Raw genomic sequence first — 144179 nt, 5'->3', positions numbered from 1 at the left:
GCGAGCTACTCGGCCGAATAAACCCCTTCCCCAACAACTCCTGAAGTTGCGAGGACAATTCTTGCATCTCTGGCGGTGCAAGACGATAAGGCACCTTCGCAATAGGCGCAGCCCCTGGAACTAGATCGATACCAAACTCCACTTGTCTCGCAGGAGGTATTCCCGGCAAATCCTCGGGAAAAACATCTGGAAACTCGCGCACCACTGGAACCTCCTCCAATGTCTTCGGTCTCTCGGAACTCTCTCGCGTATCCATCACATATGCCACAAAGCCGTTACATCCCCGCTGTAGGCATTGCCTCGCCCTAGCGGCCGAACAAAAAGCTGATCTCGAACGGGTACCCTCGCCGTATACCGAAAGAACTCCCCCACTAGGGTCTCGTATAGTCACCAACTGACGCTCGCAGTCGATGACAGCGCTGAATCGGCTCAACCAGTCCATGCCTACGATGACACAGACATCACCCATCGCAATAGGAATTAGGTCAATCGGAAATGCGACCCCGAATATCTCTAGCACACATCCCCGAAGAACCTCCGTAGCACAAATCACCCTCTCAGCCGCAATGGAAACACTCAAAGGCCGACTTAACGGCTCACGACTAATGCCGATATGCTGACTAAAAGCTAACGATACAAACGATCTACTCGCACCCGAATCAAATAATACTAGAGCAGGCATAGAGTTCACAAGGAAAGTACCTACACATATATTAACATAAGCATAACATTTCGACCTTAAATTAAATACATGAATGATAACATACCTGCCACAACATCGGGCGTAGCGCGGACCTCCTCCGCAGTCAGCTGAAAGGCTCTCCCGCGAGCCCTCGGGGCCTCGACCTTCACCGGTCGGGTCTCAGTAGTCCGGGTAGTAGATGTAGCTCCCTGACGAAGTTGCGGGCACTCGGCCTTCCGATGGCCTGTCTGGTTGCAGTGAAAACAAACCATAAACCCCTTAGGGCAATCCCTGGCAATATGTCCCTCTTTGCCACACTTGTAGCAACCGCCAGCTCGACACGCCCCCTCGTGACTCTTGCCGCACTTCGCGCAAGTGCGACCCTTCGAACCTCCCCTCCTCGAATCAGCGAACTTAATCCGCTTGGCTGCCGGCTGAGACTGGGCCGGCCGTCGATCCACCTGCCGAGACTCAGCCTCCTCCCTCACTTGAGTCTCTAACTCAATCTCACGCTTCCTGGCGTTAGCCTGAAGCTCAGTGAAAGTACGATAGGTGGAGTTTGACACAAACTCCCGAATCTCCCTCTTCAAAACACCCAAATAGCGGCTCATTCGCGACTGCTCCGTAGATACCAGTTCAGGGCAGAACATTGCCCTCTCATGAAACTTCCGTGTGATCACTGCCACGGAATCAGTACCCTGCTTAAGGGTCAAGAACTCCTGAATCAATCGCTCCCTCTCTACCGGAGGAACGTACTCATCCCTGAACATCTCTGTAAACCTCTCCCATGTCACCGCCGAAATCTCTGCCTGAGTGAAGTTCGCTGTCACGAACTTCCACCAATCCTTCGCTCCCAGACGGAGCTGGTTCAAGGCGAACCGTACCCTCAAGTGCTCCGGGCATGAGCAAGTATAGAAACACCCCTCGATGTCGGCGACCCACCTCATAGCTGCAATCGGATCCTGCGTACCATCAAATTCAGGGGGTTTCGTGTTGCTGAATTCCCTGAATAGTAATGAATCACCCCCTTGCGGCCTGGCAGCAGCCACCGCTGCGGTAGCGGCAGCAACTGCAGCTTCAGTAATTGCGGCGCACCGCTCCTCAAACTCCTCCATCAACGTGGTCTTAATAGACCCAAACATCTCCGGGATCTCAGCCCGGACCGCCGCAGCTACCTCTTCCTGAATAATCTGACGAATTTCCTCGTCACTCGCACCGCTCGAACTCGCCCCATTGCGTGTGATAACCATGATGTCTCTGAAATACAACATAAAATCATCAGAGACTCCACCAAGTACAATTGTACTCGATACGCGCCCTACCCAGTCTCCGATTTCCGGGGATTCTTATTTGAGTCTTCCACTGATCCGGTGCCTTCGGTAGTACGGGCCCAATACTACCGACCACACCATATCAGTATTCGTCCCAAATCTTCCTCCCCAAATCCCGAATAACGAGTACTCTATTTCTAGTATGCACTAATTACTTGCACGCTACCAAATATCTCATATAAGCAATCTTCCTAGACTAAGGCATCACAAAACAGGCAATTCTATTCCTCTCATGTATACCTAGTCTTCTAGCATGCATAACAATTCATAATTCAGCGCATAACATAACATTGTAAGGTATTCTGGGGATCTTTACCGTTCAGACGCTGGCTGCACGTACACACCGTTCCATCCTTGTTTTACCGCTTATCATTTATAAAATGTTGTGTCCTTATTATTTAAAAAGATTTTTCCTCAAATCCCCGGTCTGAGTTCAGTTGCACCCAAAAGTACACCCGAATCCCTCAAACCAAGGCTCTGATACCAATTGTAACAACTCAAATTTTCAAATAAATTTTTTTTTTCATTTAAAACAAAGCATCATTATTCGACAAAAGGGTTTATTCCAAGTTTATTTTAAAAGTATAAATAATAAATCCTCAGGATCTTCAACAGCGGCAGAGTGTACGTGTCACGCCGGCGCCTTCCCACGGTCATCACTAGTACCTGAAAGAAAAACATAACCGCAACTAGTAAGCATAAATGCTTAGTGAGTTCCCCAGTATACGACTTACCCACATACGCCTTCCAGCCCGGACCTTTCAGTCCACATAACATTGCCTTCCGGCCCGTAATATAATCGCCTTCCGGCCCATAACGTATCGCCTTCCGGCCCGTACTAGATTGCCTTCCGGCCCATAGTGTTTTGCCTTCCGGCCCATAATAGTATAAAACATAACCCATGTAACATAACGCACATAACACATAAGTCATAGGTCATACCGTTCTTTCTGTCACATAAGGTCTCGCCTTCCGGCCCGCACGAGTATACATCACATATAAGCATACATCACACATAAAGCATCTACCTCTCTAGACATAGCATAGATATAACAAGTACGACCTTCCGGTCTCACAGTCAAACCCTTCCGGGTGAAGTATAGTGAGAAGACTCACCTCGTAGTATGCAAGCTATAAACCCTTCGAGCTATTCGCACTCGATCCGCTAATCCGCAGGTTCCCTATAATACCACATACCTCTATTAGTGATCTTATCAAACAAGACAACTGACCCTACTAAGTTACATACAGGTCAACGGTCAATCTTGACCAGACTCGTCGAGTCTAAAGGGTAACTCGACGAGTATAGACACCCTGACACTACTCGCCGAGTCTGAAGAACGACTCGACGAGTTCCTGTAGATCTTCAAGCTACTCGCCGAGTCTGAAGAACAACTCGACGAGTTCCAACAGGTCTTCAAGCTACTCGCCGAGTCTGAAGAACAACTCGGCGAGTCCTAGTGAATCTTCAAGCTACTCGCCGAGTCTGATCATTGGACTCGGCGAGTCCTCGCCATGCAGCCAATCCGCTGCCTCCTGTATTTCGCATGATTCCAAAATATATAGATATGGGACTTCCTGGACCTTCACATATACTATTACAGGGGTTTTTAACACCTATAACAACAATATAATCTAACAAATCCTTAAATGGGTTTCCTAAACCCTAACTCGCATACAACGTAAAAGTTACAGATTTCGATCCGAAAATTACCTGGAAACGTGTTCCCTGTGTCTCCAAACCTCCAGTACTCGATTCCTTTGGTCACCACCTTGCTCCTCCTTGTCTAACAACCTCTTCAAGCCTTCTCAAGTCCTCTCTCTTGCTTCAGATGCTCACACACTCCCAAGAGATCTTCAACCGGCCAAAAGACGCGACATGACGGCCATAAGATCGTTATATACGATCAGAAATGAAACGGCTAGGGTTCAGCTGAAACAGCGTCGACTCGCCGAGTCCTTACTTGGACTCGTCGAGTCCAGTCGCGTATCTGCGACTGCGACCAAGACATGGCCCTACTCGGCGAGTCATGCTCCTACTCGCCGAGTTCCCTCTTAAATGTGCCCAAAAAATAATTTAAAGAAATACCTGGATTTCCGGGCTGTTACAAAACAGTTTCCTTCAAATGATTTTTATAAACATTTTATATGTCTTAAACTCTTTATTACACTGTACATTTTACTTTGTATATCACATTTCAAACTTATTTACAACTGTGTTTCAAACAAATGTTTCCTTATACTCAAACTGTTTTATCAAACCTATGCCTTCAAACTGTTTTATAGATTGACATCAAGTCGATCTTTTATGAAGATAATAATTATGTTCAAATGTTTTACAAAACTTATTTATACTTTTATATTATAAATTGAATGCCTCTAAATGTATAGTTATATAAGAAATGTTTAAAAGACTTAGGAAGGCTATCCACCCTATTTCCTTTTCGCGCTTGAGATATGGTCTGGTGGGATATCGGGTACTCGTTCGAAGGTCGTTTAAATATTAGTTATATATCATGTGTGCATATATAGTCATAAAAGGTCTTTCCAGTTCATCCCATGCCATTGGGTAGCAAGGGTAAACACCCACGTCCATACGTATCAGTTAGATTACTAGTAAACTACCATATGGGTAGTTTAGGAAGATACTAGAACTATTACTGGAAAGCAATATCATACAATGAGTCAGTTCATTCATGATTCAATACTTTTTAGATCATTACTATACTTTACTATACTTGGTAGGTAGAGAGCACGTGCATGACAGCTATAACATTACATTACTATACTTGCTAGATAGAGAGAACACACATTACAGCTAGCACACGTGGAACATTACAGTACACTACTATACTATTACATGATCACACTTACATAAGTACAATTACATCATCACACTTACATGAGTATGCTTACATATACATAGGACAGACGTCACTAGGTGCTATAGCATGGAACGAGTTCAGGATCTAATTATACCGATGAATCACAACGCAATTGTGATCGTTATATCGAGTATACATGATCATAGTAATGTGGATGTTCATGCTTGCATACATGCAAGGTCATGGGTAGGTCCCAAAATCCCTTTGATAGGGGAGCGTATAGTCTGGGATCTAGACATCACATTATACCTTATCCCTCAAATAAGGCTGTTGAGTACCGATGTAGTCATTTATTTCAAATGCTACAGTACTCATAAGTATTACCTTAGACTTAAGGTAATTGGTATGGTTGTAGTTCGGTACTACACCATAGTACTATTTCATTTTCCCATTACATTCACTTCGTGAATATTTCACACGACGTACGATAATGTAGAAAACTATATTTTTGGCTAATAATAGTCGGACTTGGGAAAATACACACTCTTACTAGAGACACACACAGACACTAGATGCCTTGGTAGAAGGCTACATCGAGATCAGTTAAGTCTTGGTAGAAGACTCCCTGTTATAATAGTAGGAATCATAGGGATTTCTAGGGTTTTTCAAACGTTTACAGTTGTTTTACAAACATTTTCATACTTACAGTTTATTTATATTTTCAATACTTACAATTCATATACATTTTCCATACTTACCGTTCATAAACTTACAAATTCTTACATACAAATTAAGACACTAAAATACTTATGATCTCACCCGCTTCAAAGCTGATACTCGCTTTCAAAATTACTTGTATCCTCAGGTCATCATAGACAGGTACCGATGCAAGGAGAAAGGAAGATGGAGCTTGTTCAAGACTCATCTTTCATTTTGATTTATGCTTTAGTGTTTATCAAAATTTGACAGAACACATTTGTATAATAATTATATTATTAATGCAATGGATGATGTTGTTGCTTGTTTACTACTTTACATTGTTGTGATATTGTACATGACGTCCTCCGCCCCAGAACGTTTCCGCCGTTCTTGGTTTTGGGGTATGACAAACTCCAACCAATTGTAAGGCATCAGTCCATTTAGAACCACATCAAAAAACAATTACTTGGTTTCCATTTCAAGGTGTCACTCTATATATAATCACATTAGAAAAAATTACATCCTATTTACAAGGATTTATATAAACGAGAACCAATTTTAAAAACATATTTCAAGAAGTTTTCTAGAAAAAAAATCATCAGATTCAACTTATGGGTTTTAGGTATAAGAACATCCTATGTGCTCATACAAACCTTAATGCTTGGATCTAGGTTTCTCTATTGTACATGCAATTCATCCAAGACTTCAAACCCTAGATCTAGCATATGATAATCAATATAGCATATGAATAAGGGTTTAGATCATACCTTGATTGTTATGTAGCAATAACAATCTCAAATCCTTCTTGTATTGACTTTAGAAAGCTTAGAGTCACAAATGTCACTCCTCTAATGGTTCACAAACACCAAGAGCAAGAGGATGAAGAAGAGAAGAGAAAGAGGCTGTCCAAAACGTGTGGAAACCCTAATCAACAAGTTCACCACGTTTTTGGGGCATAAGGGTTCTTTAAATAGTGAGGCTATTAGGGTTATCTAACAAGGAAACCCTAATTTGGATGCTTAAGCCCTAAGCAACCCATGGGCTCCTTCCATAAAGGCCTAGGACGATTTCTAATGGGTTTCCCCATAGAATTCGTCCACCCCTTTAATATGGAGTCCATTAGCTCAATATTCAACTATCATACAATTGATAGTTCTAGTCCCTTAAGTTTAATTAATCTCTTTTAGCCACAAACTTAATTCTTATTAATTCTTGACTAATATTAATTAAATAATATGATTTCCCCTTTAATATATTATTCTCATAATAGATTAATAAATCATAATTAATCCTTTCTCTCCATAATTCATCCTATCAAGTTGCTTTGATGAAGGCAAACCAAAAGGACCATGCACCATCGGGTCAAGTACATACCAAAATAGTTATGGACTTAGACACTAATCCAATAGTCTCCCACTTGGATAAGTCTAATAACTATTTTGCGTATGAATTCAGATCCTGATCTGCAATCGTAGCTTTCTAAAGCCGCTGTCAACTCTGATCATAGCAGATATGTGTGTCCTTTAGATAAGGGATCATATATTCCTCCATTCTAGATATCGTATAGACTGAGACATGGATCTTAATCATTCTCTCTGTCTATGTGCTATTTCCCGAATTCAGATTTATGACGACTGACAACAGACTACAATTGAACACATCAATTTAGTCCCGGCTTGGCCAAGCACTTAGGTGCCATCACTAAATCATCGAAGGGCCCAAAGATATCGCTTTTATCCTACTTTAGATAAAAGGAACGGATAAACTTTGACTCAATGCTCACTTGCACTCACTCACCAAATCACACACAACAATATGTTTTATAACACCAAGTTACTGGTTCGTTTACATATTATCAATGTGCAACCAACTCGCAAGATACAACTCACACATCTCGGTTTCAAGAATATAAGATATTATCGTCTCACCAATCACTCGTGATAAAATCCATGAAGTGATCCAAGTGAGCGAGGGTTTAATCCAATGCTCAAATCATATTCATAAGCACTCAAGAACGTTGCTGCAAACATTTGCTTATGTCTAATGCTCTTTAGACAATCCACACACCAATTCACGACAGTCTTCATTCATATCTACTTCCAACATATGAACGACTGTGGCCCGTTTGAATAATTTGACTGTTCTTAAACCAATTGAATTATTCAGGAAGTCAAAACATGCAAAGTGAAACACAAGAATAATATTAATCTCATATGGCCTCAAACCTTTGAGTATAAATAAAACACCTTTTATTTATCACCATATCGATTACTCATTATTTGTCATTACGGGTAATCAACTTCTTACTTGAATTACTACACTTGTCCCATGCTCTTAGCATGCACACAATGTTTTACCTATGGTTCTTACTTTGTGAAATAGATCTAATGAACACATTTCCAATCATACTCATTTCACAACTCCTAATCCATTTTCATAAGTGAAAGAATATCAAATTCTTGCCACTTATGGAATATGTTAGATTCTAACATTTTATGTAATGATCCTTTCATAATTTCACTGCACTAAAGTCATAATGACTATTGCCAATGAAATTACAAATTCCTCTATTGGAGATTGTTGCAAGATAATTCCTTAGATATGATGTCTCTCACTCAAAGTACATTCCTTTGAACATCCTTTTGCATAAAAGTTTCTAATCTAGACATTGGTTCTCAATATCCAATTCCCAATATGGAAACGTTTCCATATTTTCCATATGACAACTCATTCTTAATAGAATCCTTTCTATTCTTAATAATGTCGATATGGTCCATCCAATACTATACTTCCAACAACTCACAAGCGACCAATCCTCGGCGAACTTTGGATTTTCCTTTGATAGTTGTTTAATTATCTTAGTCAAAACCGATTCTTGTCCTTTTCCCTCTTAATACGCTAGACATTTGGAAAATTTTCGAATGGTCAAATATTATAGCATTTGCAATCGATCCTATACCCAAAGGTGAAAACTCCCAAATCAACTAATGCTTCTAACGTTTCTACATCTTCTGTTTGTGATAAGTAGGATATGTCATGGGAGAGAGTATCGTGCGTTGATGACAAAGTTCGACCCAGTTTCAAAATGGACTGGGTTCCAAAGACCAACTAATCCTGCTCTGTGTCGGAGTAGCTATGGAGGCATATCATCAGACTTCCGTTTGTTGGTAGTGGTTGCTCTAGGCACATGATAGGAGACATCTCTCAAATATACAACACTCATAACTTTGTTCGAGAGTTTGTGTCCTTTGCGGGAAAGGAAAGAAGGGAAGAAAAGAAGGGATCACATGGGGTTAGTGCTTAATGACATGAAGAATTTTCGGATCTGTTCTAAGATTACGCGTGTTGCTCTCAGACCTTCTGGATGCAAATTCAATCGGTGACTTATGGTTTGCGTTTTCTTCTCTATACTCCTGTGTTTTTCTTAAGCTGATTCGCTTTAACGACTAATTTTTGTTTTAGGATAGTTTAAATTTGCGCATTTACTTTCGTTTCTCTCCTATGCACAAATTTAGGGGGAGAAATAAAAACAAAACAAAAATTTTAAAATTTTAAAAAAAAAATTGTTGGTTATGAAATGTGCTTGAGGGAGATGTTTTGGGAAGTGATATTATCATGTGATAACAGGCAACTTGATTCTGCGTAACGTACCCAAAGTTGAAGGGTCTATGATCTGGTTTGATGTGTCGGTAGGCACGGAAAATTTTAAATGGACTTAACTAGGCAGAGTTGAACTTAGGAAATTTATAGACTTGACAAATCTTGACCTAGTTAGATACGTTCAGCCTGACAATACGACGCTCGGATAGGTTGAGCAGGGAGATATATATGGGAATCTACTCGTCACATTAAATGAACCCGTACTTGGAACCATGGTTTAACTTTTCCTCGATGTGCGGATTCTGTCCTTAATTCCGGTTGGATGGGGCGACTGGTAAATTCCGATAAATTAGGTCTGTAGAATATCATTTTCTTTCTTTGCGTCTGTTAGTCATATGTTGTCTCCTTTGCGTGACTTCCAATCCGACCTGGTACACAACATATGCAACTCTATTTCTCTGCAGGCTATATATATGTGAAATACTTCTTATCTGTTAGCCATATGATGTTTCCTTTGCGCGACTTCTAATCCGGCCTGGTACACAGCATATGCAACCTTCTTTTTCTCAACCCCTCTGAAGTAGTTAGCAATAGAATTATGAATCTCTTCTCTCTCTGAATGGTTGTCTGCTCACCCGGTGTAAGGAGTACTCTGGAAATTCTTGATGGATGGGGCATATCAGGAAGCGGGAAACACGTTCTAGTACACTTAAAATTGAACACATACAGATTGTCTATAGATCTCGCTGCTTAATTTAGGTGGACAACAATATCCCTGGTCTTCGTCAGATGAATGGTCCTTAAGATATAGTATTTAAGGAATTAGGATCAGATATAATTTTTAGGAACTTAAGTTCACCTGTCTTATAACAAATAGTATGTCCTAATTTTGTCACAATTTTTCGTGTTTAAGTGGACAACAATACCGACGATCGACCAGACAAAGATGTGAATATGGAAGGTACCGACAAGTGGATAAAGGTTGTCTAAAAACTTTGATCCCAAATCACTCTTAAAGTTAGATATCATTTTTGTTTTTGTTGAATCTGTCATAGTTTCTTCTAATTTAAATATTAGGGGAGAATTAAAAAAAATTAAAAATAATGAAAATCAAAAATAATCAAAGAAAAATCAGAAAAATTAACAAATCCAAAAATAGTGTTATTTCTGTTTTATTTCTTGTTCAGAAAAATCAAAAATCCAAAAATATTTGTTTTTCTGTTTTAATTTGTGTGTTAAGTTTTCTTTTAGTTTTGTTTTGTCTTGAAAAGTGATTTCAGGTATATATAAGACTCGTGGAGTTTGTGTTGAAGATTTTTAAGCCAAAGCCTCATCCGTGAGCATCGAAGAATTCGCATTCGAAGGAGCAAGAAATGAAGATTATTCTTTCAACATTCAATCCTTCAACCCCAAAAGCAAGGTGAAGCTGCAATTGAAGATTATGTGACAGATTGCATTGAAGTCTCCTCAATCAGTCTGCTGCTATCGTTGTACCTGCTGAAGTGATCCAAAAGATTTGTTCTCTCTAATGTTCTCTCTGAAGATTCTGAAGCTGAAAGCGCTATCTTTCAAGAATCAGTACATCAAGCCTCCTCACCCAACGTGCGTTCAATGCCAAATTCTGAAGAAAAGCCCAACTACTCAAGATGAAGTCATTCATTGAAGATTCATCAAGTTCATCTTGAAGTCATGAAGAATTTGAAGATTAATGTTGAAGCCAAGTTCCCAATGAAGATTATCAAGAGAGCCAGCTACTTTTTAGGGAGAGCTTGTTAGGTCAATTAAGAAAAGAAAGCTATAAACCAAGGGGGAGATTATTGGGTCAAAATATGTTTTATACTTTACTTTTCTGGGCAATTATATTTTTGTGTAATATTTTATGAATTTATGGCCTAGTTTACGGCTGAGTTTACGGCCGTAAACTCATTTACGGCCCATGTGTTATCCGGCCCATATTCCAAGTATAAATAGAGGTGTTAGGGTGAGGAGTACAGATTGACGAACCCTAGAGAGTTTACGGCCAGAGAGACAGAAGAACTATTGTGTGTTAGTGTGTGTGTGAATCTCTTGTATCCGGATCATCATTCTATTCATTAATACATTGAGATTCATCATCTTCTTCTTCTCTTCTATTTGATCTGACATCATCTGTTTGATTGGGATTCCGCACCATCAAACATATCTAATTGATACACAGGCAGATTAGGGACTTACATTGTTACTCTTGTGGTGGACTTGATCAATGCACAACTTTGTGTACTTGTTCTCCTAGTCCTTCACTTGACACTTTGTCAACGAATTAGTCTAATTTCCAAATATGAAATTTCTCATTCATCGTGCAACCAAGTTGCATGATTCCAAGTTTCTGTCCAATTGAAACTTGGGTGATGAGAAACTTTCCCTATTTGGTAAATTCTTAACATTTCCACTATTAACATAATTAAGAATCACATCCATTCGTTGTAGAAATATGCAAATAACGATTTCATTGCAAGGAAATAAATAAATAAATGAGTCAAATCAAAATTTATTTTATTCATAAAAGCAGCGGAAAACATTTGTCCTTATAATGAAAAATCAACTGAAAACTATGTAGTCAAAAGAAAAATTCCTAAAAACTCTATCATAATTTTCTAAGCTCAAAATCTAATCTTCAAATCCATGCGATCGAGATCCATTTATTCGTGATTAGACTTATCTTCCTCTTTCATCAAGCTTCCTCTCTTTTCACTGATCCTGCAAAACATTAAAATGCAATCTTATCACATCGTGTATTAAGAATCAACGAATAGGAACTTAATGGAGTTAGATAGTGGATTTTACCTGAAACACAACCATACTCTTTGACTCTCCCATCTTCTAAACTCTTCAGGTTCTTAGGGCAGACTTGTATCCAACGCCCTTTCTCTTGGCAGCAAACGCAGGTCGGTTCTCCTAGAACGTCCTCGGAAGCATGGTTGGTTGACTTTCCCAACAAATATGTTCCATTGCTTTGCCAAATCATTTCTGATTCAGCAGCAATGAGCATGTAAGTTAGGTCAATGAGGTTTTCGTCATGATCCATCATATAATACTTTCTTTTAAACTCATTATATGATTCAGGTAGTGACTGCAGAACCCAGTTCACAACCAACTTATCAGGGAATGACGCACCCAACATTATCAACCTATCGATGTGTGATTTCATTCCTAGAATGTGGGCACACACGGGTTTACCATCTTCATATTTCATTTCCAATAGGGCTTTAGTGACATTGAACCTTTCAATTCTTCGATCTTGTGGGTTAGAGAGAATAATTGGAGGAGGAGGAAGTGAAGCATGATCTCTTGTTCCTCGATCGAATCATGGAATATCATCTTCGTGTGGAAGGCTTGTTTCACGGGATTTCGAAAGACTATAGTTGTCGTACCTTGACATCTACAAAACGGGAGAAAAATAAATTCAAGTTAGTTGATTGATTGAGTCCTTAATAAATCACCCAAATGAGATATTAAGGCTAGGACCCAACACAATATTCCACAACTCGGGAGAGGGATGCCGTAACCCAAATTGCAGAACATTTGAAGGTAAGTGAATGACGATTCACTAATTTTCCACCATGAAAAACGAAAAAGAAATTTAAGTTTTAAATCTATGAAAACTCCTAGATCCTTTGAGATTCATTGAACATTTCAATGGCATGTTTAAATCTCGATATGCCCCTCTAATTTGTGACTCGGATACCGAGGATCACAAAGCGGGTGTGAATAACCATGCAAACTTACATGGTGCCCTCACATCTTACAGTCACCTATTCGATGTGCCAGTAAACCACACACGCTCCACCGAACTATGACAAACATTGAGTCACCCTTTGCCACCTTTGCTTAGAACCATTTAGTGTGCCGGTTAACCACATACGCTCCACTAACGTCTTCGCAAGGGTACAAAGTGTAATTTCATGGAATTGCATCAATTCACTTTTACCTAAAGTAACTAAGATTGGGAATTTGTAAAACATTTAGTTACTTTTGTACTTCATTATACTTATAATGGAAAGTTATGTCCTATCCTACCCGTTCGGCTAACGACCCTCCACTAGTCAAGAGTGCGGTGGGTAAGAGTGGATACCTATTCAATCGCCATTTTATAGGCAATTTCCTTAAACACTCCTTATAGACCAGCTTCGTGAATGAGACCTACTACCGGTAAGACTGACTTTTACTCATACATATATATAATGTTAGACTTTTAATGTTATATATAGTATATGGTGTATTTTACACTTTTAAAATAGTAGGTGGTCAAATTTAACAATTATACTTTTAATTCAATTAATTTGTAGACCAAAACTTTTATGGATTTATTAAACCTCTTTTAATTATACACCTTAACTAATTAATAAAACCATAAGGGTGTGATATGAACTTTTCAAAACATCACTAGGGTCTTAGAATTTAACATTCCTAAATTAAACTTTTAATCAACTTTTAAATTCCAAAACTTGAGGGCAAGTTTTGAAACATTTCAAAACATTAGGGTTTAGAATTTAAATATACATCAAAATTAAACTTTTAATCAAAATTTAAATTCCAAAACTTGAGGGCAAGTTTTGAAACCTTTTCAAAACATTAGGGTTTCAACTATTTAAATTTCAAAACAAAAAACTTTTGAGTTCAAATTTAAACTATAAAACCTAAAGGGGGAAAATTGAAACTTTTCATAACACAAGGATGAAATATAAATTAAACAATTAATTTCATCATTATCTATATTTGACCTAATTTCAATTTCTTGCAAAATAAGTTACCCAATTAATACAAATAATCCAACTTTAATCATATAAAGAAGTTATTATCTAATCAATTGGTAATTATCTTTTGTTTAATCAAGGATATACTCATAAATATGTATAAAATCGGATTTTAATGATCTAAAACAGATAAGGCAAGTATTCATGAGTAAAACATCAAGAAATCCCAAAAATAGCTCCATCTGACGCTCAAACTCGCCGAGTACCACACTGGACTCGCCGAGTTGAGGCCTACTCACCGAGTACACTATGGTACTCGCCGAGTTCATCAGGCAGATGGGCCAAAAAACGATTTTGCAACTTGAACAAACATACAAGGCATCAATACAATAGAAACCAATCAAGGCTCTGATACCACTGATGGGTTTTAGCTATAAGAACATCCTATGTGCTCATATAAACCCTAATGCTTGGATCTAGGTTTCTCTATTGTACATGCAATTCATCCAAGACTTCAAACCCTAAATCTAGCATATGATAATCAATATAACATATGAATAAGGGTTTAGATCATACCTTGATTGTTATGTAGCAATAACAATCTCAAATCCGTCTTGTATTGACTTTAGAAAGCTTAGAGTCACAAATGTCGCTCCTCTAATGGTTCACAAACACCAAGAGCAAGAGGATGAAGAAGAGAAGAGAAGGAGGCTGCCGAAAACGTGTGGAAACCCTAATCAACAAGTTCACCACGTTTTTAGGGCATAAGGGTTCTTTAAATAGTGAGGCTATTAGGGTTATCTAACAAGGAAACCCTAATTTGGATGCTTAATCCCTAAGCAACCCATGGGCTCCTTCCTTAAAGGCCTAGGACGATTTCTAATGGGTTTCCCCATAGAATTCGTCCACCCCTTTAATATGGAGTCCATTAGCTCAATATTCAACTATCATACAATTGACAGTTCTAGTCCCTTAAGTTTAATTAATCTCTTTTAGCCACAAACTTAATTCTTATTAATTCTTGACTAATATTAATTAAACAATATGATTTCTCCTTTAATATATTATTCTCATAATATATTAATAAATCATAATTAATCCTTTCTCTCCGTAATTCATCCTATCAAGTTGCTTTGGTGAAGGCAACCCAAAAGGTCCATGCACCATCAGGTCAAATACATACTAAAATAGTTATGGACTTAGACACTAATCCAACATCAACAAGTTTCATCAGTATTCAGGAAGGAATACACAAATATTCATCCGAATTCATAAAAGATTAAACTAATTTCAAAAAAATCAAGATAGTTTACATGTGGTCGTTCGTTGAAGGAGCGGAGATGTAGTTGGTGGTGACACTCACCCGTTTCTTTGCGTTTTCAAGTAAGAATTCGATGAGTGGTCTGTTGGAGCCGGTGGTGCGCCTCGCCTGGACGACGACGGCGAGAGGAGGAGATGAGCTGAAGAAGACCGACGGTGGAAGGGCTATCGATTTTGAGGATACGATCGATTTGAGGGACATTCAATTGGAGGCACCGGAGAAAAGAAAAAAGATGTGTGTGTTCCTTTTTTTTTGGTTAAAATGAACATGAAGACCATCAAAGACAATAGCTCATGTATGGCCAGAAGACCTCGTGTAAACATTTTTAGATTTGTGCATTTCCAAAAAAAACAAACACTCTGCGAGAGCATATCCAACCGAATTGTAATTGGATCGGATCGGATCAAATTTGAATTTAGTTTGAACAATTCGGATCCATGCTTTGAAAATCAAAACCAATGAGCAAATCCGGAAAAAAAATTAAATAAAATAAATAAATAAAACAAAAACAAAACCCTTAGACCTACTGCAATGTGAAGATGTGGACTAATGACTCTCCTCCCCGATACTGATCTTCATTTCTAAAATATCTCTCCCAAATTCACACTTTTCTCCTTATTTCCAAATTCCACCCAGATGGATATTCATTGCTTCATCTTTTTCAACAAATCTTTCTTGTTTCTCACAATATTTAGTTACTTAAATCTTCCATCTCTATCCCTTTCCTCCGATTCAATCTCTTGTTTGCCAAGGAACTGTGGTAACGGACCAAATTTAACCTTCCCCTTTTTTATTCCTCAACAACAAGAACCCAATTGTGGGTCCCATGGATTCAATATCACCTGCAAAAACAAAAACCCAGTCCTGACGATCTCCAATGATGATTATATCATAAAAGACGTATTTTATGCCAATAATTCATTCCTTCTTGTTAGCTCGAAGGTTTTTAGCGACAGCAATAACTGCCCTATTCCTCTAAGAAACTTTAGCACAAACGGAAGCCCCTTTAGCTATAGCTCTTTGACAATTGATCTCCACTTTTTATACAATTGTAGTCATCCGTATTCAGAGAGGACATATTCGGTTGATTGTGATACTAACAGTAGTCAATTTTCATCTTTTGCTGTCTTTCAGCCCGAAATTTTGAAGAGAAACAATTATTCGATAAATTCGTGTCAGAGTTTGGTTCATGTACCCGTACATTCCGATAGCATGAATGTGTTGATGTACGGAAATTATACCGATGTTTTAAGAAAAGGGTTTGTTTTAGAGTGGCAGTTTAGCAACCGTGAGAAACATGGTATACTACTTTGATTTTGTACGGAAATTATACCCATGATTTTGTACTTTCCACTTGTACAAGAACTCTTTTCGTTGAATTTTGTTATTGATATTTCTCACATCCCACATCTCGAATACAATTTTTTTTTTTTTTGCAGGGTCCACAAATTCATGGAGATTAAAACTTGGTAAGTTTATTCAGTTAACTTATATAATCTAAATTAAGATCTAGAAAAGGCGATGGTGATGAGGATTTTTTATATACTAAAGGAAGTAGAATCTCAACTGAAATGTTAAAATGAAAACAAATACAAACAAAGGTTTGCCGATTTGTGGTGGTCATGCATTTACAGTCATTATAATTAAGATTAGAATGTTTTTTAACGGAACAGTCCTTTTTTCCTTTATTACAGGTGTGGGTGTTGGATCTGCACTACTATTGAGTGTCTTCATATTCATGATATATTGCCATTTCGAGTCTTCATTGAGTAGCCATATTGCCTTATTTAAGCATCAAACTGAGGACGATAAAAGCGTTGAGGCCTTTGTCATACAATATGGATCGTTGAGTGCAAAAAGATACACATATGCCAATATCAAGAAAATGACAAACTCATTTCAAGTTAAATTAGGACAAGGAGGTTTTGGTACTCTGTTTAAAGGAAAACTATCAGATGGGCGTCTTGTGGCAGTAAAACTTTTAAACTCATCGAAAGCAAGCGGACAAGAATTTATAAACGAAGTTGCAAGCATCGGTAGGACTTCTCATGTTAATATTGTTACTCTCTTGGGATTTTGTTTTGACAATCAAAAAAGAGCTCTGATATATGAGTTCATGCCAAATGGATCATTAGAGAAGTTTAAATATGGCCATGTTTCTCAATGTACAAGTGAACACATAGGAGTAGACAAGTTATATGAGATAGCACTTGGAATTGCACGGGGTCTTGACTACTTGCATCGTGGCTGCAACACTCGTATTTTGCATCTTGATATAAAGCCACATAACATCCTCCTTGATGAAGACTTTTGCCCAAAGATAGCAGATTTTGGCCTTGCTAAATTGTACTCGAGAAAAGATAGTATTGTTTCTATGTTGGAGGCTAGAGGCACTATCGGGTATATTGCCCCTGAAGTTTTTAACAGAAACTTCGGTGGAGTGTCCCATAAATCTGACGTATATAGTTATGGGATGCTCATACTAGAAATGGTTGGAGGAAGGAACAATGTTTATAATGGTGTTGGATCCGAGGATACGAGTGAAATCATGTATTTTCCAAATTGGATTTATAGCCGTCTTAAGACAAATGAATTCTTATTTGATGGTGTGACATCTTCTACAGAAAATGAATATGTTAGAAAGATGACTATAGTCAGCTTATGGTGCATACAAACTAATCCCAAGCAAAGACCATCGATTAATGAAGTGATTGAAATGTTGGAAGGAAGCATGGAGGCATTGGAAATTCCACCAAAACCTTTCTTCTCTTCTCCACCACGATCACCAACCACCATGTTTAACATATCGCAAAAAGTGACCGATGAACACTCATGTATTTCACAAAGGACATGATATACTAACGAAATCAAACTGCATTTTTATGATGGTTTCATGTTTTTTATGGATGAAAAGATTGATGTAAAATTTATAATTTTTTAACTCTTGGTGATATCTTCATATGCTCTAATTTTGTTCAAATGTTTTTTGGGGTCCGATACAACATCTTCAACTGTGAAAAAAGTCTGCATCGGTTGTATTGTAAAACATGTCATTACCATATTATATGATAGCAAAACTGCGGAACACTATACGTATCAGATGGAACAAAAGAAAGCTCAATTTTGAAATCTGTATACAGATTTACACAACATGCTATATGATAAGAATGGAAATTCCTTGAACCACCTGTCATTATGCATGTTGGAATTAAACCAAAGAAACATTGAATTAAAGTGATAACATGGACATTCGTATCAGAGAGGAGAGATGTTTATATATGCACTAAATAGAGTCTTTATTGATGACACATCAATTACAAAGGGTTTATGAAGTCTTTTAGGTATACGTAAAGATAAATAGGTTATAGTTAAAGAGTAAATGATTGAGTCAAAGTCAAAATGTCAATAAAAATAATCAAAATTAATTTGTCTCATGGATCTTTCTAACAATATAACTTCCTTTCTAACTGCATTAGTTACTTCTTAAAATTACTAAAATAACCCTAAGTCTAGATTCATTATATTTCAATAATGCGCACATTTGTGAAAGATGAACCCCATATTTTCTGATAATGATTGGTTTGTGTACAGCGATTCTTGAAAGTTATTGAGAATAATCAATTTTAGTTGGTTAAAAATAGGAAAATTGGTTTTCTATGTAGTACAACTTATATATAGTACTTCAAGTGTAATAACACCTCATTCCTCCTTCTATCGCTCTTGTTGACTTTTTCCCATTTGTACTTCAATTTTCAGCAAAAGGTCTCGGACATACTCATCAAAATGAAGTAGAAAGATCATATAATTCCAAAGTTGGTATGAACTTATTGGATTTTTTTGGGGTAAATTAACTTATAACTACATTAAACTTTACAACGATCAAGTCAATAGCAAAACCCCATGCAAGTTCGAATTCCATGTATTATTTTGCAATCACATCTCAAAGTGAAAAAGAGAAATGTAGATCAAAGGAGGCATGATCGACAAACAATTACAAATCTCTCGAACTATTTATAGGAGATTACCAGGGCACCAACTGAGATTTAGTGGAAGGTTTGATATCAGTAAAGATTAACCGCTGTTGATGGAATGATGAACTCCGCATAAACATCAAGCCCCATTAGTTTCTTCAATTCGCCATGTCTCAATCCATCTATCAACTTCACGTCCCACCCCTGACCGGTTGCAGCCATTGAGACTACGACAATGCCATGGCCCACATCGAGGTTATAGGACCTGGAATCTCTCTTACTATACTTCTCGCCAGAAAATGGAAGAAAGACCGATAAGAAAGGAACCGTTTGGGAAGAAATTGGTGAAAAACCTATATGGAATTTGAGTCTTGATCTCCAACGAATGCTCTTTTGGTTAAAAACCCAGAAGAAATTGGATGTGATGGATTCTGTCTCGTCTTTAAAGCCACTGTCCCAAATGGAAGTAATGGTTGGTGACGATGAGGGAGCGGAAGGAGGTAAACAATGGGAAATGAACGACGATAGTTCTGGGTGTTTGGGAGTTTAAAAATAAAAAATGTTTGACATTTTCAAAAGTCTTTTCCAATTAACTTTTTGGCAAGAAATAATTAGTTTTATATCCCATGGACAGTTAACCGGTATAATAAATAAAATATTAATTTTATTTTGTTCTATGTTATTATGTAATTTGTTACCATGCATTGTATAATGACAAAGCTACTAATGTAAACAACATATGAATGAAAAAAAAAAAAAACATTAAAAGACAATAAAATAAAAAGCATAGCAATTAATTATAACACAATTAAATGAAGTTAAGTTAAAAACAAAAAAATAAAATCTGTTATTTAATTACTTTAAAGTCGGTTAGCAGTATCATCATTAGTAGACTCCTCACACAATTATGCAAGCCGACACTTCTTTAGTGTTATTGATGATATACCGTAAAAGAATAGCTAACAATAACAGTTTGAAGCAAAAATATTTCCACACTGTAAGAAAAATATAAAATTTAAACAATATCTTGTAACTTACTTGAATGTCTTCACCATCTTGAAAGTAGAGATATAGATACGCTTTTTAAAAATATGATCTTCAATATTATCATGACCAACCTAATTCTAAATATTGATCGCAATAATAAGAAGCATACCAAAAAAACATAATCTAACTTTATAGAAATAATATAAATTAACCCATACATTCTCACTTCCTTCTTCATCTTTTGCTTCTTTGACATCAGATATACGTTTTTGAAGACCATCAATTTCTTTATTATCACAAACGTCTTATGTATATTAAGACAAATCAAGTTTAATACATATAAAGTATAACTTTTACATAACTTACCACATTATGAATTAATAATTACCATTGTTGACATTGTTGATGATATCAAATAAATATGTGGTCCCCATAACGCTTGTTTTGAGAGCTCTCATTCATACTCAGGGAATTAGACAACCATTAATCTACATCATCGATTATAACTATATAATGATCTTCATCATTTGTTAAACCACCGTATTGCTCTTAATCATGGGAGTAATCTTATATCCCTTATCAATATGTTTTTTGTCACTTAGTATTTAGTTACAATAAAACGACACATGTAGTTTGGTGACATTAAATTTGTCAACGTTAATAGTAAAAATGACCTTATGACCACATAAACTTTCGATAAGAAAATTTTGTACCCAATTAGGATAATTGTCAGCTTAAGAAAACATGACAAACATATTAATATACATACAAACAACCCCGTACACACATATTAGATAAATGTAGTTAATATACCTATGTATATTAGTATATAAAAGATAAAAATGTATATAGAATCAAACCCGATAAACTCTTATTAACTAACTCATCAACAATAAAACCAATAAGAGGAGTATCACTTATTTTTTGGCAGTAAATTCAAGTACAATCACATTAGAGAGTTAACTAAACAAATAACAATGCACTTCCATTACTAATTCTTGAAATAAGCCCAAATATGGCTAAATGTGTTAAAAAGCAATGTACATCCATTTTTTTTACTAAAATAACATATTTCTCACATTTGTGTTAGTTTCTTTTATATAATTTATTAATATTCAAGTTTTATTTTTATATATCATGACTCTTGAAAACTGAATTGCAAAAATCGGTCCAACTGAATAATGATTTGGTTATAATAGATTGGATTTGAATGTAGTTTGAACTATTCAAATCGATACTTTGAAACTAAAATCAATTTAGATTTAGTTGATCGTTTGGATCGAGCCATCCATCTAAACAATCATCCATACTTTTCTGTCAAAAGTTTGTTTCGACATAAAAATAAAACTATGATTTTGTTTTGCTTTAAAAATGAAACGACATTTTTTTTGGAGTTACGATCGTATTTATGTTGATGTTTGGTTTCAAAATATTATTTCCGGTTAAAAATAAAATTAATATAAATAAAATTTACATTACCTACCTTCCATAATGAAATTTTAACAATTGATTTTTCAATTTTAATAACTATTAGCAAAACATAAAGTTATTTATGCGTATTTTTATAATAAATAAATAAATTTTATCAATGTATTTTTGTTTTAAACATGCTTTTATTTTTAATATATAAACAACAAAATATTTTTATTTTAACACAAAATAAAAACCATTATTATTTATATATTTCAGTGGCTTTTGCTGATGTCAATTTTTCTTTGGTTGACATATGTTAATTAGAGGTGAGCAAAAACCGAACTGCAAACCAAAAAAACCGCATAAACCGAAACCGAAATGAAAACTGATGGTGCGGTGTTTAGTTTTGTAAAAACCGAAAATACTCGGTGCGGTGCGGTTTCTAGTCTCGCAAAAACCGCAAAAAACCAAACCGCACCGCATATATATATATATATATATATATATATATATATATATATATATATATATATATATATATATATATATATATATATATATATATTAAATGTTGATATTCGTAAGAACAAAGAACTGACAATTAAAATTTTTATAAATATAAATATTTGTTTTATCTATCGAGTGATGATTGTATATTTTTAAGCATACGTTCAGTGATATTTACAATAACAAATAATGTTTATGACATTTTTTAACATTTAAATATGAAGAGTACTGGTGATAAGTATCATTTTTATGAATACATTAATTGATATTATCGTATGTACTTATGAAAAAAATATTATATTAAATTCGTATTATATTCAAGCATTACAAACATGTTGGATGAGTGGTTATGTAATTTGATTTCAATCCAAGAGGTGGTGATATCGGTTTATCTCCAATAAATGATTAGCACTCTTCATTTGAGTCAAAGTAACTTACAGAGTTACTTGAGTTTTAGTAAAAAGGAAAAACGAAAACAAAAAAAACTAACAAAAAACCGCGAAAAAACCGAACCGCAAAAAACCGCAATAAAAAACTGCAAAAACTGAACCGCATAAAACCGAACAGTGCGGTTTCTAAATTTCAAAAAACCGAAGTTACGGTTTTCAGTTCGGTTTTGTCCAAAAACCGCACCGAACCGCACCATGCTCACCCCTAATTTTAATGGAACAATGTAAATAAATAGGAAGTTTTTGGTCTACATTCAATGTTTGACATATATTAATTGGAACAATATAAATAGTGTTATATCTATCCGATGTTTATACAATCTTATTCTTTAAAAAAGTATATTTTGCTATTTTGGGTTAAAAATTTTATTTTTATTGGACAGATTTTTCAATGTACACTATTTATAATAGAAAATGAAAAACACTTTTGAATTCTAAAATATTTAGAAACAAAAATATGTAAGAACTAAGAAACACTGACTTTTTTTTTCTTAAGTCTATCACTTTATCAATAAATAATGCATCAAACGGTTCAAAAACGTTAACATTGTTATTTAACTCGTGATTAATGGTAAAATCATGACATACCATGATATAAATTTTGATACACTTGAAATAATAACATCGATCATAAATCGTAATATCATGTTTTTTTTTTTAAATCCTAACAAATAAGATAATTTTGCAAAACCTACATATACACAAACTGAAAAACTAACTCACAAATCAATGTTATGAATAAGTATGTATTGTAATCAATAATAAATATTTTATAAAAAAAATATTAAATAGAAAGGATTAAAACAATAAAGAAGATGGGGACATATTGGTTATTATACATGGACTTAAAAGACCAATTATAAAGTCATAAGTACCCCAAAAATGACAAGAGTTTAGAGAGAAGATGAATATTCACATTAAAAAAACATATGTTGATTCAGTTGCATACTCTATCAAACCAATAAACAAAACAAATCAATGCAATTAAAAATTCACATAAAAAACATAAGAAAATTTTAAAGTTCGACATCTATAAAATGTCATATTTGAGATTCCTCAAACACTTAAAGAGAGTAGTTTGTATAGTTTAACATCATTAAAGTCACTCTGCGTTTATTGCATTATTAAAGTCAAACTTCACTTCTTCCCCCCACTTTTTCTATAGTTTAAGAAAGTTCATATACACAAAAGAGCAACAAATTAGAACCCAAATGATGATTATTGGATTTAAGTAGAAACGATAAATCGCAATTTATATTTGTTATTCACTATCAAAAGTCACAAATGACGAACCTTTTTTTCATGTAATAACTAATAAGAGAAGCAAAACAGTAATCTAATCAAGACCATAATCATTGGTTGCTTAAACCAAAGTTGTTAAATCATATTCGATGTAATTTTCATCAACTTCACAGAAAAGTTCATTCCCACATATATTGCAAAAGCACTAAATCCAAGATGTACCCTCGCTATCATGCCCACTCACATTTGATTCATCGCTATTTGTCATCAACAAGAAAGTAAGAAAAATTAAAATTCCATATCCAGGTTTATGTCTAATTTCAAATTTAGTATTGATCAAAGGACTAAAGATCATAAATGGAATAAGCATGGTATTTTGTCAAATAGTTAATATGCATAATATTTTACCAGATATTGATCCATATGGGTCGTGTGGCAAACCATTATGTCCATCAATTTTGGAAGAGGTTGAAAAAAACAAAGCATTATCAGTAAAAAGAATCAAACTTGAGATAAAAAAAAAAAAAAAAAAAAAAAAAAAAAAAAAAAAAAAAAAACCATTCAAGTAAAACGAATTGGTTTATGGCTAAAACAGATCTAGCCAACACATGATTCAAAACAAAACAAACCTAGTTCAAGCAACACAAATTGATTTAGGGCTAAAACCGAAAAACAAACAGAAAATCAAACCTGGTTCAAGATTATAAACTAATGACAACAAAAAAATTACCAGCTTAAAGCCATCCAATATAGAGTGAAAAGCAGAGAAAAACATAACCCTAATTTTGTGTGAATTCGTTTGGAAATGCAATCAACATCCTCAATTATAGACATTTGTGATAAAGGGGGAAAATTACAAATCAAGATTACTGATTTCTTGCTATGAATCATAAAAGTTTCTTAGAAAGTTTTTAATTAAGACTTTAGAAAGCATTAAATTGATTTTGCATCAATAGGGATGGAGATGGATTTTGAGAAACTTACAGATGTCAAACGGAATCTGCTATTTTTCTTCTGGTAAAGTTCAAGCCGGAATCCAAAATTGAACGTCAAAACCAGCAGTGGCAGGTGGCCTCGAATGAGACAATAGTCGTCGTTCTCCCTCAATAGCATCTCTATTATCAGTATCAGTTGACAAATAAAAAACCTGAAATTGAAACTTACTGAGTAAGTGAGTGGACGTCCAATGAGATTTACATATAGAAAAGTGTATATGGAAGTAAGAGGCCATCGTTGTCTGGGATCTTCCAAGTGCATTCAAAGAAAAAATAAAAATCCTGCAGATGATGGAGAAGAACTAGTGAGTTTTGTTGTTGAAAAGCCCAATCCAAAGTGGAAGTAAACCTAGAAATTTGTGAAAACAGAAATTAAAACATACATTGGATGGCTTTTATTCAAAGGGGAAAATGTTCTCAGTTGATTTGTGGTCCATGATTATGAGAAGCTTGAAGCAATTTGAAGCAAATGTTGAAACACTTGAAGCAATTAGGTTGAGATTGAACTCTTATGTAGACGGGACAGTTACACAATGAAGAAGGATATGCGATGAAGGAAGAACGTGGGGTGGATATGGCGGTTTCTATGGTTGACGAAGAAGATGGAGCCGGGAGCAGTTGAAGTTCAAGGAGCAGGAATACATGAATAGTGGAACGATCGGAAATAAGGAACGTGGGAGAAGGAAGGAAAAAAAAAAAAAAGACAAAACTGAACAAATGGTCACTACTAACGATACGATGTGTTTGGCTTAACTTTTTAAATGACTTTTGATTTTATTTTCTAGAAAAAGTCCCAAAAGATGTTTGGCAAAGGGAAAATGACTTTTGTAAATGATTTTTTCCATAGAGTAATTTGAGTCTTTTTAAAAAGTCATGATTACTTGATTTTTCCTAACTTTTCACCAGCTAAAAATATTAAATTACCAATATACCCCTCATCTACCCTAAACATGTCTTTTTTTTGTCATTTTACATGTAAAAATTAAACCAAACACTTTAATTTTTGACTTTTTCCCTTCAAAAGCTAATCCAAACACATTTTAAAAAATAACTTTTGTAAAAAGTTCTTTTACAAAAAGGACTTTTGCTCCATAAAAGTTAAGCCAAACACCCCCGTACATGTCCAAAATTTTTATTTTGTTGAGTATTTGATCTAATTTGTTATGAACATCTTTATAATGACAATTTTGCCCCCCCCCCCCCCTTCTCCTCCTTTTTTTCTTTTTCAGTTTTCTTATTCATTCTATTATTTTTTTGATGAAATAAATAAATAACAAAATAAAAAACCAACTAACCCCTCCATCTCTCTCTATCTCTCCCTCTCTCTCCCTCTCCACCATGTTACCGGATTTGAAAGGTCTGTGTGTACACGTCTTTGAGATGAAGTCACACATTGACAGGTTGGGAATGTTAGGAGTCATTGTGTCGAGGAAGTTAGCTGTTCACTTGGTTTTTCAATCACTTCCTAAGTCTTATAATGAGTTCATTAAATATTACTATATGACAGACCGCGACATGACCCTTATTGATTTTAACTATTTGCTAATGGATGCTGAATCAGCAATGATTTGGCACGCTGGTAATGCAAATTTGATTGGAAGATCTACTTCCCCAACTTCCATGGACATTGACAATGGAAACATTGGAAGTCTAGAAAAGTCTTCTCTTCCCAATGAAAAGGGAAAGACTCAGAGATTCTCCCGTGTGCCATTCCGAAAGAGTCTATTTGTTTCTATTGCCAAGAGAAGGGGCATTGGATGAGATGCTGCCGTATCTACCAGAAGGATCACGAGGATGGAAAGGTGAAAATGTATAACTCTGCTTCAGGTAAGTCCACTATCCAACTCTATTAAGTTCCCATTTGTAGATTTTTAATACATTATGTGATAAGATCACATTTTGATGTTTTTTCGGATCGATGAAAAGAAAGGAAGCTTAAAGGAAAAGCATGTTGAAAATAATTGTTTTGGTTTCAATATACAATGATTGAACACATGTAAATATTATACTTTTAAATACAATGGTTGTTTGTACTTTGATTACTATGATGCATGTGTTGTGATACTACAAATGAAGTCCTCCACCCCCGGACGTTTCCGCCGTTTGGTTTAGGGGTGTGACAGATTTGTATAAGCTTAACATTCTTAAATCAAAATTCAAAAAAATCTATACTGATATGGATCTAGAAAGATGAACACGACGCTGATATGGATCTAGAAAGACCAAGACAAAAAAAAAATCTGGCAGCGAATACATGGCCTGAGTCGTTCGAAGGTGTTGAAACCCTTTCATCAAAGCTTCCACCATCTTTAGATCTTGAAAAAAGGACGATAGGTTTTTCTTTCAAAATTGTAAAGGTCAAAGCTAGGATTTTTTTTTTAGTTTCTCTTTTTCTCCGCCACCCTTCCCATATGGATTAGGGTTTTTGTCCTGAAAATCGAGTTACCACTGTGGGATGGGTTTTCAGATATGAAGAGGAAGAGGGCTTTCAGATCGATAGATCTGAAGATAGTTTTTAGACTTCACCGGCGTAGATCTGTTCTCTTCTGAGGATATCGGAGACCTGAGCTCATGACTGAAGACTCTCAAGGCAAAGAGGCGGATTTTGATTCAAGGTTTTGTCCTCCGTCGCTTCGTCTTTAGATCACCATGTGTGTGTTCAGATGAAGAACCCGAGAACCGATGACCTCGATTTGATTCCGTCTTCTAATTTCATTTTCTTATTTCTCTATTATCCGATCTTCCCTCTATTTTCCTTTCCTTGAGTGTTTAGGGAGAAAATTCTAAAGAAGAAACATATCTCAGATCTTGTTTTGGTTTGACGAGAGAGAGAGAGAGAGAGAGAGAGAATTTTATTTTTGTTTTATTTTTAAATGTTTTCTAATTACTTTAATAAAAGAAAAATGTAAAATAAAATAATAAAGGGCAAATCCGTCATTATAAAATGAATCAAAATTTTTGGATCAAACTCACAATAAAATGAAAAGTTTGGACCTGTGGTGCTAGTCCAAACTTTTTTGGACCAAAGTGGCAATTTTGAGCTAACCACGGGGACCAATTGTGTAGTTTTGTCAAGAAAAAAACTATAAAAAAAGTGTAAATAGGGAGTTTATGCGGTTGAGATAAAAAATTGAAGAAATCCAAGGGCTCAAAATCCTCATACCGTTATTGGTGACCAGAGCTTACTAATAATAATAATAATAATTGGTAAGTCTTTTGGAATTAACTTTGGTGGTTTTTCAAAAGATAAGAAATTGGGATTTTTTGTAACTTTTGTCTTCTTATAAGGCAAATTATCTTCAACAGTCCAAAAATATTAGACAAACATTTTTTTTAGAACTAATTTTTGACTTTTGTCTTCTTAAAAGTTAAAATCAAAAAGTTCTTTTGTAAAAAAACTTTTCACTTTAAAAAACAATCTCAAACACCCCCAAGTGGTTTGTGGCTTAGGTAGGGTTGTTATTCAATCGGATTTACTTCTGTTTAGACCTGTCAATGGAGCAGATATTAACCATAATCTGATCCAAACCCTTAAGAATTATATGGGTTGGATCATAGTTTTTGATTCGTTTACCCGCTAGCGACCCATACCTAGTAACTCTTATATTAAAAGGGTCAGGTATGGATCATCACTGATCTGCTCCATTTATAACCCGCCCCTGAAACATTCCAAAATTTAAGACTAAAATTTTCATTTAGTTAAGTTATTACTTAAAACCAACAGTATACAAAACATTCATAATAATATCTCATGTCAAAACCAAAGTGCCATCAATCAAATATAGTATCATAAAACCATATCAGAGTGTAATCCTAAAGATCTCATGTGCAGAAAACATAGTGCGATCCTGCGATCGAGATCAGCTCATTTCATTTGAGAACGAAGTACCTGAAACCAAAACTGAAAACCGTAAGCACGAAGCTTAGTGAGTTCCCCCAAACTACTACATACCATACAATAACACATATATCACATATTGGGCCTTGCCCACTGCATCGGGCCCCGCTCGGCATCGGACCGAAGTCCGGCATAACTTGGGCCTCGCTCACTACATCGGACCCCACCCCGCATCAGACTGAAGTCTGGAATAACTTGGGCCCCGCCCGGCATCGGACCGATGTACAGAATAATAAATTGAACATAACATAAACATAAACATATAAAATAATCATATATCCTGCATCGGGCTTGCCCGACATCGGACCGAAGCCTGGAACATATAACACATAACATAAACATGCATGAATCACAAAGACATCAAGCATACATAACTACTCCTCAGGATCGCCTTGGCATCAGACCGAGGTCCAGAAACATATAAACTGCATCGGGCTAACCCCGGCATCGGGCTTATCCCGACATATTGCAACTACATATACGGGCCGACATTGGTGCCTTAGACCCGTTCCTACTGGAGGAAAACTCACCTCACACTGTTGAAGTCTTGTTAACAAAACCCTAGCTACTGGTTAACAGATTCCTGAATCTGTCAATCATCAAAATAACACCCAATTAATAATTAGGTTCTAACACATATACCTATAAGTCCATGCTTGGGGTAAAAGACTGCTTTACCCCATTCAAGCTCAAGGCCCAAAAGTCTAATAATGAACCAAGGCCCAACTATGGCCCAATTTTCCAATTTGGGCCCAAACCTCTACATGGTCTTGCCTTAAGGCCCAACCATTTATTCTTGGTCCCACACTTGACATTCTGATGGCCCAAAATCTCGTAATCATCAAGGCCCAAACTATGGCCCATATATGGCTCAATTTTCCAAAGGGCCTAAACCCCTTACATGGGATTTACCCTAAGTCCATTTGCTTGCTCTTGGATGGTCCATTATTATCCTACTAACCAAGGCCCAATAAGAAGGCCCAACTCAAAGTGCAAGTGAAATTATTGTTTCACATAAAATGACAATTAGGGTTAAGTGTCACTACTTAACCCATTAAGGAATTAATCCATTAAGTCTCACATGGACTTAGGTTAATTGCAAATGGGTATTAATTAATATTTTAATTTAATAAACGATTCTAGTGTGGTCCCGATTGATCCAAAGTCCATATATCCAAAATCAGGGTTTTCTAAACCCTAAGTAGGGTTTCCAACCCATTAATAGCCTAATAGGCCCAAAACCAAGTCCTTAAGCCCATTAGGGTTTTGCTAGTGGGGCACCGCCCACTACCACCTCGGTTAGTGATGGTCAATGGTAGCTCATGGCAGCAGCCACCACCTTACGGTGGTGGTTTTGAGTTTCTTTCATTATTCTTTTTGCTAATTACATTTTACAACCCGAATCTCAATAACATACACATACATACTAACATAAACATACATACACACAGCCACCCTAGTGGTGGCCGATGGTGGTACACGGCGGCAGAAAAGCTATAACCGGTGGCAACCACCATGGTTGGCTGCCATGGTGGTGCTCTTGCTTTCCGGTTACACATTGGTAAGTTTTTAGAGTTGTTGCAACACCACAACCATTCCCAGGCACATGCTAATCACCTCTCGGAAAGATATAGTTAATCAGGCTATATCACTCCCAGATCTGATTATATGTCCCCAAGCCGACTAATACTGTCCAACAATCACAATACTTTTTTTTTGTCCTAGTATGACACTGATTTTAGTATGAATGTAGGTATGTATACTTTAGTTAAATATTTTCTTATTTAAAAGTATAAACTCTTTGTTAGAGTATTTTAATCCCGATGTGTTTATAATTTGTATATCTTTTATGGTTTGATATACTTAATTCACTATAAACAATGCTCTGATACCAATCTGTCACACCCCTAAACCGAATTGGCGGAAACATTCGGGGGTGGAGGACGTCATGTACAGTATCATAACAATGCATAATAGTAAAAAAAGTAACAACATCATCCATTGTATTAATAGTATAATTTATACATGTGTGTTCTGAATGTAAATGTAAGACACCAAATATATATATATATATATATATATATATATATATATATATATATAAAAGACGAATCTGAATGTGCTCCGTCTTCTCAAAACCTATCATTTGTACCTGTCTACTGGTGACCTGAGAATACAAGTTATTTTGAAAGAGAGGATCAACATTTAAGTTGGTCAGTTCATAAGTATTTTAATGTCAGATGTTTGTATAAGTATGAAGAAAGTGTTTGCAAATGTTTTTTGTAAATGTTTGTAAGTGTTTGTAGTAAATGTTTATATGACCTAGAAAATCTTATATTTTCTACTAGAAATGTAGCCTTCTACCAAGACCTGAATGTTTTGTATGTTGTTTGTTTGTAAAAGTGAGTGTTTTTCCCAAGTATGACTATCATTATCAAAATATAGTTTACATTACCGTTATTTGAGAAGATCAAAATGTGAATGCAATGAGAAAATTGATGATGTACTGTAGTATTGTATATATAGTAATTAGTGTTGTACTAACTACCTTAAACCAATTGTTAATTAAGGTATAATGTGATATTGTTGTAACCATGCTTGATTGACTAGTAAAGCACGACGCTCGAAGATGTCGAAATGGTATGACATTTGTCACCCATAGACCTGCAGGTCCCACTGTAGCTAGCAGCAAGGTGTAGGATGGTCAATCTAGTATAGGTCTATACACAAGTTATGAGCCAATGATTTCAACATTTATTGGAATTGTTCTTCCAAAGCTCAAATTCTTTGTTCCATTCCCCAGGATTTTTCATCCACTTCAATAGCCTTGGCCATTGTCATCCACATCAGTCCCTTAAATTCATGTCGGAGTGCCTCTTGGGTATTTATATAGTTATAGGTGGCCATGACTATATCACGATCTCCCCTTATGACATTATAGTCTTGGGTTCTTAGAGTTCTCAGTTGTTAAATCCGTCGGGTGAGCCTCTCATTATTGTTTTCCACGATACTTATGTCATCACTCCCATCTTAAGTTGGTTACCTAAATGGATGGTGCGATCAAATAGTAGTGACAGAGATTCAATCTATGTAGGGTCCTGGGGCTTGGTTCCTGAGGGCTGTCTGATCTCAGAACCTTTGTTCCTTTCTTTTTTACGATTTTCCAATAGTGGTTTGTTTTATATTTCCGGAAGGGGTTGTATGGAACTTTTTTTCCTTGGGCATGGGAAATTGATCTGGAGTCTTCTTGGTGATGTTCTTGCAAGGTTGAATGGATTTTCGAACGATCCCCCTAGTGCGATGCATCCCAAAAGCCAAGGCGATTTCTCATGAGTGGTGGGGACACATCGGGTGCGACAATGGAGTGGATGTCGCATGGGTTACTGGTTCCTTTTTCTCTGTTTCTTCTTTAGACTCTGAATCCTCGTCCATGTATTCCTTCGATCCTTCCTCAAAATCTTCTTCCGGATCTTCCTATGGTTCGTCATCGGAGATAATTGTTAACGTTTGATAGTTTTGAGTGTCCGGAGGCTGTCCTATTTGTTCAGTTGGGAAGTAGGGATCTGCTCCAATGGAATGTTGGATTATATGTCTATTCCCATAACTATAATTAGTATGTACTTGACCCGATAGTAGCATGGTTCATTTCAGGTTGCCTTCATCAGAATAATTCAATAGGATGGATATTTGCATAAGAGGTTATTTGTGATTTATTAATATATTATAAGTATAATATATTAATTGGGTAATCATATTATTTATTTAGTATTGATCAAGAATTAATTTAGTGATCAAAAGAGACTAATTAAATTAACGAGGATTGATTAAGTAAATCAGTGATACTTATAGTTTGGGCTAATGACCCATGTTGATTATTTGGACTAAATCTTTGTGGAGTCCATGAAGATTTAGTCCAAAGGGCTTATTATATGGATTATTGGATTAAAGGCCCAACCAAGTGAATTACGGTTTACAAGTTGAAACCCTAGGAATTCCAAACTATATATTGAACCCCTAAGCTTGCAAATTTGGCCACTAGTATTCCAAGGTTAAACCCTAGCCGATTTTGTATGCTTCATAGCCTCTCTCTCATTATCCTCCACTTATTCATGGTGTTTATGACTTGTTTAAGGCATCACACTTGAGGTGCTAAGCTCTTGAAAGGCCAAAATTCTACAAGCTTCAACTAAAAGGTAGTCTTTTAACTAGTTTTTATGTTTCAAATATCTATGTTGTATGCTAGTTATAGGTTTCATGCTTTGGATAATTTTTGGTTCATGTATAACTAGTGAAAAATTAGATCCAAAGGATTTAGGGTTGTATGTGCTATCAGAGCCATGAGTGTTTTATGTTATATTTATGCATTGGTTAATTGTTCAAAGTTGAAAAAACTAAAAAATTGATGTCTGGACAGTAGACTCGACGAGTCCCATGAGTGGGCTCGATGAGTTGAGTCATTTGGTGATGAACTCGACGAGTCCAGTATCCGACTCGACGAGTTAGATAATCAGATGACACATTTTTTGAGTTTTTGGCCAGTTTTGGATTAGGATCATTAGCGCAAACTGTTTTGGCTCATAAAATTTGATTTTGCTAATATGGTAATGATTATCGCCATCCAATAACATAGTGATTGTCAAATTTTAAGATAATTACTTGATTTTATGAAAAAACTAATTATTTGGAGAATTTGAAATTATTTTGCCATATGAGTGGAATTAGGCCAAATTAGTAAAAGATAAAATTATATGATTTTTTTATTCGTTTAATGTGATAACCGTCAATTTTCAGTCAAGTCAAAGTCAACGAAAGTCAACAAGTCAAACCGGTCCACTCATTTTGCCGTAAGTGCTAGAGCTTCTGATAAGTAACTCCTAAACAACTCTCTATTCTAACGAGAGATCCTAAATCAAAAAGTGCGTACACCTAGATCTCCTTAACCTAAAACGATGGTACGTGGAGAGCCAAACCGATAAAACAATGTTACATACTCATCGGGAGTATGCAAGATCCCTAAACAGGGCTTAACGGGGTTTACGGACCTTGCAGTGCGTAGCCGGACACTCAAAAAGGACACCAATGAAACCTCTCTCAATCGTTTTCACTCTATCTCTTCTTATGTCAAATCTCTCCCAAATCTCTCTAAGTATGTGAAATCTCTCCCACATATCTCTTTGTATGTGAAATCTCTCCAAGTATGTCAAATCTCTCCCAAATCTCTCTAAGTATGTGAAATCTCTCCCACATATCTCTTTGTATGTGAAATCTCTCCAAGTATGTCAAATCTCTCCCAAATCTCTCTAAGTATGTGAAATCTCTCCCACATATCTCTTTGTATGTGAAATCTCTCCAAGAATGTAAAATCTCTCCCAAATCTCTCTGAGTATGTGGAATCTCTCTCAAATCTCTCTCGAAATCTCTCCCAACTTTCTATAATCACTCGGGGCATCCCGACCCTCGAATTTGGCGAAAATAGCCCAAAAACAGAAGTCTACGCGAAAAACGGACTTAAGGAAACGAACCCTCCGAACCGAAAGTACTATTCATGAACCGAACCGAAAGTACTATTCATGAAGGTCCGAACCGAGATTACTGTTCATAATCCGAACCGAGGTGTTGACTTATGAGCCGAACCGAGACTACTGTTCATCCGAGCCAAACATCGCATAAGAGGAAGAACCGAACCCGAAGGTACTGTTCATTACTGTTCACAACAGTTCCTTCGGTTCTGGCTTCCCTTCGGATTGAACCGCCTGACTTCGCTTCTGACTTCTCTTCGGACCGAGCCTCGGACCAATCCTTGCTTCGCTTCTCGCTTCTGGCTCGCGTCTCTCGCCTCCGAACCCTGCACCCGTCTGACCGAACTTCGGCCTAGGGACCGAACCTCGGCCTAGGTCCGAAGGGTCTCGCTGGAAAGCTCATTTTTCACCCGGTTTCTCGTAATTTTGCATTTAAGACCCGTTTTTAATTGTTTTAACATGGGATTTTCACCCAAAACTTTATTTTAAAATATAAGACCCCTAAATTAATAATTTAATCATATTTTAAGGGTAAAATCTTATCCAAATAAGAGTAGGTAAAGTACAAAGGTAGAGTGTTGACTTTACCTTATTTTATGACGCAAGCAACCCCCATACCCACTCCATGACAACCCACACTCCTTTCCACCATACCTTGTACCTTTTACCTCCCTCACAAGCCATCCCCACGTTTTTGAGAGCTGGATAATCATCATCTCTCCTCATTTTCTCTCATTTGCTCTCATTTCACAAGAAGATCAAACTCTTTTTCTCTCTCACTTTCTCTCTCTAGAAATTCGAGATTCAAGGGCTGATCTTGAGTCTTTCCTCCACATTTGGTAAGCATAATCCATTCTCTTTATGATTATCTCAATTATTTCCACTCAAATCATGGATATCTTACACAAACTCCAATATATTTGTGTTAGAGCTTCGAATCTTCAAGTGATTCTTCAAGTGTTCTTGGGTTGAACACTTCTCTTCTTCAACACTTACCTACTGAAAACACTTAAGGTGAGTTCATACCCCTACATTTTCATGTTTTCTCAAGTTTTTAGGGGGGGGAATACAAGTTAAAACACTAAGAACATAACTACATTTTTCTAACAGCTTTCATCAGAAAAGTTCAACTCCATTCACGGACTGTTTTGGACATCTTAAACATTTTTGTTTTCAAAACTGTTTTAGGTGCATGTAGATCCACTTCTTAGCTTTAAAATGACTACTTGCACATCTCCATACGATTTTTCTACAATTTATGGTGATTTTTACAAAACTGCCTATCATTTCAAACATCAATCCGGACCAGTCTGTGATTATGGACTCTTTCACATAAGTAAGAAGTCATTAAAAATTATAATAAAAATTATGAACAAACTAGACTCATTTTCCAAACTCTCAGAAGTTACAGAACTTGAATTGGACATTTTATGATTTTTCTACAATTTTTCCAATAACAGTTACAGAAAATGTTATTAACAGAAAAACTCTATAAATTTCATTTCACCTTGTAACATGTTGAGCAAGGCATACATCGTTATGTGATTATGTGTAGTTGCAATATATGACAAATTTTATATCCTTACATAGACATACATCAGAAAACAAATGGATTTACACCTCCACAAGTATGACAAATATATATATATATATATATATATATATATATATATATATATATATGATATTACGAGGCTATATCCATTAAAATATAAACATTGGTAAATTATGACAAGTAAGGCCTATGCTCACTACCCACACAAACAATTGATAAACTATAATAGGTATAGTTTAGGGTTACTTATATAACAAACACATTATTAAAGGTTTTACACATACAAAAGATTTACTGCCACTATGGACAATTAAGATAAACTATAATAAGTATAGTTAAGCCATTATACCCCCGTAAACGAACGCACTAGTTATAGTCGGTATAGTTATGGTAAATACATATCACAAACAAAGTAATAAACTATAATAGGTATAGTTTATGTTTCATCTACCCTAGGAACTTAATTACAAGAAAGGAATTCACCATCACTTTGATAAGCTATTCATATGCATAGTTCAGGTTCACTAATCTCTATCACTCCCCGGTGAACTATGATATGTATAGGTTACACTCACCATCACCATCACTTTGATAAGCTATTCATATGCATAGTTCAGGTTCACTAATCTTTATCACTCCCCGGTGAACTATGATATGTATAGGTTACATTCACCATCACCACCACTTTGATAAGCTATCATATGCATAGTTCAGGTTCACTAATCTTTATCACTCCCCGGTGAACTATGATATGTATAGGTTATATTCACAATCACCACCACTTTGATAAGCTATCATATGCATAGTTCAGGTCCACTAATCTCTATCACTCCCCGATGAACTATGATATGTATAGGTTATATTCACATTAAAGGTTCGCATTGTTAGACTTCAACTATAATCATTGAGCGTATATGCTTGAGTCATACAAGAATTTAGTCTGGACTGGCTTAGAATTGGTGGTGCTCGCCTCATCTCCTGTTCCTCGTTGGGTTGTGGACCTAGGGCAGACCCACTACATTCAACGTTTTATCTAACTTAAATCTTATATAACTTATATACGCTGGATGATTATAGAGGAAATCTACGGGTCAATCTAGGGTTCATCAACACATCATATAGGAATATTCTGTTTACACTTAACTAAGAAAATATTGGATTTTCTGGAGATCAAACTCTATCGATTTTAAAAAGGAAAACGGTTTCTACTCCAAACAAAACTCTTATGAACTCACCAACTTAATTGTTGACACTTTTCAAAACTACTTGTATTCTCAGGAAATCAGTGAAACAGGAAAACTTCAGCGCTTTGAGGATGGGACGTTAAACCGTCAACAATTTATTTTTGTCATCACAATGTAATTGATTTTGAAACATGTGAACATATACTTTGGTGTAACTTTTTTTCAATTATATTTATGATGGTTGTATTTACTTTGAGCACTATTATACATGTTGTTGTGATACCGTACATGAAGTCCTCCACCCCTGGACGTTTCCGCCATCCTTGGTTTGGGGGTGTGACATTTAACATTTGATCTAAATGACTTTGAAACGTTTGATAACTTGCCCTCAAGTTATGGAACGTGGAAAATCTCTTTTATAACTAAACAGAGTTACAAAACTTGTCATCAAATTCAAAAGTTTTTTAAGGAGTTACAAAACTTGTAATCAAGTTTTGGAATTCAAAAGTTTTTGAAGAGTTACAAAACATCTCATCAAGTTTTGGAATTTGGAAAGTCTCTTTTATGAAACATTGGATTCTAAAACATCTAGTAATTTGAAAAGATTTCAAAAGTTTCAACTCTTGGTTTCATAACTTAAAAAAATTAATTAAATAGTTTTAATTTTGAATTTTTATATTTAGAACATTTTCGCTTCATAACCTAAATTTAGAATTAAAAGCTTTTTAATTACGGCTTTGTTAATAGTTAATTAAAAGATTAATTAAAAGTGTATTAATAAATCTATAATTAAATGGTTTAAGTTCAATTAAATTAACAGTCTACTTTATTTAAAAGGCTAAACCTCCTAGTGTTTTAAATGTGTAAAATACACCTTTATACTAGATAAAATTGTAAGTTTAATATATTATGTATGTATAAGTAAAAGGTCAGTCTTACCGTTAGTAGGCCTCATTTACGAAGCTGGTCTATAAGATGTGTTTAAGAAAATTGCCTATAAAATGGAGATTGAATGTGTATCCACTCTTACCCACCGCACTCTTGACTAGTGGAGGGTCGTTAGCCGAATAGGTAGGAAAGGACACTAAACCCTCACTAAAAGTATAATGAATTATAAAGTAACTAAACCCTTATGAATTCCTAATCTTAGTTACTTAGTAAAAATGTGAATTTGATGCTAATCCATGAAATTGCACATTGCACCTTATTGGTCGTTAGTGGAGCGTGTGTGGTTAGCCGACACACTAATATGGGCCTAATAAAGGACGGTAATGGGTAGCTCGTAGTTTGTCATACGTCAATGGAGCGTGTATGGTTAACCGACACATTGATTAGGTGATAAATGACTTCGAGAGTACCAAGCTAATTCACATGGTTACTCACACCTTGTTTATGATCATCGATATCCCAGTCACAAACTTGAAGGGCATAATCGAGATTAAACATGTCATTGAAAATTTAAATGAATCTCAAAAGATCTAGGAGTTTCATTTAAAGCTTAATACGTTTAAAAATTTCGTTTTCATGGTGGAATTAGTATATCATCATTTACCTACTGACAAATAGTTTGCAATTGGATTATGACATCCCTCTTCTGAATTGTAAATTATTGTGGAGGGTCCTAGCCTTAAGATTTCATTTGGGTGTTATATTAAGGATTTAAATAAACTAAACTTGAAATTCTCCCTTGTAGATGTCTAGTTCAGACAACTATGGTCTTACTGAATCTTATGGAAAAAGCTTTCTTCATGAAGATGATGTTCCTAGAAATCATACTTCACTTCCTCCACCTCCTCCAATAGTTCTCCCTGACCAAAATGTTCGTCGACTTGAGAAGTTCAAGGTCACTCAAGCCCTATTGGCAAGCAAACAACAAGATGGAAGGTCTGTGTGTACACATGTCTTCGAGATGAAGTCACACATTGACAGGTTGGGAATGTTAGGAGTCGTTGTGTCGAGGAAGTTAGTTGTTCACTTGGTTTTTCAACCACTTCCTAAGTCTTATAATGAGTTCATTAAATATTACTATATGACAGACCGCGACATGACCCTTATTGATCTTAACTATTTGCTAATTGATGCTGAATCAGCAATGATTTGGCACGCTGGTAATGAAAATTTGATTGGAAGATCTACTTCCCCAACTTCCATGGACATTGACAATGGAAACATTGGAAGTCTAGAAAAGTCTTCTCTTCCCAATGAAAAGGGAAAGACTCAGAGATTCTCCCGTGTGCCATTCCGAAAGAGTCTATTTGTTTCTATTGCCAAGAGAAGGGGCATTGGATGAGATGCTGCCGTATCTACCTGAAGGATCACGAGGATGGAAAGGTGAAAATGTATAACTCTGCTTCAGGTAAGTCCACTATCCAACTCTATTAAGTTCCCATTTATAGATTTTTAATACATTATGTGATAAGATCACATTTTGATGTTTTTTCGGATCGATGAAAAGAAAGGAAGCTTAAAGGAAAAGCATGTTGAGTTTGATCGCGAAAAGATAGATTTCGATCGCATGGTTCGATGATCGGATTTTTGACCTACTACTTAGGAGTTATGATAGATTGCTTAGAAATATGTAGTAACATAGTTTTCATTTGTAATTGCATTGTAAAGGGCAAGTTTTTCCGCTCAATTTAATAAATAAAGAAACTTTTGATTTTATCTTATTTTATATTTCCTTGCAATGGCATTTGTGAAAATTGATGTTTGTACGTTTCTATTTTTAGCAATATGGATTTGATTCTTTCGTTTGTGTAGTGTCATAATTTACCAAATAAGGAAGGATTCTCATCAACCAAGTTTGTGACAACCCGAAATTTATCCCGTCATTTTAACCCCTCATTCCGTTAATAAAACCCGCTTTATTAAATTGTCCATTAACCTTTTGGAATAGGTTAATTAAATTGGGACTTTTTATGACTTCATAAGGGTTGGAACAAATTAGAAACACTCTCAATATTCCCTGGAAAATTTTAGTTACAACCAAGTCAGTTACGACCATTTAATCGAGTGCGACCTAAAGCCCCATTTAACGTCAGTATCGGGTAGATTTTCACCGAGCCACAAACTCAACCCCTATATAAGGGTGAGTGGACTCCATTTGAAAACTTTCCACCCTTTCTCTACAAGTTGCCTTCGATCTGAAAACGCCTCTTTCAAGCCCCAAACTAGTAAGTGATCTACCCTAACTTGTTGTTTAGCTCATTTAACATGCAAATTCGTGTTTAAGACATCCAAAAGTGGCAAAATCATGTGTTTACGGCCCAAGAACACTCTTGGACCGCAAACACCCATAAGTGGGGTTTTGAAGCCCCAAAAACCTTCTAAATCACTCCTAGGGCTTAGATGCGACTTGTGGACTTGCATATATGAGCTTAGAACACCAAAACCTTATCATACGGAGAGTAAACATGAGTTTATGGCCCAAGAATACTCTTGGACTGTAAACCCCTCTTCATGAGCCGTGAACACCTTTTAAGGTGTTAAAATTTCCCTTAAACACCTCCAAAGGCTTGGGTAAATGTCTAGAACCAACCACAAATGAAGTAGGGGCTTTAAACATCAAAGAAACTAAGGACCTAGGAGTTTACGACCGTAAACCCCCCAAGGATTGGTCCATGGGCCGTAAACTCCCATAATGAGGCCAAATGATGCCCTAACTTCTTCATTTGACTTGGAAAAATGTATAGAACTTTATACTCTTTCATTTAAGACCTTAATTCATGAAGGGAATGACCAAGAGAGAGTTTACGGCCGTAAAATCTAGTTTTACAGCCGTGAACTCCCTTAAATGGCCCATTTGGAGCCTTAAACCCTTCTTATGCCCTAAAAGTAAACCTAGCCTAATTCTACAAGTGATATAAGACCTTTTAGCATCCAAGAGCACACCACCCATGAGTTTACGGCTGTAAACTCATGGGGATATGGTCTTAGGGCCGAAATCTCCATAAAGAGTTTACTCTTGAAGAGTAAACTCCCTAACTAGGCCATACACCCCCTTATTTCAATCCTATAGCCTCCTAACACTTGACCAAAGTGTTTTCCGCACACTAGGATGCTTATACGTGTTTAATTAGTATTATAATTACTAATTGTGTATAAACATATGTCATCATATGTTAATAGGTCACTAAGTGTGTTCAAGTCTTTACTTGACACCGAGCACCCAACCGGCACCTCCATCCGATCCACTTACAACAGGTGAGTTCATACCCCTGAATTAACCTTTTAAATGATTTTGACTGCTTTTATAGGGGGAATACAAGTTGAACTGTATAGTTATTAGATAAATCTCGTGTGATTAATAACTGTAGCAAAATAGATTTTGCTGATGTTCCAATCTCGCTTTCAACTCTTGTTAAAGGTTTTTCCAAAGGTTTTTCAAAGGATTCCAAAGGTTTTCAAAACTTGTTTTACAAACTAACACCAAGTCGTAAATCTTCTTATGTGTAAAGGTTTTCCAAGGTTTTCATCAGAGTTTTCTTCTATATTTTTATTTCGTTAAAATGTTTAAAAGACTTAGGAAGGCTAGTTCGCCCTATTTCCTTTTCCTCGTTGGGATGTGGTCTGGTGGGTATCTGTTATCCGTCCGAAGGTCGTTTAAACATTAGTTATATATCATGTATACACGTATAGACATAAAGGTTTCTATCGACCAGTTCACTTCCCTTGGGTAGCAAGGGCATTCTTCCATTCATCATTCATAGATCTTTCGTTAAATGCATGCCTGTATTTGTATATTTATATAAATAATGTTTGAAAGACTTAGGAAGGATAGTTCGCCCTATTTCCATTTCCTCATTGGGATATGGTCTGGTGGGTAATAGTTATCCATCCGAAGGTCATTCAAACATTAGTTATATATTATGTATACATGTATAGACATAAAGGTTTCTATCGACCAGTTCATTTCCCTTGGGTAGCAAGGGCATCCTTCCAGTCACCGTTCATAGACTAGAGACACTAGTAACTATTATAGGAATAGTTAGGAGACGATATTTACTCTTTCTAGTACGAGAATTCCAAAGTAGTCAGTTCATTCGTAAGTCTGTATCATTATTCCAGTACTTACAATAGATTTCAGAATACGAGATGCATCTTCGAGACACGGATCTCCCCGTTGTTGAGTTGGTAACCAGAGTCTCCTGGAGGGAGAGCGGGCATTGTGTGTATAGATCTATACGGGACTGACACTCCCACACCCTGACTGCTAGCTACAGTCCCCGACCTACTAAGCCAATGGGTGACAAATGTTACATTCATTCCAACGCTTGCAGGGCGTCAAGTTCTCTACTGTCAATCAGTATGGTTACGAGTATCTTCATGTTTACCTTATAATTCATGGCCTTAAGGTAACAAGATTTATCATTGTATTTCCTTGTTTTAGACTTTGCTAGCTGTGTCGTTCATTTGACACTGTCTAGAGTCTGTATTTCCTTGTTTTAGACTTTGCTAGCTGTGTCGTTAATTTGACACTGTCTGGAATCTGTATTTCCTTGTTTAAGACTTTGCTAGTTGTGTCGTTCATTTGACACTGTCTAGAGTATGTATTTCCTTGTTTTAGACTTTGCTAGCTGTGTCGTTCATTTGACACTGTCTGGAGTCTGTATTTCCTTGTTTAAGACTTTGCTAGCCGTGTCTGTATTTCCTTGTTTTAGACTTTGCTAGCTGTGTCGTTCATTTGACACTGTCTGGAGTCTGTATTTCCTTGTTTAAGACTTTGCTAGCCGTGTCTGTATTTCCTTGTTTTAGACTTTGCTAGCTGTGTCGTTCATTTGACATTGTCTGGAGTCTGTATTCTCTTGTTTTAGACTTTGCTAGCTGTATCATTCATTCTATACTGTCTGGAGTATGTGCTTCCTTTTGTTAGACTGAGCCAGGCGTATCGTTCATTCGATATTCTCCTGGAGTCTATGATTTCTTTTGCCTTCGTCAGCAGTATTACTGCTGAGGCATATGTTATTTTTCCCCTGGTATTTTTACTTGTGATTTTCTGATTATTATTTAAAGTAAATACTGTTTTCTGATAATGATAGTATTTTGGGGAAAATTACTCCTTATAGCATGAGTCTGTCGGGTCTTGGTAGAAGATTGGTTTTATTTAGAAAATATAGGATTTTCTGGAAAGGACGCTAATACACCGCATATTCTAAACTACTACTTTTCATAAAGTTATTTTGAATAAAAATGCTTACTTACACAAATGACACTAAATACTTATGAACTCACCAGCATTTATAAAAATGCTGATACTCGCTTTCAAAATAACTTGTATTCTTAGGTCAACGATAGACAGGTACACCCGGGAGCTTTTGCGAAGTCAGCCTAGAACCGAGCTGCATCTATACTAGTTTCTGTATTACTTTGATGTCTCTATATAATGTAACTTATGTAAAACTATTACTATTAATGCAATGGTTGTTGTACTTTGATTACTATACTGCATATGTTGTGATACTTGGCATGACATCATCCACCCCAGAACGTTTCCGTCGTTCCGGTTTTGGAGTGTGACAAAGTTTCAATTGGACAGAAACTTGGAATCATGCAACTTGTATTGTATGATGAATGATAATTTTCATTTTTTGGAAATTAAGACTAATTCCTTTTTCACATATAGATGTGAGTCAAGTGAAGGACTAGGGGTTCTAATATACATTGTTGTGCACTGATCAGATCCACTACAAAGAAAAATAACACTATTTGTCATGACTTACTAAGAGTTTAGTGAATATGATTATGCTTACAAGTTTAAGTATAATTTTGATACCTTGAAAAGTTTCATAGTACAAGCAGAACGAATAAGAAGAATCAAGATGGCGGAAAGATAAAAGGTTCTCCAATCTGGAAGGAAAGGAGAGTACTTGAGTAGCATTTTTTATGATCATCTTAATGATTATGAAAACCATATCACAATTGATCCTCATAGGACACCTTAGTACATTTGCATGTCTAAGAAGAGGAATTGAGAATTGTTGAAATGGTTATATCGAGAAGATGAATCATACTTCGTTCCAAAATCGAGTCTTAGAGTCATACTCCAAGATTGTGACTTGAGTGAAATATATTAAGTAGGTTTATAACACATTTCAAATTAGTAGTTGTGATATTTTGGTTAAGACAAAGACCAACTAGGACCAATTGTATGAAGTGTCATTCTTGATAAGAATCTGCACTAACTCTTGGATATTTCTTTGTCAAGGAATGGTTCTTGACAAGAAAATCTTATATGTCAATAGGTCAGTAAGAGTCATAAAGATCTTGATAAGTTTCAAGAACTAATCAAAAATAAAACTATCGTTTATCACTAGCACACGACTTGAGGTTTGTAACCTATCGTGTTGACATATTCTTGTTTCTGTGTTCATTCCAGTTAAAGTTGACTATGCATTTAAGTTCTATGAGTTCTTAATTGTTTGTATACGGAAAAGCACATGGATCACTGAAAGTTCATTGATCAGTTTGGGTGAGCTGCTCAACAACTTGGAAGACATGGTAGGCCCCTGTGTTGCCATGTGACAAGAAATTAAGATTGAGTAAGTTCAGCCCATATGAGTTTGATTTTGTCAAAGACCTTGTCTTATGATAATGAAAAATTCCCATGGATAGGAACACATACACCATAAAATCTAAGTGACATAAGGTTTCTCTCTACTTCATGAAAATGATTGTGAGGAAATACATTCACTAAGTAGATTATGAGAAGATAGAAGTTGTGTTAATTGCGTTCTCAAATTTGATTATGATTACGACATCCCTCTTCATAGTTTGAATTGTGAGAAATGGCAAATAGTCTGAACATCCGGAACTTATTGCTGTAAGTTTTGAAATAGTTTAGACACACAAATAAGCTTTCTAATAAAAGGTGTATGAGCTTAGATAAAGGCATATCAAAACATATCGTACCAGAAATCTAAACTTTTGTAAGAAATTCAATAAGTATTTATTTCTGGAAGTGCAGCTGATTTCTGGGTACATGTCAAAGCTAGTTGGAGCATAAGGGTTATGTTGGTAAGAATATAATTATCATGATAGTGTGAGCATGATTATTATGTTAAGTGTTGCAAGTTAGCAATACTGGTTATAGGAAACAAAGGTTAAGAATTTTGTAAATTTGCAGAATTTGAAAAATTGTTTCGCTATAGTAAGGGGGAGGATACTCATACTTTATTTCGAATCTAAAAGCTTAGATTGAAATATTAATTAGAATTAGTTATGGACATATATTATTACCATGGTGGAATGTTTCAACATGGGAAATCTATATATGGAAATGTTATAGCAAAAGACTGGTAAAATATCATGTCTTTATGTAAGACATTTTGAATTGTATCCCATATACTCTAAGTATAGGATCGATTGCGTGTGCCGTAATATTTGCATGTTCTGTTTTTTCCAAATGCCTAGCGAATTAAGAGGGAAAAAGGATCAGAACCGGATATGACAAAAGAATTAAACAACTATCAAGAACGATCTAAGGTTCGCTAAGGATTGGTCGCTTGTGGGCAGTTGGAAGTATAGTAATGGATGGACCATATTGATATTATTATGAATAGACAAGATTTTATTAATAATAAGTTGTCATATGGCGAATATGGAAATGTTTCCATAATGGGAGTTGGATATTAAGAATCTATGTGTAGGTTAGAAAAATTTTGTGCAAGAAGGATGTTCAAAGGAATGTACTTTGAATTTGAAACTTCACTTCCATGGAATTGTTCTTGAGACAATCTCCAAAGGAATACTTTATAATATCGTTCGTAAAGTCTCTTTGACTTTTGTACCTCGATATTACAAAAGGAATCATTGCATGATAGTTTAGAATCTAACACACTCTTATAGTGGCAAGAATTAGGTAAGGATTTGAAATTGTGAAATAAGCATCATTGAGATGTTTTCAATTGATCTATTTCACAAAGTAAGGACCATAGGTAAACATAGTTTGCATGCTTAGAGAATGGGATAACTATTTTTTTAGTTCAAGTATTAGGTTGATTAATCGAAACATTATACAATGAGTAATGTATAATCAATATGGTGATTAAATAATAAGCGTTTTATTTATATTCAAAAGTTTTGAAACCATATTGGATTAAATTATTCTTGTGCTTCAATTTGCACGTTTTGACTTCGCGAATAATAAGATTATTCAAACGTCCACAGTCAATCATACTTTGGAAGTAGGTAATGAGGTAAGACTATCATGAATGAGTTTTTGTAAGATTGTCTAAGGTGTTAGACATAACAAAAGTTTGCTACAACATTTTTGAGTACTCTTGAAATAAGATTTGAGTATTGGATGAAACCCACACTCATTTAATCACTTCATGGATTTTATCATGAGTAATTGTGAGATAATTTTATATCTTATATTCTTGCAACAGAGACATATAGTCGTAGTTTACAAGTCGGTTGCACATTGATGATATGTAAACGCACTGGTAACTTGGTGTTTACCTATGGTCCTTACTTTGATGAGTAAATAGAGCAAGTATATGAGTCGAAGTTTATCCATTCCATTTACCCTAAGAGGGATACAAGCGATATTTGTGGGCCCCTCGATGATTTAGTGATAAGAACCCTAAGCGCTTGGCGAAGCCTGGACTGATTTGATTTGTTGAATTAGTCAGTCGTCATATATCGGAAATCGGGAAACAACACATGAATAGAGAGAATGATTATAATCCATGTCTCAATTCATACGATATCTAGAATGGAGGAAGATATGATCCCTTATCTAATGGACACGTCATTGACTAGGTCAGAGTTCGACAACGACTTTTTGAGAGCTACGATTGCTAATCGGATTTTGAAGTTACATTGGCAATTATAGTTGTTAGACTTGTCTAAGTGGGAGACTGTTACTCTACGGTTAAACCCTAGCTGATTTTTGGATTAAAGGCCCAACCAAGTGAATTAGGGTTTACAAGTTGAAACCCTAGGAATTCAAAACTATATATTGAACCCCTAAGCTTGCAAAATTGGCCACTAGTACTCCACGGTTAAACCCTAGCCGATTTTGTATGCTTCATAGCCTCTCTCTCATTATCCTTCACTTGTTCATGGTGTTTGTAACTTGTTTGAGGCATCACACTTGAGGTGCTAAGCTCTTGAAAGACCAAAATTCCACAAGCTACAACTAAGAGGTAATCTTTTAACTAGTTTTTATGTTTCAAATATCTATGTTGTATGCTAGTTATAGGTTTCATGCTTTGGATAATTTTCGTTGCATGTATAACTAGGGAAAACTTAGATCCAAAGCATGTAGGGTTTAATGTTCACCATAAGAGTGTTATAGTACATAAAACTCAACAGGGAACATGTAAGTTTACCTCTTCCTCGCCTCCCTCCCATCCCTGTGATTTCATCATATATTAAAATTCAAGGTTTTATTAGTATGTTGAACTATTCTTGTCATTTGTTTGTTTATTTATTTTTTTATTTTTTTAACTTCATCAACAACTCCTTATGCAGAAGATATAGTAGAATGTGGATCAAACCCACCTCAACTAGAAACTACTAATCCACTGATTCAAGATGCAAATTCTCCAAGATCAGCGTCTCCTTCCCCTTAAGCTGCAACTGTTCCCCAAAATGCCAATTCATATGCCTACTTATGCTACCTTTCAGGGGAAGTCTAATTCCAACTTAAAACTATTGTGCTCTCCCAGCTATCCTTATTGGTTCAGATGACTCAATTTATTGGAGAAAGACTGATCAAAGTACCAAAGATATGGCTGACATCAAATGTATAATGGCTCTGGTAAATGATGATTATATGATGATTGAAGACACTCCTCCTAGCTCTCCAGGTGATGATCAACACCCTCCTCTTCGTAGGAATAATCCATACCCATCACCATCTGGAAGTAATCAGTTACATCCACTTATTCCAATAAATAAACCTCCACCACCTCCAATGAATCCTCCTCCTTGCTCAATCATTTTTTTTCTCTTGTTCCTCCTTCATGTCATCGCTACCTCCTACCTTGTTGCTGTCGGACGTCGAGCACCATATATGACAACGATCATGTGTGGGCTTCAACCTGTACGCTGCATTGCCCCTTTTTTGGCTTTGCCTTTGATGCGCGACACAACCCCAAAGACTTTAGGCCAATTACCTTTGACCGTGGGAGCCAAGGAAAACAAACGCAAGGAAAGCCTAATCGATCAAACTCAAGACTGTTACATTCCATTTTTACAACTAAACCCCTCACATACCCAACTTTGTATTCCATTCCCCCTAACTCTAGATTATTGGCAAATTAAATTTCTTTTATTGAGAACTTAGCCCCTCCATACCATTTACACCTTTTATAACTAGAAGTTACCCTAAATTAATTTAATTAACTTACATTCCTCTTAAATATAGAATAATTCATATAGATATTAAATAACACCATTTTTTATTAAATTTATTTCATTCTACACTCTTAGAATCGAACTAACTTTACTTCGCTTAATAATCTTGTAACAAAACACTAACATCGTTAAAGAAAGACCTTTTGGGTCGTTACACAAGTTGATGCCAACGTTTTCAGCTTAGCTCAAGCTCATTATCTATTCGTCCGTCGTCTGCTGCAATTTATAAATGTTTGATGTGTCATTCATCTTCGTAGGGCTAGCATTGGTCAAAATTGAAAGAGTTAAGATTTCATTCTTACTCTCAGTGGGAGCACGAGCCAAAAACTTTCATTGAAGATTAGTTTTGATATCATCGGATAGGGGGAGATTGTAAGGTCACATATTATGATCTGATGAGTCAAACATAATTACACGCTGACCAACGCAAACGTTAGCATCAGTTCCAGAATGATCAGCATCAGCGTGATCTCATGATCTTAGTGATCTTTGTATATTATAGGAAGATATTGTTTGAATATTAGGTAGTTATACTCTGTAAATATAGAATAGATAACATAACCGATATCTTGGTGATAAGGATTTGTTTATAAGTAGATTATATACAATTATTTTAATCAAGGGATTCACTAGATTAGTTTGGTATATATACTTAGGGTGAAACCCAAATGTAAAACAACCTTGAGTCGTCATGTGTTGGTGACCGTCTTTGTGACAACCCGTTTTCTTGGTGAAAGACAATTTGGAGAAATTTCTGTGTTCTTTACTTTTTCTATTTAATTTTTACTTCGTTTGTTTGTTTGTTGTTTCTTATACTTGATTGTGTCTGATTAATACAAACCTTCAAACACCTTAGTACAATCTACCTAACAATAAGTTAAAGGAAAACCAACTGTTATGTTCATATAAGAAACAATTGACTAATAACAAACCAATCAATATAATAATAGGTTAGGTGAAATTATACAAATTATAAAAAGAATATGAGTTTCATCGTTAAATCTTAAGCATATACGAATAATTCCTGCATGGATCAATTACTTTACATGTCAATAAGTTTAAATTTCGGAGCTCCAAAACACTATGTTATCTAGGTGTTTAGGAGCTTCAAAATACAAACTTATCGACATGTAAGGTAATTGATCAATAGAGGAATTTTTCATATATGCTTAAAATTTATTGATAAAACTCATATTATTCTTTATAATCCGTACAGCCTCACCTATCCTACTATTATATTGATTGGTTTTGTCTTTAGTCAATGGTAGATTGTATTAAGGTGTTCAAACGATAACTTGAATATTTTATAATGTGTAACATAAATTTGTATGAAAATAGATTATATGGACGATGATTAATTTAAAATGATGCTAACATCATTGTTTTATGGAAAATAATTGGTTATAGAGCTTTTTAATTCTTAGTTGATGTTTATTTTTATTCATAATTTCAACTAAAAAATTTCCAGATTCTAAGGAAAAAGTAAAAGAGTTTAAATAAAAAAATAATTTACCTAAACTGCTTGTAAACAGTGGCCGTACAGAAAACAGCAAGGAAGAATTTGGGAGAAAGACTTATTATTCACACTCTTTATCTTGTTTGTAACATGTGGTTTCCGAGAAACCAATAAGAATTTGGGAGAAGACTTATTATTCAGTCTTTGGTCTTGTCTGTAACACGTGGCTTCCGATAAGGTTGATTTCTTATAGGAAATACTTCTAATTCAAAATACTTTATTATATGTAGTAAAGAATACGGCTTCATTTGCCTAATACGAGTGAGATATTTATTATGCATCCAATTTTTTGTCAAATATTATTTAGCATGGTTCTCACTGGCACACTCTTCGTTGTAATTTTTTTTTATACAATCTACGTCAACTTATAAACTTGAAAAAAATAAGGTTCCACTTTTTAAAATTAAATTATAGTATATATAAATCATGGATTTATTTAAAAATAATGTTAAAACAGCCAAGGCCTACTACATGACGCCCATATAAATCTCATCTAGTTGTAACGATAAAAAGTTTTTAAAAAAACCATATTCATAACGTAAACGAAGCTTATGACTACCATGTTTGCTGAGAGTACATATACTATAATTCACAAAATAAAGTTATTCATGATCATTATACAATTCAAAATATAATATTTTAAGTTAAATGAGTTTTTTTTTTTTTTTTTTTTTTTTTTTTTTTTTTTTTTTTAAACGATGGAGCGTTTTCTTTTTATCTAGTAAAGTTATTATGCGACTACTTTTATTTTGTGTTTTGTCGAACGCCAATTACGTATATGATTTGTTATAAATATAATCCAGTGTTTTTTTTAGTTATTGTTACAACATTCCAATAACCATGTCCGACCTTTTCCACTCTCTTTCACTGTCTCTCCTCCTCTTACCCTTCTTGTTCATTTCCATGGCTGCTCAGTTCAATTATTCAACTTACCCCAGCTGCCCTTCATACAACTGCGGGAACATCAATATCAGCTACCCTTTTTGGAGGATCGGCAGTGAAACCTCCACCCAGTTCTGCGGTTACCCTGGTTTTGGAATCAATTGCTCTAAAGACGGTGATCAACAGGATATTCCAACTATTAATTTGGGAAACGATTCTTACTATATCCAAAATATATTTTACGGTGATCAAATACTGGAATTCCCTTATATACTCTACGAACCAAAGACTATTGTCCTTGTAGACTACGACGTTTCTGCCACCGTCCCGATCGTCGACTGCCCCATGGTGCGCCATAACATTTCAATCGGAACTTTGCCTTTCCTTTTTACGGATCAGAATGTTAACCTACGTGTTCACTTTAATTGTACCGGAGTTCCGCCTTTTGCACATGAAATCCCGTGTCTGAGTTCCGCGAGTAGTAAGTCGTGCGTTAATAAAGTAAACTCCGAGCCAGCGAATTTCAGTTGGGATGAGTACTCATGTGATGACGATGCTGTTGTAGCGACGGTGTTGGATGAACTTGGCCCAGAAAGATTGCTGGGGATAGAGTTCATCGAAGCCTTGAGGGGAGGATTCGAGCTCGCATGGGAGAGAATGGGGAATTGCAAAAAGTGTGAAACTTCCTTTGGGCGTTGCGGTTACAATAGCAATACGACGGAGTTAATGTGTTTTTGCTCCGGCGGCACGACTACTTTGGGTCATTGTGAAGGTACGATTTTTAAGACTACTATCTTCAAGTTAAATATCACATTTGCCCCTCTTTTTAGCAAATTTACAACTATTGGAAAGTTAAAATAGTGAAGGGGTGGCACATTAGAAGTCGTGGATAACTGGTTGCCTTCATAAGTAAAAAAAAAAAAAGTAGTTGCTTAGTATAATATTTTTTAAGAAAATTAAATAAATTAACCAATTCGTTTCGACAAAAGTAACTTTTATTTTATTTATTTATTTTTGTAAAATGAACAACTTAATATAAGCTAAGATTTCAGAGCACACTTTGAAATGGGGATAGTCAATAGCCTATTTTAAAAGGTCAATATATAGTTCACATTAAATGATTTTATTATCGTTTCTTTTCGTTTTCATGGTCGTTTATTTATAATTTTATGTTTTCATGGTCGTTTATTTATAATTTTATGTTTATTTGGTTATTTTGTGTTTATGTTTTTATTCTAATTTCAATTAATGGTTGGTTTTATTGTTATTTATAATTATTATAATTAAAATTTTCTTTTTGAAACGACAAACTATTTCTAACAACGTCTATGTCTCCTAATGAGACTTTATACCATGACCTCTTATTTAAGATGATTATTTCTTACCACTAGGCCTAAGGTCATTTTGATAACTTAAATGACAATGTATTTTCCATATGAAACAAAACTTGTATTGCAAAAACAAATAACTTTGGAATGTCATGAAACAAAATATACACTACAAAAAATAATAATTATAAAAATTCAGATGTGTTCAAATAATAATAAATGTGCAAATAGACACTTACTTTTGACATATACTCTATGGAATATTTGCAAATTGCCTTCGATATGAGTTGGTCCAGGTCTTGGTGCAACCATCTATGCTCACGTGATGTGACCAGTGATCAACCTCTCCAAACACCAACATAAGAAAACTTCACAATCACTTTATCGTTAGACTATTGTGGTTAGTCATTGACATTCACAAGGGTGAGTATAAAACTCTTGAGGGGGATTACATCGATTAGTTTAGTACCCCAATAGTTGATAGCCACTAGGAGTTTGTGGATACAGGATCACATATCTATAAATGAAATAAATATTTTGAAAATAGCTGGTAGATAAGTAATTATCGTACATAGTGATAGTGATCATCCGGAAATCCAAAACCCCTAAAAACTAGTGTGTAATCGTTATACTAATGGGGATGTATAGTTGCACAAAAGATCAAAAATAACAAATCATCATGTAACATTTTGTTATAAGTGACTATTACGTACGTAAATGCATATATCATCCAAGTCATACCAATCCTTTACATCCATGTTGAAAGTTTGAAGAAATGTCCATCGAGCATGATATGTCCTTCACTCTAGAAGCATCGAAATCCAGAGCATGATGTGTTGCTGATCAACACATGTAATTAATAGAGTAACATAACTAAATGTTTAGTATGTAATGATAGCATACATATAAAACTACAACACATTTCAACCTACTGTTGTCAAATTCCTCATATTTATCCATCTAAAACTCCATCATCGATTCATATATGAGAAATCGGTGAACAAAAAATAACGAAGCATCATGGTTTAATGTTATCATCTTTACAATCGAATAGTGGTGTGCATACAAATGTGACGTCTTTCCTTTGTATCTAAGTCTATACATACTTCAACCATATCGAGAAAAATATGTCGCTTGTTGCATATGCCTATATGCTAATGGTGGCTTTTGGTAATCAGACATGGACGTACGCTTAGGTCCTTCATCATGTAGTTTCTCTGGATTAACAATGACACCCTACATAAGGATAAGGTTATCTACAATTTAACATTCAACAATAGAACAATCAATATATATCACATATCTTATTAAATATGTACCTTAAACCTGTGTGACCAACAGTCATCCTTTGACATACCATGGCCATCTATGGAAATCCAATATATACGAGCACTGTGTCGCCTTTAATAAGGTAACCGTTTCATACTATTAAATAATCAATGATGCAATAATCAGTATATGATAAATAAAATTAAAAATGTACCTCTAACCTATGGAATGTGTCATCATCATCTGTGGTAACCTTATTATAGGGTGTATCATACTTCCCTATGAAAGTGTCTACAAGTAGCCCTAATTGTTTTTTCATGCCATACATACGCATGACATGTGCGAGCAACATCCTCTTATATTCTTGAAGTTGTTTTTGCAACTCTAGTATCATTTTATCCTTATTAATAGCGCGTCATGTTTCTGGTGGTGGTTGTGGGACTGATGGATATGAACTTTTGTTATCATCTCATTGTGTCTTCCTTTGTAGCGCTTATAATGAGGTGACCTATGATGTGATGGTATAAAAGATGGTGTCGTGGGAATGGGTGACCAATGTAAATCGTCACATTAAATCAAAACGAAGATATAAGACCACCAGGAAGAACGACTCTTATCTAGCGTCGACTCTATCTTTTCTATAGGGTGATTACCCCTAATATAATTTTAAATTAATTATTAACATGATGATACATAGTGCTGAAAATGGAAAATTTATATACTTGATGCACTGATTATTTTGTAACTGAGTAAGCTTAGACCATGCAATGGCTTGGGGTATCAGATTTGGTTGTCGGGTATGTAACAAAATCTAACTGGAAAAATTCTTTAACTCTATATTTAACAAAATTATGTATCATAGTATTAGAAAAAAAAATAAAATTTTAAGAAGATAATATTGCTATAAAAAGCACTACCACCTTAAAGGAAAATAAAAATCCGCTTAGTCTATATGTTAACTTTTGTGGTTTGGATTTTTTACTTTGACAAGATGAAGAAGTTAATGAAGAGTTCCAGTTACTGTGTTTATTTGCAGTACAAGTGTTCCCAAAGTTATCCTGCCCCAAGAATCTCTGCAAAACTAATAAAAAAAATACATAATTCCATACATAAAAGGATTAATAATTATATTTAAAAAATAACAAGATGATACCTATGGAATTCATCAAACTTGGGCACCAATCCTAAAAACTCCTCCTTCATAGGCCGTCGAGGCAATCGACCGTTAAAAACCCCGTCCAAGTGATGTAGTGGACACACATGAAATGCATCCTTGTTTGATTAATTACAAAGAGATGTATCAAAAATGTTTATAACATGTTCACATAGGTCATGTTCATTGATGCCAATAGATTTCTTCGTTAATGTCGTGGTGAGGGGAGTGGATTAGAAATATTAAATAAGATCTTCGAATAAGGTGCCAACAACTGTTGAAAGTATTTCAACGTTTGGAGTTTCGTTGGAATTCTTGATGGTGACTGGAGCAAGAGGTGTTATTGAAGCAGGGATTAAGATTGACTTTGTAAGATAAGAGAAGGGTGCCATGTAGAAGTTCGCTTAGGGGTTATTGCGAAGATTGCCAAACATTCTTTAAGGAATTGTGAAAATTTTGATACTTCAAAAAACTTAAATTAAAGGAGACGGAGAGATTAGGGTTCCCAATAAGATAAGTTTAATCTCATTCATTGATTAAGTTGTAGCTGCCCAAGTAGTTAATGAGTACAAAAATGGTGTGATAGCTTTCAAGGGGCTATTTTAAACTATGTGTTGATAATTCAAGAGTCATATCGGTCTATGGCACAACTTCAGTGTTAAATAAAACGTCGTCAGTGGTTGTAGAGATCAGCGGAGAAGAAATGATGTTGCCACTGTCATTGTTAGTGGTTCGTAAGGTGATGAAACTTATCATAGCCACTGATTCTCATTAGTAGTAATGAGATTGGATAACCATCGATAATATATATATATATATATATATATATATATATATATATATATATATATATATACTAAACGAAAAAAATAACCCTTTCTAGAAACACAAACCTGACAATATATATATATGAGTCAACATAAACATTGTTATAAGTATTAGCTTACGGGTTATGCTCAAATGATTTAGCGGATCATGAGATATAGGACACTGATGGAATTTAGGTAAACAAACAAAATTAAAACCCTTAAGTTTGCATGTAACCTAAATAGGATCTATGTTTTCTCTATTAAACCTATAACTAAGAACATCAAAAAGAAACCTGGAAAACCTAGGGTATTTTCGAAATTGACATGAGAGGGTTTTAGAATTACATACCTTTTAGTTGTTATAGCAAACAACTAGAATTCCTCTTTGTTGATCTCTTAGACGCAAGCACAACAAGTGTCGTGCCTCTAATGAAATCACACCCAAGCTAGCAAGAGGATAATATAAAAGAGAGGAGAGGGGAGGCAAGATTTCGTCCAAGCCTTAGGAATAAAGGGAGTCACGAAATCAAGGGGATAGGAGGCTCTTTATATAGTTGAGGAAACTTGTTGTCAAAGTTAGGGTTTATGGGATATTCCCTAGATCCCTTTGCTTGGTGACCAAGCGGCCCAATCCCTTATACTAGGGCATTGGACAAAATCCCCTAGGCTTTCTCTAAATATTTTCGTCCACCTCATTCCATGAGGTTCTAGAGCCTTCCTTTCTCAACTATCAATAAATAATCAAACAATTCTGTACATTTAATTAATCAAATTAATCCCAAAATTAATTCCAATTAATTTATGATTAATTATTAATTAAATAATATGATTTCTAATTAATATATTATTTTCATAACACATTAATAAACTATTTATTTAATTTATTATTCACATAATAAATTAATTTCTCTCTCTCTCTCTCTCTATATATATATATATATATATATATATATATATATATATATATATAATCATACTGTTCAATTACTAGGTTTGAGGGCAACTCAAAAGGACTATGCTACTATCAATTCAAGTATATATGATTTTTAGTTATTGGCTTAGACACCTAATCTAATAGTCTCCCACTTAGATAAGTCTATAACTATAATTGCTAGTATAACTTTTGAATCGATCAGCAAATTGTAGTTTCCAAAAGTTATTGCCGAACTCTGACACGGTCAGTTACGAGCCCTAAGATAAGTGATCATATAATCTTCCGTTCAACTATATATCATTCGGACATGAGACATGGAATAGAATCAATCTCATTGTCCAAGACTTTGTTTCCTAATTTCTGATTTGTGATGCTATAGGACTTGTAATCTAACACATCAATTTAGTCCTTGTTGGGCCCAATACTATAAGTCAACACCAAAACTACGAGGAGCCCAAAGATATCAGTTTTCGTGTTAGGGCAAAAGGAACGAATAAACTTTGACTTATATGCTTGCACCATTTACTTATCAGATTATGCATGACAATAACATCAAGGTACTAATGCACTTACATATTATCAATGCACAATCAACTTGTAAACTACAACTCATATATCTCTCTATTTTAAGATTATAAGATATTACCGTCTCAGAATTATTCGTGATAAATTCCATAAAGAAATTCTTTGAGCATAGGTTTATCCAATACATAAATCTTAATTTCAAAGTACTCATGAATATTGTAGAAATACCATTGTTATGTCTAAAACTCTTTAGACAATCTACAATTCAATTCATGACAGTCTTAATTCACTACTTACTTCCAAAAGTATGAGTGACTGTGGAATTTCGAATAATCGAATTATTTCGGAAGTAAAACATGCAAAGTGAAACACAATAATAAATTAATTAACTATGGTCTAAAAACTTATTGAATATAAATAAAACTCTTACTATTTAATCATCATAAGAATTAAGACTTTATTCATTGTATAATGTTTCGAATAATCAACTAACCACTTGAATTAAATAACATCAGTCATGCGATGTTATAAACATGCATACCATGTCTCTCTATGGTCCTTCCTTTGTGAACATATCGACTAGACACTATTGCAAAGATGCTCATTTCATAATTCTAAATTATTGTCACTGTCTAAAATGTATTAGAATTCCAACCTTACATGCACTGACCTCCTATGATGTCGAGGCTTCAAAGTCACAGAGACTGAGCCAACCATATTACAGACATTACAGATTGTCCCATTGGAACTTTGTTACTAGAAAGAATTCAATGATAATGAAGGTTCAAGTTCAAGGTACACTCCTTGAACAATTCTCTTGCAATTAAGTTTCCAACTCACATGTTGATTTAATAATCAACCCTTATTATGGAAACATTTCCATATTCCCATATGATGATCAATTCTAATCAAGAATCATCTTAATCCAGAATCATGTCATTATGGTCCATCCAAATTAATACCATACTTCTAACTATCCATACGCAACCGATCTTTAGTGAACCTAAGAATGTTCTTGACAATTCTTTAACAAATCTAGTCATACAAAAATTCCAATCCTTTTTCCTCTCAATGCTCAAGGCATTTGGAAAAATCAGAATAAGTGAATATTACAACATATGTAATTGATCTTATATCTGAAGCGTATGGGACTCGATTCAGTATATCCGATGTCTATTCAATCTCTTACTATAATATTTTCATATATGGAATTTCCTATGTTGAACTATTTCAACATGGCATTCATATATATCTATGACTAAGTTATATACAATCTAATCCTTTAGATTCGAAAAAAAATTATGAGTGCTCTCTCCCTTATGTCTATCATAGCGAAAAAATTCCCAAACTTTGTGATTTGAAAATTGAGAACTTTGTTCCCTATGAACAATATTGTAAACATGCAATACTAGCATAACAATTATGCTCCCACTAGCTCTGACATGTACCCATAAATCAAATGGACTTCTAGAAATCAATACCCTTGACTTTCTTACTAAAGTACATATTTTTGTTATGCGATGCTTCGATAAGTCTCCAACTAGACTACTTAAGCTTATACACCTTCATTAGATAGAATATGTGTATGTTCAAACCCTTTCATAACTCATAATTATAAGTATGGAAATTTCAAACAATTCCTTTCCATTCCTCACAATTCAAAATATGAAAGGGATGTTGTAATCATATTATGAATTTGAGAATGTAATTAACACATTAATACCCATGTTGATCCTTATCAGATCTTTAAAATCTACTGGCGCAAGTGATTCCTCATAATCATTTTCATGAATTAGAGTGAATCTTTACCACATATATTTCAAGGTGATATGTTCCCATCCATGTGAATCTATCATCTGCAACGTACAATCACAAAATAAAGTTTAGGACATAAACAAATTGGAATTTAACTTTCCATCATGGACTGAACTTTGCATTTCTAAATTTCTTGCCCTCTGGTGGCTCAAGGGCCTACCAATGCTTCCATATTGTTAGCGGCCTACCCATTTTGATCAATGTACTTTTACTGACCAACGAGCTCTTGCTTTTGCAGTTAAATGAAAACATAGAACTCATAAGCATTTCCAACTCAACTGGAAGGTGCATAGAAATAAGAATGGCTCAATCAAACACGATAGGTTATCAATCTCAGGTCGTGTGCTAGTGATAACTAAAATGTTGGTTGTTTGTTGACTCTTAAAATTCTCAAGATCAATACGACTCCTACTAACTTCTTGACATATGATTTTTCTCTCAAGGAACATTCCTTGATGATCTAAAACAAATATTCAAAAGTTTGTGTGGGTCCTCGACAAGAAAACACTTCATAGAATAGGGCTCAGTTTATCCTTTGTTTCTTAGTTAACAAAAACATCATAGCTACAATTCTATATGTAAGAAGAGCATTTTTTACTCCACATATTTTGAGGTGTTTTTCAACCTTCTTAGTTTAAAATGAGTTTCAAGATACGATTCGTAGTTACTAGAGCATGGCTCTACAACTTGATTTGAAACGAAGTATGACTCATCTCTTGATTGAACCATTTCAACAAAATCCGATTCCTCTTCTTAGTCATACAATTTCACTAAGATGTTATTCGAGGATCAATTCTGATATAATTCCCTAATCATTAGGATGATCATAAAACATGATGCTAAAGTACTCTCCTTCCCTTTCACAGATTAGAAAAACTTTTAACTTTCTGCCTAATTGATTATTCTATTCGTTCTGCTATTCTTTGAAGCTTTTAAAAGTATCAGAATTATGCTTAATCTTATAAACACAACCGTATTTACTGAAACATCATTAATCATGACGAATATAGTTATTGTCCTTTATGGTGGATCTGAATAGTCCATATAAATATGTACTAGATCTATTAGTTCTTCATTTGGCTCACATAAACATGTGATCAATGAATTAGTCATAATTTTCCAATGAACAAAATTCTCATATACTATACAATATAACTTATACAACATCAGGTATCTGTCCTAGTTGGTGATAAGATTTCTTTTCACTTAGTTAATTATGACAATACCACACGCAATATTATAAGAATCCAATCCACAATTAATATTTCTAATATTAAAAATCTAACCAACACTTTCGTAAATGTCATTGCAAGGAAATGTAAATAAAATGAGGCAACCAGATAAACCCAAAATTTCACTTTTATTAAAAATAAACGAAAAATTGGAACTTGTCCTTACAACGCATAAAATGAAAAACAATGTTTCTGGACATCTCCAAAGAGTAATAGCAATCTATTAAATTATCCTAACAGCTAAGTAGTAGCTCCAAATTCAGATCACGGAGTATCTGATAGAAGTCCATCTCTGATGATCAGATATAGCTCACTCTTCTTAATCTTCCTTCTTTCTCTTAGATCCTGCAATAATATCAAAATATGATTATCAGATCATGTATTAAGAGTCCATGAATAGGAACTTATTAAAACAATGGAGTTACGTAATGGATGTACCTGAAGTAGAGTTACACAACTTGGCTTCACTATCTATGAGATCTTTTAGGTACTTTGGGCAGCTTCGAAACCAATGTCCCTTCAATTGTCAATAGAAACATATGGACTCCTTGGGTTTAACACATGGATCTATCCTATAACTAGTTTTCTTTACCATATGATCAAACTGCTTGATCTTGGCCGACCCCTTTCCATTGAGATGAGGAATCTTTTATGGACCACCATTGTCATTATTGTCAATGTCCATGAAAACCTTGGAATTAGACCTAATAAGCATTTCTGCTTTAGATGTGCTTTTAAGCATTTCAGCTTCAGCAACAATCAACATTTGGGTCAGATAAATTAGGGTCATGTCGATGTTTATCATAAGAAAGTTCTCAATGAATTGTTCATATGACTTTGTAAGCGAAAGAAGAACAAAATCAATGGCTTGCTCCCATGGGAAAACGACACCCATTCTATCCAACTTGTCAATGTACGATTTCATTTCCATAACATATGCACACATAGAATTTCCATCTAGATGTCTATATGCCAAGAGGGCTTGAGTAGCTTCATACTTTTAAACTTGAGGAAAACATGACGTTGGGAGAATCACTGGAGGAGGAGGTGGAAGAGTTGAAGAAGCATGATGTCAAGCTCCACCATTTCCCGAAGAGGAGAAAACATTTTAACCTTGATTAGAAAGTGGAAGATCATCTTCAGAAGGAAGAGGAAAACAATTTACAAAAGAATGAGGAAGACCATTATTGTCTTGTCTTGACATCTATAATGGGAGAAAAGAGAATTCAAGTTAGTTAATTTTAATCCTTAATTATTAACCCATAATTTTTTAAATTTAGGCTAAGATCCATATTTTCATTTCGTACTTTGAAGAGGGATGTCGTAATCAACTTCGAATCTATTTTAGGTAGGTAAGGCTTTTACCAATTTTAGTATTATGAAACTCCTAGATCTTTTGAGATTCATTGATTCTTATCAAATGACATGTTTAATCTTTAATTAATTACCATCACACATTGATGAGACGCTTAACCACACATGCTCCAAAACTCCTAGGGTTTTAGGGTTTTAGGATTGCATAATTAAAATTAAAATATGAAACTCCTAGTTTTTTAAAACCCTAGTATTGTGACTGGGATGTTGTGGATCAAAAAAACAAGATGTGAATAACCATGCAAACCCTCTTGACACCTATGATGTCATTTACCATCTCACATTGATGAGCCGCTTAACCACACATGCTCCATTAGCAATGATAATTTTCAAGATGTCCGTCATATCTCTTTATAGTCCCTTTTAGTGTGTCGATTAACCACACACGCTCCACTAATGACATATAAAGCATGATGTGAGTTTTCATGGATTAGCATACTTTTCACATTTTTCCTAATGTAACTAGATTTGGGATTTAAAAGCTTCTAGTACTTTTAATAGCATTATATTTTTAATGATAATTAGTGTCCTATCAAATCCATTCGGCTAACGACCCTCTTCCATACAAGAGAGTGGTGGGTAAGTATGGATACCCAATGGTGGTCATTGTATAGAGTCGTGGGTAAGAATGGATACCCATTGGCTTCATGAATGAGGCGTACTAGCGATTTGACTGACTTTAGTTATATACATATATTAATAATTATCTTTTAATTTTACATATAGTATAAGGTGTATTTTAAACTTTTCAAAATACTAGGGTTTATATTTTAATTTCAAAATTAATATTTAATTAATTAAATTTAAAATAAATTAATAATGATTTAATTATTAACATTTACATAAATTAAATCAATTTAGGAATATCTAATTAAACTTGTCAAATAATTTAATCTTAATCATTACCCTCTAATTTTCGAAAATAAGGGTAAAGGATTCCAATTTTATAATGATCCTTTTTAAATGAATTAAACTAACAATTATCAAAATATAGAAACCCTATAAGCCTGCCATTTTCGAAATTACTTGGGGAGGAAAGCTAGGGTTTCAAAATCCTAGTCCTTAATTTCGAAATCCAAGGGGTGGAAGCTAGGGTTTCTAAAACCCTAGCCCTAGTCGAAATTATGGCCTTTTAAGGGTTAATTTCAATAAATCCGGATTGATCTATACTTTTATTATATCTATTCAATAGAAAAAAAAAACCAAGTGCTCTGATATCACTGATAGAATTTAGGAAACAAACAAAATTAAAACCCTTAAGTTTGCATGGGACCTAAATATGATCTATGTTTTCTCTATTGAACCTATAACAAAGAACATCAAAAAGAAACCTGGAAACCCTAGGTTATTTTTGAAATTAACATGAGAGGGTTTTAGGATTACATACCTTTTGGTTGTTATAACAAACAACTAGAATTACTCTTTGTTGATCTCTTGGAAGGTAGCACCACAAGTGTCGTGCCTCTAATAGAATCGCACCCAAGATAGCAAGAGGATAATATAAAAGAGAGGGGAGGGGAGGCAAGATTTTTTCCAAGCCTTGGGAAGACAAGGAGTCACGAAATTAAGGGGCTAGGAGGCTCCTTATATAGTTGAGGAAACTTGGTGCCAAAGCTAGGGTTTAAGGGATATGACTTAGAACCCTTTGCTTGGTGACCAAGAAGCCCAATCCCTAATACAAGGGCCCTGGACGAAATCTCCTGGGCTTACCCTATAGATTTTCGTCCACCTCATTCCATGAGGTTCTAGAGCCTTTCTTTCTCAACTATCATTAAATAACCAAATAGTCCATATACTTTTAATTAATCAAATTTATCACAAAATTAGTTCCAATTAATTTTTGATTAAATATTAATTAAATAATATGATTTCTAATTAATATATTATTTTCATAACACATTAATAAAGCATTTATTTAATTTATTATCCATATAATAAATTAATTTCTCTCTCTCTAAAAATCATCGTGGTCCAATTGCTAGGTTTCAGAGAAACTCAAAAGGACTATGCTACTATCAATTCAAATATATACATATTTTAGTTATGAGCTTAGACACCTAATCCAACATACACATTCGTCACCATGCTTCTAGCGCATTTATTCGTTCATGAAAAAATAAATATGAAAGAGTATTGGTGTCTCACATAAACTATGTTGATAATTAATAGTAAAGATCAATGACATTAGGGAATGTTATGTTTTACATAGACTATGTTTCTGAAAGATAAGATTGTTGACACTTGGGAAATGGATTTTGCTATCTCACAAAAATTATGTTACCAATTGTAAAGATCATTCATATAGAGATTTGAATCTATATAGCATGTTGTTTTAAACTTGAGATATTGAGAATTTGTGCAAGAGAAGGAAAAAATTTGGGTATTAAAAATATGTGATTAAGGATAATGCTAGTTGTTTTGCACCCTTTTCTTTTTGTAATTTTTTCAATGGGAACTAGATAGAATTCTTTTAACTAAACAATAAGCTTTGTTATTGGATAAATTGTTTGAAAAGGGTGGCTAATGATGTTTCAACTGATAAGAGTGACTAATGTTTGGGAGATTTGTGAGAAGATATCTCATTAGTAACAATCTAGAACTTGAAGGTTCACCATCAATTCAAGTAATATACTATAAGTGAATGGTATTTGGTCATTAGTGGATATTCACATTGATGCTCAATATTTAATGGAATTTAATTTTAAAATGAAAGCACTTACACTGAATGGTTTATTGGAATTCAAAGAGATGTTGAGTTTTGTTTTCAATGATAGAAGGATTTCTTTACCTAAGATGCAATTACCTTTTAGGGTTCACTTTTTGTGAGTATTGGAGAATAGGTTGATGGATCATCTATAACAAATGTCATTTTCACAAGGCAAAGCTCATTTTTCATACAATACGTTCTTTAGAAAAATGGAGTTTCAAGTTAGAGATCAAGTGGAGGTCATAAGCAATGATGCGTGATTCAGAGGTTTGTACTCTGCGGCTCGCATCACAGTTACATTTCATGGAAGATATCATGTACCATATGAGACATTGATTAAGAATAACGAATATACAATGGATGAGACTTTACCCATGTAGAAGATTCATTGTTTTCCTTTATCTGTAGAAGTGGATCTTCCTTAGGAGGCTATATAGCAACATTGGCACCATCCGTAATAACCATACAAATAAATTAGCAAACCTCGTGCCCTTCATTAGACTCACCTTTTAGTTCGATTAGTGTAATCCCAGTGTTCACCCCAAATACAACAACAACACCAACCACCACACCACTGAAGATAACCCCATCTCTACCAACAACACATAACCCTGCTCAGACAAATGTGCAGACTGCAGAATGGTTGAACGGACAATCACCCGCAAAAGGAAGGAAAACAAGGCAAGAAAGGTCTGTCACCATAGAAACAACAAGAAGTTCTAGAATGAGAGAGCCAAACATATGCAATAGGTAATCCAAATCAACCCATAAGAACAACAAACTAACTGTGCAAGTCCTATCACCATTGTTACAACAACATTTATGAACAACAACAACATCGTCACAACAAAATGTACAGCCGTAAGTACTAATGCCACCACCATTACCATATGCACAATATCAAGCATTTTGGCTAGCACAGTCCTAGCCAACATACATGCCTCATACCATTTTTGGAAACCAAATGCTGTTACAAATCTAGTGGGTGCCAATGACAACAAATAAAGAAGAACATGTGGAAAGAAACATAAATGTTTAACCATTGACGTGTCCTATGGTCAGATAAATTACCCTCATAAAATGTATAAGGGAATACCAGTTTTCTATAGGAATGAACCTACCTGAAATTTTGAAATACGACAGGTCAAGTGACCCAGATGATCACTTCGGAAATTACAAATGGACAATGGATGCCTATTATTTGGACAAGAGTTATTGGTGAGTCTTTTTTCCAACTACCTTGTCCGGACCACCGAGATTATGGTACAAAAGCTTGCCGGTGGAAAGTATACATGATTTTAACCAGTTGTGAATAGAATTTGTGGGTCACTTCATACATAAAAGAAAGTACACAGCGGATACCCAAGCTATCTTGGGATGTAGGTAGCAAGAAGATGAATCATTGCACGCTTTCTTATACCAATTTAATAAAGTAAATCTCAATGCCTCAGAAGGGACAGACAATATGGTCATTGCCACTTTCACTTATAGATTATGTCAAAGAGTTTTGTTCAAAAAACTAGTTCGCAAGCAGCCCAAGGCAAGGAAAGACATGATGGAAAGGGTCCACCATTTTATGGGGCAAGAAGAGGTAGCATCTGAGAAGATTGAAAGTGATTAGGGAGAAAGGATTTACATCAATAAGGATAATCATATGCCTTACATAAACACTCCGACTCAAGAGAATCAAAGATATGGCAACACTAGGACACAAAGACAAACCCGTTTTGTACAGCGAAGCCAAAGCTACTTACCAACAAGAAATAGGGCAAGGAATGAAGTGGAAGTAATAGGTGAGGGAAAAAGGAGCAGTGGGACAAAAGTGGGGGTACCATTCAAGTGGTAGATAACATAGCAAATATTTCAAGTTCCATGACTCCACTGGGCAAGATACAATTAAATGCACCAAGCTCAAGAGAGTGTTGGAAAACAAAATGCAAGATGTGTAGTTAAGTGACCTAATAAAAGAACTCTGGTCTAAGCAACTATAAAGCATTTCCCCTAGAGAACCCAAAGTCAGGAGTTCCAAGAAAAGAAAAATTTTCATGTTTTGATAACCAGAACATCTAGAAGTTATCTAGGAGTAGGATGAGACAAATTCATATTTGATTAATGGGATTGCCACATCGGAAATCATTGAGGAGATGAACCACTGGTAATTGGGGGCGTTAATAGGAAGGAAGTACATAAACTTCATATACATGGATAGTGGTAGTTCTACAAATGTCATGTATAAAAACTTCTATAGACAACCCCTAAGTCAGTTGCAAAGGAAAATGGAACCACCAGAGACTCACCTATTAAGTTTCGTAGGCAATAACGTATTGCCATAAGGTACAATCAGATTGTCGCTAACGCTAGTGGACTACAACAACTTTAAAATTGGTACCTAATTAATAAGGTTTGTAATCATACTTGGGTCGTCACCATACAACATCATATTTGGGAGGTCGGAAATGAACAAGTTTAGGGTCATAACGTCTTTAACATATTGAGTGGTCAAATTTCACACCATGTCGGGAGTGGGCACAATACCTATGCAGAAGAAAGCAAGGAAAATAGAGCAAGATCACAATCATGAAAGCAAAGTTGGTAATCCTTATAGCATCGCATGCCACCAAAGATACACAACACCAACTCCTACGCAGGAAATCATGCAAGAAAATGAAGATTGGAAAAAAGAGAAAAACAAGCAAGTAGATGGAAAAGCAACAATTTCAGAGGCAAATAGCAATTTACGCAAGGAAATCGAGATGATGGGAAGAAAAAAACTTTCCCAATACAAGTGCAAGATGTTTTAATCACCATAGGAGAATTCACATGGTCCATGAAAATGAAAGTAAACAAAAAACATGATAACACAAAGATGTTGAAGATAAAAGAGGGATGAAGTAGCAGGCATTCAAAAGAGAATAGAAATATCGCTGCTCATTAAGGATAACAAGGTAGTACAAAACCCTATAATAGTAGAGAGAGATGAGCTAGTAATCAAAATTGATAAGAGGAAAAGCAAACGAAAGCATAAGCCATAAAAAAAACCGTCTAAGGGCCATCTATAGCATGGCCGTCAAGCAAGGCACCAAAGGAGATGTCGATGGCAGGAAACAGGGAAAGGAAGTACCATGCTAAGGCGCCTTGTTTCATGGGTAAACAAGAAAAGGCAGACTAATAGGACCTAAGTAACCAGGACAATCACATGAACTTGAGCCTCAAAAGCAAAGCAAGTATGCCCAGGTAGGAACAACCTCAATTATATGCAATACATTGTGGAAACATCCCAAAGTAAGCTTGAAGCGTTGAACAATACCTATGCGGACATGTATAAGCAAAGTGAATGTCCTTTTAATCATTGTAATGATGGTTCGTTGAAGAAATGATTAGTGCACCATTCATTCTAAAATGTAGCTCGGTCATCCGACTACTTAGAAATTTTGGTCATTGCAACATATTGACTACGGCTACCCGTTTAGGGAACTAAGCAACAATAAGTGTCTAATCGTAGCTAGGTCAACCGACTACATAGAAATAGTGGTCATTTCAACATATTAACCAAGGCTACTCGTTTAGCCAACTAAGCAACAATAATTGTCTAATCGTAGCTTGGTCAGCCGACTACTTAGAAATTTTAGTCATTACAACATATTGACCAACGCTACCCGTTTAGCCAACTAAGCAAAATAATTGTCTAAACGCAACTCGGTCAATCGACTACTTAGAAATTTTGGTCATTAAAACATATTGACCAAGGCTACCCATTTAGCCAACTAAGCAACAATAATTGTCTAAATGTAGCTCGGTCAAATGACTACTTAGAAATTTTGGTAGTTACAACATATTGACCAAGGCTACCCGTTTAGCCAACAATGCAACAATAATTGTCTAATCGTATCTCGGTCAGTCGACTACTTAGAAATTTTGGTCATTGCAACATATTGAAAAGGGTACCCGTTTAGCCAACTAAGAAACAATAATTGTCTATTTGTAGCTCGTTCAACCGACTACTTAAAATTTTTGGTCAGTGGAACATATTAACCAAGGCTACCTGTTTAGCCAACTAAGTAGCAATAATTGTCTAATTGTAGCTCGGTCAGTTGATATCATATAAATTTTGGTCATTTCAATATATTGACCAAGGGCACACGGTTAGCTAACTAAGCAACAATAATTTTCTAATCATAGCTCGGTTAGCCGAAAACTTAGAAATTTTGGTCATTCAATATTTTGACCAAGGGTACCTGGTTAGCCAACTAAGTGATAACAATTTTGTAGTTGTATCTCGATCAGCCGACTACTTAGAAATTTTGATAATTGCAAATTGATTAAAGCAACCCGGTTACCAATAAAGACGCAATAGTTATCTAACTATAGCTTGATTAACTGACTGTTTTGCAGTTTTGGTTTGCAACAACTAATAACCACAGTTACTCGGTTAATTAGACACACAAATGTTCGTAACCAACACATTCACAAATTCTAGTAATAGCCACATGCTAATCATAATCGCAACGCTCGATACAAGAAGAAACAAGTGTTATGCAAAATGACTTAAAAAGAAAACCACTCGGCTATGACGGAAAAAAGATAGTGAACCACATATTCTACCACCTCCACCAGATAGGCGTGTTAAATCCTAGAGAATAAAAACCCAAAACCATATTTTCACTAAAGAAAATAATCAAAAGACTAGAGCAACAAAGCAAAACCAAAAAGGAAGAAAAACAAGAAACTTTACATTGAAAAGGAAAAGAAAACATCAAGAAACATCAGTTCATAATTCAACAAAAAACAAAGCAACCGGACAAGGTGGAAAAAGTCGATCTCTAAAAAAATCAACACCACTACCATCATAACAATACCAATGCTAATTAACCGTAATAACCTATGACACACCCTCATTACCACAACCACTTATAGACGTGTCACCCCCAGTACATCCGGAAATAAAAGATCTTAAATAGGAAATCAAATCAACGGGATAACCAAACTCTAAAAAGAAATCCCCACAAAATAAATTTGAAAAAGCTTCTTCCATCCTCTATAAGCGGGTAGGCATAAAAGGCTACCCCAACTTCAGCAAGACCAAAAGAGTGTTCATGGTTCATTATCTCACAACCTTGTCTCTTTACAAAGTGAATACATATTAACTTAAATGTCTGGTTTGCATTATAAAATGACAAATCAGGAAATACCTTATCAACCACCTTACATATCTCTTCAGACAATACCCACATCACATCCTCTTCAAACTTCTGAACTCTTTTGGTTAACACAGCCAAACTAGCTTGTAAATCGGTGTTCTGAAACACTACAACCCTGAGATCACCCTTGAGCTTTCGGACACCCATGTCCAATATTGATATCTTATCCACATTACCAATCTTCTCCAATTCCAGTGAAGATAGTTTACCCTGCAAGAGCATAACTTGTTCCTCGAAACAATGATTCTCAGCCAACTTGCTTTCCAATATCATCTTATCCCCCTTAAACATTCTTGCATCACTCGTCACAACTGTGACAACTCGAATAATTTGGATCAAGCAAGGTCTAAATTGTAACCATATGCAAGTAAATTCACAACATAATTTGATGCAATAAAATATTACAAACCAAGAAGGCATTGTTTGTATAAGTTAATATAATATGTACTTAGAAAACCTTGTTATAATTAACCTTGAGGATCAACAAACTAGAAATGAAAGCACACTTTAAGGAATAACTCCAAAAATCAAAATACTATGCCAAGTAACCTACAAAGACCGAAAACCCTTCCATGAGTGACCCCAAGATCGAAATCAATACAATACAAGCCCACTAAGACCGAAAACACATGCTAGGGATCCATTAAGGCCAAAAACAACACTTAGTGGAGGTGTAGGACTGAAATCACCAAGGGAACAAGGTGATTTCGGTCATGTATGGTGGAAAACACCCATTTGACTTCTTTTCCTTAGTGATTTTGGTCTAGGGAAGGAAACAGATAAGAATAGTTGACTTTGGTGATAAGATACATCATCAATTTCCCATGCAGTTTATTAACCAACAAATATCCATGCTTTAACCAATATGTAACTAGACAAACTTCCTATCACACTTCCCTCCTATAATATATACGAGATCATTATCCACAAACTCCCCACCATTTTTCATTCCTTCATTCTACTCTAAACTATCTCAAGATTAAGCACAAAGCCTCAAAGGGTTTATTTCTCAAGTTTTGTTCTTAGTAATTTGGTAAGATTTTCTTATTAATCTAGAGTATTCATATATTTTTCTGTAAGTTTCATCCTATTTACACACAATATTATGTGTTAAACACTTAGGATAATATCACCTCCAAAGAAGTTCATCAACTCCATACAAGAGTTTAGGCTTGTAATCTTCACATCATCTTCTCAAACAATCCACAAATCCACTCAAGGTGAGTTCATACCCCCACATTTTCAAGCTTTTTCATGTTTTTAGTGGGTGGGGGGGGGGGGGGGGGGATACAAGTAAAACTTTGTTTATAACACAAATATTTACATGTTTTCATCTTTATGTTAAAGATAAGATATTATTTGCATAATATATGGTTAATACTAGTTTTGTATAATTATTTGTGATATATACTAGTTTGAAATGCAAAACTAACAAAACAAACATAATTTATGTTATAAAATCATAAGAAAATTTATGATTTGTAAAACTACATGGTTTTTGAAGCTTTTTACTAAAATATAACTTTTATAACCAAGGGAGTACATTCTAGTTAGTTCACTAATTTGTGGGTTACAACCCAAAATATAGTGTTTTGACCTTACATTTTGAAACTAGACAAGATAATTACTACATATTTATATAAATGATTATATAAATGTTCTTGAAAAACAAACATAATAAATTATAATTGGTATAGTTTGTGAATTCACAAAACTACACTTTCATTTTAGAAGAATCATATAATTATTTAATGATATAATTATTTCATTTACAAGAAAACGATTTTTCAGTACAATAGACGTAAACGAGTTCAAACAAACTTGTGAGACATTTAGTTTCACCATACCAACCAGAGTACACACATAAGTCCTGAATTATAACTAGTGTCTCCTGTAAGGAGAGCGTGACACTTGTGTATCGATCTATACGGGATTGACAACCCCATACCTCAGCTTTTTTCTATAGTTAGACCAGCCAGTCTAGGGTGACCAATGTCTTCCAGTTCCGACGCCTGAAGAATGTCGTAGCAGACCAACTAGTCGTTAGCATGGTTATGATAACTCACATTAGAGTATTTACAGAACATATTGGTTTATGGGCTAGAGTACACTTAATAGTTTCACAAAAAGATAAATCTTACTAAAACTATTTTCCAAAAGCGCATCACTTACATTTTAGTTTTAGGTTGGAGACTTACAACAAGGTTCATATAAACACAAGTAGTTTTATTTGTAGATACACATACTAATTTGCAGAACAGTATTACTTACATAACACATGCAAGATTCACATAGACAACTAGTGTCCAAAACATAACCACCATGGGCCGACATTGGTGCCTTCGACCCACTATACACACTAAGGAAACTCACTTCAAGATGTAGAATCTCTCAGATAAAATCTCAGTCTGCTAGTATGGAAAATCCCCACGCTAACATCATGAAATAGTATCCAATTAATTATTAGATCTCAACCCATCATCAAGAATCTAAGTTACTTGTCCAATATCCATGGTAAAAAGACCATTTTACCTTTTTTCTTACTTGGCCCAAAACAAGGCCCAACCCATTTACTCAAAAGGCCCAAAATCCTTAATGACATCCTAAGGTGCATCATGGCCCAACTTCAAAATTGGGCCCAAAACAATCATGGAACTAAACCCAAGAAAGCCCTTAGTCTATCCTTGGCGCAAGTTCAGAAGTCCAATAGCCTTACATGGCCAAACCCTAAACGCGCAAAATAAACCCGAGTCCAAAAGCCCAAACGTCAAAGCCCACTATACCGAGTACACTCAACGTACTCCCGTACGCGTGGCGTACAAGCGTTAACTTGGAGACAAGAATATAACCTAGTATGCGCAACGTACCAGGGATTATGCCCTGCACGCTGGTCAGAGTCGCTTTTGGCCAACTTTGACTTAACCACTTAAGCTCTTAACCTCAGATCTACTTCATTTCAAAGCCTTGTTGCATAAAGATGGCAACTTCATCATCTTGCATCTCTTAATGGGACCTTAAAACCCAATGTTTTCCATTAAGATCCGTAATAAGGGCTCTAACTCATGCATGGACCTCTATCTCTCATAAAGATTACATTTGTAAGGACAAGGGACCTCAATGGAGCTAAGATCTAACATCCATGGCGTCTGGGGTGGATCATAAAATCAACATTAGCTCAAAAGACCCTAAAATGCATAAATAACGCCCTAAGTTGGGTCTAGCATAAAGAACATCAAGATGGGAGCTTTTTACCTCAAATGACTTGCTAAGATGAAGATGACTTTGGATCTACAAGCTCAAGCTACTCCCAAGAAACTTCGAAGTTGTAACAACGTAAATTTTCAAAACAATTTTTCATTTTTAAAACATACATTTTCTCATAAAATAATGTCAAAACATATTGTATCAAATGTTATCATCACAAAACGTCTCCTCAGAATCTCAAACATAAACTCCAATGCGTGTGTGTGTACGAATCATGTCGGCGCCTTCCCGCGCTCATCACTAGTACCTGAAACACATAACACAACAACTGTATGCATAAATGCTTAGTGAGTTCCCGAAAATGCCGCATACAACATATACGCCACTCGAGGCTATAATACGACCTTCCGGTCGATGTGTCTCAGCGGGACCCTCCAGTCCCGTAGCTCGTTGGACCCTTTGGTCCAGTCATAGCTCGTTGGGCCCTCCGGCCCGGTCTGTATCGTTGGACCCTTCGGTCCGGTCTATAACATCATACAACATACATATAACACATAGCACATAATCTCATACATAACACATAAGACCTTCTGGTCCACACAATATACCACTCTAGGTAACTTATAGTGAGAAGACTCACCTCGGTGTCTCAGTAAGTGTATGACTCGGTAGAAATGTGATCTAGCCTCCACCTAATCACATAAAGTAAATACTCTCATAAATACAACTGTACTCAACCCTAAAAGTCAACAAGGTCAACGGTCAAACTTCGACCCGACTCGTCGAGTGCACTAGGGCGACTCGGCGAGTCTACACGTGTCCATTGACTCTCTTAGACCCTCTCTTGGCACGTCGAGTACTTCCCCTGACTCGACGAGTTCCACCTGGCATGAATCGCGGGGCCACCTCGACTCAACTCGCCGAGTCTCAAGAACAACTCGGCGAGTTCCATCTTGAATTCAGTCCCCCTGACTCTCCCTGACTCACCGAGTTATTCCCTAACTTGGTAAGTCCACTCACTGAGTGATTTACGGAAAACCTTCATACTACTCGTCGAGTCTATTCTTCGGACTCAGCAAGTTCATGCCATGCACAAAGTCCATACAACTCCTGAGGTCAGATCTGTTCCATATATTCATAGATTAGGCCTTCCCAAGCATAATAATCAGGTAAAGTTCAGACCTTGACACTCATACAACATCAAAATGGTCTAAATTGGTGATTTAGCCCCAAAAATGACATCCCAAGCTCATGGCTCCCAAAATGACTCATAAAGCTCCAAGGATTATGGTCTCTGGACCTCTTTGGGTCCAGATCCAAGACACAAACTCGAGAAGGGACCAAATGCTCCACTTAATCAACCTCTAAAAGGGTTAGAAAACCCTAACACTAAGAATCAACACCAAAACTGAAGAAGGTCCGAGAAAAATACCTCAATACAATCTCTATGAACTCAAAAACCACCAAAATCGCACCTCCTTCAGCCTCCTCTTGCCTTGGTCACTTCCTTCTTGCAAAAACACCCACAAAAGGATCAAGAATGGCCTCTCCTTCCTCACAAACGCTCTAGATCTCTTAGGGTTTCTCTCTGGGGGGTTGGTGGCCGCAAATGATGGCCATAAGGGCCTTTAAATAGGTCCCAAACCCTGAAAATTAGGGTTTCATTAAACAGCGTGGACTCGCCGAGTCCACTCGTGAACTCGCCGAGTCCAGCTGTGAACTCGCATACGAATCCGCGACCATACTCGGTGAGTTTAGACACCAACTCGTCGAGTCTCCTCATAACTTACAAAAATAAGAGAATAAAATATAATACCTGGGAATCCGGATGTTACAATTCTCCCCCACTAGAATCAGACTTCACCTTCGAAGTCTCACTCTGCAAACAACTCTGGATGCTGCTCCCGCATCTCACGCTTCGGTTCCCAAGTCAACTCTGACCCTTTCCGATGCTGCCACTGGACCTGTACCAGAGGCACCTCCTTGTTCCTCAAAACCTTGATCTTCCGATTCCTGATCGCCACCGGTCTCTCAACATAATTCAAGCTCGCATCCACCTGAATATTCTCTAATGGCACCACTGCCGACCCGTCGGCTATACACTTTTGTAGCTGCGACACGTGGAAAGTGTCATGAATCTGACCCAACTCTGTTGGCAACTCCAAACGATAGGCTACTCTGCCTACCCTCGCGATCACCCTGAAAGGTCCAATATATCGGGGTCCCAACTTGCCCCTCTTCCTGAATCGGATCACTCCTTTCCAAGGAGAGACCTTCAGGAGCACGAAGTCGCCGACCTGAAACTCGAGCTCGGACCGGCGTCTGTCCCCATAACTCTTCTGACGAATCTGAGCGGTCAACAACCTCTGTCTGACCTGCTAGATCTGCTCTGTCGTCTGAAGCACAATCTCGGTGCTACCCTACTTCTCCCCAACAAATAGGGGTTTGACACCTCCTCCCATACAACAGCTCAAAGGGCGGCATGCCAATGCTCGAATGATGGTTGTTGTTATAATAAAACTCCGCCAAGGGCAAATACGTGTCCCAACTCCCGCCGAAATCCAACACACATGCTCAGAGCATGTCCTCGAGCGTCTGAATCGTCCGATCACTCTGCCCATCAGTCTGTGGGTGGTATGCGGTACTAAAATGCAGTTTCGTACCCAATTCCTCATGAAACTTCTTCCAGAATCTGGAAGTGAAACGTACATCTCGATCTGATACAATCGAGATCGGCAATCCATGCCACGATACCACCTCTCTCACGTACATCTCTACCAACTTCTCCACGGAAAAGCTCTCACTGATGGCCAGGAAGTGAGCACTCTTCGTCAACCTGTCCACAATCACCCAGATTGCATCGACACCCCTCGCGGTCCTTGGCAATTTGGTGATGAAGTCCATGGTAATCTGTTCCCATTTCCACTCGGGAATCTCTAATGGCTGCAACTTACCATGTGGACGCTGGTGCTCGGCCTTCACCCTGCGATAGGTCAAGCATCTCTCTACAAACCATGCGACATCCCTCTTCATACAGGCCACCAATATTCCTTTTTCAGGTCCAAATACATCTTAGTGGCCCTGGGATGGATCGAGAATTTCGATCGATGAGCCTCTTCCATCAAAATGGTACGCATTCCGCCGACGAACGGTACCCATATCCGACCCTGAAATGTCATAAGCCCCCGGCTATCGGTAACTAATTCTGATACCAGCCCGACAACTCGCTCTCTCTTCTGGCTTTCTGGCTTCACAGCCTCAGCCTGGGCCTCACGAATAGCATCTAACACCGGGTCATCAATGTCAATCTCAAATAAACACCTTGTATTGGGGCGCCCTCCGCCCTACGGCTCAGTGCATCGGCTACAACATTAGCCTTGCGCGGGTGGTACAGGATCTCACAATCATAATCCTTGACCACGTCCAACCACCTCCTCTGGCGCATATTCAGGTTAGGCTGATCCATCAAATGCTTCAAGCTCTTGTGGTCCGTGTATATCGTACACCGAACCCCATACAGATAATGTCGCCAGATCTTGAGAGTGAACACTACCGCTCCCAACTCCAAATCATGAGTGAGATATCTCGACTCATGAGGCTTAAGCTGCCTCGATGCATATGCTATCACATGCCCCCTCTGCATAAGCACCGCTCCCAATCCGGATATCGATGCATCACAATATACTACAAAATCCTCCATCCCTTCCGAAAGGGCTAACACTGGGGCTTCGCATAATTTCTGGCGAAGTGTCTCGAACGAGGTCTGCTGCTCCGGACCCCAAGAAAACGCAACACCCTTCCGGGTCAACTTGGTGAGTGGCACGGCAATCTTGGAGAAATCCTTAATAAATCTCCGATAATAGCCGGCCAAACCCAGAAAACTCCTGATCTCGGCACCTCCCACCTCATGACCGCCTCAATCTTGGCCGGATCGACCAATATCCCATTCTGGTTAACAAGATGCCCTAAAAACTGAACCTCACGCAACCAGAACTCACATTTGGAGAACTTGGCATAAAGCCTCTCCGATCTCAGAACTCTGAGGATCTCCCTCAAAAGCTCCTCATGCTACTCTCTGGATCTCGAATACACCAATATGTCGTCGATGAACACGATTACTGAGCGATCCAACATCGGTCTGCACACCCTATTCATGAGATCCATGAACACCGCCAGTGCGTTGGTGAGTCCGAAAGGCATCACCACGAACTTGTAATGCCTATAACGAGTCCGGAATGCTATCTTCTGGACGTCCTCCTCCCGCACCCTCACCTGATGATACCCAGACCTCAAATCGATCTTGGAGAACCAAGATGCTCCCTGCAACTGATCGAATAAATCATCAATCCTTGGCAATGGGTAATGGTTCTTGACTGTTAGCTTATTCAACTCACGATAATCAATGCACATCCGGTGCGAACCAACCTTCTTCTTGACAAAAAGAATAGGCGCCCCCCATGGCGAACTGCTCGGCCTGATAAACCCCTTCCCCAGCAGCTCCTGGAGCTGCGAGGATAACTCCTGCATCTCCAGAGGCGCAAGGCGATAAGGCGCCTTGGCGATAGGCGCAGCTCCCGGAACTAATTAAATACCGAACTCTACCTGCCTCTCCAGAGGCACACCCGGCAACTCCTCTGGAAACACATCCGGAAACTCACACACTATCAGGACCTCATCAACTGACTTCGGTCTCTCTGAATCAACCCTCGCATCCATCACATATGCCTCAAATCCCCTACAGCCCTGCTGTAGACTCTGTCTTGCTCTGGCGGCCGAGCAAAATGCTGACCCCGTATGTGTACCCTCGCCGTACACCGTAAGAACTCCCCCACTAGGGTCTCGAATCGTCACCAATTGACATTCGCAGTCTATCACAGCTCCATATCAGCTCAACCAATCCATACCCACTATAACACACACGTCCCCCATCGCGATCGGAACCAGATCTATCGGGAACTCCACGCCGAAGATCTCAAGGACACATCCTCGAATCACATCTGAAACATACACTGCTCGCTCATCAGCTATAGAAACTTGCAGAGGTCGATCCAACGCCTCCCGACGGATACTAATGTGTTGACTAAAAGCTACAGAAACGAACGACCGACTCGCACCTGAGTCAAATAAAACCAGAGCAGGCATAGAACTCACAAGAAAAGTACCTACTCATATCATCATATAAACATAAAAACTCAACTCAAATAAAAGATGAAAAGAGAATACATACCAGCCACAACATCGGGCGCTGCGCGGACCTCCTCCGCAGTCAAATGAAATGCTCTCCCACGAGCCTTCGGGGCCTCGACCTTCACCGGCCAAACCTCGGTAGCCCTAGCAGCAGGCGCAGATCCCTGCAATGACCCCTGAAGAAGCTGAGGGCACTCGGCCTTCCGATGGCCGGTCTGGTTGCAATGAAAGCAAACCGAAAATCCCTTGGGGCAATCCCTCGCGATATGCCCCTCCTTCCCACACTTGTAGCATACCCCAACCCTACACGACCCCTCGTGTCTCTGGTCGCACTTCCCACAAGTGCGGCCCTTCGCGCCCCCAGATCTCGAATCAGCGGGTCTAGCCCGCTTGGCTGCTGGCTGAGACTGAGCCGGTCGCCGATCCGCCCTCTGTGACTCGGCCTCCTCCCTGGCCTGAGTCTCCAACTCAATCTCCCTCTTCCGGACATTTTCCTGGAGCTCAGCAAATGTCCGGTAAGTCGAGTTCGCCATGAACTCCCGAATATCTCTACTCAGAACACTTAGATAACGGCTCATACGAGCCTGCTCAGAAGACACCTGCTCAGGGCAAAACATCGCCCTCTCATGAAACTTCCTGGTGATCACTGCCACAGAATTAATACCCTGCTTGAGGGTCAAGAACTCCTGAATCAACCGTTCCCTCTCCACCGGGGGAACATACTCCTCTCTGAACATAGCGGTGAACCTCTCCCAGTTCACCTCGGAAATCTCAGCCGAAGTGAAGTTCGCTATCACGAACTTCCACCAATCCTTCGCTCCCAGGCGGAGCTGGTTCAAGGCGAACCGAACCCTCAAGTGCTCTGGACAAGAACATGTATAGAAACATCCCTTGATGTTAGCGATCTATCTCATAACGACAATCGGGTCCTGCGCTCCGTCGAACTCTGGTGGCTTCGTGTTGCTGAACTCCCGGAACAACAACGAGTCACCTCCCTAAGGTCTGGCAGCAGCAATAGCAGCAGTAGCTGCAGCTGCAGCAGCCTCAGTCAACGCTGCGTACTGCTCATCAAAAGTCTCAATCAAAGTGGTCTTGATGTCCCCAAACATCTCAGGAATCTCAGCCTGGATGGCAGCAGCCACCTCCTCGTGAATCAATCGACGGATCTCCTCGTCGCTGACACCACTGCTCTCAGGTGTGTGTCGAGTCCCAACCATGATGCCTCTCAAATACAACAAAAATTATCATAGACTCGATCGAGCATACTCATACTCGATGACGCAACCCTAATTGTCCTCCGTTGTCCAAAAGATTCTTACTTGGAATGCCTACTGATTCGGTGTCTTTAGTAGTACAGGCCCATTACTACTGACCACACCGCATCAACATTCACTCCAAGTCCTCCTCCTTGGATCTTGGATTACAAGTACTCTATTCTCATGTGCTCTTAACTGCTATCTACTCGCTCTCAAAGCATCTCAATAGCAGAAATCTCCTAGGCTAAGGCATCACAAATCAGGCCACTCTAGTCCTAATATGTATACCTAGCCTACTCTAGCATGCATAATGTAACATAACATATCTCATAACACATAATGTAAGGGTACTATTGGGGGATTCACCGTTCGGGCGCTGGCTGATCGTACACATGACTCTGCTCTGTTTGTCTCAAAACTCTTTTTACTCTTTTCAAAAATTTTACTTCATTATCAAAATTTTCCTCAAATCCTCAGTTTGAGTTCTGATACGCCCGAAGATGCATCCGAATCCCTCAAACCAAGGCTCTGATACCAACTTCTAACAACGTAAATTTTCAAAACAATTTTTCATTTTTAAAACATACATTTTCTCATAAAATAATGTCAAAACATATTGTATCAAATGTTATCATCACAAAACGTCTCCCCAGAATCTCAAACATAAACTCCAAAGCGTGTGTGTGTACAAATCATGTCGGCGCCTTCCCGCACACATCACTAGTACCTGAAACACATAACACAACAACTGTAAGCATAAATGCTTAGTGAGTTCCCGAAAATGCCGCATACAACATATACGCCACTCGAGGCTATAATACGACCTTCCGGTCGATGTGTCTCAGCGGGACCCTCCAGTCTCGTAGCTCGTTGGACCCTTTGGTCCGGTCATAGCTCGTTGGGCCCTCCGGCCCGGTCTGTATCGTTGGACCCTTCGGTCCGGTCTATAACATCATACAACATACATATAACACATAGCACATAATCTCATACATAACACATAAGACCTTCTAGTCCACACAATATACCACTCTAGGTAACTTATAGTGAGAAGACTCACCTCGGTGTCTCAGTAAGTGTCTGACTCGGTAGAAATGTGATCTAGCCTCCACCTAATCACATAAAGTAAATACTCTCATAAATACAACTATACTCAACCCTAAAAGTCAACAAGGTCAACGGTCAAACTTCTACCCGACTCGTCGAGTGCACTAGGGCGACTCGGCGAGTCTACACGTGTCCACTGACTCTCTTAGACCCTCTCTTGGCACGTCGAGTACTTCCCCTGACTCAACGAGTTCCACCTGGCATGAATCGCGGGGCCACCTCGACTCAACTCGCCGAGTCTCAAGAACAACTCGGCGAGTTCCATCTTGAACTCAGTCCCCCTGACTCTCCCTGACTCACCGAGTTATTCCCCAACTCGGTAAATCCACTCACTGAGTGATTTACGAAAAACCTTCATACTACTCACCGAGTCTGTTCTTCGGACTCGGCGAGTTCATGCCATGCACAAACTCCATACAACTCCTGAGATTAGATCTGTTCCATACATTCATAGATCAGGCCTTCCCAAGCATGATAATCATGTAAAGTTCAGACCTTGACACTCATACAATGTCAAAATGGTCTAACTTGGTGATTTAGCCCCAAAAATGACATCCCAAGCTCATGGCTCCCAAAATGACTCGTAAAGCTCCAAGGATTAAGGTCTCTGGACCTCTTTGGGTCCAGATCCAAGACACAAACTCGAGAAGGGACCAAATGCTCCACTTAATCAACCTCTAAAAGGGTTAGAAAACCCTAACACTAAGAATCAACACCAAAACTGAAGAAGGTCCGAGAAAATACCTCAATACAATCTCTATGAACTCAAAAACCACCAAAATCGCACCTCCTTCAGCCTTTTCTTGCCTTGGTCACTTCCTTCTTGCAAAAACACCCACAAAAGGATCAAGAATGGCCTCTCCTTCCTCACAAACACTCTAGATCTCTTAGGGTTTCTCTCTGGGGGGTTGGTGGCCGCAAATGACGGCCCTAAGGGCCTTTAAATAGGTCCCAAACCCTAGAAATTAGGGTTTCATTAAACAGCGTGGACTCGCCGAGTCCACTCGTGAACTCGCCGAGTCCAGCTATGAACTCGCATACGAATCCGCGACCATACTTGGCGAGTTTAGACACCAACTCGCCGAGTCTCCTCACAACTTACAAAAATAAGAGAATAAAATATAATACCTGGGAATCCGGATGTTACACAAGTGTTCTTCTTCTTTATCACTAAAAACAACACAAAATCTCACATGCAAGCTCAAACATAGAAAAGGCACTTAGGGTTTCGTACTTAGGGTATTATGGAGTAAAGGTTGGCTAAAAGATGCAATCAAGGCAACATAAGTTGCTTAAATAGGGCACAAACCCTAAAAATTAGGGTTTTCCCCCGGTTACCATACGCCCAGCATACTCCCACATACGCCCATCGTATGTGGGTGAATCCCGCGTCCAGAAATGTGCTAGCACACTTAGCGTACTCATAGAGTATGCCGCGCGTACTAGGTGGGGACCAAAAAGATAGAAATTTGCATTAAGGGGTTAAGACGGAAACATACCAAATTTAGAATGTTACAACCTAGTTCATCACCCTAGGGAGCTCCAGTACTATACGTAAAGAAGAGAAACGGTACTATGAGAATATGTATTGACATCGGGAGATAAATAAAGCTACGATCAAGAATAAGTATCCTTTATCTAGGATAGATGACTTGTTCAATCAATTGCAAGGAGCAACTGTTTACTCCAAAATTGATCTCAGGTCAGGTTAACACCAGTTAAGGATTAGAGAGCAGATATCGACAAGACAGCCTTTAGAACCTGATATGGACACTATGAATTCCTTATTTTGTTGTTCAGATTAACAAATGCCCTAGCAACATTTGATGGATTTGACGCATCGAGTTTGCAAATATTTTTTATGATAATTTAGCAATAGTGCTCAAAGAAGACATCTTGATTTACTCCAAGAATAATCAAGATCATAGAAAACATCTTCAAGAAATACTGGAAGTCCTTAAGAGGGAGAAACTTTATGGAAAGTTCTCAAAGTGCGACTTCTGGATATTGGAGATTCAGTTCTTGGGTCATGTAATTAACAAGGAAGGTATTATGGTTGACCTAGCAAAGAAAGAAGTTGTAAGGAAGTGGGAGAAACCAAAGAATCCCACATCGAATATTTATCCAAAATTTCTCTTCTATTACGGCTCTATTTGTTGCTTTGGCAAAAAAAAAGGAGTTGTCTATACTTGGAGCAAGAAGCAAGAAAGAGATTTTGGTGAATTATAGAAGAGATTGTGCGAGGCACCAATCCTCGTCCTACTAGAAGGATCTGAAGATTTTGTAGTTTTCAGTGTTGCTTCTAAGATTGGATTAGGATGTGTTCTTACCCAATGGGAAAAAGTAGTAGCTTATGCCTCAAGACAGCAAAAGTCCCACGAGTAAATTTATTGGACTCATGATCTAGAGCTTGCATTAGTGGTTTTTTCCCTAAACATATAGAGGCATCATCTTTACAGAATCAAATGCAAACTCTATATGGGTCATTAGAGCCTCCAATATCTCTTTGCTTAGAAGTAGTTGAATATGAGACAAAGGCGATGTATGGAGCTACTCAAGGACTACAATTGTGAGATAGTTTACCACTCGGGAAAAGCAAATACTGTAGCCTATTCCCTGAGTAGAAAGGTGATTCCTGAAAGAAAGAGAGCTACATCGTTGAAGCTTGAAGTAATCTGAATGATTATAGAGAAGATCAAAAAAGCTCGGACGAGGGCTCTAGCTGAGAGTGATCTATAAGAAGAATGCCTAGGCAAGACATTCATGTTTTAAGAAGACAAAAAAAGGTTTAAGAAGTTTAAGAATCTCATTTGGGTGCCAAAGATAGGTGGGATACGGGATCTTCTCAAGAAAGAATCTCATAAGACTGTGTATTCTATACACCCAGCCAACACCAAAATGTACTTAGACATGAAGCCTTGTTATTAGTGGCCGATAATGAAGGTCGAGGTAACAACTTACGTAACAGAATGCATAACTTGTCAGAGAGTGAAGGCACAACATCAGAAGCCATATGGGAGTCTAGAACCCTTACCAGCACCCATAGGGAAATAGGATGTTGTTACCACATAATTCATAACAAAGTTTCCGAAGAAAAAGAAAGGTCATGACATGACATGAGTTGTAGTAAGCCGACTTACAAAGAGTGAAAATTTTATAACAGCACGGGAGGATTGGTCTATGTAGAAGTTGGCAGGTAAGGGAAATCATAAGGATTCATGGAGAGTCCTTATCTTTCATGTCAGATAGGGACGGTAGATTCACCTCCAAAATTTGGAAAAATCTGCATGAGGAGTTAGGCACGAAGTTGTGTTTGAATACTGCCTATCATCCGTAAACAGACAGACAGAGAGAGAGAAAGAGAGAGAGAGAGAAAGAAAGAAAGAACTATCCAAACCTTGGAGGATATGTTGCAGACATTCGCCTTAGAGTTTCTAGGTAGTTGGGATAACCATCTATCCTTGGCTGAATTTCCTACAACAATAGTTATCACTCAAGCATCATGACGCCTCCCTACAAAGCACTATATGAAAGGAAGTGTCGAACACCGTCGTGTTGGCCAGAAGTGGGAAAGAAAAATTTTGTGGGTCCGGATATAGTACATGAAACCGCCGAGAAGCATAAAGTCATTAGGGAAAGGAAGTTAGCTGGCAAAAGTCATCAAAAGACCTACACAAAAAAGAATGACGACCAATAACATTTGATTTGGGTGATCAAGTGTTACTTAACGTCTTATCATGGAAAAGACTGATTAGATTCGGAAAGCATGGGAAGTTGGGTCCTCATTTAATAGGACCATTCAAGGTACTTCAAAGGGTAGGGAATCAAGCTTACAAGCTTGAATTGCCATCCAAACTGGAAGGTATCCATAATACCTTTCACATTTGTTATTTGAGGAACTACTCGGGAGAAGAATTGGATATGCTTTCACTTTCAGAGTTAAGGATTGACGAAGATAGGCAGCTGGTTTAAGAGCCTATAGAAATTGTCGACCGTAAGACAAAGAAGTTATGTCGTAAGATGATGGACTTAGTGCTAGTGCGATGGAAACACCGAAGATGTTCAAATCTCACCTGGGAAACAGAAAGTGAAATGAAGAGTCACTATCCACATCAATTTGCTGACACATGATTCTGGAGACGGAATCATCCTAAGGGGAGAGAAATGTAACACCCGTGTTTCCAGATAGTCTTAGTAATCAAGCATGTAACCTTTATGGTCAAGTCATGTAGTTATTTTGTGAATGAATAAGACATGATTATTAATATATTATGTGCTTGTGTGTTTTAATATGATATTAAGATATATTATACAATAAAATAAATAAGATTTAAAATACACGTCAAAAAACAAAAGATCGCTTAGGGAAAATAATCTCAACCTAGTTATAGTAATCGTAATTAGGATCATGTACCATATTTAGAGCGCTTCGGTACGACTTAGAACAAAGAAGTTAGGAAGCGCCAATGTCTCGCGATAAAACCGACACGACTACAGATAGCGTAAAAAATGAATCTCGGTTAGAGTGCTTCTTAGCTTAGGAAGTATAAAGGTAATTCATAGATATCTTAAAAGTGAATTTGTGTGTATAAGTATTGTCTAAATCTGAATTCACTAGAGGAAGTTATGATTTTTCTAAAATTTGGCGTAACAGTGTGGACACCGAAATCAGATTTTAGATCGATAGATTGTTAGAAAAAAACAATCTAAATGAGAGTTGAAGATCTCGTTGTTAAGATTCCAATGATATAAAACCCATCGGAAATGGACGTCGGATGTTAGAGTTATGCATTTTATATGGGATTTAATAGGCGAAGCCTATATAAATAAAATAAATCAGAATTAGCTGATGAAGTGTGAAGGAAAGTTGTCGATCTCGTTGAGAGCTTTCTGTGGATATAAATAAGGTTAAAAACAATGCTCTTATAAAGGTGTTATGCAATTTTGAAAATCTAGAAAACGTCATACGTATACGCAAATCATGCTTAGCTTGCACGTGAAGTCAACCATGTAGCCCCTCCCAGATCCTTCCACGTGTCGGCAACCTAATGGATCAACGTCACCCTTATGCATGGTGCGCCTCCTATTGCACAATGCACAAAACTCCAAACTCACCTATAAATACCAGCTCATTCTTTCACTCCTCCCCACACACTCGGTATTTCTCTGAAAATTTTGATAGCCCATTTTTCTTCATTCTAGCTGCATCGAAGCCCTACGACACCCTCAAGTGCTCAACTTTCCATAATCTTCATGTAGGAAGGACGTAAGTCGGTATTCTGACTGTTTAGATCCTGATTCTCATCTATTTTACTTTTTAAGTGAGCTACGATTCCACGTTGTCATGTTTATTAATCTACTATATGATATGTGTCTATAATGGTCATGTCGGCTTAGTTGTTGGATTTCAGAAAGACTATATGTTGAAATGGTCTTGCATCCTGACTGTCCCGCCTGACCGATCCTTACTTGTTTGATCTTGAAGTAGACTTTGGAATTGTTGAGGAATCTAAACTCTTAAGATAATAGTTCCACATAGTATAAAACTAGACTACGACATAGTATTATGTACATCTTAGTCTTTCGAGAAAGGTGTAAGGCGTAGCTTTGCCCGATTCACCAATCACCAGACACTTTTCAAGTGAGTGTGTAGTTATTATCAAGAACATAATCTTAACTTAAAAAAGCCATATAGTAAATGTTTTTTTGTATTATATGTGTTATGTGCTATTTATAAAGATAATATAGTAACATTTGGATTAGGAATTGTTGTAAAAATCAATTATCTTTAGATATAGGTCTTGCCTTAGGTTAGGAATAATACTTATAAAGAATTTGTTAGTTTCGAATAGGCTTGAAATCGATTAGGTCTCGTAGTTGGGTTAGGGATGGGACTAGATTGGATTGTAATCCTCCCCATATTAGGATGATTAGAAATGGTGGGTCCCGATCAGACAACCGAACGATTTTGTCATGGTCATCGACCAGAGTAGATCACCAACACTTGACTATTTTTGGCAGTCTTGTGAATTACATTGCTAGCATGAGTTTACAACCCATGGACGTAGTTGAAATGAGAAGTCATATTCATCAGAATGTGTGAACATTGGTTGCCTTATATGACATACACTAGCCAAGGACTCCTTAGCAGATGTAGTAAAAAAGTTGCTTAGATAGTTCATCCGGTAAGGTGATTCTTCCAATTGATGTCAAATTAGGATATGTGAGGATCGGTTAGGACTGGGTAGATGGTTTTAGGATAGGTTGTATATTTACACCTGATATATGTCTTAGAGGAATGATACTTTATCATTAAAATGTATGGGCTTAAAAACGCTACGTATCTCACCAAGTTTCCCAAACCTGACCCACTCATTTTATTGCATCATAGGTAGTGGAGCCAAAGTTGAAATTGCCTAGTTAGGATGCTGAGTGAAATAAAGGATATGCTTGAATTATTAACTTTAGGACCTTTTTATCTATGTTGTAACGTATGTTCGGATATAAATGAATGAAATCCCAAAGGTTTTAATACAATGGCATTTGTTATTTGAAAGATGTTTATTTAACTAGGAACTTCCGCATTTTCAATACTTAAAAGCGTAAACAAAATTGTTAAATTGGTTTTGAAAAATAGGGGATGTTACAATAGCAAAAGCAACTGAGGTTTTGCTCGCTAGCCCTCTACCGGGAAAGCAGACTAGTATCATTTTCCTCGTTATCAACATCATTATCATCAATAATCATCCTAACAACATCTCCAAAGTTTTATTAATACTACCCAAGTGTGAATCATATGAGTCGTGGACATGAATAGAAGACTGAGACTCTTCACCATGCTCCTCGTTATGATCCTCACTATTGCATGCTTCTTCATCATTACTCGTGCTGTCATCCATTATAGGTAAATCAAAAGCAAATGAGGCAATACCTCGATCATAATTCTTGCCTTCAAGAAAGTGACACAACAAAAAAGAAATCAGGCATCATCTATATAGACAAAGATGCACACAACATTAAAAAAATTGGCAGGCAATATAGACAAGCATTAAAAGTTCAATAAGGGTTTAAGAACAAAAGGAAATACCTGGCCCCCGAACATACAAGGAAGGAGCAGTGCTCATACGAGTCCAACGCCACCTTAGGAAATTTTTTCGTAACCGAACACAATCTAGATATTTTGGATATATCTTGACCAAGATTAGAAGATCACTTAGTTTTTTATTCTTAAATGATACCAGGGGATGAAAAAAAAATTAGGATAAGTAAAAAGTGAAGCAGTGATCCATATAAACTCGTTTTCCACCCTTTGATGGATTTAGGAAGGCCCTCTATGAAGCTCTTTCCACTGGAACAAAAATAGATACATGCACCACTACTTCATATACGCAAGAAATACTATAACAAATCCACGGTCGAAAAAACAAGACACGCATGGCACAATAACTCAAAACAAATTATCTTAGAATGAAATTATGTTTCAATTGACAAGTATGGATTCTATAATCCCGAATCACTTGACCAAAGAGGGCGACGAAGGAACCCTTAAATCTGATTCAAGATAATAAAGATAAAAGCTCTTCTTACCAGCATATGGATTATCGATAGTGGCACCCACACAAGAAATTTTGGCACCATCCTACTCAATGAGATGATATTTATGAGAAACTTCGGCTAGCCGATCACGAGACACTGTAGAATGTAAGATGGACATGGTAAGTCAAGACTTTATCTCTAATATGACAAAAAAAATAATGGCGAAATAGAATAACTAGAAAGAAATAGAAGAATAGTTGATATCATAGATATTTATAAGGGAAAAGAGGCAGGAGTGCCAATTTTCTGAGGAACCAATGACATCAACAATTATGCGAGTGTGCAAGCGAGTGTAACCAACATCAGGCAATTCATTACCTAGGTAATTAAAGGATATTTAAATTCCAATTATTAAAAACGGTTGAGCACCAGCCTTTAGCAATTAAGTTGGGAGGATTAATGGTGTATGGGAGTTAGCCCATACATAAAGTCGAAAAAAAAACATTAAAGAATGCCTAACCAGCACCGTAAGCCCATAGCTTACCAGGTCGGTTACCTTTAGCAGCCCAAATCAACTGTACAGTCGGTAAAGGGAATATTTTATTGCAATAAATTCATCTATGCAACATCCTAGGAAACACAAAAAAGGCAATACTATTATATTAAAGGTTACCCTTGTAACCCTTGGGAAAAAGTGTAAACCGGTCAATGAAACATGAACTCGGACTTTTTTATTTGTATATAAAGACCATGATACACACTGAAAAAGGTAGAAATTTTCCCTGGATAATAAATTTTGCAAAAGTCACAATTGACATCTAATTTAGGCATCAGAGAGCAATATTGGGGTCCATTCATCAGTATCTCTTCCTAACCTAGCATGTGTCTACTTTTTCAACGTCCCTTATTGTTTGTGCATAAGGAAAAGAGACGACATGGTTACTACCAGACATCCAAGAGGCTACATAGCAACATTGTGACTCAAGAACATGTCAGGAACATTGCAAGTTATTTTAAAGATATTTTTTTTGCTCCTAGAGAATAACAAGAGCATATTCTTGGTAGGTAAAACTGAAGCAACATATAAACAACCCATCTTATTTATTAAATAAATAGTGTCATACTTAATGTGTTCTTATTGATAATGCCATAACTATGAAGAGGCTTGAATTCATTTTCTTTTTAATGATGCCATGAATGTTAGAAAATAAGGTAGAAATAGAATATGATAATCATTGGATTCTCCAAGGAGCTTGTTGGTTCACTTTCCATATCGATATTTTCCCATATGCCTGGGTTACGAGAAATTCAACACAAGACAATCCTCAAAGGGATAATCAGTATTCTAGGCACAGAAGATAGTCATGAACTAGATAAAATATGGTGTGTCAATTTCGTATGTTTAAAAAAAGGAGCGAGACCATTCTAATATCCAGAAATCGAAATTAACTACCTTTATAAGGTAGTTTGGGTTGAAAGGTGTGACATCCCCATTTTCATGGCCAGAAAAGACTAATTTGTTTATGCTTATTTAAAATTAAGAGTATCCTTTTTGAAGAATAGTATTGCGGACTTTGTTCCCAGTAAAGCATGATAATGGTATTACCAAAGAATTTCCGAAGAAATGTATTTTATTTATATTAAAACATTGGGATGTCATCGTCAATACAGAAACATAAGCATAACGGAATATTACAAGCCTTACATTAACTAAACTAGTTGACTAATAATCCTTGAATCTCTCAGCAGTATGTATCTTTCATATAGTTACATGTGATACAACAAACTGAGTGGGTCAGCTTGGGGAACCTGGTGAATATATAGGGATATCAATCCCACAATGTGATAATAATGTATATCTCAAACCTGTAAATCCAACTATTATCAATAACACAAATATATCATATCTCTACAACAATTTATCCCATCCTGTCGATTTCCACGTATAGATCCTATACAATGATCTCTTAAGATCTAGCCTAAAGGATCAATATGAATAACAATCTGACGATGCTGCTTCAGAAATTCCTTGGCAGCAAACGAGGATCAATAAATACATCAAATGAGGGGAATGGAACAAGTTTTACCACGCACCTCCGTTCATAAAAACAACATGACAATTAAGTCAGGGATGATTATCTAGATAACTATGCCTAGAAGTGGTCTGACACCGTGAGGTATTTTACTCCCAGACTCACCCTAACCGGCAATATAACATCAAACTTTACCTAGCAATGGTCTGAAACTGTGAGGTATTTTACCCCCAGACTTACCCTATCCGGCAATACAACATCATACATACCTGGTAGTGGTCTATTGTTGACACACTCTATTCGGCACTCTATGAAGTTCCCTCAATTACTTCGTGAAAGGAAACTCTGTTACATGAAGCTCGTCTAATCACTTCATAAAGGAAACGATGACTCCAAAGCTCTTCAACATAAAAAGTATGGGGAAATACTAATAAAGTAATCCCGTACCCCGACACGCCATAGTGTAAAAAAGAAGGACTTTGTACATGATATTACTGCTGGCACATTATAGTACCCTGGTATGAGTAGGATTCGTACCCTAGAACATAATAATACCTCGACACAAGAAACACCTAAGACATAGAGCTTTGAAAAAAGATTTGGTACTTAGAAAGTACTTTTATACGTAGGAGATACTCCATCGATCATAAATCTCCTCGAACAGAGTTTCTACACTCTATTCTGATCATACATGTACCCTTAATAAGGTACTACCCAATATCCAAACTTAATTAAACTAAGCATCTCTTTTAAGTCTTATTTCATCACTAAGTGAGCCTAGCGTGCTTATAATCAATTTTCAATACTAACTATGTTATGGCAACATTATCTTTATTTAATTTAATATTTTATATAGAGTATTAAGCATTAACATACATTTATCTTCACATTTATAATAATTATATTATTATTATCATGTAAATACATCTCAACACATATAAAACCATGTCTGGTTCGTATAACGTATATCATTAAGTATACATATAACACATATTTCCATATAATAAGCATATAACTCACATATAGACTTTCAACATATACTTAATACTTTTATTAATACTTGTATTAAAATCATGTTCATGAAAGGGACTATGCACTCACTTATTAAAGTGATGACTTGAAATTTGGGCAGCGCTTCGCTTCTAGCAACTGTCTTTTCCTTTGACGTAAATAACATTATTATCGCTATGTTTTAATCTAATATGTATTCTGATTATTAGTCTAGATTCATCATTAACTCAAAGTCTTCTTTCAAGATCTATCAAGTAAGGAACAACCATGTAGGATCATATCGGAGGTAGAGTCCGTTTGGTATACGAAGTATACTGTTTGGAAGTCCCACTTTAAACACCTCACTAAATTATAGCATAGACATCATCCATGTACGTATATCAATTAGTATAACAACTTGGAATCACTAATAAATCTTTTTTATAGGTTCATAATAACGATAATGAACTTAAACATAAGTTATACTTAAAGTAGGGTAAGCATAACTCACTTACAAAGGAGTTTAGCGAGGAACCGGGCTCTACGTGGGCAAAACTTATGAGCCGAAAGCTCTTCTTCTCAGGGCCTTATGGCTCTCTGGGACTCGCTTCTAAAACCTAGGAGGTGCTAGGGAAAAGCCTTGAGGGTTTAGGGGTGTTGGGAGAGAAGTGGATGAGAATTGTTGTGGAGAAATGAGTTAAAACGAGTGCTATTTATAGGCTACCAGCACCCACGTATGTTGGGCATAATGGCCAAAACAGAAGTACGTTGGGCGTACTCCGTCCAGGTTTCGTTATCTCGTTCCAAGCCGTCGGGAGGAAGGTGTGGCCCAGATCTTGCGACGTGTCACTCACTGGTTAATCCTAAACATTAATTATCCTCTAAATTTTGTAACGAGCTCCGTTTTTGACGTTCTTCATATCCACGCGTAGGTAGCAACGTGATCTACAACTTTCGTTTAGACACCATCGGCTAATTTTGAATTTATTTTTAAAGTTATATTTTAACAGGCTTAGACAGTTAAAATCCATTAAAAATTCATAACTTTGTCATCTGAAGTCAATTTTCGTCTGTCTTTATACTGCTGAGCTCCTATTAATGAGAACTTCGATTCTCATTTAGGTTGTGTCGGCTAAAAATCGATTGATCTAAAATTCAATTTCCGGGCTGCATACTACTGTGTCAAATCTTAGAAAAATCATAACTTCCTCTAATGAAGTCAGATTTGTATGTTCTCTATATGCATGCTCTCGGTTTAACGTATACTATGACTTTCATTTAGATCGCTAATGCTAAAAAGTATTTTATCGCAAACTCACTTTTTACGATACACAACGTCGTACCGGTTTAGTCGCGAAACTTCGATGGGTCATAACTTCTTTGCTATAAGTCAGATTTTAGCATTCTTTATATGTATGAAATCTTGTGACATATACTATAACTTGTTTAAGATTATTTACTCTAAATAATCTTCTATCAATAGTCGTTTTTGACGCTTATTGTCTCTAAATTGAGTAGCCCGAATCTGTGAGCGTTACAGTTATCTCCCCTTAGGATGATTACGTCCCTGAGTCATCAACAAGACAGGGCTTGCATAATTACTCCATACGTTATCTTTTCATCCTAGGTAATAATTGTAACTCTTATATCCTTTCAAATGAGTATCTAACTCGTGGAGTTCTTAACTACTGGCGGTGCTCAATCTTGCACCAGCTCTCTTCGTACTATGTTGTACTTTCAAGCATAACCTTCAAGCTACAATCTAACCCTATTTAACTTAAGCTAATTTTTTTTTGCTTCGATTACCATAATAAACCGATGGGTTATGTTCTAATGACCTCATGTCGCATGATGCAACTCTTAGACTTAGGACTTTTAGAGTCAAATTCCAGAACGAAATATACCTTCCTTTATGTTCTAATGTGATATAATCACATTCTAGCATGAAGCACTTCTAGCTACAAGCTTCTTAACTTAACAATTTTTGAGATACTTCTATTGATCGCTTCGATTGTCTTTTACTTCAATCTTCTGGATTAAGTCGAATGCTACATCGAACTTGGTTCTCTGAACCACGTAACATACTCATCTTAACCGGACTTGATTTGATATGACCACAAGGGTCGGAAAAACAATCATCTTCTTAGTCATTACCGAAATGATGGTAATGACATACATGAATAAAACAGAATCAATTACTAGTGCCTTGGTAACCTTATGACTTTTCATGATCTAAGTGTGAGTCATTTAGTATAGGCCTCTACTACCTTTCGCACCTACTTATACGTTTCCTTAGTATTGACTCGCAGTCCCCAAGTTCTTATTTCCTAAAATCACAAAATGATTTAACACATATGAATGTGTCCAAATAATCATAAAAATTCCCTAGACTCTACCAGGACTTCTTCTATGCATATCTTTAATCATCAATTCTACTTCAACTCAGTTGGTAGTGGAAATGCCAGACGATGGGATAACTACATGGATTACACCAATCATTCTATTATCCTACCAATCAAATGTTTACATTTGGATGTACCGTACTCCTCTATACATGATGTATTATAAAAACAATATACCACTCTTACGATATCTTCCAATAGGTATCATTCGTTATCGTAAGCCTTCTCATTTCCTCCATTTACTCAATTCGCTACGAGTCTTCACCATGACGTTCCATGCACTGTAATAGTTGTTCGAGATGAGAAATTTAATAGAGAAGGTTTAGATGTGTAAAACCTCCTTATTACTCCGAAAATTTAGATGCCAGTTTAATGTCATAATTAAATGCTTAGAAATCTGAACACATAAAATTTCCAGATCTAGTCAGCAATAAGGCATAGATCCGATCAAACGATAGAATCATAAAACATATAAGGCATCTTATAGCATAAATAATTTAGCGCATAAAACAAATTTAGGCATCTTCCCCTAAATAAGCTAGTGCTCGTGTCTATTCAGGCATACATCCTAAATATACCAGAGACTCATCTCACAATCATCGCTTAGCATTCTAAGTTTAAGTGTAGAAATTTCCTACAAGTACCTAGTTCACTTAAACTAATGCCCTAATACCAACTGTGGCATCTCCATTTTCACGGCCAGAAAAGACCGATTTGTTTATGCTTATTTAAAAATCAGAGTATCCTTTTTAAAGAATAGTATTGCAAAATTTGTTCCCCGTAAAACATGATAATGATCTTATCAAAGAATTTCCGAAGAAATGTATTTTATTTATATTAAAACATTGGGATGTCATCATCAATACAAAAACATAATCACAACGAAATATTACAAGCCTTATAGTAATTAAACTTGTGGCCTAATACTCCTTGTATCTCTCAGCAGCATGTATCTTTCATATAGTCGCCTGTGATACAATAAACCGAGTGGGTCAGGTTGGGAAACCTGGTGAGTACATAGGGATTTTAATCCCACAATGTGATAATAATGTATATCTGAAACCTACGAATCCAACTATTATCATTAACACAAATATATCATATCTGTACAACAACTTATCCCATCCCGTCGATTTCCACGTATAGATCCTATACAACGATCTTACAAGATCTAGCCTAAAGGATCAATATGAATAACAATCTGACAATGCTGCTTCGGAAATTCTGTGGCAGCAAACGAGGATCAATAAATACATCAAATATGGGGAATGGAAAAAGTTTCACCATGAACCTTCGTTCGTAAAAACATGACAATTTAGGCAAGGATGGTTATCTAGATACCTATGCCTAGCAATGGTCTGACACTGTGAGGTATTTTACCCCCAGACTCACCCTATCCGACAATACAACATCAAACTTTCCCTAACAGTGGTCTGAAACCATGATGTATTTTACCCACAAACTCACCGTATCTGGCAATATAACATCAGACATACCTGGTAGTGGTCTATTGTTGACACACTTTATTAGGCAATCTATGAAGTTCCCTCAATTACTTCGTGAAAGGAAATGCTGACACATGAAGCTCGTCTGATCACTTCATAAAGGAAATGATGACTCCAAAGCTCTTCAAAATAAAATGTTAGAGGAAATACTAACAAAGTACTCTTGTACCCCGACACACAATAGTGTAAAAAAAGAAGGACTTTGTACATGATAGTACTTCGAGCACATTATAGTACCCTGGTATGAGTAGGACTCGTACCCAAGAACGTAATAATACCCCGATACAAGCAGCACCTAAGACACAGAGCTTTGAAAATGACTTGGTACTTAGAAAGTACTTTTGTACATAGGAGATACTCCACCGATCATCAATCTCGCCGAACAAAGTTTCTATTATCTATTACGATCACACACATACCCTTAATAAGATACTACCCAATATCCAAACTTAATTGAACTAAGTATCTCTTTTAAGTCTTATTTCATCACTAAGCGAGACTACAATGCTTATAATCAACTTTGAATACTAACTTCGTTAAGAAAACATTATCTTAACTTAGTGTAATATTTTATACAGAGTATTAAGCATTAACATACATTTAAATTCTCTTTTATAATACTTCCATTATTATTATCATTTAAATATATTTCAACACATATAGAACCATGTCTGGTTCGCATAACGTATATCATCAAATATACATATAACACATATTTCCAGATAAGAAGCATATAACTCACATATAAAATTTCAACATATATTTAATACTTTTATTAATATTGGTGTTAAAATCATGTTCATCAAAGGGAATATGTACTGACCTGTTAAAGTGGTGACTTGAAATTTGGGCAGCGCTTCGCTTCTAGCAACTGTCTTTTTCATTGATGTAACCTAGCATTATTATCACTAAGTTTTAGTCTAATATTTATTGCGGCTAATTGTTAGTATAGATTCCTTATTAACTCAAAGTCTACTATTAAGATCAATCAAGTAAAGAACAACCAGGTAGTATCATATTGGAGGTAGAGTCCGTTTGGTATACGTAGTGTACTATTTGGAAATACCACTTTAAACACCTCACTAAATCACAACTTATATATCATCCCTGTAAGTAGATCAATCAATATAACGACTTGGAATCACGGATAAATATTGTTTCTAGGTTCATAATAACGATAATGAACATTAAACCGGGCTCTGCGCGGGCAGAACTTATGAGTCGGAATCTCTTCTTCTCGGAGCCTTCTGGCACTCAGGGACTCGCATATAACACCTAGGAGGTGCTAAGGAAAAGCCTTGAGGGTTTGGGGGTGTTGAGAGAGAAGTGGATGATAATTGGTATGGAGAAATGAGGAAAAACGAGTGCTACTTATAGGCTGCTAGCACCCGCGTACGATGAGCGTACATAAGGATACATTGGGCGTAATAGCCAAAACAGCAGTATGTTGGGCGTACTTTGAATTACGATGGGCGTACTCTGTCTAGGTGTCGCAATCTTGTTCCAAGCCGTGGGGAGGAAGGGTTGGCCCAAATCTTAACACGTATCACTCGTTGGTTAATCCTAAACATTAGTTAACTTCTAAATTCCATAACTTTCACATACGAGATCAAGTTTTTGACGTTCTTTATATCCACACGTAGGTAGCGACGTGCTCTACAACTTTTTTTTAGACTCTGTCGGCTAATTTTGACTTTCTTTTTAAAGTTATATTTTAACAGGCTTAGATAAAATCCGTTAAAAATTCATAACTTTGTCATCCGACGTTCGTTTTTGTCTATTTTTATACCTCCGAGCTCCTATTAACGAGATCTTCGATTCTCATTTAAGTTGTGTCGGCTAAAAATTGATCGATCAAAAATTCAATTTCCGGGCTGCATACTGCTATGCCAAATCTTAGAAAAACCATAACTTCGTCTAACGAAGTCAGATCTGAACGTTCTCTATATGCATGCTCTCGATTTAACGTATACTAAGACTCACATTTAGATCGCTAAGGTTAAAAAGTATTTTATCGCAAACTCGCTTTTTACGATACACAGCGTCGTGCCGGTTTAGTCGCAAAACTTCGACGGTTCATAATTTCTTCGTTACAAGTTAGATTTCAACATTCTTTATATGTATGGAATCCTTGTGACATATGCTATAACTTGGTTAAGATTATTTACTATAAATAACCTTCTATCAAAAGTCGTTTTTGACGTTTATTGTCTCTAAATTGACTAGCCCGAATCTGCGGCATTACAAAAAGGCATACATAATTTTTTTAGAACCCCCAAAAATTCAATAATTTCTACCAAGGTACCTTTAGTAATTTAGAATTTTTTTTCCCTAGCCAGCCACGGGGCGCTGTCCTTTGGAACCTTGCAAGGGTGGCACAATCTCCTTGACCCCAACTATTTTGGTCATAACGAAATCAATCTATATTAATACAAGTGTGCACTCCACACCTCCAACATTGTATTAAAACTACGATATAATCCCCTTTGAAATATGTATAAAGTCCAATACATAAAATGATTAAGTGTCGCTAAAATCGCCCCCAATGAATGCCTTGTTACCTATCTCAAACACATATAATCATTTTATACCATCAACCTACAACTACCAATGTAAGACATAATTTTGTAAAGCAACAATATAAAAACGTTTTTATCTAAAAAAATATTTATACAACTAATTTGAGTTTAATATATTATGGATAACTAGGTTAGAAGTAGTATTAATGTTTCCTTTGTGTGTTTATATGTGTAGGAGACCTCATGCACGATGCCCCTTGGTGTCATGCTCAAGAAAAAAAAACAATTTTTGGTTACATTAGTTTACTTTCAACATTTAACTGAGATGAATTAAAAAAACTTCAGAAATACAAATATATGTAGAGCCCATATTAACTTTATAAAAGAGCCCTTGTAGAGAGATGAGAGACTCCAACATATATATAGCCACTTATAAGACCATGTCACACCAATGTAGGATACAATAACACTTCTATCTTGATTCGGAGGATCGACGAGGATAAAAAGGGATGTGCTGAGGCACGGGGGTGCTATACACCGACTCTGATACCATGTAAATATATGTGGAGCCCATATTAACTCTCTAAAAGATCCTTTGCAGAGAAGAGAGACTCCAACACACACATATATATATATATATATATATATATATATATATATATATATCCACTTATAAGACCTTATCACACCTATGTGGGATACACTAACAAGAAACATGATAATTATTGATGGGTTATCGAGATTACTTCTATGTATTGTAGAATTTCACATAACAATTATAGGCACATGCAACCTAGAAATTCTATGGATTTTCAAATAATAGCAACGTACTTTGAAAACCTAAATAACCCTAGCTAAAATAAAAAATTACAAATTTTAGGTTACATACCTTTTGTTATAATCGAAAATAAGAACCAACTTTGAAGAACCCTTCTTTGGAATGCTAGCCCCAATAATGTGGAAGCCTCTAATGTATCACTCCTAAACCCTAGGAAACCCTAAGATCGAAATAAGAGAGAGGGGAAAGGGGAGAAAAATGATTTCTCTATGTGAGAAGGATGGATTGATTTTGGCTTAGGGTTAAGACCATTTATATAGCTGTCAGATAACACTAAAACTCTAGATTTGAATAATAAATTAATATTATTTTATACCTATTCAAATCTTGTTTCATTAATATTATTTTATACCTATTCAAATCTTTTTTTTAAAAACGTCCATAAGATGGAGGGTTCTAGAATTGCCTTCCTTTTTTAATTATTAAACAATTGCAATTCAAGCATTGCACCATTTATTATTTCTAAAATATTAATTCCAATTAATTATGTTTAATTATTAATTAATTATTACTATTTGTAATTAATATATTAATAAATCTTTTACCTCTCTCTTACTAGCAACCCAAGAAGGCCTTTACTTTTTTCATTATACTAATTTAGTTAGGACCTTAGAAATCTTAATCTAACAATCTCCCACTTGGATAAGTCATCAACTAGAATTGCAAGTATAAATCTCTAACTAACAAGTAGACAGTGCATTCCAAAGCCATTGTCGAACTCTGATTAAAATAGACGTTGGCCCTAATATAATCGATCAACTATTCATTCTATCTATAAGATATCATATGGACATGATACATGAATATAAATCAATCTCATAGCCCAAGATTTTATTTCCCGATTTCTGATTTATGACGACTAGATTCAGACCACTAATTAAACACATCAATTTAGTATGGGCATGGCCAAACACTTCAGATATCAGCAACAAATCATTGAGATGCCCAAAGATATAGCTTTTCTGTTGAGGCAAAAGGAACGAATAAACTTTGACTATACAATCATACCTTTCACTCATCATGTCATACATGGAATTACACTTTATGACATCTTGTTACGAATGCGTTGATGCAAAACAGTGTACAACAGACTTGGAAACTATGACTTATATATCTTCGTTTGAAGAATAAAATATATTATCGTCTTATAATTACTCGTGATTGAATACATGAAGTAATATCTAAGCGTGAGTTTAACCAGCAATCAATTCATATTTTCTAAGTACTCATGAATCTTGCAGCAATCCCTATGCAATGTCCAATCATCATGGACAATCTACAAATATTTCATCACAATCTTAAATCAATACGGACTCCCAAAAATATGAATAACTATGACATTTTGAATAAATTAATATTCAGGAAGTAACACACAAAATGAAACAAAATGATATACTAATTGTCTATGTTATACTCTTTGAATATAAATAATTCCCTATTATCTAATCACTACACAGTTACACATTTATTGTTTGTATAAATGTTTCGGGGTCATCGACTCAATGACTAAACAATAGGAAAGATGTGACATTTGGGTTTTTTTTTTCCATGATACTCCTATAATTAAACTAAAAGAGCATCGTTTGGTAAAAAAATTATAGGTTAATTCTTAATATTTTATGTTTCTAAAAAGCTTTCAATGGAGATGCTTATAGGCTAAACTTAGGCCCGATCAGTCCATGAGGCCACAAGCTGTTGCACACGCCACACATAGTTTAGGCGTCAATGAGAGAGGATAGACTAGTCGTACATGAAACCTATCTAAAAAGTTAACCTCTGAAAGGTAAGTTAAAACCATCTAAAATGAATCAAGAAACTTACATTTAAGAGAAATTGAGGAATCTAACAATAATTTAATGTGTATTTGAAAACAAATAACCAAAAAAATTGTTTTCGACAAAAATAACCACTTAATCCAGAATGAGTACTCCATACCGAGATAAAAAATATTTTTCTGACAAAAATGTACATTTTGAACTAACATTTTGGAACTTTGAACCAACATTCTGGATTCCGAACCAACATTTTGGCTTCCGAACAGAAATTTCGGAGTTCGAAAAAAAAACTTTATAATTTCAAAAACAAGTTTGAAATCCAATGGTCAATTCCGAAAATTCGAGAAAAAAAATTGTGTTTTACTTAAATACAACCCAAAAGTTAAACAGATAATAGTAAATGTGAATTATATTCAATATTAGAGGAGTAAAATCATAAATTTGATTGAAAAACGGTGATATTAAACACTTCGAAATTGATATTTCAGATATAAGTATAGAGTTTTCTTTGGAAAGAAAAAAAAAAAAAAACCCTCTTGGAATTTGAAAATCAAATCCAAAATAGAGCATTTTGGAGTAAGTGATCGTTTAACTGAATAAAATGGTTATTTTTTTTTTAAAAGCTCATTAGAAGGTTAGTGTACTCAAGATTCCTATATTTCATGGCTATCGTAGTAAGCAAGATTTAATACAAGTTTTTGTTGGTATTGCAGGGTCCGGCGTTTGGGTTAAGATAATGAGTACGTTTATCCTCTTATCTGTTATAATTTGATTTGAATTTCCAAAGGTTGTGGTGATTGGAGGTTTCCTTTAATTAAATGCGATAAGGAAAACGAAGACAATGGTTGCATTTTGTGATAAATATTAATATTAGAATTTTTTTTCAAGGCTATTTCTGTGGCAGTAACTTTTTCTTTGTTTGCAGTTCTAGGAATTCTATCGGCAATATCACTATCAATTGTGTTGATGTGCATTTGCAGTATGAAATCCTCACTAAGAAGCAATTGTGTTGTCTTATCTAATCATCCAACTGCGGACGAGAATAGCATTGAGGCCTTTGTCATACAATATGGATCGTTGAGTGCAAAAAGATACACATATGCTGATATTAACGACATGACAAACTCATTTGAAGTTAAATTAGGACAAGGAGGTTTCGGTACTGTGTTTAAAGGGAAACTTTCAGATGGACGTCTTGTGGCTGTAAAAGTTTTGAACTCATCAAAAGCATCTGGGCAAGAATTCATAAACGAAGTTGCAAGCATTGGTAGGACATCTCATGTTAACATTGTTACTCTTCTGGGATTTTGTTTTGAGCATCAAAAAGGAGCTCTCCTATATGAGTTCATGCCAAATGGATCGTTAGAAAAGTTTATATATGGTCGTGTCTGTCCAAATACAAGCAAACCCATAGGTGTAGACAAGTTATATGAGATAGCCCTTGGAATTGCACGAGGCCTTGACTACTTGCATCGTGGCTGCAACACTCGAATTTTGCATCTTGACATAAAGCCACATAATATCCTCCTGGATGAAGACTTTTGTCCCAAGATAGCAGATTTTGGGCTTGCAAAATTATACTCTAGGAAAGACAGTATCGTATCTATGTTAGAGGCTAGAGGCACTATTGGGTATATTGCCCCTGAAGTTGTTAATAGAAACTTCGGAGGTGTCTCCCATAAATCGGATGTCTATAGTTATGGGATGTTAATACTAGAAATAGTTGGGGGAAGGAAAAATGTTGATGCTGGTGTTGGTGTTGGTTCTGGGCATACGAGTGAGATATATTTCCCTCATTGGATTTACAACCGTCTGAAGAAAGATGAAATCTTATTAGATGGTTTGACAACTATAGAGGAAAATGATTATGCTAGAAAAATGACAATAGTCGGCTTATGGTGCATACAAACTGATCCGAAACAAAGGCCATCCATCAATGGAGTGATAGAAATGTTAGAAGGAAACATGGAGTCACTGGAAATTCCACCAAAACCATTCTTTTCTTCTCTTCCACGATCACAAGCCACCATATGTAACACATCAGAGGACGTCAGTATGGATCACTGTAGTATAAAAGAAGTATGAAATACTAACGCACTCATTGCATGCATGATGGTTTCATATTTTTCGAAGATATAAAGTTTGATGAAAATTTTCTTATTTTTAGGTATTGATATATCTTCTGACAATGTAAGCTTTTGTTCAAAGACTTTTTGAGAGGTTATTAAGCCATTTATCTTTGGTTCTTTTTAATTTTATTCTCTAGTCCAATTTGTAGACTTGGTGGTTATAAAACATATTTTATCCTTCTCAGTTTTATACTTTTATGTAAGGATCAGCTTTTAATGAAGAAAAAAATAGGACGTTATATTTAATTTTATTTAGCATGCTTTAATTAAATCTATAATTAATCGTTGTAATCCTAAGAACCCAATTTTATAAGTAAATATATACAAAATACTTATTAAACATGTTAAAATCCGGATTTTTTTTTTTGTATTTTTGGTATGTAAAGGGTGAAATTATAATTTTTGCATTCTAATATTTTAATTCATACATTCATATTTTAACACAAAAATTATACAAAATATAAAATTTAATACAATCCATTCATAGTTTAGTAAACAAAATTCACAATTTAACACAATCATAATATCACTAATTCACTAATTTAGAAAAGCCAACCCCAAACTCTACCACCACTACCAACTACCACATATCAGCACCATCCATCTAACCATCATTTCTTTCAAACCAAATTTGTATATAAAATCATGCATTGTTAGCTTAATACTATATTCATAATTTAATAAACATATTAATTCACTAATTTAGAGTTTAATGCAACAATTATAAAAACTAATACATTCTTACATATTTACTTTACAAAAAAAATACTCACAAGAAAATCAATACAAATATTTATATTTTAACATAAAATTCATAAAAAAAAAAATCACAATTTAATTTAATCAAACTACAGCTTAACACAATCAATACACAAAATTAACAGCTTAATATATTAAATTCAAAGTTTAATACACAATAACTATATATTCACATCCATATTATGTACTTAGTAGTTATATTTACACATTCAGATATGTAGGTAGGTTTTTCTTTCAAATTTTAATTTATATAATATCCACAATTAAAATTTTACATGTTATTCAAAATTAGAGAAAATAAAATCTATATATAATGCTTCTTTCATCTTATATTTTAGAAGAAAAAATAAAATCCATAAAAAAAATTAACAGCTTAATATACTCATTTCACAACTTAATACATTTAATTCATAATTTAATACACAAATTCACAGTTTAATAGAATATATTTATAGGTTTAAAATTACATCTGATGATGTTTGGGGCTTGGAGGTTATATTAGATTATAGTTCACACACTCACGTCACACATTCATCACAATTCGTAACTTAAAAAACATAAATTCGTATTATTTGAGAAAATACTAATATAATAAAAAAAACGTTTAAATTCACATTAAAACTTATAAAAATTCATACATATACTGCTTAAAACTTATAAAAAATTCATTTAATCACAACTAAAACTCATAAAAAATCATACATTCACAAATTAATACTTACAAAAAATCATGTATTCACAACTTAAGACTTATAAAAAATCATGCATTTACACCTTAATTTTTTTTTTCTAGTTGAAACAATCATATATGTATAAAATCCATGCATTAACAACTTAACAATTATAAATAAATAAATAAATTAAAAAAAAAAAACGCTTATTCCCAGCTTAAGAAACTAGTTCAGAAACTTATTCATATTATTCAATGTTTAAAAACATACCTTGTTTTTGATGAAGCGTTTCATCAAACACCTTCAATGCATCATATATCCAGAGATTGTTCCCTTGCTTCAGATCCATGAGCATTGATGGTAGGCAACAAAAACAATGGTGCGACGTCAGTTGTTGTAGAGGTAGAGTCACATCGATGGTGGTAATATGAGATATGGATGTCATATTTGTTGGCGGTAATTTCCGTCAGATCTATTGTTTCGGCGAAGCAAATCGGAGAAGTTTTCTTATATTCCATCAAATCTGGATGTCGAAGACCTGGAGATGAACTAGATCTGGACTTCAGAGCAGAGTGTGACGTTTTTCGTTGTTCCAACGAAGCACAATAGCTGATATTAGGTGGTGGTCGGTAGTGATAAGGTCGACTATCAGATCTAACCAAATTGCACCAGATTTGATATGCTTTGTGTTTTAGATAGAGAAAGTGAAGCTGAAACAACTTCTTAACTTCAGGTCTGAAACCAAATGGCGATCGACAATGATGGAGGAAGGTGGTGGTTATCACCGGTTGCCGGAGCTCATAATTCGGAGGAGAAAATCGAAGATCTGAAGTCGAAAATAGTAGATCTGAAGACGAAAATTGTAGATCTGAAGAGAGAAATCATAGATCTGAAGCTGAAATTGTAGATCCGAAGAGGAAAATCGTAGATCTGAAGCTGAAATTGTAGATTTGGTGTCAACTGGAACTTATGGATCTGAGGGCGGTGGTTCGTCGGAGGTAGGAGGCGGCGGCGGTTCGCCGACGGTAGGAGGTAAAGGCAGTCAAGGGTGGTTGCAAGTGGCTAACTGGTAGTAATGTTTGTGTGTTCTTCAAGTTTGAGATGAGAAAGAAAATAACCATGGAAGAATGTATGTAGTGTGAGTAGATCTGGATATATATATATATATATATATGTGTGTGTGTGTGTGTGTGTGTGTGTGTGTGTGTGTGTGTATGTGTGTGTGTGTGTAGCGTTCAATCGAGAACATTTCTTATTGCGAGAAAATTTGAGAACAATTTGGACCACACACTTTTTAAATTAAAATCATCAAATAATATTAATATAAATAAAAATAATAAGTAAAAAAAATTAAAAAAACCCACTAACCAACACCACTCACCATATGAACAACAACACCACCACCACCCATCACCGCCATCTATCTCCACCACCCATCACCACCACCCCCACCTACTATCCAGAAAAACCACCACCCAACATCATCACCACTAACCATGGCGACCAACCACCACCACTACCAATCTCTTTAAACCACCACCACCACCCGCCATAATCACTATCAACCACCACCACCCATCACCACCACCACCTACTAAAACCACCAACCACCACAATCACCACCACCCACTACCATCCCATACCACTCATCACAACCACCACCCACCCACCTCCACTACCACCCACTGCCCGCCACCACCACCCGCCTCCACCACCCAACACCACCATCCATGACCACCACCGGCCACCATCACCTCTACCCACGACCCACCAAAGCCACGACCTAATACCCACCACTAGCACCCCCACCACATACCTCAACCATCACTCACCCACCTTTACCACCCACTTACAACAATCACCACCACCCGCCACTACCACCACCCACCCACACCACCTATTACAACCAACCCTACGCACCTACCCCCATCACTACCACCCACCTCCACTACCCATTATTACCACAACACCACCACCACCACCAACCTCACCCATCCACCCCACCACCACCCATCACCACCAGCCGCCTTGACCACCCATCTCCGCCACCCACCACAACTATCCCCACCCATAACCCAACAAGACTTCCACTACCTACCACCAACCACCACCACCCACCTATACTACCTATCACTAAAACCTACCAACACCACCCCATCACCCACCAAAACACCATACACTACCACCACCCCACCACCACCAGCTATTTGTTGGATTAGGTGTTTAAGCCCATAACTATAATTGGTATGTACTTTAATTGATAGTAGCAATGTCGTTTTGGGTTGCCTTCAAACCTGACAATTGAATAGGATAATTGTTGGAGAGAGAAGAATGAATTATTAATTTATTACTTGGTTAATAAATTAATTTGAAATCAAGATAAATGATTTATTAATATATTATGGTAGCCCTGTCGAAAATACCCGATACTCGAATTACCCGCCCGATTTTTTCGGGTATCGGGTAAATCGGGTATCGGGTAAATTTTTCCGGGTAATCGGGTTACCCGATTTTTTTTCGGCTCGGTAAAGGCTACATTTTTTGGGTTTCGAGTATACCCAAATTATTTTAATTTTTTTTTTGTAGAGCTTGTACTATATAGCAGGTATTTGATCACGCTTAAACTAACTATCATTATTGTAAAACATAAATATATTTATTATGACAATACAACACTAACAATATTAAAAGTAATTTTTATATATCATCACGTTCTTTAAAACTTAACTGTTTTCTAGATTATAGTTTTTATTATAACTAACAAACTCATTATCTTGACGAAACTTTAAAACATGCAAAAACTTATGGCTACATTTATCTTAAATATTTTAAACTTTTAAATTAAGATCTTTAGGTATTTGTTTTTTTAACATCTTATTAGATTAGATTAAGTCGTTAAAAAATTACTTGATATCTCATGTATTATTGACTAGAAAATCTCAATGTTCAAAGCTTGAGTAACTTCGTTTATGTCTCGTTTGTTTATATAAACAAGACTAATAAAACACGACGTATTTATTTCATTAAATTTATTTTTAGGTGAAATTCAAAAAAAAATCATATATTTCGGGTAATACCCGAATTATCCAAACCGGACCCGATACCCGAATTATCCAAACCCGAATTACCCGAATTTAGTTTGGGTAGGGTAATGGGTAATTTTTCTAACATGAAAAACCTGAATTACCCGACCCGAATTACCCGAAACCCGAAAAAATTACCCGTTCAACACCCCTATATTATGGATATAATATATTAATTAGAAATGATATTGTTTAATAAATATTTAATCTCAAATTAATTTGGAATTAATTTTAGTATTAAAGGAAGTAATTGAACCTGGAGGGACTAAAGGTGACGATGTTCAAAAGTTGAGCATTGATTATTCTAGAACCTCCCTTAGAGGTTCGGAACAAAATCTAGAGTGTCCTAGGGTTTCCTTGGGCTCTAAGGGTGCCATGGAAGCCTTAGGAAGGAAGTTAAGGAATTAGGGTTTTCTAAGATACACCTGCTTGTCCTAAACCTTCCTTATCAACCATATAAACCCCTATAGGGTTAAATTTCGTCCCATGCACTCCAATAAAGGCTTAGAGCCGAATTTTCACTTCTCCTCTCTCTCTCTCTCTCTCTCTCTATAGTGATCCTTGGTTGCTAGGTTTGTTTGTGAACTATTAGAGGCGCGACACTTGTGGCGCTTGCTACCAAAGTTCAAGGTCTTCAAGGATTTGATTGTTATTACAATATAACAATAAATGTATGTCTCGTAATCCTAATTATATGTTAATTTCGAAAATTACATGTGTATCCTAAGGTTTCTATTTTTGTGTCCAATGCTTCTATATCTAATAGTGAAAACATAGATCCTCAAATTAGGATTGCATGCGCACATATGATTATTTGTTATGTATAAAACCCAACAGTGGTATTAGAGCTTTGGGTTGTTTTTTTCAATTTGATTTGATACAAAAGTATGAATTTGAAAAATTAGGGTTTATGGAAAATAAACCCTAGGCATTGGATTTTTTAAATTAGGGTTTTAAAACCCTAGTTTTCGAAATTTGTTAGGGTTTCTTGAACCTTTTCCTTGGCCCCATATTTTCGATTTTAGGGTTGGTAAACCCTAGGGTTTTTGAAACTACCTTCCTCACCAAGATTAGATTTGAAAATTTTAGGGATTAGGATAATGTTATCTTTGGAAATTATTTTATTAATTGTTTAAATGGATAATTAAAGATTTTGAAATATCCCTTCCCAAAATTTTCGAAATCTAGGGGATAAACGGATTAGGTTAAATTAATTATTTAATTTAATGAATAATCCTTTAAGATTTAATAATTTAAATTAATTGTTTAATTTTTTGAATAATTATTAAAGCAAAAGTTTTTTTTTATTTTAAAATTTTAAATTAAATGGTTTTAATTTTTGAAAATTTTAATAAAATTAAAAAAAAACCCTAGTATTTTAATTGTTTAACATACACTCTTATACTATATAAAATTAAAAGTTTAATATATTATATGTATAAGTAAAAGGTCAGTCTTACTGTTAGTAGGTCTCATTCATGAAGCTGGTCTATAAGGGGTGTTTAAGAAAGCGGCCTGTAAAATGACCGTCATTGGGTATCCACTCTTACCCATCGCACTCTTGACTAGTGGAGGGTCGTTAGCCGAATGGGTAGGATAGGACACAACCTTCCATTATAAGTATAATCAAGTACGAAGTAACTAAACAGTTTTATAAATTCCCAAATCTTAGTTACTTTAGGAAAAATTTGAATTTGGTGTTAGTCCATGAAATTACACATTGCACCTTATTGGTCATTGGTGGAGCGTGTGTGGTTAACTGTGATGGGTTTTGAGCAATACATCAATCCTATGGTGTACATGCAAACCCTAATAGCTTTAGATCTAGTTTGTCTAATGAACATGCAATTGATTACCCAAAGCCATAAACCCTAGATCTAAGAAGCTATAACTGAAATTAGGGTTTAGATCTTACCTTTGATTGATATGTAGCAATAACAATCAATCCTTGGCTTCAGAAAGTTTGGTGCTTCAAGTGTCGCACCTCTAATGGAGTCATAAACACCACTAAGAAACTTGGATGATGAGAGAAGAGAGAGGAACACCCAAAATCGTCTAGAAACCCTAAGGAAATCATTCTCCACGTTTTTGGGGCTTAAGGGCTCCTTAAATAGGTAGGCAATTAGGGTTATCTAACAAGGAAAACCCTAATTTGATTGCTTAAGCCCTAAGCAGCCCATGGACTCCTTCTTTAGAAGCCTTGGACGATTTCTAATGGGTTTCCCCATAGAATTCGTCCACTCCACCTTCTATGGAGTCCATAAGCCCATCTATGTAATTATCTTATAATTACACAATAAGTCCCTTAAGTTTAATTAATCTCTTTTAGCCACAAAATTAATTCTTAATTAATTATTGACTAATATTAATTAAACATTATGATTTCTCCTTTAATATATTATTCTTATAATATATTAATAAATCATAATTAAACCTTTCCCTCCTTAATTCATCCTACATATTGCTATGGTGAAGGCAACCCAAAAGGACCATGCTCATAATCGGGTCAAGTACACACCAAATAGTTGCAGAATATTTGAAGGTAGGTAAATGACAATTTACCAATTTCCACCATAAAGAGGATGTCGTAATCTACAACCTAGAAGAGGGATGTCGTAATCTAGTTGCAGAATATTTGAAGGTAGGTAAATGATGATTTACCAATTTCCACCATGATAAATGAAAATGAAGTTTAAATTTTAAATAAATTTTTCAATGACATGTTTAATCTTGATTATTACCTTCAAGTTTGCGACTGGGATACCGAGGATCACAAACAAGGTGTGAATAACCATACGAATTTACGTGGTGCACTCAATGCTACTATCACCTAATCAATGTGCCAGTTAGCCACACACGCTCCATTGATCTACGACAAACATCGAGCCACCCTTCGCACCAATGCCAAACCCAAGTTAGTGTTCCGGTTAACCACACACGCTCCACTAACGTCTCGGCAAGGGTACAAATTGTCATTCCATGGATTAGCATACAATTTCACATTTTGCCTAAAGTAACTAGATTTGGGAATTTGTAAAAGCATGTAGTTACTTTGTACTTCATTATACTTATAATGGAAGGTTTCTGTCCTATCCTACCCGTTCGGCTAACGACCCTCCACTTGTCAAGAATGCGATGGGTAAGAGTGGATACCCATTCAATCGCCATTTTATAGGCAATTTCCTTAAACACCCTTTATAGACCAGCTTCGTGAATGAGGCCTACTAACGGTAAGACTGACTGTTTGCTCATACACATATATATATATATATATATATATATATATATATATATAATATTAGACTTTTAATGTTATATATAATATAGGGTGTATTTTACACTTTTAAAATATAAGGTGATCTAATTTAATAAATTATACTTTTAATTTAGTTAATATAAACCAAAAGTTTATGGGTTTACTGAATCTCTATTAATTATACACTTTAATTAATTAATAAAACCATAAGGGTGTGATTTGAACTTTTTAAATTACTAGGGTTTTAGAATTTAATATTTCAAAATTAAACTTTTTAATCAAATTTTAAATTCCAAAACTTGAGGGCAAGTTTTGAAACTTTTCAAAACTATCTAGACCAAATTACAAATAATTAATTTAAACAAATAATTGGTAATTATCTAAAATTGACCTAATTGAATTTCTTGCAAGATAATTCATCAAATAACTCAAATAATGAAAGGTTATCTTATAAGGCAATAACTATTTGATTAATTGATAATTATCTTCTATTTTAGTAAAGATATTCACCAAAAATCAATAAAAATCGGATTTTATTAATTAAAAACGTTTATGGTAAGTATCCCAAGCCAAAAAAGCAAGAAAATCGCAAAAAATCGCTGCCAGATCCTTGGACTCACCGAGTCAGAGACTGGACTCGTCGAGTTCACCTACAGATTCGCCGAGTCAGTCAAGCAGAAGGTGCAAAAAATAATTTTTTAGCCAATAAACTATCAAATAAGCATCAATTCATCAACAACCAGCCCTAGGCTCTGATACCACTGATGGGTTTTGAGCAATACATCAATCCTATGGTGTACATACAAACCCTAATAGCTTTGGATCTAGTTTATCTAATGAACATGCAATTGATTATCCAAAGCCATAAACCCTAGATCTAAGAAACTATAATGAAATTAGGTTTTAGATCTTACCTTTGATTGTTATATAGCAATAACAATCAATCCTTGGCTTCAGAAAGTTTGGTGCTTCAAGTGTTGCACCTCTAATGGAGTCACAAACACCACTAAGCAACTTGGATGATGAGAGACGAGAGAGGAGCACCCAAAATCGTCCAGAAACCCTAAGGAAATCATTCTCCACGTTTTTGGGGCTTAGGGGATCCTTAAATAGGTAGGCAATTAGGGTTATCTAAAAAGGAAACCCTAATTTGACTGCTTAAGCCCTAAGCAGCCCATGGACTCCTTCTTTAGAAGCGTTGGATGATTTCTAATGGGTTTCCCCATAGAATTCAACCACTCCACCTTCTATGGAGTCCATAAGCCCATCTATGTAATTATCTTATAATTACACAATAAGTCCCTTAACTTTAATTAATCTCTTTTAGCCACAAAATTAATTCTTAATTAATGTTTGATTAATATTAATTAAACGTTATGGTTTCTTCTTTAATATATTATTCTTTTAATATATTAATAAATCATAATTAAACCTTTCCCTCCTTAATTCATCCTACATATTGCTATGGTGAAGACAACCTAAAAGGACCATGCTCATAATCGGGTCAAGTGCATACCAAAATAGTTATGGACTTTGACACTAATCTAACAACCCGGCACACAAATATGGGACCAATGAAGGATGGAAATAGGAAGCTCAAAGATTATCATTGATCAATGGAGCATGTGTGGTTAACCGGCACATTCATCAGGTGATAAACGTCTTCGAGAGTACTAATCTAATTTGCATGGTTACGCACACCTTGTTTGTGATCCTCGGTATCCCAATCACAAACTTGAAGGGTATAATCGAGACTAAACATGCCATTGAAAAGTTCAATGAATCTCAAAAGATCTAGGAGTTTCAATTATTTAAAACCTAATTTTTTTCAAATTTTGTGTTAATGGTAAAAATTGGTAAATTGTCATTTACCTACCTTCAAATATTCTGTAGCTGGATTACGACATCCCTCTTCTGAGTTGTTGAATATTGTGTTGGGTTGTAGCCTTAATATTTCCTTTGGGTGTTATATTAAGGGTTGAATCAACTAACTTGAAATTCTCCCGTTTTGTAGATGTCAAAATCTAACAACTATGGTCTTCCCGAATCCTTTAGAAAAACTTTCCACATGAATATGATGTTCTGCGATTGGATCATGGAAACGAAAATCATGCTTCACTTCCTCCACATTCTCCAATAGTTCTCCCTGACCCACATGTTTGAAGACTTGAAAAGTTCAAGGTCACTCAAGCCCTATTGGCAAGAAAATACGAAGAAAGAAATTCTATATGTGCTCACGTCTTGGATATGAAGTTGCATACTGACAAGTTGGGGATGTTAGGTGTCGATGTATCAAGAAAGCTGGCTGTTGACTTGGTTCTTCAATCACTTTCCGAATCATATAGTGAGTTCATTAAAGATTACTATATGATGGACCACGATTTGACCCTCATTGATCTTACCTATTTGCTTATTGCTGCTGAATCAACAATGATTTAGCGTACTGGTAAAGCAAATTTGACTGGTAGATCAACCTCCCAAACTTCCATGTACATTGACAATGGCAACATTGGAAGTCCAGAAAAGTCTTCTCTTCCCAATGGAAAGGGATTGGCCATGGTCAAACTGTTTGACAGGATGGTAAAGAGAAATGATGAATCTTAGATTGCCCCATGTATTGTTCCAAAAGAGTCCATTTGTATCTACTGCCAAGAGAAGGGCATTGGATGCTAAGCTTCCATATTTACCTGAAAGATCACAAGGATGGAAAAGTCAAGATGTCTGACTCTACTTCAGGTAAATTCACTATCTAACTCTATTAAGCTCCTATATGAAGATTCTTAATACATGATGTGATAAGATTGCATTTTTATGTTTTGTAGGATCGAAGAAAAGAAAGGAAGCTTAAAGGAAAGGTATGTTGAGTCTGATCGCGAAGAGATGGATTTCGATCGCATGGTTCAATGATCAGATTTTTGAGCTGCTGCATAGGAGTTATGATAGATTGCTTAGGACCATTTCAGTAACATAGTTTTCATATGTAATTGTGTTATAATGACAAGTATTTTACACGTTTTTATAAATAAAATAAATTTTCATTTTTGTCTTATTTATATATATCCTTGCAATGAATTTTGTGAAAATTGATGTTTGTATGTTTCTATTGTTAGCAATATTGAAAATAGATGTGATTCTTAGTATGTTATTTATGGTAGTGTCAAAAATTTACCAATTAGGGAATGATTCTCATCACCCAACTTTCAATTAGACAGAAACTTGGAATCGTGTGACTTGTGTTGTGTTATGAATGAGAACCTTCGTAATTGGTAAATTGAGACTAATTCCTTGTTCACAAATGTATGTGAGTCAAGTGAAGGACTAGGGGATCTAGTATACATTGTTGTGCACTAGGTCAAGTCCACCACAAAGAACGATAAGAATATTCGTCATGATTTGCTAATGGTTTAGTAAATATGGTTATTCTTACAAGATTAAGTGAAATTTTGAATCATTGAAAAGGTCCCAATGTAAAGCAGAACGAATAAGAAGAATCAATTAGGCAGAAAGATAAAAGTTTCTCCAATCTGAAAAGAAGGGAGACTACTTAAGTATCGTGTTTTATGACTAACTTATGATTATGAAACCATGTCATAAGTGATCCTCTAAGAACACCTTAGTGCACTACTATGGCTAAGAAGAGGAATCGAAAATTATTGAATGATTAAATCAAAAGGTGAATCATATTTCGTTCCAAAATCAAGTCTTAGAGTCGTACTCGAAGATTGTGATTTGAGTGACATCATCTTAAGAAGATTTATAACACTCATCAAATGTGGAGTAGAAAAGGTTCTTACTTTTGTACATTTGAAATTGGTAAGTTGTGATGTCTTGGATAAGTCAAAGACCAACTAAGACCAATTGTGTGAAGTGTTTGTCTTGATAAGAACCCGTACTAACTATTGAATATTTGTTTGTCAAGGAATATTTCTTGACAAGAGAATCTTATATGTCAAGAGGTCTGTGGGAGTCTGAATGAACTTGAAAAGCTTCAAGAACTAATCAAGAGTACACCTATTGTTTATCACTAGCACACGAATTGAGGTTTGTAACCTATTGTGTTAACATATTCTTGTTTCTATGTCATTCCAGTAGAGTTGACAATGCATGGGAGTCCTAAGAGTTCTCATTCAAATGCATAAAGGCAATGCACCTAGATCAATGAAAGTTCACTGATCTGTATTGATGAGTTGCCTGACTGGTCTAGAAGACATGGTAAGCCCTTGTGCTGCCAGGCAGCAAGAAATAAAGATTGAACAAGTTCAGTCCATATGAGTTTGGATTTATCACAAACATTGTCTTGCGATTATGGTTATGACAAATTCACATGGATAGGAACATATACACCATAAAATCTTAGTGTCATAAGGTTTCTCTCTGCTTCATGAAAATGATTGTGAGGAAACGCTTTCACTAAGAAGATTTTAAGGAAACATCATTATGTAAATTGCATTCTTAAATTCGATTATGATTACAGCATCCCTCTTCATAGTTCGAATTATGAGATTTGGCAATTAGTCTAAACATTTGGTACTTATTGTTTTAAGTTCTGAATTAGTTCAGATACACATATAAGTTATCTAAGGATATGTGTATGAGTTTAAGAAACTTAGATAAAGACTTATCAAAGCATCTCGTATCAGAAATATGAACTTTGGTAATGAAAGTCAATAAGTATTGATTTCTAGAAGTCCAATTGATTTCTGAATACATGTCAAATCTAGTGGGAGCATAAGTGTTATGCTAGTAAGGAAATAATTATCATGTTAGTGGGAGCATGATTATTATGTATTGTGAGTTAGGAATATTAATTATAGAAAAAAAAAAAGTTTCAATTCGCCAAGTTGCAGAGGTTAAGAAGTTGTTTTACTATATTTATGGGAGAGGAACTTACACTTCAGTTCAAGTCTAAGAGCTTAGATCAAGAAATTTTAATCAAACTTAGTCATGGATATATATGAATGTTATATTGAAAAGGTTCAACATAAGGGAATTGTATATATATGGCAATATTATAGCAAGAGACTGGTAAAATATCATCTCTTTATGAAAGACATTATGTATCGTATCTCATACGCTTCAGGTATAGGATCAATTACATATGATGTAATATTCAACAGTTCTTATTTTCCAAATGCCTAGGGTATTAAGAGGGAAAAAAGGACCAGAACCGGATACGACTAAAATAATTAAACAACTATCAAGGACGATCTAAGGTTCGCTAAGGATTTGTCGCTAGATGGCAGTTGGAAGTAAAGTATTGAATGGAACATATTGGCATTATTATAAATAGATAGGATTCTATTAAGAATGAGTTGTCATACGGCACATATGGAAATGTTTTCATAATGTGTGACAACCCTATAGTTTTCCAAAGCAATGTAACACTCAAAAGTCAAATACAACGAAACTATTTGGAATCAACGGAATTAACCTCAAAAATAAAATGTTCAAAAATCTAAATTTGGGATGCATCAAATGATAGATATCGTGCCAAGGTTTCCAAAAACATAAAGAACATTCAAAACCGAGTTATAATGAAAAGATTATGACCACTCAAATATTCATGACACACCCGGTAAGACATTATTAAACGTAAAAAGAGAAATTTCAATAAAATGCATTTTAGCCTTAAGTATCTAAACAAAAATCGTAGATTACGTTAAACAGTGAACGTGCATAAAAAGATCGCCCAAATTGGACCTCGTATGAATAAGTTACGAATTTTCTAAGTTTCGTAACAACAGTAGAGAGCTAAAAACCCGAATTGAAGATCGAACGATATTTAGCTAACACAACCTAAACAAGAGTTGAAGGTCTCCACAACAGGAGTAAGATGATAAAAAGACAAACGAAAACAGACATCGGATAAAGAAACTATGAATTTTTAACGGACTTTAGCAGTCCCGGTCTATTAAAAACATAGTATTAAAAATGAATTCAAAACTAGCCGACGGAGTCTAAATGAAAGTTGTAAAGCATAGTCTCACCTACGCATGAATATAAAGAACCCGAAAAACAGAGCCCGTACGCAAAAGTTACGGAATGTAGAAGACTGAAGTCGGGATTACGCCCAACGTAATTCAAGAGTACGCCCAGCGTACTCAGGTGCAGGGTCGAGTCCCATCGGCTGCAAGCTCTATGCCTAGCTAGACCCGAGTCGTAAGCCATGACGCAAAGTTACGCCCAGCGTAACCGAAGTACGCCCAGCGTACTCCGGTGGTACGCCCAGCATACTCACGCCTTCAGCCCTATAAATAGAGAGCATGAACTCTGGATTTTGGCACACTTTTCTCAAACTCTCACTCACTCTCACACACTTGTAAGCACCAGAGGCCATCCTGACACCCTCAGTTCCATACCCGAGCCCCTGACGAAGGTTCTACGCTACCGAGATCCCCGAGTAGCTCGAAGACGCAACTTTCTGCAGTTGAAGTTCTGCTCGACTCTAGTCCCGCTCTCTCCAAACTGAACAAGTGAGTTCATACCCCTACTTTTCAAGTCTTTTCATGTTTTAGGGGGGGATACAAGTACAATACAAGAAAACGTATCGATTTATATAGATATAAAAATACAACTTCTATCTTATCATTATTCAATATCAGCATTTTACTTTATGTAAAAGGTTAGTATTTCACCAAGTTGTTTTCACCAAATGGAACATATTTTCAGAAAAACTATAATGGGTATAGTTTTGCGAGTTATTCACACATTCTTACGTAAACATCATGAAAAACGAAATACTTTCATCTGAAGCGATACAAAGACTTCAATATCGTAAATCAATTTATACTAAGTGTTATGAGATATTCAACTTCAACGTACTCTCTAGTATGCATTTCAAGTCCTGTATTATAAACCATAATCTCTTGGAGGGAAAGCGTGATACTTGTGTATAGATCTATACGAGATTGACAATCCCGCACCTAAACTGTTAGCTACAGTTAGACCGGCAGGTCTGGGGTGACAAGTTTTGTGTTTTATGGATTAATTTATGTTGGTTTTTACTTGTGTTTGATAGATCGATATCTTAGCATGTTAAAGTTCTAATCTTTATTACTTATTCTACAAGTTTTGTGTAGTTAGATGACCATTCTAATCGCATGAACTTGGTATCTAGTTATTTATGATCGTTGAAGTACTAGATCTAGTGATTAAACAAATCCTAGAATTAGGTGGTAATAGTTAGTAATTATGATTGTGTTAGAGAGCATTAATTATCCATATTATGTGATTTAATTGTTTGTCTTGATCATAGATAGTTAATCATTAGATCTTTTCATTCATAGTACAAATATTTTTAAAATCAATTTAGTGTCCACTAGTTGCATGACTATTATAATAGTAGTTCATGAATTGATCAAACACTACGAAATCGGAACAAGATGACTAATAAATTCATAATTTCATAACCACATAAATAATCAATTGTATTAGAAATCAACCATACGGTAAAGGTGACTCAGAGCTAAACGAAAGTGCTTTTTAATCCTAGTTTAAAATGGTTTTCTGTTTGCTTGCTTTAGTTTAAAATAACCTTAGTTAAATGTTTAGTTGATATTTAAGTTTTTCTGAACTTGCTAAAATAGATAAAAACTCTCATTTCATAGTTTATTTTCTTTAGTTTAATTACTAGTAGTTATTTTCTTGTTGAAATTTTCGTTTCCTGAGTTCGACACCCTACTTACTTTACTTTATTATTACGTGACTAGGTACACTGCCTATTTGTGTTTTAGTAGGTTAAATTAGTTAGCTTTTATTAATATTAAAACTAGTGCCTATTTGTGTTTTAGTAGGTCAAAGTAGTGGCTGGTAATGTCATAGAAAAGAGTCAAGGGTGTTAAGATTTTGGGTTCTTTATATGTTTTGGTTTTTGGATAAGATTTGCGGTCAGTGTGTCTCGAGGATCATTCTTCATGGTTCTGGTCATGCCCCTGTTAGGAACTAGAGGTAGATTCAAATGGATGGTTCTACGTTTGTGAAGGTTGGGCTAGTAATGAGGTTCCAGGCTCCTAGCATCAGTGTTTTGAGCAGTATCAGTGTTTCGGGTTGTATTAGTGACGTGGGATTTCGTGCATGCGTGGAGAGTTTGGGTGTTTCATAAATGATAAGTCAGTCGTAATGGGATTAGATAATCTCATAATAATTGATTTGACCCTATTGCGCAGCTCTCATCTAGGTCTAACCGTTCCAGGAATGAATCTTCTACTCGAAGGATTATATGAGCCTTCTATCAAGTATGAGTGAACTATCTTTATATATGGTTAGTGACTTTGCTTCCCTTTAAAGCAGCAATGTGATCAGGTGTTGGAAGCATTTTTTTTGGTGTGAGAGTCTATGAGGTTGGCTTGGTGACAGTTCGGTGGGGGAGGTGTGTCAGGGAGTCAGACCATTAAGACTTTAGGTTGCGGATCTCAAGAGAAGTAAGATTGGTTAGTATTCAAAGGATTGAGGATTCGTTCTTCATCGAGCTTGAAGAACTATTTTAGGAAAGGTTTAGGTAGATTAGGATAGACCATTGTATGATCAGAGTTGGAAGTGTTATGGTTGGTATGTTATTCGTCGAGAGCTTGGCATGGAGTTGCTTCAGTGTGGGTGGTCTGTTGGGGAGTCAGACCATTACAGATTTCAGGTCTCAGAAGGGTAAAAGCGGTTTGCATGGGCTGAGGTTTTGACTGTTGTCTTCGGGATGGAAGTTTCGGTTCGGGTTCCGGTTGCCATGGGAAGATTGTCTTAGGCGTAGAATTTCCATTTATGATCATTAGGTTGGTCATTTTGATATGAGTATTAATAAGGAGTGATTTCGAGGATGGGATCTAATTTAAGTAGGGAGAGTTGTAACACCCGTAATCTAGAAGGTTAATTGTGGAATTATGCTAATTTCAAGTTAAACTCGGCGAGTTGGCGAATCCAACTCGATGAGTTGAAGATGAAGAATCATAGGATTTAATGGGTCTATACAACAAGTTGAGGAGCCTTAACTCGATGAGTAGAAGTAGGATTGACAGTGAAATTTAATGAGACTCGACGAGTTGAGGATCCTCAACTCGGTGAGTTAGCCTCCCAGAAGGAAACCCTAATTTTAGGGTATTGCACCCTATTTAAACACCTTAAGTCCCAGGTGTTGGCCTTATTTCCAGGCTCCATAGCCCTAACCCTAATCTTGAAACCCTAGATCCTCCTTGAGTGTTGTGAGCTCATGGTGGGTATGTTTTAGTGTGTTTGAAGATCATTGAAGGAAGAAAAGCATGGTGCAAAGTGGTGGTTCGTGTAGGAGCGTTCAGATCTAGGTTCGTTGCTCCATTTCTAGTACAAATTGGGTATAAAGTCCTAACCTTGCTTAATATTTGATTACATCTCCTTATTTGGGGTTTTTTTTGGTGTTTTGGCCTATTTTGGTGGATGATGATGGAGTAAAGTCATTTTGGGGGTTGTTCTTCTAGATTTGGGTTGGTTTTGGTGCCTTTGAGCTTAATGGTGCAAACTTTGTGAGAATTTTGGTGTCATGCATGCATTAAATAAATTATTAAGTCCATTCAAAGCTTAAGAGCTTCATTTAGACATGTATGAACGTAAAGTTGGCAACTTTACGTGGTTTTCCAGCTCAAGGAAGTCAGAACTATGTTTTGGAGTCATGTTCCAACCGATTTAGTGCTTACTGTGTTAAGAGGTAGGTTTCTGGTGAACTCGGCAAGTTTGTTGGATAAACTCGGCGAGTTGGCTCAGTTTTCCCGACATTTTCAGATTGATAGAGGAACTCAGCGAGTTGACTTGGTTTTTCTCGATCTGTGCAGATTGATGGAGAACTCGACGAGTCAAAGGACAACTCGACGAGTTGGGTCAATTTGGACCATTGAATTTGACTTTTGATTTATGTCTTTGACCAAGTTTGTCCCGAGGGGTGTTTGTGATAACTTGATTTGGATTTAAGGAAATATGGGCTTAGGATAAGACCCATATGGGGTTGGGCCCAATTCTGAAAATTTGGCCATTAGTGGGCCTTTATGGATCTTTTGGTTTTGGGCCTCAGTTTTGGTGTATGTTGGGTCAGGGGTAAAATGGTCATTTTACCCCAAGTATGGATTATAGATTATGGTGTAGGATCCAATTTCTGATTGGGTGTGTTATTGGTTTTGATAGCTCGGATGCCGGCAGGGCAACAGTTAAGGACCTTCTTTCGTGGAGCTTCTGCATTTGAGGTGAGTCTTTCTCACTGTGCTTATGGGTCGAAGGCACTAATGCCAGCCATTTTGTATTATTATCATGTTTATCATATGCTTACATGTTGTAGTGATTTGTTAGATCGGTATCCTGGTAGATAGGATGTTGCCATGTTGTGGTGATCTGTTAAATCGGTATCCTGGTAGATATGATGTTGCTATGATGTTATGATCTGTTAGATCTGTATCATGGTAGATAGGATGATGTCATGCTTAGTGATCTATAAGATTTTGTTTGTTTGCCTGATGATTGGTTATGTATTTAATTGTTATGTATATGTTGACATGTGTGTGCTTGTGGTTCGGTTGAGGCGGTCCTGCTTTGTGCTAAAGGCCAATAGACCCAGGGCGGCCCAGATAGACTGAAGGCATGCGAGGTGGTCCAGTCAGGCCAAAGGCCCGACGAGTGGTCTAGATAGGTTGTAGGCCCAACGAGGCGGTCTAGTTATAATAAAGGCTCGGGAGTAGTCTGGATAGGTTGTAGGCCCGGTAAGGCGGTCCAGACATGCTGAAGGCTTTGTATGCATATTGTTATTTGTATATGTTTTTTGTTTGGGTATTGGTACTTTGGGGGAACTCACTAAACTTTGTGCTTATAGTTTTGGTTTATGGTTTTAGGTACTTCAGTGGATCGAGGAAAGGTGAAGGCGTGACAGTACACATCCTCGCGTTTTGGACTTATGATTTTTGGGAAACTCTGATAATGTGAATGTTTTGAAAAACTATGTTGAAAGAGATTCTGATTTTTAAATAATGTTTTGGGAACAACAGTTTTTGTAAACACTTCTATAGAAAAAGGGTTGTTTTGAGAAGTTTAAATTTTATGAAATTTTATGGATGTTATAGTAGGATCATAGGATCGGGATCCAATCTGATCCTACCTTCGCTTGATTTATTATTATTTTCTTTTGCACATGAATTTTTTTTTACTATTTTACGTCTTTTGAAAGAAAATTCGAATGTTTGAAATATTTTTGTTGGGTCGTGTTTTGTATGTTGCGTCTATTGGGCTCATTAGTTAGTCTGTTTTTGTATCTCCGATATAGGCCTGTCCATCCGTGAGTATAGTAGGGTTTATTATAAATATAGGTGTTTGCATGCATCTTAGGTTAACGATAGTAACGATAGAATAGATTGATCAGAGCATTATTCAGAAGTTTATTATCGTTCTTGTAACCCTAAATCCTCTACAACGGAAGTTCTTAGTCGAGCTCTGCTGAGGATTGTTTGATTTAATCATTCGACACATTGTGATTCAATCTTGTTTTGTTTATTGTTTTATGTTCTTCGCACTACCTGTTACAAAGATCTAATCGATCTTCTAGTTTATTTTAAAACTTATCAGTTGGTATCAGAGCAGGAGGCTGTGTAATTTATACACATCTTTTCTGTGAAAAAGGTTGCGATTAGGGTTATTCCGCATTAATCAATATTTATTGAGCCGTCATCCCATAATTGATGTAACTTAGCATTTATTCGTTTTTCCCTAATTTAATACATTACAAGTCTGATCTTTTAAACAGGTTATTCGATCTAGCATGGACGAGTCACAATCAAATCCCATTAACATCTCAAACAGCATTGGATCAACGACGAAGATTACCATCCTTTACGCCCAGGATTACGAAGTCTGGGCACATCACTTTGAAGATTATGTTATTGGATCTGAGGACAACGGATATCTCATCTGGGAAGCCATCGTGTCTGGACCATTCGCTCATTCAGCAACTTCAAGGATCATTAAAACTCAGAAAGAGTATAATGATCTATTGAAAGACGTTAAAGATATTGCCCAAGACGAAAAAGATAAGTTTCAGTGCAATATTAAAGCATTGAGACTGATCAGATTCGCTCTTCAATCTGATACTTTCAGGCTGGTGAGTTCGTGCAGCACTGCTAAAGAAATATGGGATAGGCTGCGAGAGTTATATTCCATAGACAAAGATCTCGAGCATTCCATTCAAACCTTACTCTTGTCCGAGTTTGGTGAATTCAAGCAGGGTCTCGAAGAAACTGTAACTCAAACGTTCGATCGCTTCAATCATCTTCTTAGCAAGATGATTAAACATGATATTGAAAGGAAGTTGATTGAACAAAAGGTTATGTTTTTAAACGGTCTTAGATCTGAGTGGAGAGTTGTTGTGTCCACTGTTAAAGCACATGAGCAATTCAAATCTTACTCATTGGCAAAGCTGGTAGGGATTTTGAAATCCCAAGAAAAGATTGTCTTGCAGGAGAAAAATGTGGTTTCTAGCTTGGGATCATTGGCTCTTCTGTCTAAAAGCAAAGGGGTGATGGAAGATGAAGACCTCAACTTGAAGGACTATGACCTTACCTCTTAAGACTATGCAATGATGGTGTCAAACCCCAAGAGGTTCATCAAGAAAAGGTTTCCTACCAATAAGAACCGAAATTGGCAGGGAAATTATAGTTTTGAAAAGGTCAGAGAAGAACCGAAGGCAGAAGAACCAAAGAAGGAACCGAAAGCTGAAGGAGATTCAGGTGTGAGCTGCTATTATTGTGGAGGAAAGAACTACTATGCAAAAGATTATGTCCTCAAGAAAATGGCAGAAAAGGATGAGGAGAAAGATGAAGAAGCTGTGTTGTTGAAAAAGCTGGAAGAGATCAAGAGAAAGAAATCTACTGCTAACCCTTCTATGAATGCTTTAATTGTGCAGGGTTCGGTAGCGGATGATGAGTTCGGTGGCATGGAGGTCTGGTCAACCGATTCTGAGGATGATGAAGTCAGGAAGCCATCTCATGGAAAGGCTTATGTTGCGAAAGGTGAAGGGAGCGGTGGAAAGTGTTTGATGGTGTCAGATGTATCTCAGTTGAGGGGATACAACACAGATGGTGGGAATGAAGACACAAAGGAGCGAGAGGACTTGTGCTTCACAGCAAAACCTCTCAGCGTGCAGTTCAACGAGCTTGATGAACTGATCAAGAAGGTACAATCCGTTTTTGTTTCATTCAAAGTCCCACAATGCTCATACGAAAAAGAATTAAAAAGTGTTAATTCAAGAATCTCTCATCTAGACAGTAGTTTAACTCAAACTCGAGTCACCAATTCTAACCTAACTGACCAATTAAGCAGGGTGTCTTCGAAGAGTGAGGAACGGAGGATGTGGATCGAACTGAAGGAGTCAGAGTTAATCAAAACAAAAGATGAAAACATTTATTTGCAAAGAGACAATTTAAAGCTTTTAAAACAGAGAAATGTTTTTTGTTTGATTGCTAAACGTCTTTACACTAATATCACTCAGCTTCATTTGGATTGTGAAATAGGACAAACGATTCATCGTATGATTTTACCCTTCCTTGAGTTTAAGGAGGATGAAATTGACGCTGAAGCATATAATTGTGAAAGTGTAGTTTCGTCTGAGGATGTTAATCCGACATATATGTATGGTCTAGACAAAATCGAATCTTTCATAAAGTCCAAGGACCATAAGGACATACTGAAAAATCTTTTGGATGAAAATGATAAACTAAAACTAAGAACCGAAACCATACAAAAGTTTGACTCATTGAATGCCAACTTGAGCTCAGAAAATAAAATTGATGTTGAAAATGCATCTGAGCTTAATGAGGACGATGGTATGAGTGAAATTTCTGTAGAGGACATAGTTGACTGCTCAGAGTTTGTCAAGAGCGAACCCAAAAACCACAAAAATCTTATTTCAGAAAATTATGTGGTGTTTGTTCGTCTGTCCCAACAAAAGTCCCCGATCCTTGAAGAAAAGGCTGTTGTATACCAAAAAGTGAGAACAACTCCAAATCAGGTGTATAAGGTCACAGGCGTAACAGAACATCAGACAGCCGAACTCACAGCCATTGTAAACGAAGATAATGCTGATGGTTGTGATGAGTTCTTCTGGTCAGCCCCTATCGACAATGCTGACGAAACTGTTGGTCTATCAGAAAGGACATCATGGAAAACCAAAGGCAGATATGTGCCAGAGCCTTTGAACAAGCCTGGTAGCTTCGACGTGCCAAGTACCAGTGGTACGAAAGATGTTCCTGAAGAAAAACCCGTTTCTGCAAAAGAAGTCACCCCTTCAACCGATACATCATTGATTCAAAGTGAACCAGCTGACAGAAAACAAAAACAATAAGCGAATATCCATCGTCAGCCGAAGCAGGTGAAAAACCAAAAACAGCAAAGGAATCAGAGATACAAGAAGAATCTCTCTGAAAGAAAACAGTTTTGGCAATCTCAAAATGCCCATTTCTCTTATCATGACAGAAATTTAAAGTCAAAGAGAAGTATTGTTAGATCACAAGAGAGTAATAACAACCGAAGGGAGAAGTTCGGTTCTGAAGGTCATAACAACCGAAAGGATACGTTCGGTTCTAAAAATTATGACAACCGAAGGCAAAGGTTCGGTTCAGAAAACACAAGCTACCGAAAGCATAAGTTCGGTTCTGAGAGCAAAAGCAACCAAAGTTCTAGGTTCGGTCCCACTAATGATCAAAAACAAAAGGGTCACTTAGAACCTCAAGTCAAGAAAACATCTCAGTCTAAATTCTCTCGTTCTTCTTCTACTAATTCTTCTAATTCCTCTCAACCACATTCTAAATTCAATTCTGTTCGCACTCAAAAACCTAAATCATCAACAGATCTGAAAGGAAAATCAAAGGTTTCATCAGTTGAAACAAATCAAAATCATCCCAAAGTCCAAATACCTAAACCAGAATCCAAACTGAAAGCAACAAATCCCAATAAAATTAAGGTTTTCACCATTAAAAGGAAAGATGAAACAACGTTAACAAAAAGAACATATCTTGTTGACATCTCTCTTACTACTCCTGTTCCTGTGAAAGGCTCACGTGGACCCAAGAAACTTTGGGTTCCTAAATCTGCTTAATTTTTGCAGGTTATCAGTGACGAGCAGTTTGACGAAGAATGGTATATTGACAGTGGTTGCTCACGTCACATGACAGGAAGGAAGGAAGAGCTGAGGGAATTTCGGTCTCTTTCAAACGGTGGAAATGTCAAGTTCGGGAACAACTCATTCGGCACAATAAAAGGCTATGGAATGATAACAAATGATGATTTTACGATTAGGAAGGTTGCATACGTTGAAGGACTACAGCACAACCTCATTAGTGTATCTCAGCTTGTTGGAGGTACTGGTCTCAAGGTCTCATTCGATGATGAGGGTTCGGAAATAATTGAGAAGAAAACGAAAAGATTTATTCTCAAATCAGAGCGCAAAGGCGAAATGTTTCCCCTAAACCTCAAACCCATCAAAGGGAATCCAGCTATCTGCCTGTTATCCAAAGCACAATCTGACGAAAGCTGGCTGTGGCACCGAAGGCTCTCTCATCTCAACTTTAAGGACATCAACAAACTTGTCACTGGAGGTCATGTTCGAGGTCTTCCATTTCTCAAGTACAATCAAGAACATTTGTGTGTTGCATGTGAAATGGGGAAGCAGAGTCGTCAAAGTCACCCATCAATTATAAACACTAAAGTTGTTGAACCACTAGAGTTAATTCACATTGATTTGTGTGGTCCATCATCTATCGAAAGCATCGGCGGTAGCAAGTACATTCTTGTCATTGTTGATGACTTTTCGCGTTTTACATGGGTGTTCTTTCTGAAACATAAATCTGAAGCGACTCTCAAGCTAAAGGTGTTCATCAAGCAGGTTGAAGTACAGCTGAAGAAAGTTGTTCGCAACATCAGGAGCGACAATAGTCTGGAGTTCAAAAATAAAGAATTCGAAGAATTCTTGGCCGACAAAGGAACCAGTCACAACTTCTCAGCTCCCTACACCCCTCACCAAAACGGAATTGTCGAAAGATGAAACCGATCTTTGTGTGAGGCGGCCCGAACCATGCTAAGTTTTGCTTCTTTACCTTTATATTTTTGGGCTGATGCTATTGCTGCAGCTTGTTTTACACAGAACAGGTCATATCTCAATAAGCGATTCACTCTCACTTCTTATGAGATCATCAACAACAGGAAGCCAAATGTCAAATTTTTCCATGTGTTCGGATCACGGTGCTTCATCTTCAATTCTAAAGAACATCGTAACAAGTTCGATGTCAAAGCCAACGAAGGGATATTTCTGGGCTATTCTCTCACTTCTAAAGCGTACAGGGTATTAAACAAGCGCTCGAGGAAAATAGAACAGACTTATTACGTGACTTTTGATGATAGCTATGTCAAAAAGCTAAAGGCCAACGAAGACACAGTTGGAGAAATCTTTTCTCAAACAAGCCAAGTCACATCCTCGATCGCAAACCTATTTGAGAAGTTTGTCGAGTTATTCGATGAACCAGAGAAGGCTACTCTCTCGGAAGTCAGTGCAGCAGACAACAAAGTAGATCAACTGAAACAACTCTTCGAAGATGCTGCCAATCGAATGAACGAAGGAGGATCAAGTTCCAACATACCTCCACAGCACGATGCTTCAGTTGAGGGGGAGGATCCATCTTCTTCATCACAGCCGAGCTCACACGTTGAGGGGGAGAACAGTTCTCAAGCTAATCCCAAACGAACAGCAGCAGCCGAAGGTACTTCAACACCCGAAAGTGCTACAACACCTGAAGGTACTTCAACACCCGAAAGTGCTACAACACCCGAAGGTGCATCAACACCCGAATGCTCGACACCGCCCGAAATCCTTGTAGCTCCGGAAACTCAAGACACACCTGAAAGCTTATCTGTCGAGGGGGAGAATGTCGATATGCTTTATGACGATGACAGTCAATCCGAACTAGAAGAGATGGTAAACGCTGAATTGGATCCATCCTATGATCCAAATTACCCTCCTCTTGTCAAATGGACCAGAGATCATCCTGTCTCCCAGGTTGTCGGTAATATCTCTGAAAAGGTTCTGACCCGATCACAACTTAAGGCAAAACAAACTTCCTTATTTTCAAAAGTAGAATTCTGTATGTTTAACTCCTTCATCTCAAAAGTTGAACCAAAGACAGTTAACACTGCTCTTGATCACTCTGATTGGGTTCAAGCTATGCAAGACGAACTGAATGAATTCGAAAGGAATAAAGTTTGGTGCCTCATTCCAACTCCTCAAGATGCCTCAGTTGTTGGTCTCAAATGGGTCTTCAGAAATAAGATGGACAAGGAAGGCAACGTGATACGAAACAAAGCCCGTCTGGTTGTGAAAGGATACTGTCAGGAGGAAGGCATTGACTATGAAGAAACTTTTGCTCCTATAGCCAGGCTGGAATCCGTTAGAATATTTCTTGCCTATGCTGCACACAAAAACTTTGAGGTCTACCAAATGGATGTCAAGTGCGCATTTCTAAATGGAGAACTTGAAGAAACGGTGTATGTGGAGCAACCTCCTGGATTCGTAAATGAAAGGTACCCCAATCATTGTTACATTTTGGACAAAGCCGTATATGGACTGAAACAAGCTTCGAGAGCCTGGTATGAAACGCTAACCAAGTTTTTAAAGATGTCCAAATTCAAACAAGGCTCGGTTGACCCAACCTTCTTTCGTAAGAAGGAAGGTAACCACCTTATGATTGTTCAAATATATGTCGATGATATCATCTTTGGCTCAGCGAATCCTAGCTTAACGGCTGAATTCAGAAAGCTGATGGAGACTAAATTTGAAATGAGCTCAATGGGTCCAATTAACTTTTTCCTTGGTTTAAATACCAGACAGGGACCAGAAGGCATCTTTATTAAACAGGAAGCTTACACGAAGACTCTCCTTGCAAAATTTGGCATGATGGGAGATTCAAAGGTTAAAGTTCCAATGGCGTTCGGCACCAAGCTCACTCCATCCTTGGATAAGCCAGCAGTTGATATTACGCTATATCGCCAGATGATCGGTTCTCTGATGTATCTCACTGCTAGCAAGCCTGATATAATGTTCTCTGTTTGTTACTGTGCTAGATTTCAGGCGAATCCACGTGAACCTCATATGCTTGCAGTGAAGAACATACTCCGATATCTCAAGCGAACTACCTCTTTAGGCCTATGGTATCCATCCAACTCAGGCTTCTTCGTTCAAGCCTACTCAGATGCAGACCTTGGAGGTTGTGGACTAGACAGGAAAAGCACCACAGGAGGCTGCCAATTCCTTGACGGGAAGTTGGTCAGCTGGCAATCAAAGAAACAAACTTGTGTGTCTTTGTCTACAGCTGAAGCAGAATATATTGCAGCTGCCTCTTGTACTTCTCAAGTGATTTGGATCCAAAGTCAACTCAGGGACTATGGACTCAATATGAAAAATATCTCACTATATTGTGACTCTGAAAGTGCAATTAGGATCTGTCATAACCCAGTGCAACACTCCAAAACTAAGCACATAGCACTGAGGTATCACTTCATTAAAGATCATGTGGAAGATGAGAACGTCGAAATTCATTTTGTTCGAACCACTGATCAACTGGCTGACATCTTCACTAAAGCTCTTCCTGAAGCATCATTCAACAAAATTCTACAAGGGCTAGGTATGATGGAATCGGAGTCAGTACCAAAAATTACCTCTCAAACTCAAAAGTAAGAAGCGAAATAGACCGAACGTTCGGGTTCGGGTCTTGTACTAGTGTACCGAAATGAACCGAACGCTCGGGTTCGGTTGAATAATCTGCTTTTCGCTCATCAATCAAAGGTAGTTTTCTTGGTTGTAGATCTTAGGTATATTTGTTCTAAATTCATTTATCTTATTGTCAAAGTTATTCTCTTTTTAAACCTATTTTCTTTGGTAACCGAAATATACCGAACGCTCGGGTTCGGTTCCAAAAAATTTTCTCACCCGAAATAGACCAAACGCTCGGGTTCGGTTCCAAAGTTTTTCACAACCGAAATAAACCGAACGCTCGGGTTCGGTTCCAAGTTTTTTTTAGTATTTTTTTTATTATGTCTTATTTTTAATTATTTCTTTTTTATTTTTTTTATTATCAAAAATTCCAAAAATATTTTCTTTATAAATTCAAAAACTCCAAAAATATTTTGTTCTTTATTTACTTTTTGGCTTTAATTTTATTTGTATGCTCGTTTATGGGGAAATTTTTGAATTAGCTAAGTGTCCCTAGAAGCATACTGTTGTATGTGTCCAAAGCCTCACCTGATTCTGAATAATAGCCTTAATGACTTGGTATACACAAACCTTGTCTTCCCAATTAGGCTATCACATTTATTCTAATCATGAGCTACCTAACTCTCTTCTTACATGAGATAAGAGTTTTCTGCTTCGTCCTATTTTTCACAGCAGAGGTACTTTGATTTCTTACACCATCTACATTACATTTCTCCATCACACTCGTTTCACAAACGTAACCCTTGAGACTCTCAGAAATTACCACTGATGTTTATGGTTACACAATTACTGTGTTCATGATCTTAGTTTCGTGCCACTACGAGCTAAGTGAAACCCAAAATTCAATACCCAATACGAATTGACGGTGAACAATTAATTTGCTCTAGTTTTCACTATTGAATTGACGGACGTATCTTCATGAAATCTCAAAGTTTTCTTTTGTGTGATTCCTATGAAATTGTTAAAACCAATAACATTTCTTCCCTTGGGATCCAGTTTTAAATTTTTTTTTGAGATTTCATATTCCTAGCCAAATTAAATTATTCCCAACCTACTTGTTCAACAGACTACACCGGTCTCACAAGTACTTCGTTCACTTTCTATCTTATGTCAAGATTAGGACTTTTGAATCGAAGCGCAAGCCACCCTAATAAGCCTAGTTAAAAGAAGCCTTTCAACACTTCTTAATAAGTGTTTGATCGTTATTCAAACGGAAACCACAGAAACACTTTAAGGTCTCTCTTGACTTTGAAGAAAGAGATTCGTGCCCGGGATCATTTGTTTCGTGTCTTTATTGACATCACATTTTTTCCCTAAAAGTATTGCTTTATTTCTTTTCTTTTACACCCTTAGCACGAAAATCTTTGATTTTCCAAAATTCAGGATCTATTAATTACAGGCATTTTCATTGGATTAATGGTTGATTAAAGGTTGTGGTTGATTTTAATCCACGTGGGAGTATTCTTCAAAAGATGCCATTACAATTTAAAGAGATAAGGTGACGACTTGCTGACTCAGGCGGGAGTCTAATCGATTTGATTTCAAACGGCGCTAAAACGGAAAGCGTGCGAATCGGAACCGTCTCATCTCCAAATGGCGCAAGAGGGGCGCGTGTGAATCTGAACCGGTTCGTATCCAAATGGCGCATGATGGGAGGCGTGTTCTTAGGGGTCTGACATTCTCTCTCATGTGTGATCATCGGCAACCTCAACTGTCACGCATCAGTCAACTCCGAAAAACCCTTCGATTTTCAATCGAAGATTTGGGAAGATCTTTCTCTCTCCTTAACCCCCAGTATAAAAGGCAACATAATCCTTTGTTTACCTCTTTACCGCAATTAAAATTCCCAGAGAGCAAAAATTCCTTAAACCTTTCCTGTTCATCATCTTCTCCACTTTCTTCAAACAATGGCAGATTCATCTTCCGTTCATGCAACATCCCACATTTTGCCCATTCGCCCACAACAAAGCCTAATCATCGACTTAACCCCTCAGTCTTACGACTCCTTCATGTTCGCCATTATCGAGTGCTTGAAGTTTTCTCTGATCGCTCCTGCACTTACAAGAGCTGAATCTGTTCCGATGGAGTTCTTGTCGCAAATCTTTGCGACTACTCACTATGACAAGGTCGTTGACAGAATCTTCTTTGATGTTTTTCAGCACAAGGCATCAATTTCAAAGCAAAGGTTTTGCTTGCTGTTAGGGTTTGAACCTGATTCTACGAGGGTTCACCCTGAAACGATTCTAATGGGGCACTTGTTCAACATGTTTTATAACATGGGTTATACGGAGGTGCTTACTACAGTCACGAAGTTCAAAAAGTCGTGCCTACCTCCACAGTGGAAAGGGATGTTCACTGTTCTATTCAAAGGGTTATCTGAAAGAAGTGCTGGATCTGATGGTGCCAGTCGGTTATTTTTATCCATAATGTATGGTATCTACAATGGCATCAACGTAGATTATTGGTCTGTTCTATGGCAACAACTCATCCAGAGTCTCTCCTCTACTTCCAGGCATTCAGAGATTTCATACGCTAGGTTCTGGACTCTGATCACGAAATGGGTGATGGACAAGTACCACGTCCCCATTGTCGCTGGTGCTCTAATGTCTTCAATTTGTACATTCCATACCACGAAGATCATTGTCTAGGACGCTTCCAAGTTTCCATTCAACGGTTCCATTCCGGAAACTATGTATGGCGATGTTCCTGCTGATAGTCGGATTATCAGGACATACAAAGAATTCAAGCGTTCTGGTCCGAGGGATCTCACTCCGAATATGTTGAAGTCCATTCATGACGCCGACAAGCCTGCTCCAAGAGGCAAGAAGGCTGATAAGGGGAAACAGGTGGCAAAAGGAGCTAAAGGCCCATCTCCAAAGAAGAGGAAACCAACCAAGGCTGCTCAGTCTCCGCAGCAAAAGCGACGAAAAACTCAGCCGAAGCGAAAGCTGATCATCGCTTCCTCCTCAAGCGAGTCTGAGGGTGAGAGTTCGGATTCTGACGACTCTCCACGAGGCAACACTCCACCCAGATCTCCTACCCCAGAAGTTCATGCTTCTACTTCTCCAATTCTCTCTCCACCTAAAACCATTCCTTTTTCTATTCCCCCCATAACTTCCACTACTTCAATACCACCCACTTCAATCCCAATACCACCACCAATATTCACCGACGCAACCACAACATCCACTGCAAATGTTAGAGCCAACGTATCTGATACGGGGGTTCATACTGATGCACCCAAAACCACTCAAGCACCTGAAACCACAAAAGCACCCGAACCTACCCCCACACCAACACCCGAAACAACCCAACCCGAACCTACCCATACTACTGCACCACCAGCTTCACCACCACCACCTTCTCCTAGTCATGCTTCAGAGGGAGAAGAACCACTCCTTGGTGGGGAGAATATGACGTTTGACTCGGTCTACTATAGTCCGTTTCAAGTACAGAGCGATGATGATAATGACGCTCCGGTTACAAAGAAACATCTCAAGGAGCTCCATGACAAGATTGACTTGCTCATCGCTTCCTCTTCCACTTCTCAGTCATCACTTTCTGAAGATGCAGTTCAGAAGATTGTTGATGCTTTCTCCAAGGCTCAGCAAGATTCCATTGCTTCTGCAACCTACGCTATCGAAGCCTCAACAAAAGCCTGTCAGGCTGCGACCGAAAAAGTCGATAAACTATTTTCTGATGCCTCTGCCCTGTTAAAGTCTTTACAGGAGAGTGCAAATGTTGCTAAGACTACGTTGGAACCAATTGTTCAACAGTTGACAACGTCTGTCTCCATTGAGTTGAAGTCCTTCGCTTCATTTCGTCAAACGTTTTCAGACGACAACTCAGCATTTCGCGCAACCATTGACGAGCGTCTCTCGAAGCTACAAGAAGATATGGTTGCCGAGAACTCTCTCATGGATGTTCTAGCCAGGAAGACCACCGCTCTGAAGGTCAAGAGTGTTCAACTCTCCAACTCTCAACAAGAGATTGACTCTCTTTGGTCCGAAAGGGAGGTGATAAATTTGTGTGTTTCGGATGTCCACTCTGCCATCTCCAACATCCTCGAAGCACATGATCCCATCCTAAACTACACTGTGAGACGCGACCTTGCAGAGAAGCTCGCTCCCGCCCTTGCCCTGCTGAGCAAAATCGAAGAGCTACTTGATTTCGTGTACATTCCGAAACAAGGGGGAGAGAAGGAGTCAATGTCTCAACCACCTCCTTCCTCAAAGGCAACTCACACAACCGAACCTCCTCCAGTAGGCCAAGCCTCTGGTTCTGGTGTGAAAGATAAAGGCAAGAAGATTGCTGAGGAGGATGAAGATGAAGACAAAGAGACTATCGCTGAGCTGTTGAAGCGAAAAAGTCGAAACAATGCGGCTGATATCAGTGCTCGTGTGGCTAGAGAAGCTGAAAGAAAACAGAAGGAAGCCCACGACCTTCTTGAGAGTAGGAAAACTCTTTTTCCTGCCTGGACTCTCGAGAGGATGATAAAAGAAGCCATCGAAACTCCGAGTATCTTATGGATGGAACCTGTAATCTCACTTGATTGTTCCAACACTGTCGACTCTCAGTTCGACATGCCTCTGACCCGAAAGGCGTTCATCTTGCACGCCTTCTCCAACGTTGCAGAGTTCCCTCGTCCTCATCCACAGGTTGATCGGGACTTGATCAATTTTTATCTGAAGGCCGCTCAACCTCAGTATCAGACTTGGAGAGCTCAGAAAATTGTCAACGTTCGGGTCTTGAAGTCGTACAGTGAAGGAAACTTCATCAATATTCGGTTCAAGATACTTCGGGGATCTGCCAAAACCGAACATGCCATTTCTCTTGCAGATCTTCCGAACCTCAATCCCCATGATTGGATAACCTTGCACAACATCCTACTCACTAACGAAGCTGAATACGATCCGATAATTGACCATTTCAAAAGGATGCTCGTGTGCTACATCATGGAAGTTGCACTGATAGATCAGGAGATAGCGAGCGTATTTAAGAAGAAACCAACAATATCTCCTGTTGGCTCAGCCAGTGATCTCAACAAATGCAGATGGGGAAAATTGACTCGATAAGGAATTCGGTCATGTTCACCAGGAACGAAGGACAGAAATGTCTTTTTGCCTTGGCTGACAAACATCTGTACACTACTGCTTGCTTAGAGCATGTTTTGGGGATCATCCACAGATGCAAGCAAAACACAGCGGATGATGTCAAGTACTTCGATGACATGATACATTGGTACATTCGGTTCAGACAGACGATACTTGCGCTAATCTCTCGTCTGTTTGATACCACGAAGAAAGTTCCCGCTGCTGGCCCAAGCAAGAAGAAGAAGTAGTCTCGCTCCAATTTGACGCAAAGGGGGAGATTGTTGGGTCGTGTTTTGTATGTTGCGTCTATTGGGCTCGTTAGTTAGTCCGTTTTTGTATCTCCGGTATGGGCCTGTCCATCCGTGAGTATAGTAGGGTTTATTATAAATATAGGTGCTTGCATGCATCTTAGGTTAACGATAGTAACGATAGAACAGATTGATCAGAGCATTATTTAGAAGTTTATTATCGTTCTTGTAACCCTAAATCCTCTACAGCGGAAGTTCTTAGTCGAGCTCTGCTGAGGATTGTTTGATTTAATCATTCGACACATTGTGATTCAATCTTGTTTTGTTTATTGTTTTATGTTCTTCGCACTACCTATTACAAAGATCTAATCGATCTTCTAGTTTATTTTAAAACTTATCAATTTTTTTATGCTTTAAAATTATAAATTATAATTATGTTTTATTTTGTGGATCTTACGATCCTGATCTTGATATTACGATCCCAATCTTTCAAACCCAAAAAGGATGCTACGTCGAATCTCGATCTTGACAACCTTGTAAAAAAGTATGGTAGCAAAGAATGTGGTTCGAAAAGAACCAAAATTTCCAAGACAAGTTACACTACTTCATCAAATGCACATTTTGGGCTTGTTTTGAATGAAGAGGGTGAACTCGAACTTGAAGAGGTAGTTCGCCAGATGGATCGAGATAAGGTGAAAAATAGAGGGTTTTCGATGAATACATCGGGAATCGGATGAGGAGATGAAATTCAAAATTTACCTAGTAGTTTTGAATTTATAATTTGAATTTCAAAAATCGTTTGAATTTTGAAAATGAGAAATTGGAGAAGAAAAAGCAAGCTCGAGGAGAAGCAAAGAGCATGAAAAAAAAAAAACAAAAAGTCGCAATATAAAATTTTTAACAAAAAACATCGATTTTCTCTTTGGAAACAAGCTCAATATGTTTTTGAGGACTACATCGGATAACATAAAAAATATTACAACTAGTCTTATTTTGTGTTGTTTTCATTTAATATGGTTTTTAGCTATGTAATTGCTTTTAATTAAATTAATGGAATATTTCTTATATATATATATATATATATATATATATATATATATATATATATATATATATATATATATCCCTATTCTAATAAAAGAATACGTTTAATCTCCTATTGACAAGTGTCATATAATTAGAGTTACTCATTAATGTTATATATCACAAATTATGTCATTTGTCAACCTATTAATTATCCAATTTAAATTTCAATTTTTAATTTCCACTATAATTACACTAAATAATAATTGGTTATCCATTTTAAATTTTAAATTTTATATTTTAAATTTTCCACTCTAATTATATTCAATTCATAACATTAGATTGAAAAATAAAATAAAATTAATACAGATTATAAGGTGATATAACTTCAAGTATTTATTTAAATCGACAATTATAATTTTATATAACAAAAAAATATCTCTTAAGTAATAATTTATTTAAAATAACTGATTAATAATTTTAATTTTTTAATATGAAAATTTAATTAATTTTATAACCGTGTTTCTCACGGGTTATAAACTAGTGTGTGTGTATATATATATATATATATATATATATATATATATATATATATATATATATATATATATATATATATATAGGCTTAGGTTATTGTATTCTAACTAATTAATGTATGAATGTAGTAATGATTGTGGGCCAATCATTTTACTTATTTTAAGAAAGTGATTAATACATATTATTGAATTAAATATAATTGAAAAATACCATCTAATTTAATTACAATGGTATTTTAGTCAATTAATATAGATTTAATAAAGGAAAATTGCATGTTTTAAGGGATCATAGATTCTGTTAATTTAAAAAATCCGATTTTATGATATAATTCTTTTAATTTGGACATTCTGACCGAATATGTTTATGAGTATATTCAAAAATAAAAATATTCTTGAACCATAAAATAATATAAATATTCTTGAACCTATTTTTTGATCGTGACTTTAAAAACTTCATGTAGAATAACAAATTCTTGAACCATCAATTGAAGAATAAAAACAAAAATTACATTAATTCTTATAGAATATGGGAAACAATTGTTAGGAATTACATTTATTGTTAAAGAATAAAACTAAAAAAACTTTCAAATTGGGAAAAAAATATCAAAATCTAACAAAGACACTAATACATTCTAAAAGAAGAATGTTGTTATGAATCAATTTCAATTTTGTAGTCCGTTTGTCAAGCATCAACTTCTGTGAAAACAAATCAAATTATAGTTTAGAATCTAATAATGCATTAGCAAATGAAAAATAAAAAACTAAATTCCTTTGGAAAAATATGTGGACTTGTGAATTGCACAAAAACCAATAACCAAGAATTGTAAAACATGCATAAATCAGTGAGAAAATATCCATATTCCATTCCAACAGAATTGGAATGCGTGACTCCATTCCAATAGAATTGGAATTCAAGATTAAATTACCATATGCAATTGGGATATAAAAATGAATTAGCACAAACAAGTATATTAGAAATAAAATACTCTTGCTTCTTGATTCTTGCATACAACATAGGATATAAAAATAGAACCAGACATTACAATATGGATTCAGTAGGAAAATTAACTTGGGTGGCTGAAAAAATCACTAAAGCAAAACAAATGGATGAAATTGATCGATATAGTAATATGAAGACCTAAATTCATGTATATATTATCGATCAATTGGATGAAAAAATAAAGGTAAACAAAAGAATTCATACCTAATGATGATAAACAGAACTTCAACGCCTGCTTCATGAAAATCAGTAGCTTCAACAAGGTCCTACTTCTCTTACAGAAATTGATAGCATCAATAATGCCCAACTTTATAGAAATCGGTGGTGGAGAGAAAATTTTCTTGTGATTTGGAAGGAAATTGATCTTACATGATGATGATAAAGACTTCAACCATCCCTCCCACATTGCGCCTTTGACCATACCCAGAGATCTTCTCACAAACTAAATTTACAAGATAATATACTAAAAATAATAAATTTACAATTTTAGAACAAATGAAACCACGCAAAATGCATGAACCAAAAACTCCCAAAAGTGTGTATCTTTTTTCGAATCAAATTTGTGGAAACTCTCTAAAAGTAAAAGCCTGGTCTTGTATGATATTTTATGATAAACCCCTAAATCTAAAATTTTATGTCGTTTTATAAATACAATCGAGTGTTTTATCTTGTGTTATCAATTGATTTAAGTTACCCCAACTTCCCTGCAAACAACAGCGGGAACATCAATATCAGCTACCCTTTTTGGAGGATCGACAGTGAAACCTCCACCCAGTTCTACGGTTACCCTTGTTTTGGAATCCATTGCTCCAACGATGGTCTAAGTCCCCAAAATGCTTGAGTATCAATCAGATCCGTTTGATGGTGCGGAATCCCAATCAATTGGATGATGTCAGATCAAATAGAAGAGAAGAAGAAGAAGAAGAATTAAGATGAATCTAATGATGTATTCAATAATATGAATGATGCTCCTTACAATAGATTCTCTCACACACACTATTCTTCTCTCTAACTTTCTCACTTTCTCCTCCCATAACATCCTTGATTTGGGCAAGATGTGCATTTTCAGTTCCCGAAATGTTTAGGGCCTAAATTTGATCTTCCTAACAAAAGGATTGGGCCACCATCGCCAAGTTAGCAGACTTATTGCTTGAAGATGATCCTTTGTTAACATAAGTCACTGGCACCATGGTTCGCTCAGAGTTCTCTCTTCGATCTGGTTTTGAACATTCCCTTGCAAAATGTCCAGGCTCATGACAATTGTAACATCGCAATTTTCCCTTACTAAATCCCATTTTCTTGTCGGAATTTACACTCCAAATGTTCTTTCCTGTTTGCTTGGCCTTGAAAACTGCCATGGCCATTTGCCAAGTAATGTCCATCTCTTCCACATCCTCAGGATGGATCTGATCAAGGTCATTAAATGAGCGTTGTGCTGAGAGTTCTCCAGCCAGAAAAGCATTCTAGCAGTTTACTAAGCCATTAGCTAAAGCCAGATTTTCTTCCTTTTCGTTTGCAGATGAACCTTGAATACTGATTCCAAGAGATTGAACTGATGCAACTGTGGATGAACCAACACTAGGACCAACTTTTTGAGTTAAGGTTTGAGATTGAGGGACTTGAGTTTGTTGCATTTGAGGTATAACGTATGGGATGGACTGATGAGTTACATAAGGTTGAACTTGAGAAGTAAAGCTTGAGAAGGCGTTGTTGTTTTTGTTTTGAATTCCAAGATTAGTTGTGGAGTATGAATTGACATGGTTGATCTCTCTTTGTTTATCATCAAGATCACAAGCCTTGATGATTGCCATTGTTTCGGCCAAACTCAATCGGTTCAGGTCTTTCGTTTTCTTAATCACTGAGACATTCATATCCCATGATTTTGGAAGAGAGTTTAGTAGCTTTTTGTTGATCTCCAATCTTGTAACAATTACACCGGCAGAGCTCATTTCTGTAGTGAGTGTGATAAACCTTTGCAATTAATTTTCCAGTGTTTCTCCCAAGACATAGTTAACATATTGAATTTCTGTCGCAGCATGTCTTGGCGACTTTGTTTCATGTCTTCGTTGCCTTCATAGACTTCTATCAGTGCTTCCCACAGAGCCTTTGCTGATGTATACTCACGAAATCCTTGAGCAATATCTGGAGAATATGCCATGGTAAGTGTAGCAAGTGCCTTTTCTTGTTCCTTGACTCTTTCAAAATCGTCATCAGTGTAGTTTTCAACTTGTTTGTCAGCTACAGTGCCATCTTCTAGAGTTGTTGTAATACGAATCGGACCTCTCAAAATACTTATCTAAATTTTGAAATCCTTCATCTTGATATATTTTTCAATACGATATTTCCATTCAGGAAATCGTTCTGCTGATAGCAATCGGGGAATTCGATTTGTGGTCCCCATAATTGCATCCAATTCTTGATGAGCACTCATGCTTTGAGATTCCATGTTTAAAGATTTGAATAAGTGTAACCGTACACACTACAACCGCACACTACAACAGCACACTTTAACCACACACACTGACTGCACACTACAACCGCACACACTGGCTGCACACTCTAACCGCATACACTGGCCGCACTCCTGATCGCACACCTGACCACACACCTGACCTCACACCTGACCTCACACCTGACCGCACACCTGACCGTACATCTTCAAACTACTTCAACCGCACACCTTCAAACAATTTCAACCACACACCTTCAAACTACCTCAGCCGCACACCAAACAATCCCAGTTTTTAAATGAATTTTGATTTCAAACTATCAAAAATAGTGATTAGCAACAGTTCCTTGATTAATGAGTATGAATTCACTACAGAAATGGCAAAATTTCTCAACCGCACACTCCAAAATGCTTCAAATTGATACCGAATTGGCTCTGATACCAATTGTAAGTCCCAAACTATGGATCCAAATCAGTAATCAATAAGATAATATCAATCAAATAGAGTGTTAGAAGGAGTAGAAGAAGAATCAAAGCAAGCATGCACACATTTATATCATATAAATGTCAAGTACACCCTGTCACACATACACTGTTCATCTGTACCACTGACAAACTTACACAACCATTTATATACAACCCACACCAACACATATGAGTGCAGCTGCACACACATGTACGGCCGCACACGACGAGTGCGGCCGCACACACGTGTGTGGCTGCACACACACAGACAGTTATCAATCTACCATCAAACCACTACAATATTACTCTATCAACCTACCAAGCTCTATACAAAAGAATGCCTAGCAAACCACTCTAGAACCTGTCAAACCTGAGGTTAGTGAATTTGGTTGTTCTCAATCTTGTATTAAAACTGTTAAATTTTTGCGAGATCAAATTGAAATAATCAAAAGAGAGAACAAGGACCTTAAATATGAGGGATACACACTTAGAAAAATCAAAAGCCCTTAAAAACTCAATTAGAAAATAAAACAAAGGACTTTAAGAAATTGCAAGAGGATTACAGAAACAAATGTGAGAACTATGATCATCTCAAAAGAAAATTTGATGCTGTAACCGCAGAACTTGACACATTGAAAAATCGTTTTGAAAATGTTGAATTTAATTTTAAAAAATGCGATGGGTCAAGTGAAACTATTGCAAAAATGATCGAAGGACAAATGCACTGGAGAGATATTACTCATGGAAATCAGATAAAAGTTGGACTAGGATTTGAGAGTATCCACCCTCCCTTCAATCATAATTACACTGCTATTCCCTTGTCTTAAGAAGAAATTAACAGAGAACCTTACATGGTATATGGAAAGTCAGCTTCTGAGCAATCAATACAATCAAATAATAAGATTTTGGATACTAACATTTCTACCTTAAGTGCAGATGTGTCAGTAGTTCAGGGGGAGCAAGAAGCTGAAAAGTTTGAGTCAAATAATCTTGTGTCTAAGTTTGGTGTTGAATTCTGTGACGAGTCTGTGATAAATTCAAACACTAACGTTTTTATTTCTGGTGGTGTGTTGTTTCAGACTGATAATTCTAAAAATAATGGTGTTGTTTCTGATAAAATATCTAAATCTGATTTGAATGCTTCTACATCTTCCATGTTTGCTACACCGTCTAGTACATGTTCCTGCAAATGTGAAAATGCTAGAAAACATAATAAACACTAGAAATTTGACAAGAGTAGTACTCAATCCAATGATAATAAATAGATTTGTTTCAATTGTGGTACTGCTGGTCACATTGCCAGAAATTGCTTAAATCGAATGTTTGTGCATCACTTGTCAAAAAGGGGAGAGAATGTGTCTCGAGGACGATCTTTAATTAGAAAGTACTCAAGAACTCGATCTCGTGATGATGACTGGAAAGCAAAACAAAATACGAATTTGGCAGTTTTTCAAAAGAACAAACAGGTTTTTCATAAATTCACAAATAGTTTGTCAAAATCAACCCAAGCCAAATCTAAGTCGATTTCGTCAACAAGAAGCCTTGGATCTTCTAACTCTTCAAGTAGAAAATCTGTCTTCTCAAAGCAAACTGAAAAGAAAATTGTTTCAAAACCTAAATATAAATGGATGCCAAAATTAAAATATGCTCAGTCATCATCCTCCTCTGCATCTGCTGAAAAAGAAAACTTGAAAAATGAATCTGTGAAAGTGAAGGGTCAACCCAGGACTGTGATGACCTGGGGCCCCAAATCAAAATGATTCTGCTCATTGTTCAGGAACAGTTGCGGAGGAATGTCGTCAGACCCTGGTATGTCGACAGTGGCTGCTCCCGGCACATGACTGGAGATATATCCCAACTACGCGACATTCCGACATTTAATGGGGGATATATCTCCTTCACGGGCGGTGAAAGCAGAAAGATAACTCTTAAGGGAACAGTTTCAAATGGAGTGCTAAGTTTTGAGAATGTTAACTATGCCCCTGAATTAAAGCATAGTTTTTTTAAGCGTATCCCAGATTTGCGACAAAGGCTACTCAACTCACTTCACAGATAAAGAATGTATGATCTTAAAGTCGGGCATTGTCATTCCGTAGGAATGGATTCTCGTTAAATCAAAGCAGGATGGGAGTGCCTATATTATCGACATGAACAGCAATGTACCTGATGAAGTCACTTGTCTCTTTTCCAAAGTCTCCAAACAAAATGCAATGTTGTGGCATCGTCGACTTGGTCATGCAAATGCAAAGAATCTGAATCGTCTTGCTAAGAACAAAATGGTCCATGGTCTTCCTGTCAGAGATTTCATTACTTTTGAAAAATATGTTTTCTGTGCTCAAGGAAAACACCATCGGAAACCACATTTGCCAAAGCAGGTCAACTCCATCAGTCAGGTGCTCCAATTGTTGCATATGGACTTGTTTGATCCGGTTAACGTCCTTAGCATCAATCGAAATTCATATTGTCTCGTTGTGATAGATGATTTCTTTCGTTTCACGTGGGTCTTCTTTCTGTCCAACAAAGTTGGGATCACCGATCTTATCAAGAAGTTCATTGTGATGATAGAGAACCAAACCAACCACCAAGTGAAAGCGCTTCGTACAGATAATGGAACCGAATTCAAGAACACTGGAACCGAATTCAATAACACTGTTCTTGACCATTTTTGCGCTAAGAAAGGGATCGTGCGTCAATTTAGCTCTGTCCGGACACCACAACAAAACGGTGTTGCTGAACGAAGAAATCGAACATTGCAAGACGCTATAAGGACGATGCTTTGTGATGCTAAACTTCCAGTTTTCTTTTGGGCAGAGGCGATCAACACAACTTGCAATGTTCAAAATCGTGTCCTGATCAACAAAGCCCAGATGAAGACACCATATGAGATCCTCTATGGAGACAAGCAATCTGTCATCCATTTCCGAGTATTTGGGTGCCCTTGCACCCTTGTTCACTTGGAATCCAACCCTAAATTAAATGCCAAAGCTGATGATTGTTATTTTATTGCTTACGCTGCTCGTACTGCTTACCGGGTATACAACAAGAAGATGAAACAAATTATGGAGTCTTTCGATGTTCGTTGGCTTGAAGAGAATGAGACAGACGCTAGGGTGGGTCCTGATTGGCTATTTGACTACACATCTCTATTCAAATCTTTTTGTGTGTCGTCTGATAACTAGTATGTGTCTACCTCTGGCTCGAAGACTACAATTGAAGATAATGAGGAAGAAGTTGTCTACAGTCTGCCATTGGTTTCTACTACTGATCTCCCGGTGGAGTCATTTGTTTCAACTGTTTCTCCAAAGTATCCAACACGACAAGCTGCTCCAGATGCTGATGCTACTCCTCTAACTCCAGTTGAAAGAGAATTCATGAACCATGATGCTTCTGCTATCACTCAAAATCTAATGGAACCAAGATCCTCTATGGACACAAGCCATCTAATGCTTCCGCCGGTACATCTACCGTGGATTCTTCAGCACATGATGGAGCCATTAATATCCATAATCTTCCTGTCACTTTCAATGAAATCAGTCACGAAATTCCCTCTCGCATACAACGCGATCATCCAATAGACAATGTCATTGGCCAGCTTAGCGACGGTGTTCGAACGAGAAGCCAAAGTGGAGATGTCAACACATGTCTCTATTCTTGTTTTATTTCTCAAATAGAGCCCAAGAAAGTCGAAATGACTTTGAATGTGCCCAGTTGGGTTGATGCCATGCATGACAAACTTAATCAATTCGAAAGGATTGGGGTTTAGAAGTTGGTGGAGCTCCCTAAAGGCAAGAAATCTATCGACACTAGATGGGTGTTTCGGAACAAGCAAGATGATTCAGGTGTAATTGTAAGAAATAAGTCGAGATTGGTGGTTCGTGGCTTCAGACAAATTGAGGGTCTTGATTATACAGAGGTTTTTGCTCCAGTTGTGCGCTTGGAGGCTATCCATATCTTCCTCGCTTACGCTTCTCACATGAACTTTATTATATACCAAAAGGACGTCAAGACAGCTTTCGTGTATGGCAAGGGGAAGGAGGAGATTTATGTTGACCAACCACCTGGGTTTGTTAACTCCAAACTTCCTAATCATGTCTACAAGTTAGACAAGGCTTTCTATGGATTGCATCAAGCATCCAGAGACTGGTATGCTACACTCACACAGCACTTGCACGACCATGACTACTCCCGCGGCACTATCGATCAAACCCTATTCATCAAGCATGTTGGTTCAGACCAGATTCTTGTCCAAATATACGTGGACGATATCATCTTCAGGTCGACGAGTCCTCAGTTTTGCAAAGAATTCGAGGACGTCATGAAAAAGCAGTTCGAGATGAGTTCATTGGGGGAGATGACCACGTTTTTGGGGCTTCAGGTCAAACAGTATTCAGACAGGATCCTTATTCATCAAGCCAAATATGTGGACGATATGCTCGAGAAGTTCGGGTTCAGAGACGCTAAAACTGCTTTGACACCCATAGCGGAGAGACCATTGCTAACTCCAGATAATCTGTAGATCACACGTGATTGGATCGCTGATGTATCTGACTACGAGTCGCCCAGACATTATGTTTGCGGTCTGTCAATGCGTGCGCTACCAGGCTAATCCTAAATCGTCTCATCTTACTGTTGTTAAAAGAATTTTTCAGTATATCAAAGGCAGCCCAAAATTGGGTCTTTGGTATCCGAAAAGTTCCGAATTTGACCTTTACGCTTTTGCAGACAGCAATTATGGTGGTTACAAACTTGACAGGAAATCGACTTCAGGCGGATGTCAATTTCTTGGAGATAGGATGGTGTCTTGGCAATGCAAGAAGCAGCATACTGTTTCGACCTCAACAGCAGAAGCAAAATATGTAGCTGCGTCTGCCTGCTGTTCTCAAGACATATGGATCCAACATCAGCTGTTGGATTACGGTTTGAATTTTCAAGAAACCCCTATATTATGTGATAACGAGGTTGTGATCCAAATTGCTAAAAATCCAGTCCAGCACTCAAAAACCAAGCACATCGACATCAAAATTCATTTTATTAGAGAATGTTATGAGCGCTCGCTCATTCGGCTAGAACAGGTTCGCTCTGAAAATAATGTAGTGGATCTGTTCACCAAGCCGTTCAACAAAGCTCGATTCTATGTGCTGGTCAATATTTTAAAAATGATTCGCTTTGAGGATTCATTTTTGTTTAGGATAGTTTAAATTTGCGCATTTTATTTTTATTCTCTTCCATGCACAAATTTAGGGGGAGAAATAAACAAAAACCAAACAAAAATTAGAAAATTAAAAATCCAAAAACATTAGAAAATTAAAAATCCAAAAAAATAGAAAATTAAAAATCCAAAAACAATAGA

The 144179-nt window shown here is 36.5% G+C and overlaps 2 protein-coding genes and 1 long non-coding RNA gene across 5 annotated transcripts; 2 read left to right on the top strand and 1 right to left on the bottom strand.

Moving 5' to 3' along the window:
* The first annotated feature begins 16524 nt into the window (after positions 1 to 16524).
* On the top strand, positions 16525 to 18171 carry LOC111903576 (LEAF RUST 10 DISEASE-RESISTANCE LOCUS RECEPTOR-LIKE PROTEIN KINASE-like 2.1). The gene is made up of 2 exons (XM_023899343.3): positions 16525 to 16660; positions 16886 to 18171. Exon 2 carries the CDS (start codon positions 16930 to 16932, stop codon positions 18043 to 18045), a length of 1116 nt encoding a protein of 371 aa, XP_023755111.2. The 5' UTR covers positions 16525 to 16660; positions 16886 to 16929; the 3' UTR covers positions 18046 to 18171.
* An 843-nt stretch (positions 18172 to 19014) lies between these two features.
* On the bottom strand, positions 19015 to 25472 carry LOC111903577 (uncharacterized). Of its 3 annotated transcripts, none has more exons than XR_006185535.2 (3): positions 25139 to 25472; positions 24745 to 25037; positions 19015 to 19613 (listed from the first exon to the last, which is right to left on the bottom strand). It is a non-coding gene; the product is annotated as an uncharacterized LOC111903577 (long non-coding RNA). The 3 variants fall into 3 exon arrangements; XR_002854221.2 differs by lacking the exon at positions 19015 to 19613 and adding an exon at positions 23411 to 24017; XR_006185534.1 differs by lacking the exon at positions 19015 to 19613 and adding an exon at positions 23411 to 23677.
* A 25087-nt stretch (positions 25473 to 50559) lies between these two features.
* On the top strand, positions 50560 to 101722 carry LOC111903575 (LEAF RUST 10 DISEASE-RESISTANCE LOCUS RECEPTOR-LIKE PROTEIN KINASE-like 2.1). The gene is made up of 3 exons (XM_023899342.3): positions 50560 to 51445; positions 100083 to 100109; positions 100295 to 101722. Exons 1-3 carry the CDS (start codon positions 50632 to 50634, stop codon positions 101452 to 101454), a joined length of 2001 nt encoding a protein of 666 aa, XP_023755110.1. The 5' UTR covers positions 50560 to 50631; the 3' UTR covers positions 101455 to 101722.
* The last annotated feature ends 42457 nt before the right edge of the window (positions 101723 to 144179 follow it).

This window comes from Lactuca sativa, chromosome 8 (genome assembly GCF_002870075.4).
Source record: "Lactuca sativa cultivar Salinas chromosome 8, Lsat_Salinas_v11, whole genome shotgun sequence".
Classification (NCBI taxonomy): Eukaryota; Viridiplantae; Streptophyta; class Magnoliopsida; order Asterales; family Asteraceae; genus Lactuca; species Lactuca sativa.
Note: the sequence above shows the minus strand (reverse complement) of the source record. Positions and strands in the feature narration are given on the sequence as shown.

What these genes read in the sequence shown, in the direction of transcription:
- LOC111903576 (XM_023899343.3), top strand. Translation starts at nt 16,930, where the DNA reads ATGATATATTGCCATTTCGAGTCTTCATTGAGTAGCCATATTGCCTTA.
- LOC111903575 (XM_023899342.3), top strand. Translation starts at nt 50,632, where the DNA reads ATGTCCGACCTTTTCCACTCTCTTTCACTGTCTCTCCTCCTCTTACCC. An exon ending in TACTTTGGGTCATTGTGAAG is followed by an intron (nt 51,446 to 100,082) that starts GTACGATTTTTA and finishes TTGGTATTGCAG; the next exon opens with GGTCCGGCGTTTGGGTTAAG. An exon ending in CGTTTGGGTTAAGATAATGA is followed by an intron (nt 100,110 to 100,294) that starts GTACGTTTATCC and finishes CTTTGTTTGCAG; the next exon opens with TTCTAGGAATTCTATCGGCA.